At 52.3% G+C, this 101,913-nt stretch overlaps 9 protein-coding genes and 1 non-coding gene across 27 annotated transcripts; 6 read left to right on the forward strand and 4 right to left on the reverse strand.

Annotated features, from left to right (window-relative positions):
* The first annotated feature begins 1,674 nt into the window (after nucleotides 1–1,674).
* On the forward strand, nucleotides 1,675–1,747 carry TRNAS-CGA (transfer RNA serine (anticodon CGA)). Its single transcript has one exon. It is a non-coding gene; the product is annotated as a tRNA-Ser (tRNA).
* An 11,471-nt stretch (nucleotides 1,748–13,218) lies between these two features.
* Nucleotides 13,219–34,966, reverse strand: KIF1C (kinesin family member 1C). The gene is made up of 23 exons (XM_068978643.1): nucleotides 34,832–34,966; nucleotides 33,049–33,169; nucleotides 32,671–32,802; nucleotides 32,197–32,273; nucleotides 31,679–31,858; nucleotides 31,004–31,069; nucleotides 30,449–30,627; nucleotides 30,248–30,359; nucleotides 29,784–29,861; nucleotides 29,568–29,633; nucleotides 29,402–29,477; nucleotides 28,754–28,832; nucleotides 28,403–28,548; nucleotides 27,258–27,427; nucleotides 27,019–27,098; nucleotides 26,815–26,890; nucleotides 22,679–22,758; nucleotides 21,758–21,852; nucleotides 18,346–18,429; nucleotides 17,774–17,960; nucleotides 17,557–17,629; nucleotides 15,881–16,495; nucleotides 13,219–14,327 (listed from the first exon to the last, which is right to left on the reverse strand). The coding sequence occupies exons 3-23, from the start codon at nucleotides 32,774–32,776 to the stop codon at nucleotides 13,644–13,646; spliced, it is 3,309 nt and encodes a 1,102-aa protein (XP_068834744.1). The 5' UTR covers nucleotides 32,777–32,802; nucleotides 33,049–33,169; nucleotides 34,832–34,966; the 3' UTR covers nucleotides 13,219–13,643.
* Nucleotides 33,791–41,219, forward strand: INCA1 (inhibitor of CDK, cyclin A1 interacting protein 1). Of its 6 annotated transcripts, none has more exons than XM_068978649.1 (7): nucleotides 33,791–33,805; nucleotides 36,869–36,956; nucleotides 39,276–39,340; nucleotides 39,574–39,613; nucleotides 39,890–40,083; nucleotides 40,546–40,708; nucleotides 40,919–41,219. In XM_068978649.1, the coding sequence occupies exons 3-7, from the start codon at nucleotides 39,288–39,290 to the stop codon at nucleotides 41,063–41,065; spliced, it is 597 nt and encodes a 198-aa protein (XP_068834750.1). In that variant the 5' UTR covers nucleotides 33,791–33,805; nucleotides 36,869–36,956; nucleotides 39,276–39,287; the 3' UTR covers nucleotides 41,066–41,219. The 6 variants fall into 6 exon arrangements, with proteins under 6 accessions (XP_068834750.1, XP_068834747.1, XP_068834745.1 ...); XM_068978646.1 differs by lacking the exon at nucleotides 33,791–33,805 and adding an exon at nucleotides 33,860–33,948 and having other exon boundaries at nucleotides 39,227–39,340; XM_068978644.1 differs by lacking the exon at nucleotides 33,791–33,805 and adding an exon at nucleotides 34,374–34,454 and having other exon boundaries at nucleotides 39,227–39,340.
* A 543-nt stretch (nucleotides 41,220–41,762) lies between these two features.
* CAMTA2 (calmodulin binding transcription activator 2) lies at nucleotides 41,763–57,165 on the forward strand. 6 transcript variants are annotated; one of them, XM_068977116.1, is made up of 23 exons: nucleotides 41,763–41,811; nucleotides 43,099–43,193; nucleotides 43,408–43,511; nucleotides 43,859–43,926; nucleotides 44,009–44,144; nucleotides 44,741–44,812; nucleotides 45,073–45,226; nucleotides 45,575–45,709; nucleotides 46,260–47,200; nucleotides 47,885–48,011; nucleotides 49,503–49,637; nucleotides 51,460–51,575; nucleotides 52,167–52,351; nucleotides 52,650–52,728; nucleotides 52,863–53,085; nucleotides 53,255–53,556; nucleotides 54,586–54,782; nucleotides 55,016–55,199; nucleotides 55,414–55,485; nucleotides 55,601–55,621; nucleotides 55,806–55,975; nucleotides 56,156–56,230; nucleotides 56,337–56,526. In XM_068977116.1, exons 2-23 carry the CDS (start codon nucleotides 43,163–43,165, stop codon nucleotides 56,398–56,400), a joined length of 3,591 nt encoding a protein of 1,196 aa, XP_068833217.1. In that variant the 5' UTR covers nucleotides 41,763–41,811; nucleotides 43,099–43,162; the 3' UTR covers nucleotides 56,401–56,526. The 6 variants fall into 6 exon arrangements, with proteins under 6 accessions (XP_068833217.1, XP_068833214.1, XP_068833215.1 ...); XM_068977113.1 differs by lacking the exon at nucleotides 55,601–55,621 and having other exon boundaries at nucleotides 56,153–56,230; XM_068977114.1 differs by lacking the exon at nucleotides 55,601–55,621.
* A 131-nt stretch (nucleotides 57,166–57,296) lies between these two features.
* Nucleotides 57,297–61,516, forward strand: SPAG7 (sperm associated antigen 7). The gene is made up of 7 exons (XM_068977119.1): nucleotides 57,297–57,498; nucleotides 59,939–60,006; nucleotides 60,242–60,330; nucleotides 60,478–60,562; nucleotides 60,684–60,773; nucleotides 60,871–61,027; nucleotides 61,145–61,516. Exons 1-7 carry the CDS (start codon nucleotides 57,414–57,416, stop codon nucleotides 61,252–61,254), a joined length of 684 nt encoding a protein of 227 aa, XP_068833220.1. The 5' UTR covers nucleotides 57,297–57,413; the 3' UTR covers nucleotides 61,255–61,516.
* Nucleotides 61,517–62,387: 871 nt separating this feature from the next.
* ENO3 (enolase 3) lies at nucleotides 62,388–68,035 on the reverse strand. Of its 2 annotated transcripts, XM_068976925.1 has the most exons (12): nucleotides 68,020–68,035; nucleotides 66,750–66,836; nucleotides 66,371–66,466; nucleotides 65,932–65,990; nucleotides 65,696–65,765; nucleotides 65,143–65,276; nucleotides 63,988–64,210; nucleotides 63,698–63,895; nucleotides 63,310–63,511; nucleotides 62,780–62,888; nucleotides 62,565–62,623; nucleotides 62,388–62,478 (listed from the first exon to the last, which is right to left on the reverse strand). In XM_068976925.1, exons 1-12 carry the CDS (start codon nucleotides 68,033–68,035, stop codon nucleotides 62,409–62,411), a joined length of 1,323 nt encoding a protein of 440 aa, XP_068833026.1. In that variant the 3' UTR covers nucleotides 62,388–62,408. The 2 variants fall into 2 exon arrangements, with proteins under 2 accessions (XP_068833026.1, XP_068833027.1); XM_068976926.1 differs by lacking the exons at nucleotides 65,696–65,765; nucleotides 65,932–65,990; nucleotides 68,020–68,035 and having other exon boundaries at nucleotides 66,750–66,834.
* Nucleotides 68,036–70,143: 2,108 nt separating this feature from the next.
* Nucleotides 70,144–73,006, forward strand: PFN1 (profilin 1). The gene is made up of 3 exons (XM_068977306.1): nucleotides 70,144–70,429; nucleotides 71,869–72,061; nucleotides 72,673–73,006. The coding sequence occupies exons 1-3, from the start codon at nucleotides 70,298–70,300 to the stop codon at nucleotides 72,768–72,770; spliced, it is 423 nt and encodes a 140-aa protein (XP_068833407.1). The 5' UTR covers nucleotides 70,144–70,297; the 3' UTR covers nucleotides 72,771–73,006.
* A 509-nt stretch (nucleotides 73,007–73,515) lies between these two features.
* On the reverse strand, nucleotides 73,516–77,934 carry RNF167 (ring finger protein 167). 4 transcript variants are annotated; one of them, XM_068976961.1, is made up of 10 exons: nucleotides 77,861–77,930; nucleotides 77,235–77,724; nucleotides 77,072–77,152; nucleotides 75,766–75,891; nucleotides 75,584–75,671; nucleotides 75,333–75,423; nucleotides 75,007–75,112; nucleotides 74,771–74,864; nucleotides 74,073–74,153; nucleotides 73,516–73,994 (listed from the first exon to the last, which is right to left on the reverse strand). In XM_068976961.1, the coding sequence occupies exons 2-10, from the start codon at nucleotides 77,316–77,318 to the stop codon at nucleotides 73,696–73,698; spliced, it is 1,050 nt and encodes a 349-aa protein (XP_068833062.1). In that variant the 5' UTR covers nucleotides 77,319–77,724; nucleotides 77,861–77,930; the 3' UTR covers nucleotides 73,516–73,695. The 4 variants fall into 4 exon arrangements, with proteins under 4 accessions (XP_068833062.1, XP_068833063.1, XP_068833061.1 ...); XM_068976962.1 differs by having other exon boundaries at nucleotides 74,073–74,150; nucleotides 77,235–77,934; XM_068976960.1 differs by having other exon boundaries at nucleotides 77,235–77,934.
* Nucleotides 77,935–78,217: 283 nt separating this feature from the next.
* SLC25A11 (solute carrier family 25 member 11) lies at nucleotides 78,218–81,086 on the forward strand. Of its 3 annotated transcripts, none has more exons than XM_068977096.1 (8): nucleotides 78,218–78,407; nucleotides 79,002–79,154; nucleotides 79,241–79,447; nucleotides 79,634–79,724; nucleotides 79,806–79,896; nucleotides 79,982–80,081; nucleotides 80,174–80,225; nucleotides 80,364–81,086. In XM_068977096.1, exons 1-8 carry the CDS (start codon nucleotides 78,313–78,315, stop codon nucleotides 80,517–80,519), a joined length of 945 nt encoding a protein of 314 aa, XP_068833197.1. In that variant the 5' UTR covers nucleotides 78,218–78,312; the 3' UTR covers nucleotides 80,520–81,086. The 3 variants fall into 3 exon arrangements, with proteins under 3 accessions (XP_068833197.1, XP_068833198.1, XP_068833199.1); XM_068977097.1 differs by having other exon boundaries at nucleotides 78,218–78,374; XM_068977098.1 differs by lacking the exon at nucleotides 79,002–79,154.
* A 1,557-nt stretch (nucleotides 81,087–82,643) lies between these two features.
* Nucleotides 82,644–85,548, reverse strand: GP1BA (glycoprotein Ib platelet subunit alpha). Of its 2 annotated transcripts, none has more exons than XM_068977095.1 (2): nucleotides 85,378–85,470; nucleotides 82,644–85,146 (listed from the first exon to the last, which is right to left on the reverse strand). In XM_068977095.1, the coding sequence occupies exon 2, from the start codon at nucleotides 85,138–85,140 to the stop codon at nucleotides 83,242–83,244; it is 1,899 nt and encodes a 632-aa protein (XP_068833196.1). In that variant the 5' UTR covers nucleotides 85,141–85,146; nucleotides 85,378–85,470; the 3' UTR covers nucleotides 82,644–83,241. The 2 variants fall into 2 exon arrangements, with proteins under 2 accessions (XP_068833196.1, XP_068833195.1); XM_068977094.1 differs by having other exon boundaries at nucleotides 82,646–85,146; nucleotides 85,382–85,548.
* Nucleotides 85,549–101,913: the final 16,365 nt, after the last annotated feature.

Below are 101,913 nucleotides of genomic sequence, written 5' to 3' on the forward strand. Positions count from 1 at the left end.
CCATATGCTTATTGGCCACTTGTGTTTCCCATTTATTTATTGAATAATCCTTCCATCTGCCCCTTCCCATCATTTTGTCATATAACTTTTGTCATTCTCACACTACTAGGGGTGTCTCTGAGGTATATCTCTTTTCTTATTAACCTCGGTGTGCTTGCAGGCGTGGCATCCTGAGCTGAGCCTGGGTGAAGACAAGTGTTTCCACAAATAGGACTGGGGCGAGGATGGCCACCCAGTCTGCAGGAACGGGGTGGACGGACTGTGTTGACAAAGGGGCACACTGTATGACCACACAGTGCTTCTCAAACCTTTTAATTCTTAATTTTACTACTCAGGAAATCCAAATTGTGGGGCCCAACATATATTTTAAAACATTTTTCCAGTACAAATACTTGCTTTTTAATTTTGTCCATAAAGACATTTGGCAAGGGGAACACTATCAGTATCATTGTGTTTTTAAAAAGGAGAAGGAGGAGGGAAGAAGCCTTTTCCCCACGGGTTCCAAACGTGCCTGAGCAGGGAGAACAACAAGGCTAACCTCCAAATTTCCTCAGGCCTGTTTGTCTTCTTCAATCAACACTCAGCTTTCCAACCCCCGAATGCTGCTTTCCGTGGCATACTGTCTCCATGGTTACTGTCCTGCACTCCCTCTCAGCCGCACTGGAGCATTCAGTGTGTGATGGTGGTAAACTGCAGTGTTCTTTTGTTGTTGTTCTTGTTAAAGAATTTTTATTTATGTTTTAATTTATCTAGGCCTAACTGTGTGGAATGCGGGATCTTAGTTCCCCAATCAGGGATTGAACCTGTGCTCCCTGGGAAAACATGGAGTCTTAACCACTGCATCACCAGGGAAGTCTGTGCAGTATACTTTTAATAGAAATATAAAACCTTCTCAGGAAGCAGTTAAGTTTTCCGAGCATCTCTTCCCTATTCTCTTTCCCTTCCCCCTTGGCAACGCTGTAGAGAAGCAGGAACAAGCCCCCAGCCTTGAAGTTCCTCTGATTGTCCAGTTCTCCATGGAAAATCTTCTTATTTGTTTGTCAGAACAAAGACAAAATCAATGTCCTTAAAAGGAGAAAGGCAACTGCAGAGGACGACGATGCTCACCCAGGCAGCCTCCTCCTTTCCCCACTCCAGCCAGTATGGAGCAGAGGACAGGCAGACATGCTCAGGCTTTGCCTGGAAAGACCTCAAAGAAAGGAGTCTGTAGTCTCATCCCCTCCTTGGAAGAAAGCGGGACTTGGAAAGACCCCCTTTCCCTCAGGCCTTACTGCCAGGTGCCAGACGCAGGGACTGTGAAAAGAAGCACCACCTTACGACCAACCCAGGCCTTACAAAAGGAAAAGATTCTGAAACAAGTCATTTGTGGCTGAGGGCAGCAAAACAGGCCAAGCGCCAGCAGTATACAGCTTCACTGTGCTTGACAGCAAGCAGAGAAACACGATCAGAGCAACATGTCGTTTCTCCCTTTCACTCCACTAGTTACCTCATCTGACCCCTTCTCTCTGCAGCATCTCAACTTCTTTCATCTGATAATCCAACCTCACCGGTGGAATTAAAAAAACCTATATACCAGATACCTCTGGCTTAGATAGAAGTGCTTGAGAAAGGCAAGTCCTGGGTAGTCATTAACCTTGGTTTTTGGAAAGATAAGAAAATAGGTGAGGAGGGACTTCCCTGGTGGTTCAGTGGCTAGGACTCTGTACTCGAAATACAGAGGGCCCAGGTTCAACCCCTGGTCAGGGAACTATTATAGATCCCACATGCCATAACTACGAGTTTGCATGAAGCTACTAAAGTTTCCAGATGCCACAAAGATCAAAGGTCCTCCATGCTGCAACTAAGACCTGGTGCAGCCAAGTAAGGACATAAAATAAATATTTTTGAAATAGAAATAAGTGAGGAAATGTCTACATATTAGAGGCCACAAAATATAAGTTAAATCTTTATTTATTCTGTATCCTGTCCTGCTAAAACTGGGATTCAAAATCTTTTCTTTTTCTTTTTTTACCTTCTCATTTTATTCATTTTTTTTCAATTGAAGTATAGCTGATGTTGTGTTAATTATATTAATTTCAGGTGTACAGCAAAGTGATTCAGTTACACACATATTTCTATATGAAAGCTAAATATACACATTCTTTTTCAGATTCTTTTCCTTTGTAGGTTACTACAAAAGACTAAGGATAGTTCCCTGTGCTATACAGTAGGTCCTTGTTTTAGTTTTCCTAAAGGGTCAAAGGGCTTTTTCCATCAATATTAGAAGGAAATATTTTCATAAATGTTTTCATAATTCTAAGTATCGTTTGCTATAACCTGGAGCCTGTGACTGTTACAGGAATCTACATTTGTTTGACTGTTTGGTATAGAAAACTGTCTTCATTTCACATAAGTTGAAAAGTGTGTTAATTATCACAGGATGTTGACTTTACTCAGGGACCTGGTCATTATAAACCTTCTGTAACATGACTGCTCTATTTCTACTTAACTTCACTAATAGAATAACTTCTGTGGGTCCTCAGGAACCCAGCTAAAGGCATTCCTTCTTGTAAAAACAAAACAAGTGCAAATTAACAAATAAATCTCTGAGATTAACTGGAAAACACAATGTAGAATCTTACTTTTCCAAGATAAACCTAAACCAAGGAATCTGTGCAAGTATCTAGGACAATGTAAAGCTCTCTGGACTTCCCTGGTGGCACAGTGGTTAAGGATCCACCTGCCAACGCAAGAAACATGGGTTCGACTCCTGGTCTGGGAAGATTCCACATGCTTCAGGGCAACTAAGCCCTCGTGCCACAACTACTGAGCCCACATGCTCTAGAGCCCATGCCCTGCAAAAAGAGAAGCCACCACCTGGGGTAGCCCTCGCTTGCCACAACTGGAGACAGCCCTCACGCAGCAACAAAGACCCAGCACAGCCAAAAATTAATTAATTAATTTTAAAAATAAATAAAGCTCTCCAGGAGGGTTTTACATCTCACTAGTGGTTTGGCCATGTCAGATTCGGGTATGAGGGAAGAAGCCACTGAATTAGGGAGGAGAAAATTCCAATTACCCATTGGTGTTTCAATACTAATGACAGTATGTCCTGCTCTGATATTTTGAAGGAAGACTGAACTAGCACCGGGCTTCCCTGGTGGCTCAGATGGTAAAGAATCTGCCTGCAATGCAGGAGACCCAAGTTTGATCACAAGGTTGGGAAGATTCCCCGGAGAAGGAAATGGCAACCCACTCCAGTATTCTTGCCTGAAGAATTCCATGGACAGAGGAGTCTGGCAGGCTATAGTCCATCAGGTCGCAAAGAGCTGAACATGACTGAGAGAGTAACACATTCTGGACTAGCACTAACCAGGCTAAGTGCTCACTGACTCCTCAATACACCCTTGTGCAATAGGTACTATTATTCCCATTTACTGCTGGGGAAGCTGGTACACAAACAGATTAAGTAACTTGCCCAGAGTCACACAGCTAATGAGTGAGTCCATACCATGGGCCATGACTCTTTACTGAATAAAAGGGACTCTTTCAGTCAACAAATATTTGAGTATCTACCATAAATTAGGTAATAAAGGATCTCCACAAATATGATCTTTGCTCTCAAGGAGGGAAAAATTAATGGAGGTAATTTAGAGAAACAGAAACTCATAAGAAAATGGTGAAGCAGAACAAAGTGAAGTTTCCTAAGAGCAGGCACGCATGCTAAGTCGCTTCAGTAATGTCCCACTCTTTGTGATCCTATGGTCTGTGGCCTGCCACACTCTTCTGTCCATGGGATTTCCCAAGCAAGAATACTGGAGTGAGCTGCCATGCCCTTCTTCAGGGGATCTTCCCAATCCAGGGAATGAACTCAGGTCTGCCATATGAGATTCTTTACCATCTGAGCAACTGGGGAAGCCCATTCCTAAGAGAGGTATATACATTTCTCCATAGGGGTTCAGAGCAAAGAGTTGACACTCTCCCTTCACATCTGGATTGGAAGATGAAGGCTTCACTCAGGAGATGGGATCTGAGCTGGATCTAAAAGGATAACAATATTCTTTTACATATTTATGATTTTATTTACTTTTGGCTGTGCTGGCTCACTGTTACTATGTGGGCTCTTCTCTAGTTGCAGTGAGCGGGGGCTATATTCTAGTTGCAGTGCACGGGCTTCTCACTGCAGCGGCTTCTCTTGGTGCAGAGCAGAGACTCTAAGGTGCACAGGCTTCAGCAGTTGTGGCTCCCAGGCCCTGGAGCGCAGGCTCAACAGCTGCAGTGCAGGGGGCTCAGTTGCTCTGAGGCACGGGGGATCTTCGCTCACCAGGGATCGAACCCATGTTTCCTGCACTGACAGGTACATGCTTTATCACTGAGGCACCAGGGAAGCCTAAGGACAGCAGTATTCGGACCAGAAGATATCTGGGCAAGGACAGAAGTGGTTCTAGGCCAAAAAAAAGGAATGACAATGTTAGGGAGTCCCATGTGGCCAGTGGGTATCCTGGTGGACCAAATGGAACAAAGCATGAACCAGGACCAGATCCCCTGACCACCCACCTTGGGATCTTTCCACTACTCTTCACTGTCAGAACACTCACCTGGTGATGATTCATGCTTCTGTGCTTGAAAAAACCTCCCTGGGACTCAAGGGGTTTAGTTTGGAAGGAAGTGACTCCTTCCTACTTCCTTATCTGGAGGTGAATTTCTAGCTCTGGCCTGCTGCCAAGAAGCTGAGAGTGATTTCATGCTAGTCGTTTACTGCTCTTGTGATCTCTGCCACACCCACCTTGATATACCCCTTTTAAAGCCTCATGATGGCTTCTCCCTCCTGCTAGTCTTTATTAGAGGAGAATCTGGGTCTGACTCAAAGATAGGTTTAGTCCATAATCACAGAGAGGCCAGAATCAAGGGGAGATGACAAACACAAATTCATAATTGCATCATCACATGGTACCACGAGTAGTGATGGAGATGTGCCCAGGGTAAGCTGAAAAAGAAAAGGGTCCCCAACCCAGACTGAGAGAATTGAGGTTTCCTGAGATGAGAGCAGTTAAGCTGAGATGCACAGTGACAGGAGGCATCTAATCAAAGGGGGCCTGTGAGGTGTGGAGCACCTTCCAGGAAAAACACAGGCAGAAACAGTGTGGTATCTATAAAGAACCAATAACAATTTGATGGGAGGCAGAGAATGCCAGTAAAAAAGGAGGAGAGGAAGAAAGAGATATTTAATATGCCTTTGTGCCATCCAAAATACGTAGGAAAATGTATCCAAGCAGTAGATCCTCTGTAAATTAAAAAAAATAATAAACAAACACAATAAGATAATAGATTAGGATCTCCCTGGTAGCACAGTGGATAGGAACTGCCCACCAATGCAGGGGACACAGGTTCCCTGGTCCAGGAAGATCCCTCATACCGCAGGGCAACTAAGGCTGTGTGGCAGGACTACTGAGCCCACCAGGTGCAACTGCTGGAGCCCTTGTGCCTGGGGTCTGGGCACCACAACAAGAGAAGGCTGAGCACTGCATCAAAGAGCAGCCCCTGCTCGTCGCCTCTAGAGAAAGCCCATGCACAGCAACGCAGACCCAGCATAACCAAAAATAAATAAAGAAAATTATTTCTATAAAAGAGAGAATTAGGATTTAAGGGGAAAAAAGAGAGAAATTTAAAAAAAAAAAAAGATGATGGATTAAATGTTCTCCAAAGTTCATTACAGTTCCCAAGTCAGTGCTGCTATAAGTGGCAGTGCAAGGCCTCTCTGAGATTTGAGTTCCAAAGGTTATGAGTTTCTGATGGAAGATATTGTCATTTATTCACTGCCTCGTTCGACTCTTTTACGACCCTATGGACTATAGCCCACCAGGCTCCTCTGTCCATGGGATTTCCCAGGCAAGAATACTGGAGTGGGTTGCCGTTTCCTAATCCAAGAGATCTTCCCTACTCAAGTATCGAACCTGTGTTTCCTGCATTGCAGGCAGATTGTTCACCATCTAAACCACCAGGGCTGCCACAGCAGAAGGCAAAGAGCAGGAAGGTGGCAGCACCCCCCTGTGATCACCATCTTAGGTGACACAGAGGAGGGATAAGTCATAATCATTACAAAGGGCTTACCCCATGGAAAATGGTTCACAAATTAAGGGCCTTCACGGTGCCTACCCCAAGGCCAGTCCTCACAAGGCTATGAGGCTTTTGGGTCCACATTCTCTGTGTGTGTTCAGTTGCTCAGAGGATCTTCCCAACCAAAGGATCACACCCACGTCTCCTGCATTGGCAGGCAAATTCTTTATCAACTGTGCCACTGGGCAACTGCTGCCTACAGACCCCAATATCAGAATGTTATATGCTGCTGTGAAATCTTCAACACAAGAACCCTAGGAAGTGTCTAGGATTCCAGGTATCAGATACTTCGTGGCTACTAAGGAAATTAGGGGAAAGGGAAAACCAGGGGACAGGAGAATCTTTACCACTTGCCCCTCCCACCTACTTGGATTGGATATTATGGAACCATCATCTTTGGTGGCTGCAGAATGAGAACAGTGTTAGGCCCCTTGAACTCACTCACTCTCTATCCAGGAAGTGCAGTTCCAAAATAAAAATAAAAATCTTTCAAATTAGAGAAAAAAAAAAAAAGAAGTGCTACTCCCCAGGATGCCCTGTTTCCTGGCGAACTCAGTGGGTGCTACAGAGTTAGCAGGGCTATTTATGCACCGTAAAGCCATCTACCAAGAACCACAGGGAGGACTCCCCTGGCAGCTCAGTGGATAAAAATCCACCTGCCAGTCCATGAGACACCGGGTTCGATCCCTGGTCCGAGAAGACCCCACATACTGCGAGACAACTAAGGCCGGGCTCCAAAACTACTGAAATCGGAGCTCTAGAGCCCCTGTTCTGCAACTAATGTAGCCTTCACTGGAGACAACTAGAGAAAGCCATATACAGCAACAAAGACCCAGTGCAGTCAGAAAAAAATTTTAAATAAAAAAAAGCAGCACATGGATTCTTCAGGTGAGATGGGTATGTTAGATCCCAATGCCCCCCTCCTTGCTTATTCCCCCACCATTATCCCCTCCCCAGGGGTACCACATGCCTTGTCTCCCAATTTTGCTCTTTTGTGAAAATTCATGGTGAATCCCTAGGTTTGGGGCACTCCTCACTGAGACTTCCGCTGACCTTGTTTCCATTTATGTCCAGCCTCTCTAGATGTGAACAAGTGACGCCGGGGATGCTCGTCAGTCAAATCTGTCAAACTCTAACTTGCTTAATATTAATAAATAAAATACTGTAAACTACCTTCACTGATCAGGCTTGCCTGAAATTGTTTTTACAGTAATGTGCACATCCTCTAAGGTTCACGTAGCCTAAACAAAAATAACTTTGAGTGAGATGTCCTTCAGTCAGCAGCGTCCAGTTTAAGCTCCACCCAGTTAAAACTGGTTGAGACTGCCAGCCTTCCAACTGGGCATGCGCAAGTGCCTCTTGGTGCCGTTTTGACATCAGAGAGCCTCAGACGTCAAACTCCGCCCTCAGAACGTGCTAATGGCGCCATTTCTCAACATGAGGTCCCTGAAAGAAGCCTTTGGCTTAGTTGCACCTACTCAGAAAGCAGATAACCATATATATATATATATATGGTTATATATATATAAATTTACTTCTTTGGCTGTGTCTGGGTCTTAGTGGCAGCATGAAGGATTATCTGTTTTCCCACTGGGGCTTAGTTGCCTGGCCGCAGGTGGGATCCCATTTTCCCGACCAAGGATGGAAACCACATCCCCTCCATGGGAAGGTGGATTCTTATCTGCTGTACCACCAGGGAAGTCTGATTTTTCTCATTTTTTCCAACCGTTTAAAAATGCAAAAACCTTTCTTAGCTCTCAGGCTATACAGAAACAGGAGGCAGGCCAGAGCAACTCCATGCGTGCATGCGTACAAAGTTGCTTCAGTCGTGTCTGACTCTGCAACCCATGGACTGTAACCCACCAGGCTCCTCTGTCCACTGGATTCTCCAGGAAGGAATACTGCAGTGGGTTGCTGTGCCCTCCTCCAGGAGACCTTCTCAATCAAGGAATCTAACCCATGTCTCTTACGTCTCCTGCATTGACAGGCGGGTTCTTTACCATTAGTGTCACCTGGGAAGCCCCAGAAAGACCCCTGAGAGGAACAAAAACAAGTGAAGTACGATAAGTAGCCGTTCAAAGAGAGAGGAGGACTACGTGGAAAATAAAAGTGAAATACACCAGAAAGTGTGAATGTCTCTGGGTAAAGTGATGGTAAAGTCAAAGAAGGTCCTCTGAAGAGACAATGTTTCAATTGAGGCATAAGTGATACACAAAGATAGGAAAGGAAAGTGCTTAGACACTCAGAGGTAAAGTGAACAATGTGGGTGAGCCATGGTAAGGAGACTGGCTCTCAACCTAGGTGTCCTGGGAACCACAGATTTGCACAGTGAGAAAGGCTGTAAGGTTGGGCCCCAGAAGCTCTATTTCTAAGAAACTTCACATGTGACTCTGATATACAACCAAATTAAGAACTCCACAGCACCCTAATCATTCCCCCTTGAAGGTCTGACTCTGGATATTCTTCTAGAATCTTCTTGAAAGGGTATTTCCAAAGACCTTTCCCCAACCATGTAGTCTGCAGTAAGGACTTTTAGCTGGGTCCCGGTCTCACCATCCCACATTCTTCCTGTTTCATGACTGAAGCATGATGATGTCCTGAACCATACAGAAAGCAAACTGGGTGGTTCCTTCATCATAGGCGTGACAGGAGTCTGCCTGGTTCTGGGCAAACTTTCTCTGGAGTTAATTCAAGTGTGGATGCCCTGGAATTTAACAAAGATAAGAATCCATCTGACATTTTATCATATTTATTAAACATATTTAGTTACTTTGCAATATAAATCCTGTTATCTACTAAAAGTTATGATATAGGACTTTCTTGGTGGTCCAGGGATTAAGAAGTCACCTTCCAGTGCAGGGGACGGTGGTCTGGTCCCTGGTCAGGAAACTAAGATCCCACATGCCTCAGGGGCAACTAAGCCCACGTACCACACTAGAGAGTCTACTGGTGTTGCAACGAAGATCCCTCCAGCTACAACCAAAACCCAATGCAGCCAAATAAGTAAATATTTTTCAAAATTATGATATAGCCAAAGGCTATTCATCATGTTTACAAGTGATCTCCATAGTAAGAATTGGTTAACATCAATTATGATCTGAGAACTCAAACTTTGATTAAATTTGTAGACTTTTCCCTCCAGGATGAATTCTCTGAAACTCAACAATGTGAGCATTTAATTTAAAGCCTGAACCACATTTGGCTATTATGAACAACAGAAACAGTACCAGCCTGGAGTCTGAGATCTGAGGTCTGGTTCCAGTCCTCTTTTGCAGTTTTCCTTTCCCTCTGCAGTCCCACATAACCTAACCTGCTGAGCAGATAGGTGGGTGTTCAATAAATACTTGTTGAACAAACATTCTACGGTACATTTATAGGAGACAGCGAGGGATCTTTTGTGGTGAGGAAATGTGGATGATTTCTGTTTTCTTCCTTCTATTTTTCTGTATTTGCTAAATTTCGAACAAAGCAAATCCCAATCCAAAAGTTCCTCTAGTATGTGGGCATCGCTGCCCCTATGGCAGAAGGTGCTCATTGAATGTCCCTCCTCTACCCTTTCTTTGGAATTCCTGATCATCCATGATGGGGAAGAAAATATTAACTCTGAAGGAAGTCGGGTCACCTCTTCTGGAAAACGAAGATTAAAGCTAGTCTCGGAGTAAGAAATGCCCGCAAGGCCCCCAGCCCTACACACCAGCCCCAAACCGCCCTCCTGGTGCCCCCGAACCGGGTAAAATCAACCCGGTGCAACTCCGGGGACGCGGGAAAGGGAAGCCATGCCCAGAGACGCGTCACGCCCAGCTTCTGCGCCTGCGCGCCCTGACCCTGGAGACTCAAGAACGCGCAAGGCCGCGCTCTTTCAAGACTCTGTGAACGCGCAAAGGCGGCCAGCGAGGGAATGTGCACCCTGTGTCCCCCTGGCGGACAACAGTGGAACAACGGGGCTTGGGAGAGAGGTTTTGGTGGATAGAGGGTGCCAGGAGTCGCGAAGGTACGTTCTGGGGAATCCGCCTTCGTTTTGCGGCACCTCCCTACCTTCCTTCCCCAGTCCTCATTGCCAGTTCAGAACAAGGGAAAAGAGAAGGCACCAACCCTGAGCCCTTAATATGTGCCAGGCCCTTTGCATCTATTATCTTATTAAATCTTTCCACTGCAGTATTAGTCCGATTTACAAGAACGAAAGTGAGACCCAGAGCGGGTGACTTACTTAGAGACACACAGCTAACTAGTGATGAGTTTGGGACCCAGGTCTGTGTGTTCCAAAGGTTGTCTGGAGCCCTGACCTTTGGTGGCGTGGGGCCCTGGGCTTGGAGAAACCAGAGCCTGCTTCTCCTCTCTGGCTGAGAAGTCTCTGCAAGAACACCCAGAACCATTTCCACTGTCATTTGAAAAAAGCTTAGCTCGTTAGGCAGGAGAACTTTTCAGGCTGGTCCATGTGCCTAGGGCATCAGGCAGGACTCCAGCTACATCCTAAGAACTAAGGGGGTCAGGGCAAGACTTTCCCAGGTATCCCCACACAGTCCTTTTCCAGGTCCAATGACAGAGGGAACACAGGAAAGGACCTGGAAGAGTCAAGGTGGAAATCCTCATTGATGAGGCTATCAGGGCATGGCAGGTTAATGTCGGTGCCTACAACTGTGGGATTGTCTAGGGATGATGAGAGAGACAGTTTCTATAACACCCATCTGGTGACCAGACCTTTAGGAGAGATGTACTATCCAGATGATGCCACCATCTCCTCTTGCCTTTCAAGAGAGACAGAAGTTGGTGGGAGGAGGGAGAATTTGTATAATGAGGCAGAGGCTGCTGGCCTGAATTTCCAAGGCAACCAAGGATAAAATTGTAGAAATGTCCAAACTGAGGGAGCTACAGATACTTTGGGGCTTCCCAAGTGGCTCAGATGGTAAAGAATCTGCCTGCAGTGCAGATCTGGGTTTGATCCCTGGGTTGGGAACCTTCCGTGGAGACGGGAATGGTTAACCCACTCCAGTTTTCTTGCCTGGAGAATTCCATGGACAGAGAAGCCTGGCAGGCTACAATCCATGGGGCCACAGAGTCAGACATGACCGAGCAATGCACACATACACATACATACAGAAAGCTGGCTGGCAGGCAGTCTGGATGACTTTGGCTTGTGATCCTGGAGGAGGCGCACAAGTAGTGGCTCTCACTTCCTCTCAGGGCAGCTTTGGAAGAGGCCAGAAACGAGAGGCAGACTCACGAGAGAAGGCAATTTGGTTTTCTAGAAGGAAAAATGATACCTGACATCCTAAAGGCATGAAACAGTCTGGGCTTCAGTCAAGTTGACCTGAGTTGGAATCCTAACTGTGCCAAACCCCAGTCTTCCTATCTGAGAAATGGACACAAAAAGAATCCCCCTTTACAGTGCTTTAAGAATGATATGCATAAAAGATGTTAGCATGTATAGCACAGATGAGATTAGTGGATAATTCTCTGAATGAAATCTAAAATTCATCACATTTTAAAAGACTGATCTAGTAAAGACAAGTTGGTAAAAAAGTGGTATAAAACATATTTATACAAGGTAATCTTGAGGGGAAAATGATCCAACTGTATTTTAGTAAACTGTCTTTCCCATCTCAACTTCCACAAACTGCCTGTACCACTCAGTTTGCTCTGACCTGGAGAGAACTTTGTATTCTATCATTTTCTTGCTCACATTTAGTCTCCTTGACTAGATTATAAACTGCTCAAATAAACAGTTGACAAACCGTCCATTACATTCCAGATATTGGGTCACTGTCAACAGATCCCTGAAGACCTGGCAGTCGAGGTTGCCAAAATAAAGGTAGCCAGCATCATGGTGTGGAAACCAAGAGTAAACATAATCATGGTCTTGCCCAGAGCTGTGGTTTGGCTGCAATTGGGATAATGTCTATGGTTTTGGCTGCTTGCACCTCAAGACGGACATCAAGAAGCTGTGGGCAAGCAGCTCACATTTTCAAATGGGTGGAAGTGTTTTCCTGAGTACAGGTTGAAAACATGGGGATCCCACAGCCTGGCCTGGTGCAGGCAGAACACAGATATAATTTCCTGCAAAATGTGAACTTTCATGGACATGCTCCTCCGAGCCAGAACATTAAAACAAGCAGGTAGCATGCTTCTTAAAACAATCTTAAGACAAAAATATTACCTGGAATACTGACTGCGCCCTGCCAAATGGCATGAAAACAGGTAGGTGCAGTAAGCTTGACCAACACATTCATTGTTAAACATCCCGAGATAGAACAGAACCTGGGGAAACTGTGTCTACATGGCTTCCCTGAGAGCTCAGCTGGTAAAGAATCTGCCTGCAATGCAGGAGACCCCAGTTTGACTCCTGGGTCAGGGAAGATCTCCTGGAGAAAGGATAGGCTACCAACTCCAGTATTCTTGGGCTTCGCTAGTGGCTCAGACAGTAAAGAATCCACCCGCAATGTGGGAGACCTGGGTTAGGAAGATCCCCTGGAGGAGGGCATGGCAACCCACTCCACTGTCCTTGCCTGGAGAATCCCCATGGACAGAGGACCCTTGCAGACTACAGCCCAGAGTCACCAAAGAGTCAGACACAACTAAACACAGGCATAGGGAAACCTTTAGAATAGCTAAGTGACCCAAAGAACCAGAATCAGGCCTTGCTCCCAAATCCCTCCACTTCCTGAGGAATAGGCAGTTGGGTGTTCACAGGCTGGAACTTCCTCTTCCTCCCCATTCATCCCTCTCTTGCCTCCCTCGAGGACAATGATAGCTGTTTTGGAGACAGAGATGGAGATGCTGGGTAAGCAGAAATGAAAGGGATGAAAGGAATGGGTTACACACTCTCCAGAGAGAACACATGATATTGAACATTCTAGAAACTGTAATGGAAACACCCTTCTATATTATTAACCTGAATGGCGACTTCATGGGTGCACACGCATGCAAAAATTCACTTAGCCGCGCTTGAAGTTCTGTGCATTTTGCGACATCACTGAAAACCAAAACTGAACGACCATCAGCCACAGGCTTCTCTGTTTGCTAGCTTTTATTGAAGGGTCCCACATACTCATGGGACCCGAGCCAAACCAGAAACCAGACAGGTTTCCCCAAATATAGCAGGAGGCCTGAAAGGGGGAGGGGAATGACTTATGATCCCGCCACACCTCCCTGGAAACAAACCCACCACAGACAGACAGACAGACAGGGGCCAGGACGGGGAGACCTCACTTTCCTCTAGGTTCTCTCCTCTGCCCCGACTTGAAAAGAAAGTCAAACACTGACTACATAGCACCCCAGCCCCCCACCCACCCTAGCAGCGTTTGTGGGACCTCCCCTGCAAGGGGGGCCCCGAGGCAGCTTCCCATCACTCTCCATCACTTTGGTTCACTCCTGGCAGCTCCGTGCCCTTGTCCTTCCTCAGCCTCCGGCCCAGTCACCCCTACGTCTTCTATCACCTACTCGGACCTTCTCTCTCTCTCTCTCTTTTCCAGGGCCTCCCTGCCTCTGGGGAAGCAGTGTTCCTCCCACTGAGGGGCCCCACCAGGCCCTCTCTGCCCAGGATGTGGGGCTCACACGGCCGCCCCACTCTCCTTGAGGTCAGGGGCTGAGCGCTGCCGTCTCATTCTCGGGGGTGTAGTGTACGGGGGGTAGCGGGGCCCTGGGGGCCGCTGGGCTGGGTATGGCTGGGGCTGCTGGGGATAATAGTTGTGCTTTTTGGGCTGGAAGTGCTGGGGTTCGGGCTGTGTGGAACCCCCTCCCCGGGACCGGCCCCCCCCGTCCAGGGAGTTCCTGCGGGGACGGTGGGACCTGCGGGGACTTGGGGGCCTTCGCGCAGGGGTGGCCGGAGGTGGAGTGAGCTCCTCAGGGGGCTGTGGTGGTGCTGGGGACTCCCCAGCCCCCGCCCCCGGCCAGGACTCACGGTGCTGGGGGTTGCTCTTGAAGGGGAAGCGCAGTTTGCAGTCATGAGGGGGCACAAAACGGGCGGGGGGTCTGCGCAGCCCCCCTCCCCGGCCCCCGGAGCCCTGCAGTCCCTGCAGCCGCAGCTGCTCCTGCTTGAGCCAGCGGAGGCGGCCCCGACGAAAGGCAGGGTCCTCCTCCATCAGCCTTGATACCCGCTCCCAGCTTGACAGGGGTGGCGAGGAGGGCCGGGCAGGGGGCGCTCGGTCACTGGGGACTTCCTCCTCCGCTGCCTCAGACCCCTGGGGCTGGGCCCACGTGGTCTCACCAGCTTCTTCATTCTCATCCTCATGATCCTGGGAGGGGGAGGGGTGAGAGGAAAGGGGGTACGTGAGGAGAGTGGCCTTCTGAAGACATACAGGTTCAGGAGGATACGTGGGAAGGCCCTGGAGCGGATGGATGTCCAGGGTCCTGAGAGGGGCCTGGGGTTGAGGAAGCTGGAGGGATACTGGTTTAGGAGCCCAGACCCAGAGCCGGGTGGTCAGACCCAGTCCAGGTCGGCCACCTTCGAGCTGTGGGTCTGAGTCGTTGACTTGTAACCTCTATGCCTGTCTTCACGTGCAAGATGACATCAACAATGACAGTACCTATGACACAGGGCTGCTATAAAACTACATGGGAAATTCCACAAGCCTCACCTAGCGGGCACTCAGCAAATACTGCTGAATAAATGACATGCCCTGGGGATACAGCAGTCAGTAAAAACGGAAGAAAAATACCTGCCATCATTTCAGTGGACTGACACAACTGACAAATGAGACAAACATACAGCATGGTACGTATGCTATACTTCCATAAAAAGCTGAATGTATGTGTTCAAGTTATTTAATATATATTATTTATATTATATAGCATATAGAGTACCATGCTGTAGATTTTATATAAATACAAAAATATATATTCACATGGAAAAGACCAGAACAAGGAGAGAGGACAGGAGGCCAGGGTGGGAGGAGTGGCAATGAAAGAACAGAAGAGGTTCACTGAAAGGTTATCATTTTAGTGAACACCTCCTGTGAGGGGTGAGCTATATGGTCTCAGCGAGGAAGGGCGTTCTCGGCAGAGGGAACAGCAGGCTCAAAGGCTTTGAGGCCAGGAGTTCACGGAACAGCAAGGACCCAAGGGTTTGGAGAGGGGAAAGCAAGGAGACGGGGCAAGGGTTGCATGTGGAGTTGTAAGCTTTCAACAAGCATGACTGTCGTCATGACCAGCTGCCTGTCATCCCCCTTCAGCAGGCAAGTGGGAACACAGCCGAAATTCTGTCTGTTGTGAGTAACCCCTATAGCTAGCATGATGCCCGGCACACAGTAAACACTCAACTCTTGTTGACTGAACACATGCAAAACTGGGGTAGGTGGTAACACTATGGCTTACGGGGCCACTGTGAAGATTTACACAGTGACACAGGAGAAGTGCTCAGTACAGCGGCCACCAGAGTTGAGGGTCACCCAGGAGAGGGGTGGTTCTAAGAGTGAACAGTATGTGAACACCCATTGAGTGGTAACGTAAGGGATTGTACCCTTTATATCAGTGATTCTCAAAGTCTACTGCACTTCAGAACTACCCGGGCACTTGTTATAAATGCAGATTCATTTCTAATGCCCAAAGATGCTGCTTCAGTGGGTCTGAGGCAAAACCCAGGAATCTGCATTTTCAGTTAGGGCCCTGGTGGTTGTGAAGCAGATGATTCACAAACTATGCTGAGAAGAGCTATGTTAAACATCAATAAGATTCTTTTAAAGGCAGAGGAGAATGAAGGTTGGACTCTGTAGTGGGAGGTTCCGGTTCTTACAGGGGAGGATAGTAGGCAGGGAGGAAAGCGGGGAGAGGCCGGGCAGGCCTGTCCTACCTGGGTCAGGGGGATGACCCTCTCCATGCGAAGCATGCGGTCCCGCAGGGCCTGCAGCTCGCGGTCCTTGGTGCTGTTCTGCAGCTTCACCTCCTGCAGGATCCCCGTCAGCTTGTCAATGTGAGCCCGCAGGTCCTCCACCTCTGCGCCACGGGCTCCCTCCTCACTGCCGCCGCCTCCACCTCCACCACCTTCTTCCTCGCCCACCGTGTCCCAGACGTCCCGGGCCACGGCCCTCCAGGCGTCCCCAGGCCCCTCGGGTTTGCCGTACGTGCGGCAGAGCTCCCGCATCTTGAGGGCAGCCAGGGCCTCGATCTCGGCTCGCCCGTGGCGGAAGTCAGCCAGGGCCACCTCATAGCAGATCTCCTTCACAGCCTGCATCTTCAGGTCGGCCATGGTGGCCCAGCGAGGGTCTTTGCCCTGCAGCCGCCTCCGCTGGGGGATCTGGTACACCCTGCGGGGGGCCCTGCGCTTGCCGCTGCTGGGTAGGCCACACCGCTTGACGATGGTTTGGACCGTGGTTGGGGGCAGCTGCTCACGCAGAGATGAGATGAGCCGCCAGCTCTCTTCACAGGAGCGCTTGTCGGAGTCATCCCCACTGTCAGAGTCCGCGTACTGGGGCCAGAGAGAAGGGAGACAGGTGGGGAGACAGCTAAGGACACCTCAGGGCCGTGCATCCCAACAACACAGAAACACGGTGGTTAGAACCGTGCAGTGCGGGGCACAGGACTTGATCTCCGCTTGTCTGCACAGCGCAGGTGATGACAGCACCTCCCCACAGGTACTTGAAGTGTGTGGTGTGGTGGCTGGCACAGAGGAAGTGAGTATAGCTAATAAGCTGCAGCCATGGCCAGTGTGGGTTTCATGTATATATCACTCAGGATGAGATTAAAGATTTAAAAGTTCAAGGGACTTTCTTGTTGCTCCAGTGGTTAAGAATCCTCCTTGCAATGCAGGGGACACGGTTCCACCCTTGGTTGGGGAACTAAGATCCCATGTGCCATGGGCCAACTAAGCCCATTCACCACAACTAGAGAACCTGTGCACTGCAACAAAAGATCCCACGTGACACAACTAAGACCCAGTGCAGCCAAATGAATACATATTTTAAATAGTAAAAATAAAAGCAAGTCTACTCAAAGAACAATCTTAAATAAGTAACAGCTCATGGGTGCATGCTCAGTCGCTTCACTCATGTCCGACTTTTTGCAACCCCATAGACTGTAGCCCACCGGCTCCTCTGTCCACAAGATTTTCCTGGCAACAATACCGGAGTGGGTTGTCAAGATCCTCGAGGGATCATCCCTACTCAGGGACCAATCCTGAGGCTTCTGCGTTTGCTGCACTACAGACAGATTCTTTACCACTGAGCCACCAGGGAAGTGACAGCACAGGTGGTAAAAATCACACAAGAGGCCCAGGATCAGCAAGAGTCCGGGAAGCCCCAGTCGCCTGGGAGGAGCTCTCGCTCCTGGGATGTCTGGGTTCTTCCCTGGGTTACATTTCTCTTCTGTCTCCTCCTAGACACCACCTCTACCCCCCGGCCCAGAGCCACTCCCTCCTCTGACTCAGTGGGAGTCAGGCTGAAGTGCTGTCAGCCCACCTCCCCCCAGCCTGTCTGCACCCCATGCCCCCCCAACCCTTGCCTTCCCGACATGCCCCCGCCAGCCCCTCACCAGCCGCTGCTGCTCCAGAAGAAGGTCAGCCTCTTCCTTTTCCTTTCTGTACTGGTTCTCCAGATCCTGAAGCCTGGAGTTGGGTGGGAGGGGAGGCAAAGCTGTGAGGTTCCGGAGCCACCTCAGTGGGGCATCTAACAACAGGAGGATGCTGGGGGCTGAGGACCTGGGCGGGATGGCCAGGAGGGCCTGGGGCCTGATCACCCTCCCCACGCACCTCTTCTCCATCTCCAGCTTGATGTCGATGCCTTGCTGCTCCAGCAGTTCCTTCTGGGCAAAGTTCCAGTCAACGGGCTCGGAGGGCGGTCCTGGGGGTGCAGGGACCCCTCGCTCCCGCTCCAGCCGTGCCTGCTCCGGGTGATTGAAGCGGAACACGTGGTTCTTGCCCATCACGATCCTATTCCCTGGAGGAGGGAGGAGGGAGATGCGGGCTCACTCCCCAGAGCAGGACCCCTTCCTCACGCCCTAGGTGTAAGGGGCCTTGCCCACCAATCAAAGGAGCCCACACACCATCTCTCCCTTCACCCCAAGTCCAGGGCGATCAGAGCCAAGGCTCCCCCAGTTGACCCTGGGAACTGCCCTGTCCCTGAGAGTCACAGGAAGTCAGGAACTGGGCATCCTCTTCCTGTTGCCCTGAGGCAGCAAGACAAACCAAACCCTAGCTCCTCTCCCCTTCCCAGTCGATCTTCGTATCCCACACTGTCTCCTATGTATCTCTGAGTCCTGCCCAGGATTCACCCACGAAGCTCTTCCTTGCACAGCCAGGCCCCTCACTACACCCTCCTCTACCTGACTTCAGCACCATGGGCTCGGTCACAAGTTTCCCATTGACATAGGTCTCAGCTCCTTCGCAGGGCTCCAGGGTGACCACCACTGAGGCAAGGAGAGAGAAGAAGGAGGGATCAGACTCCAAGGGAAGAGGGGTAAGGTCACAGATTCCCACCCTGCATTCCCCTCCAAAACACACATGCACCCCAGTTCCACCCTCCAGTACCTGTTGGGGGTGCCATGGCCCCTCTGGTGGCAGGCAGCATGGGAAAGGAAGAGCAGAAGGAGGGTTAGAGCCCCAGCTGCAGCTCCCACGAGCCTCGGCAGTGGTGGGGGGGGGTGGGTGCTGCCTGTTCACCCTCCACCAGCCTCTCCAGCAGTGGCTTAACAAGCCTGGAACTCTCAGAGAACGTGGTCTCTCAGGTCCAACTGGTCAGTGGGCCCTGTCTATCATTCATGCCATCCAGACGACAACTCACTCCCTCCTTCCCAAACAACACTGTGCCTAGCCAGGTCTGGATTCCTCCGGCAGGCTCCTAGCCCCACTTCTGTCTGAAGCAGCTTGCAAAGTGCTACCTGACTAATCCTCTTCAAGCCACAGTCCACAGATCCCTATCTTCATGGGATGAGATTAAAGTCAACCCAAGCCACAGTCTATCAAGGTGCTCCTTGTACAAATCACAGAACCCTCCTCTTGTGGGTCACAAAGATGCCTGAGGCAGCTCCCTGTCCTCAAGGACAAGTGCCCCATGGTCAGGGGGCCCTGAATTTCAAAGACCCAGACTCTGTGACTCCTTAGTGGAGGGACACTGAGCAGTCACCTGATCTCTCAGAGCTATACAATGGGATAACAAAGTCTTTCCGTACAGAGTGGCTGAAAGGCTCAAACACAGTGATGCACGAAAATGAGTTGTTTACGTTACAAGGAATAGAGAAACCAGAACAAATGGTAACGTAAAGCAAAGATGAGCCTATGGGTACTGTTGCTGTTGCTGCTGCTAAGTCGTTTCAGTCAGGAGAACAAAAATAGCAAAGAGGAACTTGGCTTAGGGGCAGAGGACTGGAAATGATCATGGGAAAGTGCTAACTTTTGAGTTGATGCTCGAAGGGAAACTCAGATCAAGGGGCAGAAATGACGGAAAAGATGGCAGACAGATGTAATAAAACATCACTTGGTCCAAGCCCAGCAATGGAAGGTGGTGGCAGAGGACAGGATGAGATGACTGTAAGGCCATGAGCTGGCTCTTTTGCCCTTATTTCCCACCACACCCCAAATTCATCCATCCATTCCACAAATATACTGGGCCCCTATAATACACCAGGCACTATTTTAGCTCCTGGAAATACAGGAGATAAAAAACATAATTGCTTCTCATACAGACATCATTTCTACTTGGTAAGACGATAAACAAGTAATTGAGCAAATAATCTAAAGTCAGGGTTGGGTGGTGATAGTTGTAATGGAAGGAAATGGGGCCAGGAGAGAACCCAGGTGAACCCACAGAGATCTGAACTGAGGAAGCCAGGACTCACAGCTCTGGCCCTAGAGCCAGCCATGCTGCATCCCAACCCAGTTCTCCTGCTAGCTGTGTGTGACGCACTCAGTCGTGTCTGACTCTTTTGCAACTCTGTGTGCTAAAGCCCACCAGGCTCCTCTGTCTGTGGAATTCTCCAGGTAAGAATACTGGAGTGGGTTGCTATTTCCTCCTCCAGGGTATCTTCCCAACGCAGGGATAGAACCTGGGTCTCCTGCACTGCAGGCAGATTCTTTACCATCTGAGCCACCAGGGAAGCTAGCTGTGTGGTCTCAGGCAAATTCCCCAACCCCAGGAACCTCAGCTCTCTCACCTGTGAGCTGGATGAGACAATACAAGTACACGGTAAGTAACAACTATTCTTCCATGTTCACGACTGCATCCCTGTGGCCTGCTCTTCTCAGCCTCTCTTTGGTCTTAAGTCTGGTGTTAAGAGCAAAGGCCCAAACAGACTAACCCTTTACACAGCCCCCATCTTTGGCGAGGGCTTCCCAGGTGGCTCCATGGTAAAGAATCTGCCTGCCAAGCAGGAGACTCATGTTTGATTCCTGGGTTTGAGAGGTCCCCTCGAGAAGGAAATGGCCACCCACTCCAGTATTCTGGCCTGGGAAATCCCATGCATGGACAGAGGAGCCTGGTGGCCTAAAGTCCATGGTTTCGCCAAGAGTCGGAGATGACCGAGCGACTAAACAACGTCTTTAGGGCACAGAACAGCTGCTGTGTTCACTGTGATGTAACCAACGTGTGCCTGTCTTCTTCCCACACACACTCTGAGCTCCCCCTCAAGGGTGGGTTGGCTCCAAGGGCCTTCTGTGGTTTCGGTATCACCCCAGAACACAGCTTGAGGGAACCGCAGAACAGGAACTCGGCACTCACTCACTGGGTTGAACTGATTTAACAGTTCACAGCTCGCAATGCCGGAAGCGTGTGCTGCCACTGGGGACCTGAGCCAGGCGATAATCCACTGACCCTGAACTGGAATGGAAGCCCACCTGGCAGGTGTTCAACCTGAGCTGCACGCCACGAGAATACATCTCTTCTTATTTTAAAACACGTTCTGATATGCCCGTCTCCCATCCCCCCACCCTACCCACCATCCCCCACCCTGCACTGAGGCACATAGCACCAGCTTGAGGTGGCAGACAGCTCAGGTGTGACACAGCACAGACACCAAGGACTCAGCTGTGACACGGCCAGCCTCCCTGCCCAACTCGCTCCCCAGAGTTCCACTTCACTCGGGCCCAGTTGAATACAAATCAGTCCGTTTAAAAAAAAAAAAAAAAGACTGAACCAGAACAAAATATGACCTCAGAACACACCCTAAGTGGTACTTCACCACGAGCGTTGTGGTATTATCTGTCAGACACACTACTACCTGAGGGCTCGTGATTCCTAAAAGCTTTTGCTGCTGTGGCCAGAAACAGCTAAAAACCTCTGAAAGTTTTACAGCCAAAAGGATACACACGTCAACTAACTGCCTAGAACTTTTGCATTCATAGCTGGACAGGTAAGTGGGTTTTCAGAGATAAATTCAGATATCCCACTGAAAAAGTACAAGTGTTCATAAAAAATGACCAAGGTGCTATTTGAGGCTAAAAAAATCAAGCAAGAGGGCTGGATCTCCTCTTCCCCAAAATCTTACCCTCTGGAGCCACAGTCTCCTGTTTCTGCCTTGGGGACCTTCACTACCCCTGCCCCTTGTAAACACTCTGCACCCTGAGGGTGGGTGCACACAGCCGGGCCCCCATGGCTGACCAGGAGCTCAAAGCCCCTCTTAGGGTGGACACGTCCCTCTCACACGGCCACACTCCCAGAGCCCGACCCAGGCCTCTGCATTCAGCATGAGGGAGCGCTCTCTCCTTGTCTGGCCACTCCACTCTCACCCCCTCAGCCATTACCTTCTCCGTCTGACTGAGGGATGCTCCGGAACAGGCAGTGTTGCTCTCGGATGAACTGCCCTGTCAGCTTGATGTCCACATCAACCTGGCCGACCCTGGGGAAGCAATGGCCGACATTTTCTGAGCATGTGCCAGTCATACATATGCCAAGCCCCTTCGAACCAAAACGCTCATCTGACTCAATCAACCAACTATAATTATTCCCATTTCGCAGAAGAGGAAGCTGAGGCTCAGAGACATAAGTAACTTGCCCAAAGTCAGGCAGCCTGGCAGTGGTGAAACTGGGGTGTGAGCTCAGATCTGCCTGGCTCCAAGCCCGCATCTGTTATGTACTGTTATGTAGCAAAGAGGGAAGGGAACCTACAGTGGGGTGGATGCTCTCAGTCTCGGTTCCTATATCCTTACCATGATGATCACCAAGGACAGCTGAACAGCCTGGTGGAAAAGGATGGAACACTCCCACCCGCTTACCTCCAGGAGGTGAGAGAGGAGGCTCTGAGACCTGGGGTTCATTAGCATTAGCCAGTGAAGCCACCTGCCACATGGGCACTGTCCCTCAACAGTGTGGGGCCAGGGTCATGTTTCCCTTCACTCCCCCGACCCCAAGGGAAGGTTCCACTAAGTGATGCCCAGGCAATGGTGCTGCAGGGTAAGAACGTGGTGGTCAAGTTCCCACCCGCTCTCTGCCCCAGGAGATCAGGACCCAGCCATGCCAGCACTGGGCTCGTTTGGTCCCAGGAGGCGTGTCACCCCCACCAAAGGTAGGCTCAGCCGGTTCTCAGGAATCCCAGAGCTAGCAGGGCTGCAAAAGAGCTGACGTGAGACCCAGAAGGTTCCCATGAGGTCACTAGGAAAGGCAGGTCCTTCTGCAACTAACCTCCAAAAAGAGAGACCGCCCCACAGGCCCAGAGCAAAGGCTACCTGGTGACGCCATCTTTGACGTGGTAGAGCAGACACTCGGACATCAGGGGGTCTTCGTTCAGGTTCACCAGGTGCGGAGTCTGAGGGGGAGGGGGCGGCAGTCAGCAGAGGGCCGTCAGGAGGGAGGGAAGGCACTCTGGCAGACATCTCTGCAGGTGAGCTCTCCCAGCTCCTGCTGCCACTTATCTGACCCACCCTACCCTCTCCTCACACACAGGACACCCCCACCCTTCTAGCTGCTTCCCAGGCCCCACCAGTCTCCCTGCAGGAAACCTTGGCAGCAACCTGCCCTTGCCCGGCTTTCCCTCTGGCCCCAAGCTCATCATTTCTTCCTTCAAAATACACTTTGCCACTTGTGGGGTGTGAGGGGAGGTAACGAGACAGGACTGTTCAGACGTCTCCTGCCCACAGCTCAAGCCCACCTGACTCAAGTCTGCTTCTGCAGCCTGCACCTCTGGGCCTCCTCCATGGCTGGGCCCAGCTCACTTAGCCCAAGCCCCTTTCCAGGGCGCCCTCTCCCCTTCCGAGCTCCCACCCACTGGACTCTGAGCCCTCACTCCTGAAGCAGAGCTCCTACATCCCTGCCTGTCCTCCTGCCTGGAACAGCCTCCCTCCTCGCGCCACCCCCACCCATCATAATCATTCACTTCCCGTCCCTCTTGGTCTGTCTCAAATGCCACCTCTTCCACGAAGCTTTCCTAAGCCGTCCACCTGAACACAAGATCCCCTGCCTGTTCTCCAAGGAGTTACTGTGGCCCTTCTAGGTACAAGACTCTACTGAGGTGCCAGGCAGGACACAGAGATGAGCCAAACCCAAATGCTGCTGTCCCATCAGTCAGGAAATCAAAGTCAACAACTGGAGATAAGATTGGGCGTGGAAACACCATCATAGGTGAGAAATGCATGTCTCATAGTAGACTTTCTGAACTTCTCATGTCCTCACTTAGCTCATTCATTCATTTATCCCATTGTATCCTGGAAGGCGCTTATACACAAAGATGAGCGCAGTGAAAACCAATGGGAGCTCAGGCGAGTCAGGGGAACTTCATGGAAAAGGCAGTATGGGACCTGGTCTCTGACAATGAGGAGGACGTGAACACGCAGAAGAAAGGAGGGGTCTGAACAAAGGCAGGGAAGCCGGAAAGCACAGGGTACAGGGGGAAACACCCAGCAGTCGAGGCCCCATGTTTCTCTGGAAGTTCCCATGAACAGGAAGCCCAAGGCTATGTCCATGGTGGGTGCAATAAGTATTGATGTCTGATCCTCCACCAGGCCCCTCATCAATCATTCTCCAACACCTGTTCTTCTCCAGAAGGACAGTCCCGCCCCTCTCGACCCTACAGTGTCTGGCCTGCCTGGGAACGCCAAACACTGATGGGCCCTAGAAGCAGAAAGCAATCTGTCCCCTGGGAGAGGAGACACGATTTAGGACAGTGCTTTTCAACCTCTGTTCAGCCCAAGAACCCTTTGTTCACATGAAACCTTACCGAGAGGCCTAACACATCAAGCAGATAAGCAGAGAGCTGCTCAGGTCGAAGTGGGGGTGGGGGACACACAGTTCTGTCCTGCTCCCCATTCCCATCTTGGCCCCGTGAAGGAAGCTCCCAGCCAGGTTTGAAGATGACCAACTTAAGAAGATCTTAGGCCTGGGGTAAGGTCCCAGAATGAGGGGGTTTTTCCGAAAGTTCCTGGCTCTCCCCAGGACAAACTGGAGCTTTGGCCCCAAAGACCCAATTCTTCACTGGACCTTTCCTAGGCTGGAGTCACCCCCACTAAACCTGTTTCTCCTGTGAGTCTAACAGCTTTTTCTCTGAAATCCACATGACTTTTAAACCCATGAGAAAGGGTTCATCTTCACCACCAGAAGAAAATGCAAAAGTTACCTCCTCTAAGACACCTTTTTTTTTTAACTGATCAGATTGGCAAAGATGAAAAAGGTGAAGACAGTAAATGAACGTGGGCTCTCAGATATGTTGCTCAGGGAGTCTAAGTGGGCTTGGTTAATAATCTGGAGGCAAAACAGATCAAAATCTGACTGTTGCACCCCAAATCTCCACTTCTAAGAATCTGTTCTACAGACCACAAACTATTTTTAAGACTATCTTCTATAACATTGTTTATAGTATCAGAGAATGGGAAATGACCTAAATGTCCATCAGTAGGAAGCTGGTTAAAAAAAAAAAATTATTTGATGTCTATACAATAGAATATCCTGACACTGTGGGGAAGAAAAAAAACAACGGCAGACAGAACTATGATGCACTGTTATGTGAAAAAAATAACATGTCAGGTATGGAACCACTGCTACTGCAAAGAGAGAAGCGTGCCTGAGTATGTGGCTGACTTTCTCTCACACACGCCTGCATGCGTGGAGATGACCTCTAGAACACAGTGGATACTGCTAACAGGACTCGCCTCTGGGAGGGCATGCTGAGGGTGGGAAGAAGGTTTCCTTTTCACTCCACACACCTCACCACATGTGAATGCCACCTTTACAAGAATGAAACAAAAGCCCCTCCCATTGGTTCCAGGCTTGAGCAGGTGGCATCCTGTGCTGTGAGAACCCTGTCAGTCTGTCCATCCCTGTGGCAGAAGGTCCAGAGGTACCCAGCACCCCAAGGTGATGGACAGGCAAGCCACACTGACAGCCTCTTTCCAGACCCTCCTCCCAGGTGTAGGCCTCTTGGGGACCCCAAAACCCCAGGTACCTAGCCCCAGACCTGACCCCTCAGCACTGCCGGCCACCCTCCATCACCCACAGACAGCTCTCTCACTCCCCAGGCTGAGCCTCAGGCAAACCCCTCTCCTCTGTTTAGATCCCGGTTCAGTGGGCCCTGCTTGCTCAGTCTCCCAGATGCCTCGTCTACCTGAAATTCGGAGGGGTCTCCTTCCAATAACCCACCGCCTGGAGGGGGTGTGTCACTCTTAGGGCCCGGTCCCATTATGCTTGCCACCAAGGCCCAGACAAGCATGGCTCCCTTCCAGCGCTGGGACGGGAAGTTCCTGCTCTGCTCACCGGCCCCGGTACAGCTGTGCTGGCCCCAATCCTCTCTGGTTGGTGGGTCCTTGTGCTGTGCTGGTTGTTACAGGTTCTGAATATCATTCCTCCCTCCTCCAACTGAGCCTCATCACTCCTGCCCTGCTTCCTTCCTTCTTTCCTCACCACAGAGACTTTCTGAGCTCTGACTACACCACCGGCATATGCAAGGCCCCACTCTGGCGACAAGATTCCACATTTGCTCAGCCCCATGTTTTCCCTGCTCCCACCACCCCATCCATCCTTCAGGCTACACTTTCCAAACCGCCTTCTCCAGGAAACCAGTTTCCACAAGTCTCCAGGCTGCACTGATACATCCATCTTTAAACCTTCTGCTGCCTTTCCAATCAACACCTTACAATTTTGTGCTCATTCTTCCTCTATTCCTTTACAGTCTTGTTTTCCCAAGCTAACTTTACAAAACTTTCATTTTTTAGGTTTGGGGTTTTGTTTGAGTAGGTACCACACACACAGGGTTGTTGTTATTTAGTCACTAAGTCACATCTGACTCTTTTTGATCCCATGACAGTAGCCAGCCATACTCCTCTGTCCATGGGACTTCTCAAGCCAGAATCCTGGAGTGGGCTGCTATTTCCTACTCCAGGGGATCTTCCTGACTCATGGATTGAACCTGCATCTCCTGCATTGCAGGCGGATTCTTTTTCACTGAGCCACCAAAAGCAGGTCACATGCGCAGGGTATAAAATCCAAACGATACAGAAAAGCACATCGTGGAAAAGTCACTTTCCCAATCAACCTGTACTCTCCCCAGCCTCTGCCTTCCCCTGGGGTAACCACCATAACCAGTTTCTTATGAAGCCAGAAACACACGCTATGCGTGAACTCACACACGTGTGTGGGCTTCTGTCTGTCAATACCTAGGTCTTCCCTGGCATCCTTCTGCGGACCCTAGATGGATGGAGAAGACAGGGACAGCCTGATAACATAGACAGCAGGTGGCAGGAATGGGGGCAGAGATGATGGAGGGCCAATCCAGGGACCTCAGAAAGCAGAGTTAGAACTCACTACCCTGCCACCCCAACCCTCTTCTCTCAGCACCCAGAGTCTCCCAGGCCTCCTCATTCAGCCCCTCACTCACCTTCTTTGGAGAGAAGACGCCCACGGTTCCCCCGTCTTCCCGGACAGCCACCCCCATCTCAGCCAGCAGTGCTTCTCTGTAGGCAAAAGAGAGGCGGATATTGGCCTTGTCCTCAGGACCCACAAACCCGTTCTGGGCAGGGCCCGACCTCCCCTCCCCACCCCGCTCCTTCCAGGGCTCCAGCTGCGGGCCCCACCCCCACACCTCTCCATCCTCAAGGCCTCCGTCTTACGGAGTTTCTCCTCCCAGGTTTCATTCAGCTCAGCGATAATCTTCTCTGTCTCCTGTGGGCACAAACAGGCAGGGATCAGGACAGTCTGGGACAAGCCCTCCCAGGGGGCCATGCTACTCCCAAGATGCCTTCTTCCTCTTGGACCCTGGCTTTGGAGAAAAAACTCCCAGCGGTCCCCAGGCCCCAACCCTTCTCTGCTCCAGCATCCCACCTGCAGTCTCTCCATGGCCTCCTCAGGCCCAATCTGGGGCTCGGCATTAGGGGAGAATGAGGGCTCCAGTTCCCCATTGTGAGCTGCGGGGGATGAAGGCGAAGCTGGGGCAGAGGGTGACGACAGAGCCGGCAAAGCACCTTCGGGACTCCCCTCGTCCACCTTCCGGCCTAGGAGGGAGAAAGAAGTAAAAGGAGGGTAAAGAAAGATGCATCTCACAAGAGACAGAGATCTCACACCAGACCAGCCTGTAAGGACTACAGAAGACATGTAGTCCCCTCCCACCAAGTGGAAAGCCTTCCTACTACAGCCTTGACAAATGGACACTGAGTCTCTGCTTGTTCCCCTCCAGGGATGGAGAGCTCAATACTAAACAAGGCAGCCAGTTCCTTCTGCTGTTAGATGACATGCACCATCAGAAAGTACTTTGCTGTGTTGAGCTGAAATCTGAAACGTACCTGTTTCTAGTTCTGCCTTCTGGGATGAGAGGGACTACACTGTTTTTTTTCTTGCACAAAACTACCCTTCAAATGTGCAGAGGCCAACATCGCATCTACCTTCTCTTCCCAAGAACCCTTATTTTCCCCATCATGCCCCTGAGCACCCTGACTCCTCAAAGGGATGGACCCCAAGACTGAATGCAGAAGGACCCCAAGACTGGACACAGTTAACACGGATCGCAGATTCTCTAATACAAATGCCATTTCAGGGTAAAGAGGCCAAGCCTCACATTTCAGAAATTACTCCAAGTTCCCGTAATTAAGTTTACGATCAATTTAATTCCCAATGTTTCACAAGAATTTCTGTCAAAGCAGATGCCCAGCAGTCTATTCTTAATGACTTACTGTGTAAGTCACAAATGCATGACTGGCTATTTATTCCTGCTCCTATCATTTCAGTAGTTCCAGGAGCCTGTCAAGGTCCCTCTGAATCCTGTCTGCCCCTCCTCGGGAGGACCTGTTGCTCCCAGCTGTCACATCTGAAGGCATGATCTGTCACCTCTCCATATCTGCAGCTAAGTCACGGGGCACATATGGGCTTTACTGGGTAGTGGTCCCTCCCTGGCTCCAGGCCTGGACAAAGGCAAATCAGGAGGGATGAGGTGGGCCCAGGGACCTCCCGAGCCACTCCTCCCGGAGGCCCACCTCCCAGGGCCGAGGCGGAGAGCCCTTGAGCCATGAGCAGCTCCCGCAGCCGGGCCACCTCTTCCTGCAGCTCCCGGATCAGCCGGGCATTAGGGTCCTCATTGATGACAGCGTTGCAGCGGATCTGCTTGGTGCGGTCAGCATACCTGGAAGAGGAGGGAGGAGCGGGACCGGTGAGGGCCAGACACAGGCGACCTTGGTCTGCTGCCTGATGCCCTCTCTCCCTCCCACGTTTCCTCACAGTGGGGTAGAGTTGAAGGTCAGCCCTCTCTCATGCACAGGCTCCTGAGCTACCAGCCTCTGAGCTCCTGGCACTTCTCATGTCCCACCCCAGCCCTGCCAGAGCCCCACCTGAGGGTGCTAAGAGTCTCTTCATAATTGATGTCCGCGGGGCTCAGGGCTGCAATCATTGCTGTGCGGGAATTCCCACCTGTGAATGGAGAGCACGGGAAAGCTTAAGCTGGGCAGAGTTCTAGAAAAAGTCAGACTGGGTCTCAGGAGCAGGGGGCCTCACTGCCCAGGCAGGGGTCTGAGAGGATCACTGTTCAAGGTAAAGTGAAGCTAAGAGTTGGTGAAGCTGATCATGAAACTGACAGTCAGAATAAGTGGGGATATCAGACATCTGTGGGATGGTCAGAGGTCAGGGAGAGGAGGGTGAAGTCAGAGGCGGCTGTGGGGTCTGAGGGTTCACAGGGAGCCCCAGGTCAGTGAGGCCCTTGGCTTGGCAGGGAGGGTATGGCCTTGATCTCAGCATGAGGACACTGTATAAAGGATGCCCCAGGCTCAGGCAGGGAGTCAGGGGACAACTGGAGGACTTGAGGTCCCAGGGGCAGCAGTGGGTCTAGTCAGATGCATCAACAGGGGTTAGCAGGACTGGTGGCAGGGTCGGCAGAGAGAGAGAGAGAGAGACAGAGAGAGAGAGAGAGAGAGAGAGAGAGAGAGAGAGAGAGAGAGAGACAGAGAGAGAGAGAGAGAGAGAGAGAGAGAGAATTCCCTCACCCAGATTCTCTTTGAGCAGCCAGGTGAGCACAGAGTCCCTGTAAGGGATAAAATCCGACTTCCGCTTCTTTGATTGCTGAAGGACGGAAGGGGGAAAGGGGGTCAAGGTGGCCACCCGCTTTGTCCACTTTCCCAGAGCCCCTCTCCTCCCACGCCCAGCTCTCACCATGTCCGCAAGGGCTGAGATCACCTTCCCCAGAGTGGTCAGGGACTTGTTGATGTTGGCGCCTTCCTGGTGAGAGGAACGTGGGGAATGAGGCCTTCTTCTCCCACTCCGATCCCCTCCGCCCCTCCTCCCCACAGCCAGAGCCCCAGGTTGCAAGCAGAGACCACCGCCCTCAGCACCCAACACGGCCCTGTCTGTCCCTCCCAAGTGCCTCACCTTTAGGCGCATGCCCCGGGCCCCTGAGGAGTCGGCCCGCTCGCTGCCAGCAAGGTCCACCAAGCTGATCTTACTGACCTGGTCAGAGGAAGGAGGCAGGAGGTGACTGGGCAGTTAGTGGGGGATGGAGAAAGCCAAGAGTGGGGGAGGGAGGGAGAATAGACAAGAAGACAGTGAGGGCTTAGTTACTTGTCCATTTGTTCATTTATTTGTTTACGATGTTCACATGCCCGCTGTGTGCCAGGACAAGGCACAGTGGGCTCCAAGCTCTGCCCTGACAAATCTAGCAAGAAGGACAAACACTCAAACAGGAGATTGCATCCCATTGATCTGATGGAGGAAGCACAGGGCAGGGGCCGTGGGAGCCCAGAGGAGGCCCTCAACCAAGCCAGGGCAGGGAGGGAGGACACAAGGCCCACTGATCTCAACTCTGTCTCCGTGACCAGGTGGGAGGGGGGCCCTACCTTCTCTGAGTCCAGTCCAGTGAGCTGGTCGTGACAGCGCTGTGTGAAGACAATGGTGAAGACAGCGTGGGAACGGCTGCTGGTCTCATTCATGTTGGTGGCAGCCACGGTCCTGGGTGGGGAGGGAGTGGTCAGTGGGTCCCGCCCCGCACCTTCCTAACCCCGGCTCCCTTACCCCTCCACCCCATCAGCCTGCCTCACCGCGCCTTATTGCCACAGTCCATGAGGTCAGCAATGTCAGCGAAGGAGGTCACAGCCAGTTTAGACAGGTCCTGCACGTAGGGGCCCAGGATGGGGTGCTCTCGGACCCGCAGAGAGCCCCGACTCTTGGGGTTCAAGAGGTCTCGTACCCTCTCGCAGTAGATCTCCATGAAGCTCACCTGAGCAGGAGGAACAAACTAAACACCACAAAGCTGACAACCATACCCAGTGTAAAGCTTCCCGTGGACTCCCACTGAATACAACACAGACAACACTGTTTACTATGTTTACTCTGCATTGCTAAGCATTTTACAAGCACAAGCTGACCCGATCCTCCCAATAACTCTAGGAGGGGACCCCTGATCATTATCATTTTACATAAACATCCTCAGGAGCCGAAAGAGAAATCGTTTGACCAAAGCCAGCAGAGCCTAGAATAGATCCCAGGCTGCCTGACTCCAAAGACGCCCTTGGTCTTAATCACTCTGCTCACCTCCTCCCTACCCAGGGGACACTGTGTACCACCTCCAGCCCCCTCCCAAGACCTGGGCTTACCTCCACAGAATAGGATAGCTGAGCGCTCTGGTTCTTACTAACACGAGAGAAGAGGTCCTCACAGAGCTGGAGGGAGACAGAGAGAGGCACAGAGATGCTGCTGTTCACAGCATACCCGCGGAGCCCAGCATCGGGCCAGGCCAGGTCTCAGGTGACCCTGTTTAACCCTTACCACAGCCCCAAAGGAGGGATGGGATCATTTGCATTTTATAGAAGGGAGAGTCACCTCTGAGAGGTTGGCTTGCCCAGTATCTTAGGCTACTATTCAGTGAGCCAAAATGCAAACCCAGAGCCCATATGCAAGGCCACAGTGCTGCAGTCAGGAAGAATATGGGTCAATTCTCAGCTATCCACAACTGATTTTTCCTATGGTCAACACCTTGACTACACGAGTCTACAGCAGAACTACACTCGCAACTAATCCCGAGACAAGGTAAGATGGCAGAAAGTGGTAGAATCAAGCTTCAGACCCAGGGCTCTCAGCCACCAAAGCAGTGGCTCTTCTCACTGAGCCCTCTTGGCCCTAATGTCCAGGCTGTGGCCAACCTCAACCCCCATCACCTTCCCTATTTCCGAGGACCTCAGAGAGCCATCAGCCTGAGATCCGGGCCTTCCTCCCCTAGAGGCAGCTGAAGGTGCTCCCGCCTCAGCCTCCCTGCCAGGCCCCATGAATACCTGGGGCACGATGCCCTGCTGCCCCGGCTCCTGCCGCCCCATCATGGTGTAGGACTTCCCAGCCCCCGTCTGCCCATAGGCAAAGATGCACACATTGTAGCCTTCAAAGGCATGCAGCAGCATCTCCTCTCCAATGTCCCGATACACCTGCTGCTGAGATGCAAACTGGGGGTCCTCCGCCTAGGTGAAAGGGGGCAAGAGAGACAGCAGGAACCCTAAATGCCTTTGTCCTTGGTATCCAGGTGCCCAAAGGTCTTGTGTGCTCCCCACCCCCATCACTGTCCTGATTGTCCCAGAAGATACCATCTGGTCTCCTGCTGGTCCTCATTACCCTGGGGACTCTGCCTCCCCCTCCCAGTCCAAGTCACAGGCACAGGGTCCTACCTACCCCCACCCACGGGTGCTGGTCCTCCCAACCCATCCCCTGGAGATCCAATTTCCTAGCAACGCCCCCCTCCCCAGGACCTATAGCCCCTGTCCCTCATTGCTTAGCTTTTCCCCCAGCCCAGCAACCTCACCGAAGTGTGTGACCAGTAGGAGTAATCGAAAGTGAAGCTTTTGGGGGCATCCTTGCTCTGTTTGGGATTGATGATGGCTGAGAGCAAAGGAAGTAAGGCCAAAGTCAGGTACTCCCAACCTCTGCCCACTCTTCACAAGCCCCCAGAATCCAGGTATCCCACTCCCCATCTCTATCCTAATTCATCTCTCCCCTTTAACACTCCCCACCCCCTCCAGCCACCAAAGCTAATTTTGGCTTCCCAGGACCCGCCCCCCTCCCGGCTGCCTCCCTGGATTGGGCAATGGAGGGCTTCAGGCCAACATTCCCCCTCCCAGGGACTGGGAGCATGGAAAGGCCAGCCCCTGTCCTTACAACTAGCACCTGCTCTGTGCCCAGCACAGCCTTCCTCCCAGTTCGGCCCAGCAGGCCTGGCCGGTATAGTGGGCCTAGCCTGCCCTGTCTGCGCCCAGCCGGGCCCCTGGGACTCACTCACAGGTGGTGCTGCCCTGCATGCTGACCACACACTTGGCATCCTGGCTGGTCTCACGGGCGTTAAAGGGCCGAACTCTCACTGCTACTTTCACTGAGGCGCCAGCCATGGCTCCAGTACGCCCACCCTCCTCAGCTGGAGAGCAGAGACAGAAGAGGTGTCAGAGTGGCTGGGGGACCCAGATGTCACCTCCCAGCTTCTCCCAGAAACCAGCCTCTCCACCCTGCCCTGTCCCCGGCTATCCAGCCCCTCAAAGACCCAGTCTCTGTTCCCCTGGCCTTCCTCCCCAGTGTCACTCTCGGGGACTTCCGGAGGTGCGCCTGCCTCTCTCCCCAGCCATATCCCAGCTCAGAGGGACCTGGGTTGTCACCCCAGAGTTACCTGGCGTCTTGGCCCCAGACCAGGGGAGCTGTATCAGTTCTGGCTGCCACCGGCCCTCGTAGGAGGAGCCCCATCCTACACTGGGGGCCTGGCCGCGCCAGCTGGGGCTGTGGGGGAAACCCTGGTTGTGGGGGAAGAGTGGTTAGGAGACACCAATGGCTCCAGAGGTGTCTGGGCTGCCAGGGTTGGAGGGCAAGGGGTAGGGGGTAATGTCAGGAAAAGTGAGGCTGGCTGTCCCTCTGGAGTGGCCAAATGCAATGTGAATCCAAGGGCAGGGATGGTGATATTTTTATTCCTCGTCACTCACAAGTGTACTGGACGTTCAGATAGAGAAGACAGAAAGAGGCTGGACAGAGGACAATTCAGACACATGGGCAGAGACACTGAGGCCGGGGGGGAAGCGGGGCCAGAAAGTCCCCAACACCATGACACCAAGAAAACCAGAGCGACCAAGACTGAGATTATGCTACAAGGGAAATAATGGAAGAAATGAAAAGGAAGACCTAGAGGACAGCAAACACAGGAATGTTCAACAGGCAGTACTAAAGCACAAACTGGAAGCCCAAAAAAGAAATGAGATGAGAGAAAATCCCAAACATAAGACCTGCCCTAAAATTCCCTGAGAGGGTCAGTCAGGGAGAAGTAGAAACAGTTCCCACCTAAGGTCCATGACCTGCACACAGAGGGAAGGACTGCTGATGGTCAAAGTCCAATGGCTGGAGGTACAGCCCAGAACTGGGCTCCATAGGGCCTGCCTGTAAGCCCCAAACCCCTTGCCCAGCCCCCAGCACTTCCTCCTTAGGATCCAGGACAATGGGCAGGAGAGGGTGGGGTTATCCTGTAACCATCCTACCATCCCCCAGGGTCCTCTGTTAAGGATCCAGAATACCTGTGTTTAGGGTAAGTAGGGTCCCCCTGAAAAGGGAGAGAAGGGAAAGGAAGCAGGCAGGTCCCAGCTCCAGCCTGGGGCTAGTGCCATGGCGTCCACTGCCCTGAGGAAGGTGCCAGGCTAGAGCCCAGGAATGTGGGTGATCTGGTGCCCACACCCAGGGAGGAGAAGCTGAGCAGCCCACACCCACGGACAATAGGGTGGAGGATTGTGAATACAGATCAGGGATGCTGGGTCCCCCTTCTGTGGCCCTCGAGGGCCTCAAACCCCTGTCCTGCTGGTCCTCACCTCACCAGCCTTTCTGGCCAGGGCATGGGAGGGGTGAGAGGGCTGGTCTGTCCAGGACAGGAAGGGAGTAGCTGAAACCACAGAGGCTGTCTAGGGGAAGAACAGCGCTGACCCCCAGACCCTGACTAGGGGACGGAAGGGACACACTGTGGTGACGCCCTGACAGCTTCTGGGACTGGGAATGAGGTGGCACTGCTGGGGGCCTGCGGCGCAGAGGACTCAGAGAGAGGTACAGGGGTCGGCCGGTGCACTGTATAGGGGCAGCAGGGTCACAGGAGGAGCCTCAGCTGGAGTGAGGCCGACTGACCCCAAAGAGGTCCTCGGGCCACCTGCACCTTGCCCGCCCCGCAGTTTTCACAGAGGCCCCCGGCTCGGCCTTTCTGGGCGGCCATGCGGATCCTGTCCTCCAGACCAGCCAACCGACGGCCGGCCCGGGCCTGGCACCTCTCTGCGCCTCCGCGGGACAAACAGCACATGATTCCGGCTCCCGCGGCCAGCCGGCCCCACCGAGTGGTGCAAACCGGGACCCCGGCTCCCCGCCCCCCTGCCCGGCACATTCCTCCGCGGGCGTCCCCTCCCTCACCCCCCCGCTTCCCCAGCTCTCACCTCGTCGCGGCAGGGCTCCCGGAGCGGCTGGGCAGAGTGCAAAGGGACAAACTTTCCGGGAAGCGAGAGACCGGAGCGGGGGCGATCCGGGGCCGGTTCCGGGCTGCCCCCGCCCCTCGCCGGGTCCCCGGGCGGCGGGCGGCGGACTCGCGCCCCGGGGGCGGCAGCAGTAGCGGCGCCAGCGGCCGGCGCCCGCCCGGGCAGCGCGAGCTGGGGCGGGAGCGAGGGGCGGGGGACCGGCGGGCGCGCGCGCGCGGACGGGAGGGCGGGCGCGCGCCGTCGCGAGAACGGCCCGGGAACGACCCGGACAGCTGTTAAAGGGGCAATGTCCCCGGGACTGAGGGGCTGAGGGCAACTGAGTTGCGGACGCGGCAGGGAGACCCGGACACCGGGACTCCAGACGGTGGCCAGCCCCAGAGAAGCCGGGAAAGGTGGGGGCGGACCCGAGTAGGGGACCCAGGCCTCTGGCGCGCGCACGTCGCCGCCGTCGGAGGCGCGCTCAGGGGGTGGAGCCGCCCGCCGAGCCCCGCCCAGGAGGTGGTGCGATGCAGGCCCCGCCCCAAGGCTCGAAGCACTGGTCGGCTCCGCCCTCGGCTCCTGTCGCCGCCTCACTCCTCAGCGCCTGGTGTAACGTTCTAGAATTCGACGAGCAGCTGCGTCAGGTGCACTGGCCAAGTGCAGTCGGCAGCGGCACCACCACTCGGGCGCTGTGTCTCTGCCTGGTCCTTAGGTGTGACAGGGCCCGCAGTGCCGTGTCGCCCCCTCAGGCCCAGACCACCCCTGCCTGCCCAGCCTGGCCCCAGCAGGCCTCAGCCCCGCAGGGCCCACCGCCTGGAAGCCACATCAACTCCTCAGCCCCCAAATTGTGCCTTCAGGCTTAGCAGCTCCTCACTCCTGGGTCAGCTGCCAAGGGTGCCTTGAGCTCCCTAAGGGGTTTTCCTCTAAGCCTTCCCTCTGAACAGGGCTTTCCACCCCCAACGACCTCCAGGCTCTAGCTAACTCAGCCCGGCCAGATTCCTCGGGTCCTCTTCTGCCCTGTCAGGCTCAGGTTCCCCTCCCAGACTTGGCTGCCCCCCGCGCCGCCCCGCCCCCCACCCCAAGCCCATTAACCATCCAGGACTCTTTCTAGCTTCCTTAGCCCCATCTTTCTCTTAGATCTGGATCACCCAACTAGACACCCAGTTACTAAGGTCTGAATGTCCCTCAGCGGCCACCTGCTCCCTAGTTCAGCTTCCTCTGCTCTGGCCCAAGATATTCCATTAAAACCCCATCTGCCCTTTCAGCCCAGTTTTACTGACATTTGCCAGCTCAGCTCTAAATACTCTTCTCATTCTTCACTTCCTTTCTCAGCCCATCTTAGTTACCTTTGAATAAATACTTATTCACCTGCAACAGCTTCCAATTTTCTGGCATTTACGCTGCCTCTCCTAACTCATCTAACATTCTTATCTGCATTGTCTGCCCACCCCAACTGGCTCTCAGGTCACCTTTTGCTGTCTGGAATTCTGGTCCTGGTCCTGTGTAACTGACCTCTGCTCACCTTCTACATCTCTAGACTTTCCCACTGCCCCCTCCTTCTTCGTCACCAATTGACATTGACCACTCTGTCCACACTTACCTTTCATTAACACCTCATTCCTGGTTTGTTTACCAACCCTCAGTTCTCTAACTGGCCCCAGCCACCAGTTCTGTACCAATTATCCCCAAATGCCTTTTGCTCTAATTCACCTCTCATTCTTTTTCATTTCATTATCCCATATTGCCAGTTAAGTCACTCAACTGCCATCTGTCAATTTCACTTACTCTGTGTATTTGGCTTAGGAAAAAAGATTAAAAAAAAAAATCTTTCACCATTTCTACATTTTCTGTGTTTGCTGTCTTGATTGTGTATGTTCAGCTAATGAAAATATTCAGCACTTGAAATATCTTTTCAGCTTTCTTTCCTTTCTTCTGGACCTACACATCTTCTTTCCAATCTTTACATTCACTCATGGTGAATTACATGAGTGAATGATTCATTTTCCATTATCTTCCCAGCACCAATGAGGAGACTCAATCCAGCCTCCCAACCCAGTCCAGTCATGCAAGTACAGGAAGATGCAGACAACCTTATCCCTTTTGCCAAGTGAGTCCTCCCCATACAGTGGGGGAGGGGGGATGAGACGGAGGCAGGATTCCATGTCTGGGTTCTTCCCCAAGAAGAGTATAAAATAAGAAACAAGAATCTCGGTGCCTGGTCTCAGGGGATTGGTGATTTATTAATTTACTCAGCAAATTATTTTTGAACACTACAGTGTTCTAGGCACTGAATATTAGGCATTGGGGATTCAGCAATTAGAAAGATAGGGGTCCTGCTCATAGAGCCAACATTCTACAGGGAGGAAATAGAATGTGTACATGAATAAATATAATTTCAAATAGTAGTAAGCACATGAAAAAATAAATGTACAGTATAATATAAGTAGAATGTCTCTGAGACACAAGTATATAGAGTATGACTGTGGAAGGGGAAGAGGAGATGAGTTTGAATTGAGATCTGAAAAATAGGAAGGAGCCAGTCTGCTAAGAACCAAGGAGTAGAAGAAGGAATAGTAGGTTTGAAAAAGCAAAACCAAGTCCCAAGAAAAGAACTAACTCTCTGTCTTCTAGGACCAGGAAGCCCATCAGCATAACTGAAACTTAGTGATTAAGGGAAAAGTGGAGTAAAGGCAGACAGGTAGAGGCCAGATCGCATAGGACCTTATGGGGCATTGAAAAGAATGAGAACGTCATGCTAAGGACAGTAGAAATCAGTGGGAGTTCTAAGCAAGGAAATGACATGAGCAGACTTTCTTTTCCTTCAACTTTTTTATTATGGGAAATTTCAAACAACTACAGAAGTAGAGAAAATAGTAACCATGAAACCAGAGTACCATTTTTAGTCAGCTGCAATAATTATCATTAGATGGATAACCTTTGTTTTTTCTGGATACACCACTTGGCTTGTGGGATCTTAGTTCCCCAACCAAAGATTGAACCTGGGCTCTCAGCGGCAAGAGTGCTGAGTCCTAACCATTGGACCACCAGGGAAGTCCCTGGTGGATAATTCTTTTCTTGATACACCCATTCAGCCTCCTGCTACTTAGACCATTTTGAAGTAAATTTAAACAGGGTATTATTTCACATAATCATTTCTAAAAGATTACTCCGACTGCTCTGTGCAGACTAGATTACTGAAGGATTCAAATGGAAGCAGGGAATGGAGGAAGATGCAATTGCAATAGTCCAAAGAGGGGAAAACGTGCTGGAATATGGTGGTGGGAGTGGAAATGGTGAGCGGTAGTTAAATTTGAGTGTATTTCAGATGTAAAACTCACAGGATTTGCGGATAGATTGGATATGAGGGGTGAGGGAGAGTGAGGCATATCAGATTTTTGGTTCTAGCAACTGGGCGTTTGGGGTGCCTTTTGGCAAGATGGGGAAAGCTAGGGAGGAGGTGTTGAGTGGGCAGTTGAACCTGCAAATCTGAAGTCCAGGGGAGGAGCCAGAGCTGGAAATATAGATTTGGGAGTCATCAGCACATTGATGGTATTTAAAGTCATGGACCTGGGTGAGATCACCTACAGAGGAATGAAGACACAGGGCCAAAGCCCTGGGACTTTCTTCTGGAAAGCAGGAGAGCAGACATCTGGTCAGTCAGTCTGGCAGCTTTAGAAGTGATGAGAACTGTTCTCAAACAACTTTTGCACACCCTACCTAAAGGATATTAGTATTTCTGAGTTGTTGTTTACTCGCTAGGTCATGTCAAACTCTTTGTGACCCCATGGACTGTAGCCTACATGGACTGTAGCCCGCCAGGCTTCTCTGTCCATGGTATTTTTCCAGGCAAGAATACTGGAGTGGGTTGCTATTTCCTTCTCCAGGGGATCTTCCTGACCCAGGGATCGAACCCGCATCTCCTGCTTGGCAGGCAGATTCTTTACCACTGAGCAACTAGGGTAGCCCCTAGTGCTTCTGAGATGCGGAGATATAGCAGGAGTGAAGAGACTCTGCTCTCCTGGATGCTTGCATTGACTAAAAGGAACCTGTTGAATCACTTGAGTAGCTGGGGCCTTCCTCTATAACAGCGCTGCTTGCTAAGTATGATGTTCTCTGGTTGTGGGGTGTAGAAGTTTGAGATTCAGTGAGATCTGAGGCTCAAACAATTGCTAATCTCCATGCTCACTCCAGCTCCAACCTCCTTTCAAATCAAAGTCTTCACCACCTTTCTCATCTAAAATGGATAAGGGAGGACATGGCCTGAGGGAGCCTGGGCAGCTGTGTGGTCCTGTGGTAACATAAAACTCCTGAATCCCTGGAGTGAGTAGGTGCCGTAAGGGAAGAGCCAGACCTGAGCATACCTTGTCCTCACCTCAGGTGTTCTAGGGTGGTCAGCCGATCTCCACCCCCCTCCTTGCCTTCCCAGAGCCTTGGACTGATGCCCCAGCGCTATGGAGACACCTTCTGGGAGAATCTTAGTCAAAGGCCCAGGTGAGAGAAATGGAGAAACGGGACTAACTGAAGGTGGGGAGGAGAGGCTGTACAATTTTAAACTACCATAAAGCCTTACTGTAGCAATAAGTCCTAGTCTCAGGATAACTGCCCCACCAAGTGATGGACATGGTAGCTCCTAATGCCAGGTAGGTGGTTGGGAGAGGTTGTTAGAGAAACAACATGGATAGGGATATTCTCTTTGCACTTAGCCCCCTTTTTGTGCTTTACAGCCCCACCTGGATGGAGGAACAGTACACCCCACCCTTGCTGGTATGATGAACTTTCTGCCCTTTGACACTTCTTGGTTAAGATCACACCCACTGCCATCCCATCCCCAGCTCCCCTTATTCTCCCTTCCCTCTGGTCTGCCCCAGGTAATGCACTGAGCAGGCCCTCCTTCCTATGAATCAGTCATCATGTTTTCCAGATCACAGCCATGTTTTTATAATCTGGTCTTCCCAAGACCCCTGGTTCCCTATTTCAGTCCCAGCTCCCCGAGAGACTCAGTTCTGCCTTCTAGCTCCCTCTCCCCATTATCTGGTACAGAGAGCCACTGGTTGCTCCCAGCCTGGCCAGTATGGCCCTGAGGGACTCCCACCTCCTGAGGTGCTCTGCAGAAGAAAGAGGAGGAGGCCACATTCGGGAGGAATGCAGCAGGGATCTGGGGGCATCCCAGCCCGGGTAAGGGCTGTCACTCATCACTTGGAGGATCTAAGGAGGCGACAGAGAATCATCAATGAGTAAGGAGAGACATCAGGGCTCTGGGAGCCAAACAGTACGGGGACGGGTGGCTTGAACTAAGGAAAAGGTGGAGAGCTTTGAGGGAATTGGAGGTTGCTTGGGAGTGTGCCATGGTCTTGGTGAGACTGAAGCAAAGTTTCCCATAATTTGGGAAGGAGGAGGGAACGAAGGAATGGGGGATTAGTCACCTGAGCTGAAAGGAGTGGAACCCTGGTCACTGAAGACAGGAAAGCACTCCACAGAACTGGAGGATGGTGCAAAGCTAGAGGTCACCTCTGAGCCCCTGGATGGGAAACTACTTCAGTCTGAGGGGAGCAGAAGGTTGGAAGTGGAGAGTTGGAAGTCAAATGATAACACTTCCGGGTCCCAGCAGGAACTAGTTCAGGGCGGGAAGATGAAGAATGGAGAGACAGGAAGCCTGGCCTCCAGGCCCCTCTTTCCTAAGCCTTACGTCTCCACAGACTGAAGAAGGCCCAGTGGGGCAGCTCTGGGGCAGCGTCTGGGCCTCTGCTGGTTGACAGTGATGGCTGTGGCTTCCCTAGCACCACTGAACACCCTGATTGGGAAGAGGAGAGGGCAGACTATCCACAGGAGAACCACTTCCTCATTTCTGGCAGGGCCCAGGTATGGATGGCTGAAGAGGACTTTGGTGGGTGGTGATGTGGACCCCTGGTCTTGCATGGGGAGACAAGGGAAGCCAAGAGCCACATGGGATAGCTGGATGTGAGAGGAACAAAAGTAAAGTAGACCAGATCCTGAGACTTGGGGGTACCTGGGTTTGGAGCCTAGGAAATCTGAAGACCTACTGTTTGATTTTTTTTTTTTTTCTTACAGCTGCTTTGGTCTCCCTGGAGTCCCCTGGGCCAAGAGGGGTCTTGTCTTTCCAGGCAGCTGGGCTCTATGGGCTCCTTCAGCACTGTCACAGCCACTAGGAACCCCTTTTACCATCCCTGGTGGGTGGAACTGCAGTCTGAAGAGTAGGGAAAAACTGTCCAAACTCAAGACACTGGCCGTGCCTCAGGGGCCCAGGATTGGGAGCTGGAATCTCCAGTATTTCGGACATCAAGGCATTCCTCCTTTCCTTGGCCTCTCCCATCTTCCTCTCCCCGCCTCTGAACTAGGCACGAACAGCCCCGATGGCCTCCCCTCTCCACTCTCAGAGGAGCCCCCCGAGGCTCCCTGTCACTATTCTCTTCTTCGTTCTGTTATTAAAAAGCAAGCAAGTGGAGCCCAGAGTTGTCTTTCTCTCTGCAATGTAGTGATGGGGAGGCTTATGGGGAGGGAGGGCTCTTTTCAGCTTCGCGATGACCCCGCCAAAATGAAGTTGGGCTGATACCCCCAAATTCAAGGAGTTGTACCCAAAAACTTAGTCCTGCCCGCTCCAGTGTTCCCCACCCGGCTCTCCGGGCCGAGGTCACGTCAGTCGGCGGAGCTTCCGCCTCCAGGACCCCGCATCCTGCCCCTCAGCGCGGCCGCCCCCTCTGGGACTTCCCGGCAGCCCGTCCCTCCGCCTGGCTCGCGGCTTTGGAAACCGAGTCCCTCCGGCCAGCGCCCCACCCAGGGCCAGACGTGTGCTGACCCCAGGTTCCCGTCCCGACCCCCATCCCCTTAATTGGGAAGCCCCGCCCCGTGCGCAGTGACGTCGGACGCCGCTGTCAGCCGGCGCTGGGGGGGGTCGGTGTGGGGTAGAATGGCCGCTGCCGCCGTCACCCGCGGGACCCCGGGAGGTAAGAGCCGGGGCCTCTCGCCCGCCTCTCCGCCCCCGCGCCAGGGGGCGCAGCTCCACCGCCCGGACTTGGCGCGCCACACCGGGGACCACCGGCGCTCTCCCGGGTTTGCCCTCACTCCCCGCTTCCGTCCTCCTCCCCCGCGCCAGGGGGCGCCGCTCGGCGCAGGGCCCCACGGCGGACCTGCTGGGCCGGGCCGGACCGTCCCGGGGACCCCCCCGCTCCCCGGCACCTGCCCTGCCCCTTGCCCGCCACGCGCCCGCGGACTCTGTTCCGCAGCTTCTCCAGGACATCTCTCCGTGAGGGCGGGAGGCGGAACCCTCCCACCTCGGAGCGTCTCCGCTGACCACCGCCCCTCCTGGGGGGGTCCGCCCCCGGGCCCGCTCCGCGCCCCGGCGGGCTGCCCATCCCGGACTGCGCACCTGCGCCCTAGGGCGGAGTCCTTACCCCAACCCAGGTTCCAGGGCTCACAGTCGTGCTCGGATGGGCCTCTTCCCCTTCTCCATTCCCAGACACCTGGCGGAGCCCGCTCTGAGAGCATCCTCCAGCTTCCATCTGTTCCCCCAGGAGGGTGGGGGCTCAGGCTGGAGCCAGAGTGGTAGATGGGGTAGGATAGGCCTGGAGGCCGAGGGAAGCTGAGGCTTTGGGGATAGAGGTACGGTGGGGTGGACAGGGCGGTCAGTCTCAGGGTGGAGGATGGGTTGACCTGGGGCTGGGTAGCTGGGTCCTGGGTGTCTAAACCAGGTTCTACTCAGGCCCAACCAATCTGGAGGAAAGGGTGGAGGTTAAGATCAGTTGTCAGATCTGCCCTTCCCCTTGGAAAAATCAAAGAGAAGGAACTCAGGGTGTGTCTTTTAAGGCCTAGCTCTCCACCCGGACTTAGAACTCCTGCCTTCCCCCCAACATGCAGGCTCTCATTTGTCAAACCATCCTTCAAGGACCGGACGCTCTGAGTCCTAGCCCCAGGATCTGACCCCTCCGCAGCTCCAGCCTTGCGAGAGCCAGGGCTGTAAACGCCGCCCCCCGCCGGCCTTCTCCCCTCCCCCACCCCGCCTGTCTCTTCCTGATTATTCTGTTCTGTTGTGTCTCCCACTCGTGTTGGTTCCTGGCACGGTGTCTGGGCTCGCCCTCTCCTCCATCACCTGGCTGTACTCTGACACCACAGTCCAGCCCCTTCTTCTGGCTTCCTCAGATATCACGATCCGGTTGTGTACCAGCTCTCCCACCTCATTCTCATCCTTGATAGTGTGGGGGCTTCTGCCATGACCTTGTTCTCTCCCTTCCCAGCACAGACTCCCCCTCCCCCCGGCCCCTCAGGCCGGGGGTGACCTTGCCCCCTGGAGTCCTCACCATGAATACCAAGGACACCACCGAGGTTGCTGGTGAGTTCACAGTCCAGGTTTCCAGGTTGGGCACAGCCTTTTATTTCCCCCAAGCGGTGGTGACCTTATAATTCTTGGATCCCCGCTCTCCTTGGCATCATTTTATTCACCACCACCACCCCACCCCGCACCCCAGTGCTCTGGATTCGGCCCTTTTCCCCTGGGCTCTCACTGGGATGTCTCACACTAAGCCCTCCCTTCTCATCCCCTCTAGAGAACAGCCACCACCTGAAGATATTTCTCCCCAAGAAGCTGCTGGAGTGTCTTCCTCGCTGCCCGTTGCTGCCTCCAGAGCGGCTCCGGTGGAATACAAATGAGGTTTTCTAGGGAGCCGGGGGGACTGGGGCTCAGCAGGGCCTAGTAGGCTGGAGGAGTTCCCCTCTGTGGCTTTCAACACTCTCTAGGCTCTTTGGGCATCACAGGAGAGCTATAAAGACCTGCATCTCGTAGGAGCTCATTTCTCCTTGGCATATGCACCTGTGTATAAATGCTACCACTTAAAAGTATCTCCTACAAACAGAGCACTGTGCTCAGCGCTTGTCCTGCGTTATCTCACACAGTCCTCCAGGGATGCCGTTATCCCTGAGGTATAGATGAGGAGCCCCAAGAGGCCAGGCTGAGACTTTGGGAAGGGGACCCCCACCTGAGTGCCTCTTCTCCTCCAGGAGATTGCATCCTACTTGATCACCTTTGAGAAGCATGACGAGTGGCTATCCTGTGCCCCCAAGACAAGGTGAGAAGTTTTGTGAAGACGGGGAGTAGCAGGGGTCCTGGGTTCTGTGCACAGAACTCAAGGCCAGTCCTTCCCTTCTCAGGCCTCAGAATGGCTCCATTATCCTCTACAACCGCAAGAAGGTGAAATACCGGAAGGATGGTTACCTCTGGAAGAAGCGGAAGGATGGGAAGACCACCCGAGAGGACCACATGAAGCTGAAGGTCCAGGGCATGGAGGTAAGCAAGGCCTCCAGCACACCTGCCTTGGCCCCCGCTTTTCCCCGTGAGCTGGGTTCCAGCCCTGCCAGGGCTTGGGGACCTTCTCTGCCTACCACACTCCCAGTCAGTCACTCTTCGCTTCTCACTCACTTTGGATCAGCTGGGTGGTTGCTCAGCCCACTCTCTGCTTTCTCTCCATGACCCAATTCTCCAGGACTTAAGCCACGCCTCCCCCTGGAGGCCACAGATGCCCAATCCCCTCACTTCTCTTGCGTTTCCCGTAGGGGTCTGACAGTACTTAGTACCTCAAAGCACAGGTTTCTCTTCTCTCAAATCATTGCTCCTCATCTCAGATGTGTTATTGCCCTGCCCTCTGATTTCTGGATAGTCCCCTATCTCAAATCTGGTACTTCTTGTAAGGTCCTGGCCCCACTGTCCCTTCCTCTTCACCGTGGGGTAACTTGGGTGCTGGGTTTTGAAAGGGGAATAGATGGGGGTCGGTAAGGGTTAAAGAGGAACTGGTGGCAAGATTGGGATTCCTGCAAAGGGACTGAACAGAGGAAGAGTTGGGGAGCAGACTAGCCCTCCCCCCACCCCAGCCTGTCTCCTGGCAGTGTCTCTATGGCTGCTACGTTCACTCTTCCATCGTCCCCACATTCCATCGGCGCTGCTACTGGCTGCTCCAGGTGAGGACAGAAGGGCTCAGGGAGACAGAGTCTACCTGGCTCTTTGAGGGAGGTGGGGGTCTGTGGAATGAAGGGGAAGGATGATGAGGTTCTGAGTGTGGAAAGGAGACTGGGAAGAAGAGAAAGGGGTTTGGGGATGGAGAGAGCCAGAACTTGGGAGGGTGAGGCTAGGGGTGCCTGGGGAGAAAGTGAGGACTAGGAGGCCAAGCCCCTGGACATCAGGACCCCATAGCGCTCTCTGTGTACCCTTGTGCCTGCAGAACCCTGACATCGTGCTTGTGCACTACCTGAACGTCCCGGCCCTGGAGGACTGTGGAAAGGGCTGCAGCCCCATCTTTTGTTCCATCAGCAGCGACCGCCGAGAGTGGCTAAAGTGGTCCCGGGAGGAGCTCTTGGGACAGCTGAAGCCCATGTGTAAGGCAACAGGGCCAGGACAGAGCTCCAAGGGGAGAGTGGACCTAGGGGCCTCCCATGGCAGCCAAGTTTCTGTACTCAGGAGCCTGTGGGGTGACCATGTCGCCCCAAGCCAGGAGGCTTCTTTCCTGGGTGGCTGGGTGGGTACCAGGGTTCCTGGTGTGATCTAAGGTATTCGACTATGGAGGGCAGCTTTGAGCTCCAGGTAGGAGCAGTCTGGGGGCCTCTGACTGCTGTTCCTCTGGCTGGAAGTCTCAGAGTATCTCAGGTGCTTAGGGGAGCCATCAGAGTTCTCTGGGGCCTATTTTGTGGGGGGTCCCACAGCACTTCCCCCCAACTCTCCTCCAGTTCATGGCATCAAGTGGAGCTGTGGAAACGGGACAGAGGAGTTCTCCGTAGAGCAGCTGGTGCAGCAGATCCTAGACACCCACCCGACCAAGCCTGCACCCCGAACCCACGCCTGTCTCTGTAGTGGGGGCCTTGGTGAGTGACCCTGACCTTGGAACCTTCCTCCCTACTCGCTGGTCTGCCCTTACTCACACCAGGGGGGTAGCTGTCTTGTTGGAATTTGCATGCTTATTTGCATGACTTTTGCATGTTCCAGAAAGATGGGTCAGATGAGCAGAGGCCTTCCCGTCTGCATACTGCCTAGTTCCTTTTACTTATTCCTGGCAGCCTGGGCTCTCTGCTTTCTTCCTTTAGCAGTCCCTGGCTACCACAGCACTACTGCTTACATACAGGCTTAGCCTGATTCTTAGTTGGCACCTCCTTGGTTCTGTTCTTTTGTCCTTTTTCTATGCTTTCACCTATTGCTCTCAGCTATTCCCCCAAGCCCAGGATCCTCCCCTGCAGTGTTCCTCCAAGGGGAGGGTGGGGGAGGAGAAATATTTCTGCTGCCTCCCAGTGGCCACAAGCAGTAGGACACCTCTGGTATGTAGTGACTTCTCAGGAAATACATGACAGCTTCCAGCAAAGGAGGGCTGGAGAGAAATGTGTCTTACTCCTTCTCTCCCCACCACCCCTTCCACTCCAGGTTCTGGGAGCCTCACCCACAAATGCAGCAGCACGAAACACCGTATCATCTCTCCCAAAGTGGAGCCCCGAGCTTTAACCCTGACCTCTGTCCCCCACCCCCATCCCCCTGAGCCACCTCCACTGATAGCCCCGCTTCCCCCAGAGCTCCCCAAAGCACATACCTCCCCATCTTCCTCTTCCTCTTCCTCCTCTTCCTCCGGCTTTGCGGAACCCCTAGAGATCAGACCGAGCCCTCCAACCTCCCGAGGGGGTTCTTCCAGAGGAGGCACCGCCATCCTCCTCCTGACAGGACTGGAGCAGCGAGCCGGTGGCTTGACACCCACCAGGCACTTGGCTCCACAGGCCGATCCGAGGCCTCCCATGAGCGTGGCTGTGGTTGTGGGCTCTGAGCCCTCGGCCCCGCCAGCCCCTCCGAGCCCTGCCTTTGATCCTGATCGTTTTCTCAACAGCCCACAGAGGGGCCAGACATATGGAGGGGGCCAGGGGGTAACCCCAGACTTCCCCGAGGCCGAGGCCGCCCATACCCCCTGTCCAGCGCTCGAGCCTGCTGCTGCCCTGGAGCCCCAGGTGGCTGCCCGGGGTCTCCCTCCACAGTCTGGAGCAGGCGGGAGAAGGGGAAACTGCTTCTTCATTCAGGATGATGACAGTGGAGAGGAGCTCAAGGCCCAGGGGGCTGCCCCACCCGTACCTTCACCCCCTCCTTCACCCCCACCCTCACCTGCCCCTTTGGAGCCATCGGGCAGAGTAGGAAGAGGGGAGGCCTTGTTTGGAGGAGCTGGGGGGGGCAGCGAGCTGGAGCCCTTCAGTCTCTCATCATTCCCGGACCTCATGGGTGAACTCATCAGTGACGAAGCTCCGAGCGGCCCCGCCCCCGCCCCCCAGCTCTCTCCTGCTCTGAGCACCATCACAGACTTCTCCCCAGAGTGGTCCTACCCAGAGGTGAGTCTCAGACTTCTCTCCTTCCACCTGTGTCTCTTTCACCCTGTGGCCTGTGACCTAGTTTCCCTCAGCATCCATGGCTGCTTAGTTCTCTTCCCAGCCTCTATCTTTACATAGAACAGTTTTCACAGGCCTTCTTAACTACCCCTTTTTCCCTCCCTCCTCCTTCTACCTGTGACTTGTGGTTGTGTGAGTCCCTCAAGTGCCCCAGGGGACTTCATTCCTTTGGTGACTGGGTGGGGTGGGGAGGGCCTGGGACAGTTCAGCCTGAAGGGAAAACCCAACTGGGATGTGATGGCAGACTTTGAGAAGCTGAAAGACTGTATTCAGCAGTGAAGTTCTGCTTTGCGCTGCCCCAGAGATAGGAAGCAGGAACTTCTGTGGGGGTACCGGGGGCCCCAAGAAAAGACTTCCTCCCAGTGATAGCTGTCTACAAATGGGATGGTAGCCTTGGGAGAGGCAGTGAGCTCTCCGTTTCTAGCAGATTCAAGTAGAGGGTAGGAGTGTGGGGAGAAAGGACGGTGGGTGGCTCTCACTCCACTCCACGTCCAGTCTCTGTACCCCAGACCCTGGGTGTACAGAGAGCAATAGGTTCGCTCTCAGGGTCTGAATGAATGAAGGAGTGAGTAATTATACCCAGCAGAGAGAGCCTCAGTCACATGGCTCTCTGACTTCTGCCTGCAGGGTGGGGTCAAGGTGCTCATCACAGGACCTTGGACAGAGGCCGCTGAGCATTACTCCTGTGTCTTTGATCACATCGCCGTGCCAGCCTCACTCGTCCAGCCTGGTGTCTTACGCTGCTACTGTCCCGGTATGGGGACTGGGGGTGGTAGGAGAAGGGACTAAGACATGACTGTTGGGACTCCCAGGAAGCACTGGGAACAAATGTGTTGGGTTGTTCCTGAGAACATAACAAGCTCATCCAGTCCTGGGGCTGAGCCCGGTGGTTGGCCCCCCACCACCGCCCTCCAGCAGGCAGATGAGTCTGAGTTGAGGTGTCAGAAGGTCTAGATTCTAATCCTAAAAATCTACTGCTGAGCTGACGAGTGATCTTGAGTAAGCCTACTGCTTTCATAGGACCTTGGCCTCCCCTTCTGTAAGACCAGCCATCTGACCCACGGGGACTCTCATGCCTCCCCAGGCCCTCTGACTCCAGTCCAGGGAGAGTCTCTCGGGAGATGAGAAGGGAAAGATGTTGGTCTCCTCCAACCAGTTCTGAGACTGAGGGACATTGACTTCAAGACCTGTGCTATCCAGTATGGTAGCCATGAGCCACGTGTGCCTACTGAAATTAATAGTTAAGAGACCACATGTGCTCGTGCCCCGCCAGGGGACAGGGCAGATGCAGGATGTCTCCAACACTGAGGAAAGTTCTTTTGGACAGCACTGGTCTGGATGTCATTGCCAAGATTCATCTGTGCCCTTTTGCCACCCGCTTTGCCTCTCACCTGACACTCAGCAGTGTTGCTGTGGGGCCCCAAGGACCACTGGAGTGACATGTCGACAGCTCTGCTCTCTATCAGTGTGTCCTCCCTGAGTCTCACCAGCCCTGTTCAGTGGTGGATGGCAGGAGAGGGGCTGAGACCAGAGACACTGGGAATTGGGAGTCTCAGCCTCTAATCTTGGGACCAGGGCCTGGTGGCTTTATCCTCAAGGCTATAGATATTGAGATCCTGGGACACTGCTCTCACTTCACCCTGTTGTTGAGCAGTTAATTCCTTTCTCCCATCTTAGTAACAGAGTTAAGGCCTCTGGACCTTGATCTTAGGAGATAAGAGATTTTACCATCATCAGATTGTTTATATGGATAGGTATCTCTACACATCTACCTCCATCTGGCTCAACTGGTAAAAAATCTGCCTGCAATGCAGAAAACCCGGGTTCGATTCCTGGCTTGGGGAGATTCCCTGGAAAAGGAAATGGCAACCTACTCCAGTACTCTTGCCTGGAAAGTCCCACGGAAAGAGGAACCTGGAGGGCTTAGTCCATGGGGTCACAAGAGTCAGACACAACTTGGTTGACTAAACCACCCATAGGTGTCTCTTGACTCTGTTTCTATGCCTTGGTGCTGAAAAACATCCTTAACTACAGGATCTAGAACCCAAGGGGTCTCTGGCCCAGAGGAGCTCTTCAGTTCTCAAATAAAGGGGTTCCTCCCCACTTAGAGCCAAGGCCACTGGAGCTAGGGGCCTCTGGGGCCACAACAGGGCAGGTGGGGGAGGTGGATGTGGAAGGACCACCTGTGGCTCTGGTGAAGGAGCCCAGGAAAGAGAGCCATCTCGCTGATCCTTGCCCTCTCCAGCCCATGAAGTTGGGCTGGTGTCTCTGCAGGTGGCAGGGCGTGAGGGCCCCCTTTCTGCGTCTGTGCTCTTTGAGTATCGAGCCCGCCGATTCCTGTCACTGCCTAGTACTCAGCTTGACTGGCTGTCACTGGACGGTAAGTTCCTAACCTTCTGACGCCACCGCCTTTGAGCATGACATGTTCCTAGGCCCATCTGGACTCGGGTGGCCACTGCCTTGCCCCCACTGTACCCCTCTTCCCAACTCCTGCTTCCTTGCTCATTTCTGAAGGAGCAGCAGATTTCCTTCACCTCCTCTTCCCTGTAAACCTTGGAGGCGGCTTTGTCCCAGCGCTTGTCCTGTCCATAGGAAGGGATCAAGGACATGGGTGGGGCCGTAACAGTGCAAAGCAACAAACATGGGATACACATGAGTGTATATGTGCCTGCTGCTGCTGCTGCTGCTGCTAAGTTGCTTCAGTCGTGTCCGACTCTGTGCGACCCCATAGACGGCAGCCCAGCAGGCTCCCCCGTCCCTGGGATTCTCTAGGCAAGAGTACTGGAGTGGGGTCCCATTGGCTTTTCCAGTATATGTGCCTACACAATATATTTAAACTTTCCTATGGTTTTTCCCTCTAGTTATAAAGACAGGCATTAATTATAGAACATTTTGAAGTTACAGAAAAGCACAAAGTAGAAAATGAAAATTCCCTGTAACAATGCTCAATAACATACACCACTTTTAATGTATCTTCTTATACCAAGAAGTATATATGCAGAGATGCACATACATACACGTGTGTGTACGTGTGTGTGTTTGTTTAAATCCAGAGCTGTTTGTCCCCTTTACTGGTTATCCCTCCTGTGGCTTTCAGAATTGTTTCCCTCTGCATCTGCTTTCTTGAGGTTTGCATGTCTCCGTTTCCTCCTGTGTAACCTGTGCTTTACCATCTCTCCTGTGTGTCTCCTGCCTCTCTCATCTCTCCATTCCTCCTTGGGTTTTGTCTTCACTTCCCCTCTTCCTTCCCTATTCCTTGTTCGTTCTACACCCCCAGCTCTCCTTTGCCCTTTTTCTCTCCTCTCCTTCCTCCTGTTTGTCTTCCCCTCTCTGGTCTCATACCTTGAGTCTCTGCTCAGAGCTCTTTACCCTCCTCCCTACCATCCCCTCTCAACCTTCTTGCCCATCTGTCCTGGCATCTCAAAACATCCCCAGCCTCCACCTGTTTGTTTTCCCATGGCTCTGACCCCCTTCTGTCTCCCCTCCTCATCCTTGTGTGATCTCAGGAGGGGACAGATATTGCTTGGGAAGTGTGCGTGTGCATTTGTGCATGGGGTGGGGGAGGAGGAGGAGAAATGGACTTGGCCATCCATCTCTGTCACCTCCCCTTCCTGCCATCCTCTTTGTGGACAGCTGCGGGGGGCCATGAGGAGGGGGTGGTGCTTTTCAAATCAGTCTCTGAGTTCTTTGGGGCAGTGATTAACAGAGAGGAGGGACCCTGAAGTCCTTCAGCCCCAGCATGGGGGACGAAGGTAGTGTCTGCATCAAGAAGGAACAAAATAAGCCACCTGGGAGTAGGCTGGGAGTATACGCATGTGCATGCATGTATGTGTGAGAAATCTGGGGTGGGTATGTGTGTGGGTGTGTGTGTTCGTGAGAGAGAGAGATATCTGGGGCAACTGGGGCTAGACACCCAGCAGGGAGTCCTACAGTCTCTGTGTCTTTGAAGGACACAGTCTTGGTTCTGCATTCAGGTCCTAGGTGGACACGTGGTATGAAAAGCCCTAGACTGAGGACTGGTCCTGGGGGGCTCTATTCAGAAGGTGGAGGGGGGAGGGTAAAGGGCCATTGTATGGAGAAGAGGAAAGGATATGCTTGTGTCTTCATCACTCAGACCCTGGGACAGGATCTGGCTTTGTTCCCCAGGGCATCCCCTGGACCCTGCCCACTGAGCTCCCCATGCCCACTCCTCTTCCCCCCAGACAACCAGTTCCGGATGTCCATCCTGGAGCGACTGGAGCAGATGGAGAAGCGGATGGCAGAGATCGCAGCAGCTGGGCAGGCCCCCTGCCAGGCTCCTGACACCCCTCCAATTCAGGTACCTCCATGAGGGCACTCTACAGTGGCGAGCAGGGGGAGGGTCTTCCTGTAGAAATCAGCTGTAGTGTGTGACTCCCCTCGCTGTCCAGGCCCCAGCCAGTCCCCTTCCCTTCTCTGTGACATCACCCTGCTCCCACCCCCACCCTGTGGCAGGAGTGGCTATTCTGGGCACCCTCTTGGCATGACAAGCTTCGGACTATTTCTGGTCTGAAGGAGGGTGGAGGTGAAGGTGGGGGAGGGGATCCAAGAAGTCGGGGCTCAGCACTCTGAGGGTTCCAGGTCTCTGAGGAAAGAAGGCTGGAGAGGACTCTAGGTTCTGAGGGGGAGAAGCCATCTGTGGATATGGCACTGATCTGAGCCAAAGTGAAAGCACCACATGGGCATGCAGGCATGAGGTCTGGCTGCTGGAGAAAGCTGCCGGAGGGACAGGGAGAACTGACCAGCCATCAGAGGTCAGGGTGGTGGGAGCCTAGAATGGGAATTGTAGGGAGGGGGCAGAACTGGAAGCTGAGAGGACAGGGGTAGGGTGGCTAAGGCCATCCCAGGCTGGGGATGCTCAGGTCTCTGCCTGAGGGTGTGTGCACCACAGGATGAAGGCCAGGGGCCTGGGTTCGAGGCCCGGGTGGTGGTCCTGGTAGAGAACATGATCCCTCGCTCCACCTGGAGGGGTCCTGAGCGTCTGGCCCATGGAAGCCCTTTCCGGGGCATGAGCCTTCTGCACCTGGCTGCTGCCCAGGGCTATGCACGACTCATCGAGACCCTGAGCCAGTGGCGGTGAGCTGGGGCTGGTGGGAGTTGAGGTTGGGGGTTGTCAGGGACTGAGGAGGAACTGGAGGCCTGCCATGGGAGTTGGGGTCACTGTGGGAAGAGGGGCTGGAACAGGGTTTGCACTTGGGGTAGTTTTAATGTCCTCTGACTTACAATGCTGACTTCTTGACCTCCTTATAATCATTAATCTCTGATTACTCATCCTGCTGACCTTAGTGCTTGCCAGCCCCTTCGATTCGAAAGTTCCTACTGGGCCCCCTTTATCCCTAACTGGGCTCCGCTGTCCCTTTCCCAAACCCTCCAGGAGTGTGGAGACAGGAAGCTTGGACTTGGAGCAAGAGGTTGACCCACTCAATGTGGACCACTTCTCTTGCACCCCTCTGGTGAGAATGCTGGTTCCTAGCGCATGTGAACAATGGGAAACGGGAGCAGTTCTTCAAAGAGATCGTTTGGGGGATGCAGGGAAGGGGTAAGGACAGGCCCATGCCTTATCTCTACCTCCCCCTCTTCTCCTCAGATGTGGGCTTGTGCCCTGGGCCACCTGGAGGCTGCTGTGCTCCTCTTCCGTTGGAACAGACAGGCGCTGAGCATTCCTGACTCTCTAGGCCGCCTGCCCCTATCCGTGGCTCATTCCCGGGGTCATGTGCGCCTCGCCCGCTGCCTGGAAGAACTGCAAAGACAGGAAGCTTCTGCTGAGCCCCCGCCTGCCCTGTCGCCACCCTCCTCCAGCCCCGACACTGGTGAGGATTTAAGGAGAATGTGGGTGGAAGCGCAGGCCAGGGGAAAGCTAGAGGGTGGGAGACGAGCGAGGTTGTAGGGATGGGGAGGTAAGAGCAGCAAGGCCAGGGAGATGGAGAGTGAGGGGGCAAGTGGCGCCTTATGCTCACACCCCCTTCCCTCCCCTTGCAGGCCTGAGCAGTGTCTCCTCACCTTCAGAGCTCTCGGATGGCACTTTCTCCGTCACATCGGCCTATTCCAGCGCCCCAGATGGGAGTCCTCCCCCTGCTCCTCTGCCAGCCTCTGAGATGACTATGGAGATGGTCCCAGGCCAGCTCTCCTCCAGTGTCCCAGAGGCCCCTCTATTCCTCATGGACTATGAAGCCACCAACCCCAGAGGGCCCCCACCCTCGCCGCCTCCTCTCCCACCAGCCCTGGACGGTGGGGCTGCTCCCGAGGAAGCTGATAGTCCACCAGCTGTGGATGTGATCCCGGTACTGCTTAGGTGGAGGGCTCCAAGCAGAGGGGGTGCAGGGCTGGGGTGACGCCAGCCACCACATGAAACAAGCAGAGCCGGGTGGCAGTTTGGGAAGAAGGGGTCATTTACCCCCATTTGGGGACAGGCAAGGTAACCCTCTGCGTAAGCTTCTGTCAGGGCTTGGGATTCAGAAGTCATGAGGCCTCAGAGGTTAGAATTCTGGAGAATATCTTCAATTAGAGCTGGGTGGTAGGGGTTACCTGTTGTTCCATAAAGGGACAAGAGCGATGGCAGGAAGCGGGGAGGAAGGAGGAGCAGAGAGGTCAGAGAGGTCGGCAAGATGGAAGCGAAAGTGTCTGGCACTAACCAGGGGGTAGGAGGAGGCTTGCACATGCTAAGAGCTAAGACTCTTATAGAGTGAATGAACCCATGAGAGTGGAGAGTGGCTCTTCACGTGCAGCAGCCTGCTTCTCTGCTAGGGCCTGGGACATACCTGCTTTAGAGAGACTAAGGGATTAACCGGGGCGCACCAAAGTGCAACAGATTTAGAGAACGCCACACGGTAGGCGTCTTTATGTGAGACCAGCAGAAAGTGCTGCAGGCTGCAGGGCTGGAGCTATTCAATAAGGTGTCATGTGATTGGCAAGCGCTCAGCTGATTCTTGGCAAGCTCAAGGAGGGGGTGGCAGACATGGCCAAGTCTGTGGGAGCTGGCATGGGGCAGGCTGGGTGGGACAGTGGGCAGTCAGCCTGGAAGGCTAAGCCCTTCATTCACCCAGCTTCTGAATCCCCACGTGCTGTACGTCCTTCCTAGCCTGTGTTTTCCACAACGTCTCAACACGGCTGTATTGAGTGGGACCCAAGGAGTGTAAGTGAACCTGGAACACTGGCCAAGAAAGACAGGGTTAATGGGGGCAGCCATCCATGAGGCCTCATCGTCTGGTGCTGATAGGAGAAAAATAGGAAGTGAACTTATGCTATGGCCTTGGCAGAGCAAGAACAGCTGGGGGGCCCCTCAAGGTTCACCCAGCTTCTCCTTCATCCAGGTGGACATGATCTCACTGGCCAAGCAGATCATTGAAGCCACACCAGAGCGGATTAAACGAGAGGACTTCGTTGGGCTGTCTGAGGCCGGAGCCACAATACGGGAGAGGACGGGAGCGGTGGGGCTCAGTGAGACCATGTCCTGGCTGGCCAGCTACCTGGAGAACGTGGACCATTTCCCCAGCTCGGCCCCTCCGAGGTGACCAGCTTAGGACAAAGCCTCCAGATCCTTCAAAGGAACGTGGGAGGGAGAGAGAGAGGAAAGAAGCTTCACTGTGGCCAGAGCCTTTGAGGAAGGGATTGGTACTGGCTGGCGAGCTCTGAAGTCACTCTCCAGACCCTGTTACTGGGGCTCTGCCTTCAGGGCAGCGCCCAGGTGGGAGAAGAGGGACTTCAGATGTCCAGGACATCCTTTATCCCTGTGCCCTACAGTGAGCTGCCATTTGAGCGGGGTCGCCTGGCTGTCCCTCCAGCGCCTTCCTGGGCAGAGTTTCTCTCTGCATCTGCCAGTGGCAAGATGGAGAGTGACTTTGCCCTGCTGACCCTCTCGGATCATGAGCAGCGGGAACTGTACGAGGCAGCCCGAGTCATCCAGACAGCCTTCCGAAAATACAAGGTCAGGCACTTGGGGGCTTCAGGGGATGACTTAGACAATCTTGAGTGGGGAGGTGATGGGTTCCCAGGACTTTGGGGGAGACAGCAATCATCCGGACAGATCAGGGGTAGGGAGAAGGGTCAAGGGACCCCAGGCACGTTGGAGGAGCAGGTCAGATGTTAGGTGGGCAGTTCCTAACTGATCCAGGTGCTGAGACTTCCTTCTTGCCACTTAGGGCCGGCGGCTGAAGGAACAGCAGGAGGTAGCAGCCGCTGTGATCCAGCGCTGTTACCGGAAGTACAAACAGGTGAGGCTGTCCTCTCTTGAAAGCATACCCACCAACCCACACACGCACCCACTCACCCCATCCCAGACTATCCAGAATGCTGCAGGAGCCCTAACTCCCCTTTTCTCTCCACAAGCTGACCTGGATTGCACTTAAGGTATTAGGCATGAGACCTGGGTGTGAGGCTGTCTGTGATGATTCAGCCTTTCCTTCCGTGAGCGTGTGGATTAGAGAAAGAGACTTGCATCCACTGAACTTGAAACGGGGTGGGGGGTGACCCTTAGGGGTCTGGGTCTCTTTCCCTCCATGTCAGCCCCTGCCCCTCCTCCCCACCCCTGCAGTTTGCACTCTATAAGAAGATGACCCAGGCGGCCATCCTGATCCAGAGCAAGTTCCGAAGCTACTACGAACAGAAGCGATTTCAGCAGAGCCGCCGAGCGGCAGTCCTCATCCAGCAGCGCTACCGCTCCTACCGCCGCAGGCCCCCAGGGACCCTGCCTGCCCGCAACAAGTACGGCCCCAACCCTCCAGCCCTCAGTGCACACCCACTGTGTCCACGGCCACTGCCCACGGACTCCCAACTCATCATCCTGCTCCTCCCCCACCCTTGCCCTGCCAAGGTTCCTAAGGGGCGAGGGGCAGGTGATTCCCGAGTGTCCTGTGCGGTCTCATCTGTTCTTCCTTCCAGCAGAGGCTCCTTTCTCACCAAGAAGCAGGACCAGGCAGCCCGGAAGATCATGCGATTCCTGCGCCGCTGCCGACACAGGTGTTGCCCTTTCCCTCACTGGGGAGGACTGGGCCCCGCCGCCGCCTCCCCATCCCACCGCCCTGATCGGCCGGTCTCCTCTGACTCCTTTCTTGTCTCTCCGCAGGATGAGGGAACTGAAGCAGAACCAGGAGCTGGAAGGGCTTCCCCAACCCGGGCTGGCCACCTGACCTCTCCACTGCCTTTCTCATCACCCTGGGGGCCGCTTCTTGCAGTCTTAACAGGGAGAGGGCTCTCTGGGGGAGGGGGAGCCCCCTGTCGGCAGCTTTCCCGTCACTTCTGTGCTAACCCGTCCTGGGTCTCCACCCCCCCCCCCCCCACCCCTCCGAAGTGCTGAACTCCCTCTCCCACCCTTGCCTCCTTCTCTTCCCTCCGGGTCGCGCCCCCTTCTCTTAGTCCCCGGCTCCAGAAGACCCATGCCCCACATACCTGCATCTTCAGCTGTGACCTCCGGAGCCCTGCCTGCCCCTTCTCCACGGCTCCCTCCCTGCCTGTGCCCACCTCGGCCCCTTCCTGACTTGCCTTATTTATTTGTTCGACGCGTCTCTGAATGTATCCGCCTCGGTCCCACCTTTGCCTTCGCTACGCGCGCGCCCCTCGTGTTTCAGGGCTGACCGTGCCCCCACCCCGACTCCGCATGTTTGCGTCTGTTTCCTCCCTTTCTGGCCCTGTCTTTCCCCGTCAACCGACCGACTCCGGCCACCAATCTCGGGGCCAAAGAGGGGGGGTGGTGTATATAGAAACGCGCTGCGGAGTCCTGCCCCGTCCCCGAGGGGAGGGGCGTTGTACATAATGTAACATACAGAGTATAGTGAAGAATCTATTTAAGGCGCCGCAGGGAGGGCTGCACGGCCGGGATTGTGGTTCCTGGCGCGGCGGGAGCCTCCTGCCGGCTCCACGAGCACTTTCTACTTGTGCATGGGCTTGGTTTCTACGAATTGCCATTAAACATCGCTGCACCAGCCAGCCTCCGGCCTCTGTCTGCGGGCGGCGGGGAGGGGAGGGGAGGGGAAGGGAGCGGTGGGGCCGCGGCCGGCGGAAGGCTGCGGGCGCGCCAAGCCGGGATCTGAGCCGCGCCGGGGCGGGGCGGATGCGTGGTTTTCCGCCTCCGACGTGTTTCCGGCCTTAAAGGCATTTTGCCCTTCCCTTTAAGAAGCACCGCCCCCTCTCAGTCACTCCCAAGATGGCGGACCTACTGGGCTCCATCCTGAGCTCCATGGAGAAGCCACCCAGCCTCGGTGATCAGGAGACTCGGCGCAAGGCCCGAGGTGAGGATCCCAAATTCATAGCCGGCTTTCTTCGCCCGGTTCTCCGGATCGCAGTCCTCCCTCTTTGGATGACCCCGCCTTCTCAACCTTGAAAGACCCCTCACCGGCCCCTTCAGAGACCCCCCGAGTCCCTAAAAGGGCTGCTGACCCGCCCGCTGTTCTTAGCGGACGATGATTGGCTCCCTGAAGCTCAGCACCAGCCCCCTGCCTCTTCCTGCCCTGGCCTTCCGCAGTCCTTGTTTTCAATTCGCCCGTGGGCCCGCCTGTCCGCCGGTGGCGTGGTCTGATTGGTAGGCTGTCCTGAACCCCACCCAACCCCTTCCCGCCTTCGGATCGGAGGGCGGTAAGATCGACCGCTCGGCCCCGCCCGCCCTGCCGGCGCGCCGGTCCGTGCACCTCTTCCCCTTCCGATTGGATCCAGGATACGTCCGTCCACAACCCTTTCTCCCCTATTGGCCTCCTCAACTTAAAGGGCTACCGATTAAGTTTTGTTCGACCTTCCTCGAGCCCACCCCACCCTCAACACCTCTAATTGGCTGCTGGAGCCGTTCGGTGCCCTTATGCTCCGCCTACTTGATTTAACCCGATCCCTTCTGCCGCACTCCAACATTTCTCTCATCTGTACCCTGAAATTCCTGAGTTCCATGGGCGGGTCGTGAATGTTGATTGGAGGAATGAGAAGGCCCCTACCCGGTCCGACTGGCCATAGTCTCCCAGCCTGTGTTCGAGTAACTTCTCTGCTGGCGGTTCAAGTTGGACTGCCAGTGTAGGGCGCGGCCCGCTGGGCGGTGCAAGCCTCTCCTGCTCTCTCCGCAGCGTGTGAATGAATCTGACAGAATGAGTGCCTTTGGGGGAGGACACCGGCTCCCCACCCGTTCGAGAGAGGCCAGGACAGGGGTGGGTGCCTTCAAAGTGCTCAAGTGCTGCTTAATGCCAAACTAACATCCATATTTACTGAATGGTTGCTAAGGGCCAGGGGCACACTCAAAGGAGCCGACAGTCCGGAGCATTGATGAAATGATCACACAGGAGTTAAAAATCAACTTTATAAATGCTCTGAAAGAAAAATAATTGTCAGGATTGTAACTACCTAGGGCTTCTAACCTAGCCTGCAGTGAGCTGAGATCTGAAGAATAGATTATTCAGTTAGTGAGAGGGCAACACAGTGCTCCAGGCAGATATTTGAAAGCTATAAGGAAGGAGTGCGCATAATGGGACCTGGGAACTGAGTTACTTCAAGCTCACCGCGACTGACTAGGTGGTTCACCAGCGGCCGTTGACAGACTAGGAAGGTGAAGTTGAGTTTAGTCACTTGCCTGTGGTTACACAGTTACTTAGTGGCGGCCTTTCAAACGCAGGTGTGACTTTTATGCCCATGTGCTTATCCATAATCTTAAGTCACCTCCTCAGTTGCAGAGAGAAGACTCTCAAGACACTCAGAACAGTCAGTGACCAAGATGGGGTCTGAGCCCATGAGGTTGAAGAGAGGAGTGCACCTGAGCTGTCAAGGCCTGGAGCCACGGAGAGTAACTGGATAGGAAAGGAACCGGGTCCCTGGCTTCTAGGAACTCATAGTGGGGTAGGGAAGACAAAAGTTATAGTCTGTTAGTTCTCAGCATGTGCTGTAGTGGATGTCTGAACCAAGTGTGCTTGGGCCCCAGAGGAAGAAGTAATTCTTCACCATCTGACTCATGGTGGATCTCAAAGTTTGCAAGGGGAAGAAGAGCATTTCAAGCAGCAGGAACAACATGTGCAAAGACATGAAGTGATTAGGAAAATGCGAATAGGTTCAGTGCAGCTGAAGGGGTTCTGATCCTGTGGAAGAAGTAGGCCTTAAGAATGTCAGCAATTTGAAATGGCAGAAGAGAGAAGAGGGGACAGTAAGACCCAAAGGTAGCGAGTTCTCTTTACAGCTCAGACACCTGCACTCCCAGAGGAGAAGAATGTTAGACTGGCCATTTCAGCTTCATCTTGGCTGTAGAAATAAGAAGTGGGGGTATTACAAAATATAGGAAGTTAAATAATTTCCTCTATCCTGTGTAGACAATGAGATGATAAACTCTTTGAGGCCAGGACTGGGTCTGTTCCCATTACCTTCCCAAGCCTTAGAGTTCTTGGTATGTTGTAAGCAATAAATAAAAATGTTTGCTAGTTGGTTTCCCCAGTGGAAAACAGGGTTGAGCATGATTCTCATCTCTGTTTCTCCCACTAAACTGTGAGCTCCTAAAGGGCAAAGCTATGTCTTCATCCTCTTTGTACTTCAGGGCCTAGCAATGTATCAGGGATAGAGTAAATATCAATAAATGCTTGGCAAATAACAGTAATCCTCCCTTCCTACCCTGACACCTCCCAGTGGACACGAGACCCCTCCCAAAGCCTTACACCCTCTCACCACCCATACTTCCACGCCTGGCCTCATGCTGCCATTTCTTGCCCCCAGAGCAGGCAGCCCGCCTGAAGAAACTACAGGAGCAAGAGAAACAACAGAAAGTAGAATTTCGTAAAAGGGTAAGAACAACTGGAGAGATCAAAGGCAGCTTCAGAAAGGACTAACAATAAGTTAGAATCAGAAGGTTGAGGACTTAGTTTGTGTGGAAACTGTCTTAAGAGAAGTGAAGCCCAGAAGTCAGTGGCACGGAGGTGGGAAAGGTGTGGGAGGCGCAAGCCTGTTGGCCCGGCTGGGGAGAGGGGTAGTGGGGTGGAACCATCATCTCATATCTTCTTCCCTTTTCCCTCTACCAAGATGGAGAAAGAGGTGTCAGATTTCATCCAAGACAGTGGGCAGATCAAGAAAAAGTTTCAGCCGATGAATAAGATAGAGAGGAGCATACTGTGAGTGTCTCTGGGCTGGGGCGACAGGAAGTGGGTGGTCAAGGAGGCACAAAGGGTGAAAGGTTCAGAGGGGAGAACCTCCTAGAGGAGGGCACTGGCCCCCCTCATGGCTTCACAACCTCTTTCCCTTTGGCTCCCCCTCCGCAGACATGATGTGGTGGAAGTGGCTGGCCTGACATCCTTCTCTTTCGGGGAAGATGATGAGTGTCGCTACGTCATGATCTTCAAAAAGGTAAAAGGCCCGAGTTGAGTTCCCCGCTCTCTCCTTTTCAGCCTGTACCCCGCCCCAGGGGAGAGGAATGAGGTAAACTATGTATGTGGAATCTTGACCCCATCACCCACTTCTTTCCCAGGAGTTTGCACCCTCAGATGAAGAGCTGGACTCCTACCGGCGTGGCGAGGAGTGGGACCCCCAGAAGGCTGAGGAGAAACGGAGGCTGAAGGTGAGTTATGCCTGGAAGTCCCTGGGACCCTGCCACCACCATCTGGGAGGGGCTGAGGTCAGGCCTTGAGCTCCGGCGCCCCCCTCTGCACCCTCAGGAGCTGGCCCAGCAACAGGAGGAGGAAGCGGCCCAGCAGGGACCTGTGGTGGTGAGCCCAGCCAGCGATTACAAAGACAAATACAGCCACCTTATTGGCAAGGGGGCAGCCAAGGATGCAGCTCATATGCTACAGGCCAACAAGACCTACGGCTGTGGTGAGGCCACAGTGGGGGCTGGGAGGGGGCAGGGAAGAGGAGATAGGTTGGGGGGAAGGAGAGGGGAGGCCAAGGCCCAGGACTCCTAGGTCCTCCCACCCTCCTGTCTGCCCCTAGTGCCCGTGGCCAACAAGAGGGACACACGCTCCATTGAAGAGGCCATGAATGAGATCCGGGCCAAGAAGCGTCTGCGGCAGAGCGGGGAAGAGTTGCCATCTACCTCCTAGGCACCCCAGCTCCTGGGGCAGGGCAGGGGGCAGGGAGGGACGAGGCTGCTGCTATTAGAACCCATCCTGGAGCCCCACCTTCTAACAGCTGTCACTCAGGCACAGTGTTTGTCACTGTTCGAGCTCGGATATGTATGTGGGGGGTGTGTGTGTGTGTGTGTGTTAGTATGTGAAAGTATGAGTGCTCAGGTGGGTATTTAATCTGTATTATTCTGTTCGTCCTGGAAGTTTCTTCCCCATGGGGCTGGGATTACTTTACATTGAATAAATACCATTTGACCCAATGTCTTGGTTTGTTAGCAGAGAGAAAGGTAGGCTCTGGAGAGGAGGTGAAATAATTATAGGTTGAATAATATAAACTTGCCTTTGTGGGCCAAAGATGGCCAAATATTGGCACTTTTGCAGAAATTCCTAAGGGATGGTGTTTTTTAAGAGCACAGTCACTATGGCCAAGTGGTCTAGCTTTGGATCCTGGCTCTGCCACTTCCTGTCACCTTGGTAAAGTATTTTGCCTGTTTGTGACTCAGTTTTCTCACCAGTAAAATGGGGATAATGATGGTAACTACCTGACAGAACTGTTTCAAAGATTGCATATTGATAATAGTTTCCCGTCCTCGAGGCTCCATGGAAATGTAGCTGCTTTGGTTCCCATGACCATCCTCACCAAGTACCTCAATTTCATAAGGACAAGCACTCAGACCTCAGCGCTGCAGTACCCTCCGCAGACCCCATAAATTTCCATTTCCGGGCAGATCTGATCCAGCTTCCCCCTCATGGTGATGTCAGACCTTGGTCCTCCACCCCTCTGGAGCTGGTTCAATGTTCTGTCAGTTCCTCTTCAGCTTCATTTCACATAATGCATAGGCTTTCCCCTGCCTCCTTCCATAATGTGAGTGTAATGGTTCTGCATCCAGCCCAACTTCCTCTCTGACCAGTCCCTCACTTCCTCCTTGTTGCAGCGGGTTCCATGTCCACTCGCCCCTCCTGCCCCTACCTCTCCACCTCCTGTCTGATCCAGCCCAGGGACCAGCATCTCCTCTCCCCCTTCCCATAAACGAGCAGGCCACTGACTTGGTTGGCACCAGTGTTTTATTTCAGGGGGAAGGGCTTGAAGGCCCAGGTCTGTCCTGTGCACTCCTGGGGCCTCCAGCCTCTCACTTGGCCTTCGGGTTACGGAACTTGCGTCCAGCAAAGACAGCCTTGTCCCCAAGAGCCTCCTCAATCCTGGAAGGTAGACACGGTCAGGGCTGTGATATTCCAACCCAAAAGCTCTCAGCTCCTGATGCCCAGGCTCACTGTGCCCACGGTACCTCATGAGCTGATTGTATTTGGCCAGACGCTCTGAGCGGCATGGGGCACCAGTCTTGATCTGAAGAGAAAAGAATTCCAGGAGTTGCAAGAGATTAGAGAGAAGGGATTGCACCTGGCCCTGAGGGAGCAACCTGTGGTGGCATTCAGCTCTGGGGCAGGGAGCCAGGGACTCCAGGAAAACTCAGACACTGGACAAAGGAGGGCCCAGGAGTACCTGTCCTGTGCAGAGCCCCACCACGAGGTCGGCGATGAAGGTGTCCTCGGTCTCTCCAGAGCGGTGGCTCACCATCACCCCCCAGCCATTAGACTGAGCCAGTTTGCAGCTGGGTGGAGAGGACACTTGATAAGGCCTGGTGGGACTTCCTCAGGGTGAAAGGCAGGGGGCTGAGTAAGGCCTTTCCCTTTTATTTTGGTGAACGAGAGATGTGTGGGGAGGGTAAAGTTCTTGAGGAAAGAGAGAAGGGGAGATTCCTGATCTTAAATTTGGATTCCTGAGATGCTGGTGGGAAGAAGCAGAATCTGGGAGATGGGGATGGCAGGGGTGGGGATGGGTTGAGGCAGGGTGACAATGACCAAAGTTCCAGGGTCAGGTCAGGAGTTAGTCAAAGGTTCGAGGTGGAGAGAGCAGGGTGGGTCAGGAGCCAAGCGAGAGTCAGACCTGGAGTTAGTGGACAAGAAGGTAAGCTGGAGAGGGTAGAGCTAGGTGGAGGGAGGCCATGATGCCCTGGGCCAGGAGGCACTCACGCCTGGATGGATTCAGTCACCGAGCCAATCTGGTTGACTTTCAACAGCAGGCAATTGCAAGCCTTCTTCTCCACCGCCTGGGCAATCCTTTTGGGGTTGGTGACTGTGAGGTCATCCCCCACAATCTGGATGTTGACCCCCGAGAGGAACGAGGTCCAGGTGGCCCAGTCATCCTGGTCAAAAGGATCCTCAATGGACACCACTGGTGGAGGAGGGAAGCAGAGTCGGGTTAAAGGTCAGAAGGGCCTCACAAAGGGGTAATGGGTCAGAAAATTGCAATGGGGCTAAGGATGGGAGGGATTGAGGTGGTGGCAGCAGAGCGGCTGAGGCCGGTGTGCTGAGCAGCTGCTGCAGACTTGGGCAGGAGCAGTGGAAGCCGGGGTCTCACCAGGGTAGTTCTTGATGAAGTTCTTGTACAGTTCGCCCAGCTTCTCTCCACTGATGTGCCGAGCGGGGTCATCAGGTGACTTGAAGTCGAGATCGTACTTCCCATTGCGATAGAACTCAGATGCTGCTACATCCATGCCAATCACCACCTTGTCGGGGTAACCAGCCGCCTGGATGGCCGTCTTCAGCAGCTCTAGGGCTGGGAGAGGGCAAGGGAGGACTTGAGGCTCCAGTGCACCCCATCTCCGTGGGGACCCCCAGCGTCCTGTCCCTCCAAGTGCTCACACTGACCTTCATTGTTCTCCAGGATGTTGGGTGCAAAGCCACCCTCATCACCCACATTGGTGGCATCCTTCCCATACTTGGCTTTGATGACCCCCTTGAGGTGGTGGTAGACCTCGGCCCCAATGCGCATGGCTTCCCTGAAGGAGCTGGCTCCCACAGGCAGGATCATGAACTCCTGCATGGCCAGCTTGTTTCCAGCATGGGAGCCCCCGTTGATCACGTTGAAGGCCTGAGACGGGGAGAGGGTGCTCAGAACCTGGGCCAGTTTTTCCAGGAATCAAGAAGGGATTGGGGTGGCGGGGGTGGGGGGGTGAAGTCAACATGGAATCCTGGATCCCCTACTTACTGAGTGGTCTAGATGAAAAATTTTACTCCTCAGAGCCTCTGCCCTCATTTTCATAAAATAGGGATATCATCTGCTTACCTGAAGGATCTTAGGTGAAAAATTAAGAGAAGTTGGATGCACAGTTCTTAGCATGCGCACCTAACATTGTCATGGTACTCACTACAGGCCAGGCACTGCTCTAAGTTCTTTACATATATTTTATTGGCTCATTTCGTTCTCTAAACCACCCTGTAACTAGGTACAGCTTATTATCCTTCACTTTACAGATGAGGAAACTGAGGCTCAGAGAAGTTCAATAAACTTGCCAGAAGTCACACAGTAACTAGGTAAGAGACAAAACCAGGATTCGACCCAGCAGCTTGTCTCCAGAGCTCAGGCTCTTATACAATCTGCCTAGTAAGTAACAATAAATGGTAACATTATTGTTGCAATTAAATTCAAAGGGTTTCCATAAAGAGCAAATTTGGTTTCATAAGGATTAAAGAAGACACAAAAATAAAACGCCCAGATCTTTGCCATGAAGAAGCTCTCCATCCAATCTGGCGTTGGGGCACAGCAGAATGAAAAAGTGGAGTAACTAAGCCTGGGATTGGAACGTGAAGGAGCCAGTTACATCTAGGGAAAGAAGCAGAGAGAGGTTGAAGGGAAGGTTTGGATTGTGGGCAAGGGGAAGGTTGGACAGCAGTAGGAGAGGTTCCATTTCAAGAAACTGTTTCTTGGAAGCTGGGTCTGGAAGGTGGATTTTCTGGGGGCTGCCCCTGCCCTCCCCCGATGGGTGGAGTGCCTGTGGGGTGTGACCTGGTGGCTGCACTCACAGGGACTGGGAGGATCAGCTCTGGGTTCCCCGCGAGATCTGCAATGTGTCGGTAAAGCGGCACCCCCTTCTCAGCTGCTCCAGCCTTACACACGGCCAGGGACACGCCCAGGATGGCATTGGCCCCAAACTTGGCTGGAGGAAGCAAGTATAAACTGTGAGTGCTCCACCCACAGGGTTTAGGGCTGTCTCCCAGAATGTCCCCTCTGGTCACCCCAGAAAGAATCCAGAGCTCCAAACCACGGGGCACTGAGTAAGTTAACATATCTCTTCCCCGCCCTACCCGGCCCTGGGATCCCCCACCCTAGGGAAACTTGTCAACTTCATGTCTGTATCCACAGCCGGGCCCAAGCCTGGCATGGGGCAGGCATCAGGAAATGCCTGGGGGATGAGTACAAATCCCGCCCGTTACACTGTGCCCCAAAATGCAGGATGCAGAAATAATCCTAACCAGACCTCAGGCCACAGTCCTCCCCAACCCCGCCCCTGCATTCCAGCCCCTACCTCTGCCCTGGCCCCCACAGCCCATCCCCTGTCCCTAGCCCTTCACTCACATTTATTCTCTGTCCCATCCAGCTCAATCATAAATTTGTCAACTTTTTCTTGATCCACTACACTTAGTTTCTGAAAAGGCAAGTTTAAGGAGGGGAGAGCAGAAGTTAGATTTCTCAGGAGTCAGGATGTGAGCTACAGGAAAAAGACATGCAGGTATCGGGTCAGAAGGCTTGGTTGGCCAAGCCTGAGCTTGTGGGGATGAGGCAGCAAGTGAAGGAGTGCGTCTTCTACTTGCCTTTTCCAGCAGCGCGGGGCCAAGGGTCTTGTTGATGTGTTCCACAGCTTTCAGGACGCCTGGAGAGGCCGCAAAGCAGGGGGTTCAAATCTCCTATGCAATCAGGTCTCTTCCCGCGGCCCCCAGCTCCTGGAGAACTTTCAGTTTCCCTTCCTCTTCCGATGCCCAACCTTTTTGGCACCAGGGACCAATTTCATGGAAGACAGTTTTTGCATGGACCAGGCATGGGGTAGGGGTATGGGATGGTTTCCATATGATCCAAGTGCATTCTATTTATTGTGCACTTTATTTCTAATCTAATGTTGCCAGTGATCTGACAAGAGGTACCAGTCCGTGCCCTGGAGTTTGGGGACCCCTTCTCTACCTTATGCAGACATTTCATGCCACATGCTGAAAGCCCCCCTCGCATATGGCTCCTCCAGCCTTGGTCTTTCCTCACCTTTCCCCAGGTAGCGAGATTTGTCTCCATCTCTTAGTTCCAGAGCTTCATAGATACCTGTGGAAGCGCCACTGGGCACAGCTGCTCGGAATCGGCCTGGGATGGGAGGAATTGGAAGATCACAGAGAATCCCATTCACCTCCAAAGGGCCGAGGTCTCCTCTTGGAACCCGGAGACAGGGGGCAGTGTAGAGAGACCATGGCTCCTCACTGTGGGGTGGGGGGGGAGCGGCGGAGTCAAGCTGGAAGAGCAAGGCCTGGGGAGAAGTCTGGAGAAGGGGATTCCAGAGAAAAGAGTGGATGTGGCATGCAGCTGGGGGGCAAAGGCAGATGGAGTTGGGGGTCTTCCTAGGTAAACCAATTCAATAGCCCTGGGTTACCCTTGGCCGTGTGCAGGTCCACCTCCACAGTGGGGTTGCCCCTGGAGTCCAGGATTTCCCGGGCAAAGATTTTCTGCATGGCCATGGCTGCAGGGTGAGAGGTGTGAATAAGTATGGACAGCTGATCCCTTAAGGAACCCCAAATCCCTTGCCCTTTAAGAGTCTTCCCCACCCCAAGGAGGCAGGTGCTGGAGCTAAAAATACCTCACAAAAAGGTCACAGACCAAAGTGGCAGGCGCAGCCCCCTCCCCCACTCAGAACAGCTCCTATTCCACCCTCCCATCCTCAGAATAAGGGGCCTTTTAAAACTCCACCACTTGCTGAACCCCATCTCCCACAAAGCTGCACTATGCCTTCTCCCTCCACCCCCTGCCCAAATACTCTATTTTCCATGGCTTCCTAGCCTTTAAAGCCTCTCCTGTTACTCTACCTCACTTTTCCTGCTCCTCAGCCTTCTCCAAATCCTTGGGGGCCCCAAATTCCACCACCTGGCTCCAACTCTAACTCCCCTTCTCCGTCATCTCTGTATGCCTCTCTTCACAGTCTCGTTTTCCTATCCTTGGGTACCCCCATCCTGTATGCTCCAATCCCTCCAGGATTCTTAAGCACAAGCTGACATTTCCCCCAGGCCAGCACAGCCCTCATCCTTTACCACCCCCATCCCCTGGGGCTGGAAGATTCACCAGACCTGGGATGTCTTCGCTGGGCTCTGAGTCTAGGTGGCAGCTGGGACAGTGTCAGCTCACCCGCTCTCAGGCCGGGAATTTATCCTGGAGCCACCCTGTACCCCAGCCAGCCCCGCCTCTCCCCATCTCCATCCTCCCCCTGAAGCCAGGCTGGCAGCCAAGTGCCCACTACAGCCTAAAGCAGCAGCTTTTGGCCCTAGGCACCTGCCCCCTTCCCAAAAGGTCAATGACTATCCCCTCCTTTCTCTGTTCTCCAATAAAAGTCCTTATTTGTAATTCCGTTCCTGGGGAGAAAGAGGAGAGGGGCTTCAGAATTGGGGGGAGGGGTCTCTCCCCGTGTCAGGATTGCATTCCTCTTTTGCAAAGGTTAAAGAGGAACTAGTGCCCTTTAGGAAAGGCCAAGGGTAACCTGAGCCCTACAGGGCTGGGGAGGGGGCCTGGAAAAGGGGCTGCAGGAGTGACATCCATAGCTCACTTGGCGGGCGGGGGACTGCCTCCGTCCTCAATGGGAGCTGGGGAGGGGGTTCCGGCCGAGAGCAGAGCTCTAAATTGAACTGCCCACTCAGAAGGCGAGAGGGTCTCACCTCTCAGGGTCCTCATGGCGGTCTCTCTCCGCGCCACCCCATCCTACCCTCTCCTGGCCGGCGAGGGGAGTGGGGGAGGGGGGGAGACAGACGAATTTAGACAGGCCCTAGGAGTTGGCGCGGCGCCCTGCTGATAGCGCTGGGACAGCACTTATCGCCTGCGTGGAAGCTGTCAGTCAGAAGCCCTTTCTCCACCGATCGCGACTGCTGGCGCTTTAGGGCGTGATCCCAGCCCATCAATGAATGGTGCTGAATCAAAAGTGACCCCCCAAAAAATGAATGGACAGAAGGTGAAGTGCCCCTTTCTGAGCGTCTGACCGCCGGGGGCCAGTCGGGTGGGCCTCTAGCACGGCGGGGAAGTGGGTGTCTGCAGTCTGTGACTCTCTCCATCTCAGTGGGTGCGGCGCAAGTAAAGTCAGCCCTGACTTTGGCTGCAGCTCCGGCCAGGAGCGGAGGGCATGCGGGTTTCAAGCCGGCTGGCCGGCCGGCGGGCGAGGGTCACCGGCTTCTCGGCTCTTCGCCCCGGACTCGGGAGACCTAGCCTGCCGGCGCCTGAGCCGCCGGCGCCCGGTGACTCACCCCCAAGCTCTCTCCCGAGCTCCCCTCCCCGCCCTGCCCCGCGGTGTGTCTCCCAGCCTTCTCGCCAACCCCCCCACCCCCTTATCTCTGGCCGCTCCCTCTCGGGAGATTTCCACCCTGGGGTAGGGGGTGCGGTAGGCCAGAGGTCAGGATGGCGGGCGGGGAGCGCCGCCACGTGCCCGCCTGCGGCCCCGCCCGAGCTGGCCAGTGACTCAGCCGCGGCGGCTGTCGAGGAACACTGGTTCGGGGGGCGTCGGGTGCTCCGTGGGTTCCGAGTGGCCGCGCCCGCTGCTGAGGACGGGAGGGAAACGAAGCCCCTTCGCGCCCGGGAGCCGCCCCTCCCCCGAGGGACCGGAAGCGGCCTAGCCCCTCAGCGGCCCCGGAGGCCAGCGCGAGCTAGAGTCACCTAAGCCGGACTCCAGGTCCTGCCCCACCCGCTTCCCGGTGGATAGCCAGCGAACTCATCGCACACAAGTTCTTAGCCCAAGTTTTACTGAAAAAGAAAAAAAAAAGAAAAAGAAAAACCCAAAAGGGCAAAGTTGAAGGGACTTTCCTCCTCTTGAAAAAGTTGCAATCTTGAGAAACCGCTTAGTATTCTTCCGCCTTGGAAAATAGGCCCGCCCGTCTGGCCCCACGGTGCTCAATGACCTCTGCAGACACGGGCCAAGGGGCACAGCCGGTGACCCAAACTGCTGACCGGGGTTCGGGCAGGGCTGGGACGTGGAGTGAGGAATGAGGCTGGAGCTGATCCAATGAGTCACAACCCCCTGGAGTCGAGGTGGGCTCCAGTGAGTACCGCTTGTGCCGCCCGGGCAGATGCTGGGGACAGAAGTGTCCCTGGTGGGTGCCTTCAATTCTGAAGACGGCCGGGGGTATTTGGTCTAATTTCCTTTTACTACCTTATTTCTTGAATAAATAAAATCAAGAGGGCAGAAGCGGCCAGGCACACGCCACGCCTCGCCTCCGCCCCTTCCGCCCGGCGGGAGACACGTCCCCGGCCTGCCTGCCTTCGCCGAGGGTCCAAATCAGTCACGCTTGGCGCGCCCGGGCGCGCGCCCGCGAAGCCCGCCGTCTGCCCTAACCGCCCCACGCGCTTTCCCTCCCGGCCCCGGCGCAGGCGCGGGCGCACGCGCCCCGCCGCCGCCCGCCGTTCCTGCCCCCGGCAGAGGTGGGGGAAGGGGGAGTCGTTCTGTTTAACCCTGAGTTACCCGAATCCTCTTTAATTTGCTAAATTTGCAGTTTGCTAATTCTTACTTCTTTCACTTTCCTTCTTCCCTCTGGCTCACTACCTTTCCTTCCATTAAAGTCTGATAGTTTAGGCGGAGTGGAGCGGGCCCTAACCTTAACCCATCCCCACCCACCCCGATTCTTTTTGCCTCGCTTTCCATCGAACTCTGCAAATTTTGCAATAGGGGGAGGGATTTTTTAAAATGCATTTGCAAAGTTCGGTATCTGGGCAGGAGAGGGGAGGGAAAGAGGGAGTGGGGAGCAAGCCCCGCCCCCACCGCCCTTTGCAAATAAAAATCTAGGGGGGTGGGGAGGAGCAGGAAGTGGCGGTGCGAGGGCTGCTGCACAGCTAGCAGAGCCGCGGTCCGGACGGCAGCGCGTGCCCCAAGCTCTCCGTCTTCCCCCGCCCGCCAGCCCGAGCCCAGCCCGCGGCCCCAGCAGCAGCCCCGAGAGCAGCCCCAATAGCAGCGCCATGGCCGGGTGGAACGCCTACATCGACAACCTCATGGCGGACGGGACCTGTCAGGACGCAGCCATCGTGGGCTATAAGGACTCGCCCTCCGTCTGGGCCGCCGTCCCCGGCAAGACCTTCGTCAACATCACGGTACTGAGAGGCCTGCACAGTCCTGGGGACTGGCCCGGCTTGGACCCTGAGGGAGGGACTCGGGTGGGGGCGGGCGCGGTCTGCGGAGGGCGGCGAAAGGCCGTGACCCGGTCCTTGCCCTGGAAGTGGCGCGAATGGCGGCTGCACGTGAGCGGGCCCCTCCATGGCCCCCTGAGTCCTCCGCCCCGGGCGGCGGCGCCCAGCCCGCCCGCCGCCCCGCTTTCCGCGACGGGGCGTTACATCCGGGGCACGGGGCGGGGAGGGTGCGCCGCCCGGTGCGGCGGCCCACTTCCGCCTCCTCCAGGGCGGGTCGGGCACGCGCCGTAGTTTCTACCCGGGATTTTGACTGAGCAGGGACTTGGGGACCCCGGGACCCCTAGCTCCACTTCCGGCCGCCAGCTCGCGCCCCTTCCACTATTGTTCCTCTGAAACGGGAGGGAGCCCCAGTCGCATGGCCTGGGTCCCTAGCCCGATCTCCGTGGGTTCCCTGCCCCTCCCAACTCCATTAGAGAGGGCTAGGGCGCCACACGACGACCCCCTCCCCGCCAGTCGGCCGGTCGGACTCAGCATTCTTGAGAGACCAGTCCCGGGAGTCCCCTCGCCTTCCCTTCCCGCCATCCGGCAGGGCCCGGAGCAGGGGAACTTTGTGAGAAGTTCTAGGATAGTATAAGTGAAGGAAGAAGGGATGACTACTGCTGTCCCCATCACCACCTCCCCCGTCCACACTGCCCGGAAGTGGGGAGGGGGAGCGGAAGTTCGAAAGGGGGGGAAGGGGATTTCCGGGCGGGAGGGGACCGGATGTGGGGATTTGGGGTGTAAGGGGGAGGGGAAGATACGTTCCCCGGGGTATCTAGACCCGAGCTGGCTGTCGGGTCTAGCCCCAGGCCGCCTCCAAAAGTTCTTCCACTTTCCCTGAATGCCCCCAGGCATCTGCTTCCTCATCTTAGAGCATAGATACCTGAACCTAAACTCTTAAGTTACTTAGAGACCCAGGCGTCCGGGCCCCTAACAACTCCTGCAGAACCTTTGACCAAATAAGGGCAAAGTTGCTTCTCCTGCTTTGCCCGCCCCCTCCCTTCCCCTCTTCGCTTCTGCTTTTCCTGAAGGAGAGTTCTGAGCATCCAAGGCTCTCCACTCCATTCTCTTAACTGGTTTTTGGCCCCATTTATTTACTGGGTTTGCTTTCCCTATTAAACGACATCTAAATCGACATCTGAGTCAGAGGACCATGTTGTCCCTTCCTATTACCATTCTCTAGGTTTCAAGATCCTATTTTTGTGCACTTCCAACAATCCTTAGTTTCTCAAATTTCACGAATGTGTACAAAGCACATAACATATACCTTTCACCCCAGGGGGCTTAGCTTCCTTGAGAAATGGAAGACAGGTGAGAACTTTGGTGTATTGACTAACTTGCTGGGTGCTTGGTTCCCTTTTCAGCCTGCTGAGGTCGGTATCCTGGTTGGCAAAGACCGGTCAAGTTTTTTCGTGAATGGGCTAACGCTTGGGGGCCAGAAATGTTCTGTGATCCGGGACTCACTGCTGCAGGATGGAGAATTTACCATGGATCTTCGTACCAAGAGCACCGGTGGAGCCCCAACTTTCAATATCACTGTCACCATGACTGCCAAGAGTGAGTTCTTACCGATTCTCTAGCTCCAAAATCCCTAACGTACCTCCTTTTGTTAATCTTTTGGGTTCTTCTGTGTGGTCACTTAGTATGAAAGGATCAAACCAGGTTTCTACTCCCAGCCTGCCGGATGCTGGGGCATCGAATTGTTCCTCTAGTTCTCTCAGTGCCTCACCATACGGTGTAAAGAAGTTGAACTGTATTACCTCTTAAGTTCCTTCTTACCTTGAGCATTTTCAGAGGAGAAACTCCCTGTTTTCTTGGAGGAGGTAAAAGGTTCATCGTAAGTCAGCATTCTGCTCTTGTCTTTTGAGCTCTTTTGTGAAAACTTGGAGGTGGCTGGCTCATCCACAGCCATTTCTAGCCTGAACACGAGTCAACAGTCCGGGAGCCTTTGACCCCTAAATTTTACTGTGCTCCTTTCCAGCCTTTAAGCTTGATTTTCCCCTTTTGAAAAGACCTATTGTTTCAGGGTGACTGACAGCCTGCCTGTGTGTGGGGGGTTGGGAGAGATGAGGTTGGGTTACAGCCCCCAGGGTTGGACAGCTGCTGAACAGCTGGCAGGGGGTGGGGTGGTGACACCTGGGTCCTAGCCTCCTTTCTCTTTCCTCCAGCGCTAGTCCTGCTGATGGGCAAAGAAGGTGTCCACGGCGGTATGATCAACAAGAAATGTTATGAAATGGCTTCTCACCTGCGGCGTTCCCAGTACTGACCTCGTCTGGCCCTCCCCTCACCACTCCCCACTGCTTTTGCACCCTTCTCCTTCCCACACACATACATACACCATTTTTATTTTTTGGGCCATTACCCCACACCCCTTATTGCTGCCAAAACCACATGGGCTGGGGGCCCGGGCTGGATGGACAGACACCCCCTGCCCCCAACCCATACCCCTCCTGTGTGTGGTTGGAAAACTTTTTTGTTTTTTGGGTTTTTTTTCTGAATAAAAAAGATTCTACTAACAAGGTGCTGTGTGGTTTTAGCCTGGGTGTCAGGATGGAGGACAGCTCTTGTGACCTGTCTCCTTTATCCTGGCTTGGGGTTAGAAGCGGCAGGAGAGTTTAGGGACTACAAAGTCTAAGATTTTGAGCTTCTTGCTTTCATGTCCAGGATTAAACACCTGGCCAGATTGGCCAGGCCTTCTCCAATAACATATCCAGCGCTAGGTCCCCAGTGTGCTAGCTAGCTGAATTGGTGGATAATGGAAAAGAGCCATCCAGACCAGAGAATGGGTCCAGGCCTGCGGGCAAGGCAGAGCCAGTTGAGTCATCCTCATGTGTGGGTGGGGCTCTCCCTCTCTGAGTCACAACAGATGCCTACTGGGGCTGTCCCCAAGACGGCAGGTTAGCCTCCCCTCCCCACACACACCTGTATAGTAGAAAGGGGCAGTTCCCCAAAAGATAATACATTTCCCTGTGTGAGAATGATCTCACCCTTCCTTAGTCCACAAAAACAGTTTTATTAACCCAGTAAGTGAAGACCCTGTCCCTTTGTACCCCGAACCCCTTCAAAAGGACGGAGCTGGGTAAGGGGAGAAATCTGGGGTGGAAGTGTTTCCTATCCCTCAAAACTAGAAGACTGGAGAGAGCAAGAGGGGCTGTGCAAACAGGTCATCAGAGGTGGTGCGGAAGGGAGTATTAAACCAGGATGGCAGCTGAAGAGGTAGAGGGTGAAGGGTCTGTTGAAGACCCAGGAAAGACAAGGGGTGCTGGAGCTAGAGAGCCAAAGGAGGAGGGAGGTGTGGGGCTGGAGCCCAGAAGAGGGGTCCGTTCTGAGGCAGGCTGGTCCCTTGGCTCCCCTTCCTCATCACCCTCTTGTCCCTGGGTTTCTTCCTCCTGCTCATCATCCCCAGGACCCCGATGCACAGGCTGCTTGCAGATGGGGCAGGTCTTCCGGGTTTGAGTGAGCCAGGGGTCCACACAGCGGCTGTGATAAGCTGCCAAGAGGAATGAGGTAAAGCACCTGATGCCTGCTGGGGGCCTGGGGACATGGGCACAGGAAGTGAGGGCCTCACCGTGAGCACAGGGGAGTATCCTCAGCTTGTCCCCATCCTCATATTCGTCCAGGCAGATGGCACACACATCATACTGGTCTCCTAGTGGAAGAAGAAAGTCTTTTTGCAGAACCATTCTGAACCAGGGCCCACAGGAAGTCACTCTGGGAGGCCTGTGCTAAACCTGCAAGATATTTTTCTGTCTCTAAAGAGCCAGAGGAAGAACTAAGATGAGCAGGGTGGAACATGAGGAATCTGGGGTTAGAAGGCACAAGCAAAGAGAAGCAGAGGTAAGAAGGGAAGTGGGTTTTCTGGGGGTTAGTGTGAGTGGAGAGATAATGAGTGGGAGGAGAGGAAGTGGGGCGGGGCTTCTGCCATAGCCTTATAAGGGCATTGGAGGCTCCAGGCCTGAAGACCCAGCCCCTTCTTACCTGTGCCTTCCTTCTCTGGCAGCATCTTCCCCACTCCTTCCATTTTTCCGCTTCATCCACCTTCTCTCTTACGAGAAAGGTCCTCCATCTTTCCCCCTCCCCCCAACTATTCCATTTAATCATCTTTGTTTTCCATCTCCTGCTCTAAACCTGTTCTGTCCTTTTATGTACGGGTTTAAAAAGGAAAGATGGCATCTCAGTCTACCATCTCTGCCCCTTATCTCCTGGGCTTCAACTCCTTCAGAACCAGGTAAGCGGTGGGAAAGGCTTGCTCTTAACCCTCCTCACCCTTCAGATAGTCATGTGTAGGGATCTGTTTCAGCTGCTCTTTGGTCAGTCGATTCCGCTGGAGCCGTTTCCTATGCTGGATGCAACGAACTATCTGGTGAAAGGGAGTGGATGCATCAGTCTTAGAAGAAATCTGGACAATCCAGTATAAACCATCCCTGTCTTGCAACCCCAGAGCCAATCTGGCTTTAAAATCTGGCCTTGACTCTTCCCATCTTGGTCCCTGAGCTACTCACCATCACTGCTCCCATGGCCAAAACCAGCAGTCCTACAATCCCTGTGAAAGGGATGAGGTAATAGCCCAAGGGGAAGCTATTGTCTGGGACCAGAAGCACCCGAGCCCTGGGAAAAGGAAGACCAATATCAGAGGGGCGGAAAAGGCAAAAGGGCAAAGAAAGAGGGACAACGTAACTGGCTCTGGACAGGGTGGGTGGGGATGGGGGAGAAAGTACCAAGAGGAAGAGTATGATGGGCCTGAGGCTGAATGGTTGGGGCACAGGCTTGGGCTCCAGGATGGCATGGAAGTGCTGAAGGAAGAGTAGGAAGGAGGGACAGGTCCTACCCCTTCTCGTAGACGAAGAGGGCACGCAGGTACTCGGAGCTCCTCTCCCCAATAAACACAGACGGGATCCAGATCTGCTGCTGGATTTCCTCTGCAGAGATGAGGGCATTACACTGGGGACCCAAGCTGCCACACGAATCCTTTGACTCTCTTGTCCCATCCCACCCAAAGCACTGATTTCCCTAAGGCTCCACCCCTCCTGCCATCCTCTCAGTCTAAGCTCTACTGAAAATGTAGATGTCCAGCCTTACCACTATTCCACACCATGTTCAGAAGTTCATTGGAATTCACATTGTGTACCACAGCTGCACCATACCCAGCCTTCTGGGCATTTAGGACCTAGGGAGAAAAGGCAGATAAGAAACCGTCATGGGCGTTGCCACCTTTCGTTCCTGGCGCTCACCCTCCCAGCTCCCACACCACATTCAGCAACCTTGAGGTCAAAGTTGCAGTCGAATCTTCGAAGCAGTGCAATAAAGACTGACCCATTGACCGGGGCTGGGGGTGGTGGGGCAATGGGGCTGCAGGCATTGTCTGGGTGAGCCTCCACAAGGAAGCCCTGGGGAAGAGAAGCAAACAACAGTTGGATTTCATCTCCCTGGGTTCTGCTCCCCACAGGTTCCACCATGCACACTGGCTCCCACATCCCGCACATCCTCGTTCCTGGGGTTGGTCTGAGCAACCACACCAAAGTCGGAAATCTACCTCTTAACCTTCTGAAGATGCAATTCTGGGCAAACAACAGCCCTTTACTAGATTCTGCATCATCCCTCTCTTTCCCACATGAGCTAATCTGTACCCCCACTCCTGGCTAATTCTTCGGCCTTCCAGTTCCCCACTCACTGTAATTCGATTCTCCATTCATCCACATCACTTTCTCAAGTTATTTCACATTCTCTGCTCTAGTACATACTTTTTTTTTTTTTTAAAAAAAAAGGAGGTATTTGTGCTGAGCCCCCTGTTACCAAACTCAATACTTCCCCCAAGAATGGAATCTTAAACCAGTCTATCTGGAGTTACATGGTCAGCATTAGTGAAGTAATCTGCCTGATAGACCCCTTCTGTCCCCTAAAGCAAGGTGATTTTGCCACAAACAAATCTTTGCTGGTATAACTCTTGTCCCACCCCTTTCTGCCCGTAAATCTTTCATTTTGTATAGTTCTTCAGAGATCTATCTGCTGGGTTCATGGGTCATTAAATAAAAGCCAGTAAGAGCTTTAAAATTCAGTCCTGTTGAATTTTATTTCTTAACACCTCCCTTTAATTTTCCAATTACCCATTTTACAAACAACAATACTGGTATTTATGGCCCAACTGAGTTCCTGCTATATGGTAGTCTGAAAAAGTACTACAAAACTGCTTGTCTAATTTAATCCTCCCAATAATCCTGTGATAAGTTCTATTATTTTCCCATTTTACAGTAAAACAAACTAAGGCTCAGAGAGATACTTAACTTGTCAAGATCATAAGGGCAGTAAGGCTCTAGAGACCCTACTGATGAGCACCACTAGCCCTACCTGTTATCTTAGTCCACTTTCAGTTTCCCTTCGAGGCCCAGAGTTCTAGGAGTAGACTTTGTCTTTTACCTCCAGATTCTGGATTGCCACCACACTAGACGTGCTCTTGCACTTAGTCCTAACTTGACACTTTTCCCACTAACAGCTTCATCCAAGAAAGCCTCCTGAACCTCCACCCAGGAGAGATAATTTAAGGAAACAGGAAAAAGGGAAGAAAATCACCTGAAGTCCCTCCTGGCTCAAAGCAGCCCCGAAGAGAGCTGGGAGGTCTGCAAAGTCCATGCTGGCATTGTGGTCCGAGATCTGCGGACAAGAGTCCGTGTTGGCCCTTTAGTCTGGAAACTCTCCCTTCAGCGCCCTTCCCCCATTGGCCCCTCCGACTCACCGCTCGAATGAGCCCCCGGCTGGGGGCCGCTCCCCACAGCACAGTGACCACAACCACAGGAAGCGGGAAGGCCGCAGGGTGCATGGCAGCGGGAGGGGGCCGCGTCCGGATAACAGGAACAGAAACGGAGTTCTGCGCCCTCTCTGGCCCTCCTTCAGGATCCCAGGGGTCCAACCACCCCCAGGTCCCACTTCCCAGCTACATGGGGGCTCGGGAAAGGACCTCCGACTCGGGGAGTGAGGTACCCAACTAGTCTATTGGAGCTGGGAGGGAGAGACTAAAAATAACCCTTTTCTGATATAGGAATAAAACCGGGAAAGGGGACGGGAGACCAGCACAGGTGACAGAAAAACTTCTGGAAGGGAGGGGGAGCTCAAAGGGGTGGGACTTCCGGCCAGGTGGGCCGTCTTCCCATCCCCTGGAAAAGTTTCCGGCAAGGAAAGTCAGGCCGCTTCCAGCATTGGACGCTCACGACTAAGGACTTCCGGTTCTAAAAGACCGATTAAAAGAAAGGTCAGAGGTGGAGGCAGTGCCTGTGGCGATGAAAGGAGCACCGATGCATCATATGACTACTTAGTCGTTTCCCCGCTAGTGCCTAGGACCCTGCAACACCCCGGTTTACAAACCTGCCCTCCTTCTGGCCGCCGCGGTACCTTCAAGTCTCGCGAGAGGCTTCACCACATTTCCCTCCCACCAGCTGACAGCTTCCTCTATGTATCGCGAGAGACCGCCTAATTCTGACTAGCCTAGCTCAGTCCATCTCGCGAGATCTTTAGATACCCTCCTCTCCGTTTTCCCGCGATTCCAATTCGATAAAAATTGCGCCTCAGCTTCGGCTTCCAAAATCAGCCACACCCCTTCCCGCATCCATTCTTGAAGCTCCTCCTTCAGCTCCGCCTTACTCCCGGCCGCCTTTGCGCTCGCGCCTGCGCCTGCGCCAACTTCCAGCTAGCGCTGGACCTGAGAGCCGGAGGGGTGTGCGCGCGCGCCCTCGCCCCTGTTGCGCGCGCGGTGTCACCTTGGGCGCGAGCGGGGCCGCGCGCGCACGGTACCGCGAGCCGAGGGCCATTGAGTGGCGATGGCGGCGACGGCGAGTCCCGGGGCTTCTGGGATGGACGGGAAGCCCCGTACCTCCCCTAAGTCCGTCAAGTTCCTGTTTGGGGGCCTGGCCGGGTAAGCTAAGGCCCCAGGGATGGGACAGGAGGAGGAAGGGACGGGTGCAAGGAACCGGGCCCGGTTCTTCTTTGGGTGTGTTGCAGTGAACCGAGCTGACACGGGGTCAGTGCGGTCCCCATCGTATTACAAGATACTTGATGGGCTGCCAGGATCTTTTCACCCATCGCAGGGCCTCTGGGCTGCATGCACGACCCCCACCAGACCACCTGAGTTTCCCAACCTATTGCTTGACTGCGGGACTGTATGGGGTTTCAGGTCATTGCATGGCTCCTGCTGGACTGTATGGGGTCCCAGATCATGAACGCCCACCTCTCCTTGGATTGGACTGCACGCAGTCCCGGGGTCCCTGCTTGACACCCTTGTTGCTGCGTGAAACGCTTTCATTGCATGGTCCCTTCTGGACTGCTGGACTTTTAAGACCCATTGCTCTTGATACAGGTAGAGACTCTTGTACACGTGCCCACCAGCTCCTGAACACTTAGTCAGTGGCATGGCAGGCCCTGCCCTTTGTGACCTCTTGTTGCTGAGCTCCAAGGGACTTTGGTAGATCTGAGACACCTAGCCGTTGATGCCACCCCTGTGTTCCCCCAGGATGGGAGCTACAGTTTTTGTGCAGCCCTTGGACCTCGTGAAGAACCGGATGCAGCTGAGTGGGGAAGGAGCGAAGACACGAGAGTACAAAACCAGCTTCCATGCCCTCACCAGCATCCTGAGAGCAGAAGGGCTGAGGGGCATTTACACCGGGTACTGGGGCCAAAGGATGGGGGTAGGTTGTGGGTTGACAGCTCTAGACCTGGGCTTGACTCAGACCCCTTCACTCCTCTCCCCAGGCTATCAGCTGGCCTGTTGCGCCAGGCCACCTACACTACTACTCGCCTTGGTATCTATACCGTGCTGTTTGAGCGCCTGACTGGGACTGATGGTACACCCCCTGGCTTTCTGCTGAAGGCCGTGATTGGCATGACTGCAGGTGCAACTGGTGCCTTTGTGGGGACACCAGCTGAGGTGGCTCTTATCCGCATGACCGCTGATGGCCGGTGAGTTCTAGGTCTGAGCCTGCCCCCAGCACCATTCCCTGGAATCTAGTATGAAAGAAGTGATTTCTTATCCTAGATCTAGGGCACAGCATTCACCTGTTCACAGCATTCTGGCCTTCCTTTCTTTGCGCCTGTGGGGGCAGAGTGGTCTAGCCCGAACTTGGCCTCTCCCTGCCTTCCCACCAGGCTTCCAGTTGACCAGCGTCGTGGCTACAAAAACGTGTTTAATGCCCTGTTTCGAATTGTCCAGGAAGAGGGGGTCCTCACACTATGGAGGGTGAGTAGAGGGGCTGGAGACTTAGGGGACCTGGGGTCCAGTCTTGGGCATTTCTGACTCCCCCTCCACCCCTCACCCCAGGGCTGCATCCCTACCATGGCTCGGGCTGTCGTCGTTAACGCCGCCCAGCTTGCCTCTTACTCCCAGTCCAAGCAGTTTTTACTGGACTCAGGTGAGACCCAGAGCTGAGCCCTCAGCTCCCAGCTAGCCTGGACCAGCTTCGAGCTGACTGCCACCCCCTGCTCCACCTCCCCCAGGCTACTTCTCTGACAACATCCTGTGCCACTTCTGTGCTAGCATGATCAGTGGCCTGGTCACCACTGCCGCCTCCATGCCCGTGGACATTGTCAAGACCCGGTGAGTATCTGGACAGTCTGCACAGACCTGGGCCTGGAGAGGGATGAGAAAGGCCCTCTTATGTCCTCATGTCCCTGCCTCCTGTCCTTCAGGATTCAGAACATGCGGATGATTGATGGGAAGCCAGAATACAAGAATGGGCTGGTGAGGAACCAGAGCCTGGGGCTTGGGCTGCAGGATCGGATGCTGGGAGGCAGGGGGAGAAGGCGGTAGCTGGGTAAGAGGAAGGGGACCCCAGAGGCTAGGTCCTAGCCTCAGTGCCCTGCCTGCCTTCCTGTCTAGGATGTGCTGGTGAAGGTCGTCCGCTACGAGGGCTTCTTCAGCCTGTGGAAGGGCTTTACACCATACTATGCCCGCCTGGGCCCCCACACTGTCCTCACTTTCATCTTCTTGGAGCAGATGAACAAGGCCTACAAGCGTCTCTTCCTCAGTGGCTGAGGCAGGTGAGGGGCCTGGAGTCACTGCACCGGGCCTCCGTTTTACCCCCTGCTCCTACAGTCAGTGTGCCCCCCAACCCTGGGGGCCTGGACTCTGCTACCCTGGGCCCCCTCTATTTATTTTCCCAACACAGTGTGGTTCCCTGCTCTATGGTTAAAGACTTTGGTCTGTCCTGCCCAGCTCCAGCTTGCCCTCCTTGCCCTGATCAGCATCATCTCTGTCCCTGGCTATACCTTGGGGGGACCTTGGAAGCTCACTGGGGATTTCTGGGGCCTCCTTGGATATTAGTTTCAGGACACATAGGACAGCAGAAGCCCCTCTGTTCTCAGTGGGGAAACCAAGGCAGGGCTGAAGGGACAGGAGAGAGCAGAAGCCGTCAAGATATCAAAGGTCTGCAGTAGGAGGACGTGGCCCTTCCTCCCTCCACCTCACTGAGGACATAATCAATAAATTGGATTGCTGACACCACCCCCAAATCTGGAGAGTTGTGGGCACAGGATGGGGAGGAGACCGGACAAATGAGCAGATGCTCCTGGAGAATAGGAACTGGAGTTTGTAAGAAAATTATTAAAGAAAGAGCACTCACAGTTTTTATACAAGTGTTATATATAAATCAGTCATATTGCAGCAGCTGACATGAGAAAAACCCAAACTCCAGTCTTCCCAGCCGCTCCCCCAAGAACTCGGCAGACGCCCAGGTTGTCTCATGTAATCCCCAGGAAGAGCCTTGGGAGTCTGGTGACTGCTTCTGCAGCCTGAAGAGGGAGGGATTACAGCCTGAGAGGAGAAGGCTGACCTTTGAGGTGGGGGTGAGGGGGGGGAGCAGGTCATGGAGTGGACACACAGTCAGGCCCCCAGAGCCTGGAGGCTTAGGAAGAGGAAGATGTTTGCCGGAGACTTGATCTGGGCCACAGGCTGGGGAGGGTGATTGCCTTCTTTGTTTCTTTAGATGTGAGATACCAGGCCCTGCCCTCAAGAAGTTTAGAAACCTCTTAGGACATAAAAGGACATAGGAAGGTCAGTTGGAAGAAGAGCCTGGTGCTTGAGGCCTGAAGGCTTCTCCGGAGCCAGGCCAGGGGACAGGCAGGCAGCAGCTGAGAGCTGTCCCCTTGGCAGAACCCGTCAGTAGAAGCAGAAGTTGAGCTCAACAGCCTGGCTGTGCAGCCCGGTCCTCCCACCTCTGCCTCTTGTCTTACCCGCTCTGCACACATGCTGGCCTGGGCCGCAGGAGCTGCTTAGGGACACTTGAAGCCTGGATCTTGTCCTTAATGAGTTCCAAGTCCAGAGAGAGGAGAGTGACACAGAAACAGAGTCACCAGCAGACCATTGCAGGGTGACATGAAGCACCCAGGCCGGTCTGGGCCAGGAGAGACTGCACAGTAACCAACTGGTCAGGGAAGCAGGGCGGGGAAGCATTCCTGGCCCTCTGAGAGCAAAGGCTTAGAGAAACTCTGAGGAGCCGGTAATCTCTGCAGAGCCTAATAGCTGGAGCACAGGCAGTGAAGTGTTTGCTGGGAGAGGGGAAGCCGGACCATTAGGTGGATTGGTGCACAGAAGTCGTCGGTGGCCAAGCTCAAGAGCTGTCTTCTATTATGGGAAGAGTTCAAAGCAAGAAAAGAAATGTCAGGGTTTCACATTAGGAAGATTCTCCCTGCACCACCCAAAGGAGGAAGGGGTCTCCCTGGAGCCAGAAATGCTTAGCCCTCACTGGCATTCTCTGGACCCCAAGTCTGGGCTTGGGCTAGAGGCAAGAGAGAAAGTCTGCCCAGCATGCTAAGGGGAATGGCAGAGCCCATGGCACCTGGGGAAGAGAAGTGGGCTCCATTTGCCTGCCTCCTGGCTTGATAGCAGGAAACCTGAGATTAACTCAGTAAAACCCACCAAGATGGTGCACACTGCCAGGCTCTCCCCTGCCCTGCCCTGCCCCCCTGGGCAGAGCAGGAGAGCTGTGTTTCTGGTGCCCCCCGGTGCCAGGAAGCACCCACCTGGCCTAGTACTGCGGGCTGCAGGCAGATACCCTCAGTAGCATCCCTGAGCTCCCAGGAAACTTCTGATTCTTGACTTGGAACTTGCTCGCGGTGGCCTGGTTGTTGGTGACCCCTGGAGGAGAGAAGGAAGGCACCCCAGGCAGGGGAGGTGCAGGTCAGGACTAGAGCTTCTGAGCAGTGCAACTAGGGTGGGGCAGATGGGGCCTTGGGGATGCTGGTGAAGGCGCCCCAGCCTTGTTTCCCTCTCCCTGCACCACCCAAAGAAACAAAATTCCATTTTAAAATTATGTTTATTGTACAAATAACATTACGATGGTGGAAAACTAGAAAATGGTAAACAGAGGAAAAGAACAGAAAACCACCCCTATTTATACCATCCAGAGACACTCAGGGCCCACACATTGACACATCTTTGTCCAAGTTTTCCTCAACAGGTACACTTGGGAACCACCTTTACAATGTTATTTGCCCTTTCCTAAAACTTCCCCAAAGTGATAGTAATAACCTAGTGGTCTGGGAACCCCACCATCTATCCAGCATACGGAGCTCTGTTCGGTGACCTCCCCTCCAACTCCTCCATGATTTGTTGGGTCTGGGACTGTGTGCAGGGGAGACTCCTGATAAAGGCACAGTAATGAAGACCTCCTTGACCCTGTGCTCCATACCCACCCGCCCCCTATTAGACCCCAAAAGGAGAGTCAGACTCTGTCTCGGGGTCCCCAAACCACCCACCCTCAGAGGCTGTGGCCAGAGTACCTAACACCCACAGTCCCTAGCAGATCCCCACCACGACCCAGGCTCAGGGCCGAAGGCCGCCGACCCCCCTGCAGAGGCCCCATGCGGCCATTAGGCCGCACCCACAGGAAAAGACTAGAGCGGAAAGTGGGAAGTAAGCCTTGGAAGAAAAGCAGCCAGGCCCGGTGTACCGTCACCTGCCTTCCCCTTTGCAGCTCCAGGTGCGCCGTGTGGGTGGCCGTGGCCAGGGCCCATGGCTTCACCTGCTGGACCCAGCACAGCAGCAGGATGAGGATCACAGAGGCAACCAGGAGCCAGAGGAGACCCAAGATATAGAAGCCCAGGAACAGACAGCAAGAGTCAGAGCTGAGAAGAGGGTTGTTACTGGAACTAGCCAATCCCTGGGCCTTCCAGAGGTTGTCAGATTCAGAGATGATGGTTATGGTGGATTCTAAGATAGTGGGGAGTGAAATGGATTCTGTGGAGGTTAAGAATATGGTTGATTGTAAAGTCTCACTTATGGATTCTGGGGTGGTCGGGGTAGTGGGCTCTGGGGTGGACCAGGTAGTGGGCTCTGGGGTGGTCGGGGTAGTAGGCTCTGGGGTGGTCGGGGTAGTGAGCTCTGGGGTGGTCGAGGTAGTGGGCTCTGGGGTGGACCAGGTAGTGGGCTCTGGGGTGGTCGGGGTAGTGAGCTCTGGGGTGGTCGGGGTAGTAGGCTCTGGGGTGGACCAGGTAGTGGGCTCTGGGGTGGTCGGGATTGTGGGTTCTGGGGTGGTCGGGGTTGTGGATTCTGGGGTGATTGGGGTTGTGGGGGGTTCAGTAGTGGGTTTTAGAGTTTTGGAGGAGGTGATGGAGTCTATAGTAATTGGGATCGTGGTCAGTTTCTTAACTGGAGGCAAGGAGGACACCTGACTGCCTGGCGAGGTAGTCAGTGCTAAATGGAGCAGGTCCCAGTGCATGGTGTGGCTAGAGAGGGTGCTTACAGTGTTCACGACAGATACCTCCTGTTCCTCATCATATTCATCGTAGTCCAGGTTGTCCCTGTCACCAGGGATGTTGCAGCCATCCCCCGAGAATTTGTAGACGTACGTGCCATTCATATCGACACATTGAACGCTCTTCACATCGGGGGTCATGGCCTTAATGTCCACATCCTCCTCCCATACGTACACGTTGCTGGGGTTGTCCTGCAGCCAGCGGCTGAAATAGAGGATCCCGCAGTCGCAGGACCAGGAGTTGTTATGGAAAAAAGCGTAAGGCAGGAGGAGCATCCCAAAGAAGCCCGTTGGTATCGTGCGCAGCCTGTTCTTTTGGAGGTAAAGGGTGTCAAGTTCCTCCAACCCTTTTAGAAGCTCAGTGGGCAGCTCTTGCAAGTCGTTTTCAGCCAGGTTGAGCTTCCTCAGGCGGGGTGTGGGCACCAGGAGCTCAGGGGGCAGAGTCCTCAGCTGGTTTCCGCGCAGATAGAGCTCGTGGAGGTGGCTCAGGCCACGCAGAGCGTTAGGAGGCAACGAGGTCAGCTTGTTGAAGGACACATCCAGGATAGAGAGAGCTGGCAGTGCCCGTCCCAGCTCGGGCAGGCTTCTCAGCTTATTGTGGGCTAGATTCAGGACCTCCAGCCGCGGCAGTTTCGCGTCTGCCTGCAGGCTGGTCAGCTGGCTCTTACCCAGGAACAGCTCAGTGAGGTGGGGCAGATTCACCACGGACGCCATGGAGAAAGTGCCCAGGGGGTTCTCACCCAGGTGGAGGATGGCGGTGTCGGCCTGCAGGTTTGGAGGCGGTGCCTTCAGTCCCTTATTTTCACAGTTCACTTCTACCTGGCTGTCCTTGTTGCCGACTTCACAGATGGGGACAGGGTGTGAAGGGCTTGGCAGCAGAAACAGCAAGAGGAGGAGGGGCATGGTGACCTGCGGGCAAGGGGTTTTGAGTGGGCACCCCTCGGGCCCCCAGCAGTATGCCTCCAGGCCCTGGCCCCCACTACAGCCTCTAGGATTGTTTCAGAAACTCACCTCCCACACCTCTCTCCCTTCATTCCCCTCTCCTCCCCTTGCCCCGCAAAGCCTAAACCACTAGCTCCAGCCGTTGGCTGTTATCCCTCCCTCAGGCCCTGGCCTCCCCGAGCCCTAGCCCCAGCTCACAGACCAGCAGAAGAACCACCGGAGACACAGAGCTTCTTCCAGGGTGCGACTTGGTCCTTCTGTCTTCCAGCTCCAGGGAGGGCCTGAATAAAGGCAGGAAGAGGGTAGGGATGGGGAGGAAATGGCAGCCTGATATGGGCTCCCGGAACCCGGGAACAGCCTCCATCCTGGACACAAGCCCTTATCACATCCTTCCACAACTTGCCCTGAGCCCTCCTTTTGGCTCTGTTCTCTCCTGCTCTCCTCCTACCTTGGGGAGATAGGGGGTGGACTCCAACCACCACTTGCTTCCAGGCCTAAAAACCTCTCCAGCTGCCCTCCTCATTTCCCCTTCACAGCTGCATTCTTAGAATTGCCTACTTTTAACCCTGGCCTCCCTCTCACTCCTCACTCTCCTCTAGGCTGCTTCCCACCTGCCCCCTACTCCATGGACTCAGTTCTTGCCATGTACCCCTGACCCTCTCCACCCACCTGACACTCTTTCCTCCACACCATCTTGTTTTCCACAGCCCACACACCTGTGGCCACTCCCACCTTGGGACTCATGACAGTAATTTTTTTTCTTTTTTTAATTTATTTTTGGTTGAATTGGAGTTGATTGGCAAGGTTGTGTTGTTCTGCTGTTACTGCCAGTGACTCAGTTATACACATACATACATTCTTATTTATATTCTTTTCTATTATGGTTTATCCCAGGATATTGAATATAGTTCCCTGTGCTATACAGTAGGACCTTGTTGTTTATCCAAGAGTAATTTTTTCTTGGTTTTCTTCCTGCTTCTCCAGCTGACCTTTTTCAAATCTTCTTTGTGGATTCCTCTTCTTCTATCCTTCATGAGAGATTAACCTGCCCCAGAGTTCAGTCACTGGCCTTCTTCTGTGATGCCACACAAACCCCTGAGCTTCTCCTCATCCACTCCCTTGCCTTCGACCACCGCTTGTCCCCTCAGTGACTCTCAAGTCTTCATCTCTAGCCCAGACCCCTCTCCTGAGACCCAAACACATATGTCCCACCGCCTTTTGAATTTCTTGGCTGTCCCACAGGCCCTGAAGCAATATGTTCAAAAACTAAGTTCATTGCCTCTCTCTGAATAGCCTGTCTTCCTGTGTTGTCCAACCTGGTGAACGGTTTTGTCATCCGCTCATTTATCTAGTACAAGCAAAATCCCTGAGAGTCATCCTTAGCTCCACCCCCTATTTAACCTGCCACCAAGTCCCACTGGTTTTCCCTCCCAATGCCCCTCAGCCCCCTTTTTTCCACCCTCACTGCCACCATCTTCATGCAGGGTGCCATGTTCTGTCCACGGTGTCTCTGTGACAGCCTCTCCACTGCTCTCCCCATTTACTGACCCCCCTCCTTCTCCCCACCTGAGTGGTCCTTCAGAAATGCTCGTATCCTTCCACTGCTTGAAATTCACCAATGGCTCCTTGCAACCCTCAGGAGGGAGTCTGAGAACCCTAACAGGCCTACAGAGTCTTGTAAGATCTGACCCTTGTCCACCTGTCCAGCCCCTATCCCTTCCTTCCTTCCTTTCTTTCACTGAGCTGGATCTTAGATATGGCATGAGAACTCTTGGTTGCGGCATGCGGGATCTAGTTCCCTGACCAGGGATCGAAACCTGGGCTCCCAGCATTGGGAACTCTGAGTCCTAGCCTCTGAACCCCCAGGGAAGTCCCTAATCCCATCTCTTAATGCTCCACCCTTGACTCTAGGTTACTCTCTTTCTTGTGCCTTCTCACCCTTCATCCCTTTCTGCCTAACTTACTTATCTGGAGAGTTCCAACCCAGAATTTCTTCTTCTGAAAAACCTTTTAGGATTTCCCAAGACCCAGCTGGATGCCTGTTTCAGATAGATGTCGTATCTGTTGGTCCACGGCCCCTTCCATGATGAAAATATCCTATTAACTGTCCCCTAGAAGGGGTACCCTGCAATTGCACAGGCCTGCCCCTATCTGCTGGCTGGTGACTGGACAAGGAACAGATACTTGAGCCAGGTGCAGTTAATCCAGAGACCTGTTAGTTATATAATTTGTTGGCTGCAAAGAGTACTCAAAGACATGGAGAAAACGAGGCACTATGTAAGTAGCAAGAAGCGAGGTGAAGTTACATAGAGCCCACGACATGGAGTAAGGCCTCTGAGGCTGTTGGGGTTTTTTGCCATTTTGGCATCAGTTAGGGTTTTTAGTTGGAAGCAACAGAAATTTTTTCTACTTAATTTAGGCTGAAGAGGAACTTATTGAAACTACATTGGCTACTTCTCAGGCTTCTAAACGAGGGCTAGAGAACCATACGTGGGCTGGTGTAGCTAGGAACAGAGCTGAGAACCAGGCTGCAGAACCAGTCTGGCGAGGAAATCTGCTCTCCCTGCAAGACCAGGTCTCTGAAGCTTGTTCCACTGCAACTGCTGGGCCAGAAGCTCAGAGTTAGCACAGCCTCCTGACTGCAGAGAGAGAATCCCGCGTTATCCCTCCTGTGTTGTGATACTAACTCCAGATTCAAACTCTGGGTTTGAGGGACTTCCCTGGTGGTCCAGTGGCTAAGACTCTGCACCCCCAATGCAGGGGGCCCGCCTTTGATCCCTGGTCAGGAAACTTAGATTCCACATGCCACAACTAAGAGTTCACATGCTGCAACTAAGCCCTGGCACAGTCAAAACAAATAAATATTGAAAAGTCTGGGTGTGAGTCCTATTGATCTGTACCTATGACCCAGTTACAAAGGAGTCTTGGAAAGCAAGGTATCTGGCATTTTCACCTTCTATAATACAAGGCAGTTTCTGCTTCTCCAAAGATTTCCATGTTGAAGGATTTTGCAGACACAGAAAAGGGATTCATGTGCTTTGACACCTACTGAAACAGTCCTAATATTTTGCTTTCTTCACATGCCGATGGGCTGAATTGTTTCTAATTTTGCACCGTTGAATGTTTGGGATTAATCCTACTTGGCCATTATGAATTATTCTTTAAACATAGTTATAGGTTAGTTTGCTCAGATTTTATTCAGAATTTGTACATGTACAAAGTTAGAAAATAGGTGTGGCCCATAGATTTCTTTGGGGGGTGCATTTATCTCTCTGTGTTTGTTGTGTTCACAGTTCTACTGGCCTTGTAAAATAAGCTGGAAATTTTTATGTTATCTGGAAAAGTTAGAGATCATAGGGATTTTCCATGCAGTTTTGGTGGAATTCACCTATGAAACTGTCTGGGCCTGAAGACACTTGTGGGAAAACTCCTCAAATACCTTTCAATTCCTTCTCTAATTGTTTCTTGAAGCTTCTACATCTTGAGTCAATTTTTGTAACTTATTTTTCTAATACAATATCTCTTTCATGTAGCCTTCAATTTATTGTCATAAATTTGCACATTTTATACTTTTATAATCTGTTAAAATCTCCATACCTGTAGCTATAACCCCTAATATTGTTTATTTATATTTTTGCTCTTCCTCTTCTCTCTCTTCCTCCCTGCCTCCCTTTCTTTATTGACCAAACTTGCCAAAGATGGGTCTGTTTTAGTGGGCTAGTCCAAGAACCAGGTTTATTATATTCACGAGTCAATAGCTGGGGTTTTTGATTTGAAGACAAATATCTACTTTTATCTTGAATAATTTCTCACACTTTGAGCCCATTTTCTTATTTTGTAATTTATTCTTTGAAGTATAATTGATTTACGATGTTTTGTTAGTTTCTAGTGCACTTATTTTCATGTTCTGTTTCTGCCTTCTTGAGTTGAAATCTTAGTTGACTTATTTTCAATCTTGATTTTCAGGTAAACTCATTCAGTTTATACTTTTCTTTTGAGTGCTGCTTCATGTCATCTCACATGTTTTATCGTGTAATACCTAAGGTGAATATTTCTGATTAAAATTTTTATTTATTTGGCTGTGCTGGGTCTTATTTGTGGCACGCAGGAGATTTAGTTGAAGCATGTGAACCCTTAGCTGCCACATGTGGGATCTAGTTCCCTGACCAAGGCTCAAACCCAGGCCCCCAGCATTGGGAGCAAAGAGTCTTAGCCATGGGCCATCAGGGAAGTCCTGAATATTTGTAATTTTTAAATCCAGCATCTATTCCTTTCAAATAAGAGGACCCCGTTTCTTTTGAGAGATTACACCTCCCCTGATGAGTGCAGACTTGATGGGAGTAAGAATCCTGGCCTGTTGCTTTGGAAACCAAAATGTCTTTGGAAATTCTTTCCACTAGATCCTTCCTGTTAGGAAGGATCAGTCCAGGGATGTGATCTAATCATGGACAGTCATACTCCTTCTCCTAGGATTTCAAACAGTGAATGAGGCCACAGAAGTAGAGAAAATAGGACTGGACTTGATTCATTTCGACAAAGGGCTCAGGAAAAGCTGTAGAATACTTCCTGCTACTAATTCCTCAGAGTCACCTGATTCCTGAGCAGTTCTGGATTTCCAGTGTTCACTTGTGGCCAGTGAGCTTCTGCATCTTTTCAAGAACTCTGTGCTGGATTAAGTTAGAGTTGATTTCTGTTGCATGCATCCAAGGAAGTCTAATTTAGAACTCTGGTTGTGGTTTATTTATTTTTAAAAATCATTTATTTGTTCGTTTTGGCTGTGCTGAGTCTTTATCGCTGCTTGGGCTCTTCTCTAGCCCCCAACTACTCTTTATATATAAAGAGTTACTACTACTCTTTGTTGCAGTGCATGGGTTCTAGGGCATGCCAGCTTCAGTCTTTGTGGCACGTGGGCTCTATAGTTGCAGTTCCCGGGCTCTAGTGCACAGGCTCAATAGTTTATGGTAAACTGGCTTAGTTGCTCTGCAACAATGTGGAACCTTCCCAGATCAGGGATTGAACCTGGGTCTCCTACATTGGCAGGTGAATTCTTTACCACTGAGCCACCAGGGAAGCTCTATGGTTCATTTTTAGAGTTTGTGCTGAAGACATTAGTTGGAGGTCTGCTCAAGACCCATTTAGCTTTTCTTCTTTTGAGAAATTACTCATACTCCATCCTTAGAATTTTTGGTGCAAATGACTCTATCTTACCTGCATATGTTGACCTAAGTTAGTCACTAGACTTCCTCCCTTTGGACAAGGGGACCTCCTCCCTTTCCTCCCCTGATACAAGTTGGTAAGGGTGTCCCATGGTGAGAGTGACTGGTCCAAGGATGGAGACAGAAAGTAAGTTGGTCCTTTCACAACGAAGCCCAAGACTTCTGTTGGTTGGTTGAGGTATGTGTACTTTCTCTGGATGCGGACAAGGAAATAAGTAACCCCAGGTGAGTTGTTGGCATCTATTTTGTGATCACAAGGGGATCTGACCTTAGGATGAAGTTAATACCGGGAAGTTATAATGAAAAAAGAAACCAGGTCCTTGGCATCACTGAAATGCTTTATCAAACAGATTTTGAAGTTCAGTGAGCCAAAAATCCTCTTAATTTTTTTAAAACTGGTTGTTATTGGACTATCACTTGGAACATAATGAACTTAAAGATTGTATTTTCTATTTTTTAAAAAGTGGAATTATTTACAAAGATACTTTTAAAAATTTCAGGTAGACTTTTAAAAATTAAACTTCTTATTTTGAAACAACTATCAATTCACATGAGTTGTAGGAAATAAGATGGAGATCCTGAGGACTCTTTACCCAATTTTCCCCAGTAGTAACATCTTGCAAAACTGTAGTACATCCAGTATCACAAACATGATATTGACATTGTTCTGTCAAGATACAGAATATTTCCATCACCATAAGGATTCCTCATGTTGCCCTTTGATACCCTTAGCTTCTTCCTTCCTACCTCCCCACCCCTCCTTACCCCCTGACCACTACTAATCTGTTCTTCATTGCTATAATCATGTCATTTCAAGTTATATTGGGACTTCCCTGGTGGTCCAGGGTTAAGATCCCAAGCTTCCAACTAAAGGCTGTAAGGGAGCAAGGGTTCAATCCCTGGTCAGGGAATTAAGACCCCACATGCTGCACGGCATGCCCCCCACCCCCCCAAAAAAAACCAAAATGGGATCATACAGTATATAACCTTTTGGAACTGGTTCCCCACCCCACCCCCCCCACCCCCCCCGCCCACTCAGCGTAATTCTCTGGAGATTTGTACAGGTTGTTCTGTGCATCAGAAGTTCATTTCTTACTATTGCTGAGTAGTCTTCCTTAGTACGTATGTTCTACAGCTTATCTGTTTACCAGTGGAAGGACACGAAGGTGGATCCCAGTTGTTGACTTATTACAGATAGATGTGCTGTCCATGTTAGAGATTTCTGTGTGAACGTAAGTCTTCATTTCCCTGGGGAAAATTGCTTTGGAATGCAATCTCTAGGTCATATGGTAGTTGCCTGTTTATTTTGGGAGGCTTTATCTTTGGGTTATTCTTTGAGTTTATCCTGTTTGGGGTTTGCTCAGCATGTTACGTGTGTAAGTTTATGTCTCCTGCAAATTTGGATAGTTTTTAGCACTTATTTAAGAACTGTTTCAGCCTCATCTTCTTTCTCCTCTGCTTCTGGGGTTCTGATGACATATTGGCAGATCTTTTGTTGTAGTTCCACAGGTCCCATGGGAGACTGTGGCTTGTTGGTTTTTTTTAAAATTTTATTCTTGCTCTCTGTTGTTCAGAATGGGTGATTTCCATTATTGAATCTTCCAGCTCACTGATTCTTTTCTCCGTCCCCTCCATTCTGTTGCTGAACCAATTCCCTGAGCTCTTGTTTCAGTTCTTATATTTTTTCAGCTCTAAAATTTCCATTTGGTTCTTCTTTAGATCTCTTTCTTTGCTGAAGCTTTCTATTTTTCCATTTGTTTCAAGCATATGCATAATTTTTTGTGAAAGCATTTTATCATGGCTGCTTTGAATGATTTTTCAGATAGCTCTAACATCTCTGTCCCTTTGGGTGGTGGCAGCTACGGACTGGCTTTTTTCATTCAGTTTGAGACCTTCCCTGGTTTTGGTACATTGACTAATTTTTAATGAAACAGGAGTATCTTAACGTTATTTTATGAGACTCTGGATCTGATTTAAACCTTCTGTTTCAGCTGGCTTTCTCTGCTACTGCTCTGGCAGGGAAGGGAGGGGCACTGCCTCCTTACTGCCAGGCAGAGGCTGAAGTTCACATTTCACATCCAAACTGTGGACGTCTCACGAGTGAGGGTGGGAGTTCCAGGTCCCCACTGGGTCACCACTGCCACTTGGGGCGGATGCCCTCATTTCTGCAGAAATGAGGGGAACTTCTGATTCTCTAGAAGGCTTCCTCTGATACCACGCCAGCAGGGAGGGCAAAAGATGACTGGTCACTGCGCCAGTCTGGATGGGCGTCCAGGCTCCCCTGCAATTTCTGTGGACCCTGAGTGTGGGAGGCCTCATTACCAGCTGATAGGGGTGAAAGTTCCCACTTCCTCCTTGGCCTTCTTAGAAACCACCCCAGCAGGGATGTTGGGGCACCTTATGGCAAGCCTGAAAATCTATGCTCACCACTTGGCCTTTGTTGGTATGGGTGTGGGTGGGGTCAACGTTTTTCTGTAATATTTGGCTGGACTCAAGTGGTTATTTTCGGAGTTTTCTGCCGTTAGGCTCTCCTTTTCCTGGCGGAGAGAGCAGGCTGTGTCTGTGGTGTTTCCAGGTTGCTAATTTCTTTTCCTCCAAGAGAGGGACATTCGAGGCAAAAAGAAAACCCAGGGATCTCACTGCCATCAGGCTGTTCCTGAGATCCTGAGGCACCTAACCTTTTGGGTTTCTACATCTTTTTGTGTTTGTTTTAAATATAATGTCCAGTCGTACTTAGCAGGTAGAATAGGAGAAGGTAAATCAATCTCATTGTCCCTTGGGTGGATTTGGCTAGCTTTTGATTGCCAGCTTCTAAATTTATTGCACTTGACAGTAAACATCCCATGTATAGTGTGATGGTTAATTTTATTAATATGTATCACTTTGGCTAGGACTCGCCATTCATTACCATTTTGTCTCCTTTGCTTTCTCACTTTGTCTTTTTCCTGAACCATTTGAGAGTAAGTTACAGACATCACATCTTTTCCCTCCAATATTTCAACATATTTCCTAAAAAACAAGGACATTTTCTTACCTAACTATAGTATAGTTATTAATTTCAAGAATGTAATATTGATACAATACCATTATCCAACTCATGGTTCATATTCCCATTTTGCCATCTATCTGAACAATGTCCTTTATAACTTTTTTTCCCCCAGTTGAGGATCCAATGCAGGACCGTATCTCTTTAGTTTCCTTTAGTTCTTTAACCTGTCTTTATTTTTCATGACTTCGACATTTTTGAAAACCATCATCCGGTAATTACACAGGATATCCCTCAATTATGTAAGTATTTCTTTGGGTTAGCTGATGTTTCTCATGATTGGATTTGGGTTGTTTTCCTGGCAGGAATATTAGATGAGTAATGTGTCTTTCTCAGTACCTCATATTGGGAGATATATACTATGTCAATTTGATCCATTACTGGTGATTTTAAAACCTCGAGCATTTGGTTAAGGGGAATCTACCCATTCTCTCCATTATCATGATACTACTTTTCAGGACTTCCCTGGAGGTCCAATGGTTAACACTCCGAGCTTCCGCTGCAGGAGCTGGTTCAATCCCTGGCCAGGGAACTAAGATTCTACATGCCATGCAGCCAAAAAAAAAAAAAAAAAAAAGATACTATTATTCCTTTTGTAACTAAGAAGCAGTTTTGGAGGGAGATACTTTGATAGCATGTAAATATCCTGTTCCCAGTCAAACTTTAGCCACAATCATCCATTGATGATTTTTGCACAAACCAACTGTGGCCAGGAAGGTTGAGAAACTTTTTCTTTTTTTAATTTTGTAGGTGATTTAACTGTATTCCTTTTTGCTTGTAGTCAAAAGAACCCGACTACAACAAAAATTAGAATCAGAGTGGGGTTCTTATGGACCTGAACCTAAGTATCAGCAGGTGGAATGGGATGTTTCTACCTAGTATTTGCATGGTAAAGCCACTAACTGGGCCAGTCCCTGGAGCCTCTTGGACTCTTAAGCATGAGCACTCTGTCGGGAAGGTTGTCATGGTTTGGTGGCTCTAGCTCTGAACCACTTCTGGGAAGGGTATTTGTTCTTTGAGCTCCCTAGACTGGACTCGTTACTGTATATAAATTCCAGACAATCCTGCCAAAGCTATGGTGATACTTTGTTTCAGTGTTTGTCTACCCCTCTAGATGGCGAGCTTTGGGATAGAAGGCACTCAGAAACATAGCTCATGCTCTAAGAGGTAGAAACTGTGGCATAGATTGACTACATCAAATAAGACACTGCCTTGGCTTGTCTGTGTCTCATACCTAGCTTTTATATGCTTCCTCTAGTGTCTTTTTATTATAGTCTTAAGGATTCTGCCAAAATTATTATGATATGTTTTACTACCTGGCAGGGTGATTCTCTCTTTTCTTTTCTTTTTCAAAGCTGATGTGACTGTCCATGTACCTCTGTACTGCCATACACGTCCTGGAATAGGTTTGTCAAGTTCCGGAAAATTTAACTTATATATTATATTAGGGAGAATTAACATCTTTATGGGCTTCCCTGGTGTCTTAGATGGTAAAGAATTTGCCTGCAGTGTGGGAGACCTAGATTCAACACCTGGGTTGGGAAGATCCCCTGAAGGACAGCATGGCAACTCACTCCAGTATTCTTGCCTGGAGACTCCACATGGACCGAAGAACCTGGCAGGCTACAGTCCATGGGGTTGCAAAGAGTTGGACACAACTGAGCGACTAAGCACAACATCTTTATAATATTGATTTGACCCATCCAAACAAATTGTTGATCTTTCCATTTATACCAAAATTTCATATATTTTTAACAGTTTTATTTTTTTTCCATAAAGGCTTTATATAAATGGAAAGAACATTCTTAAGCAAGTTCTGAATACTTTGCATATTGTATTACTATTGTGAATGATGTTTTGCTTTCTATAATTCCTAACGGAGAGCTATTAGCATTCAATTTCTCCTGTAGTGATCAGAGTCCCTGACTCTCCTTTTGGTTCTAGTAGTTTGCTTGTTGTTTCTGGTAGATTCTCTACACAGGTGATCATATCATCGCAGGTTACAATGGGTGTATCTTTTCCTTTCATGTCTGTGTACTGCTTATTGCCTTTTCTTATCTTAGCACATTGCTCAGGACCCCCAGTATTGTGGCAGTGGCAATTGTGTCTTGTATCCATGTTAACCAGGAGGGCACCGTTAAATACATTAGTTATAGGATTGTTTTGTTTGCTTTGTTCTCTTTGTTGTTGTTGTTTGTGGTGCTGGGCCTTCGTTGCTGCTGGAGGGCTTTCTCTAGTTGCCCAGCGGTGGCTTCTCTTGTAGAGCACAGGTTCTACGGCACTCGGGCTCAGTAGCTGTGGCGCGTGGGCTTAGTTGCTTCGGGGCAGGTGGGATTTTCCCAGACCAGGGATTGAACCCGTGTCCCCTGCATTGGCCGGTGGGTTCTTAACCACTGGACCACCAGGGAATTCCCTCTGAAGTTTTATAGATTAAAATTAGGCATTGCGCCCTGAGCCTCTCCTATTACGAACCACAATCATGTGCTCTTCCTCCTTTAGCCCACTAATGCAGTGAATATTGGTGGTAGATTTTCTGATGATAAACCATTTGAACTGGTAGATATGGTCTCCGCTGCATGTAACAGAATACCAGCAGTTGTACGTTAAAAATCTAAGGGCAGTAACTTATTTTAAGTTTATTAATTAACTTATTTATTTATTTTGGCCATACATTGCAGCTTGAGGGATCATCTTAGTTTCCAACTAGGAATCAAACCCGTGCCTCCTGCAGTGAAAGCATGGAGTCCTAACCACTGGACCACCAGGGAATTCTCAAAGGACAGTAACTACTTAAGGAGCAGGCTGGAGAGGGTCCATCTCAGGTTAATCCAGCACTTGATGGCGTCCTCTTTCTGTCTTGCCATCAGCACACTGGCTTTTTGTCCTCGCGGCACCCTCAGGGGTGCAAGCTGACTACTGCATCCAAAGACACAAATCTGGTGATGAACGGGAGGGCGGGACAACAGAAGTGCTGAACTGCTTTACCATCAGTGACTCTCCTTTCAGCAGCCAAGAGCAGACTTCCACCGACACCTCCTCCCCCAGTCAACTTGTCCTGGTATCATAAGTCAGAAACGGATCTTGGTGCTTCTGGTTGCAAGGGAGGTTTGCATTCTGAGTGTCTGGTGGGGAGCAGGGCATGGCTGTGACTAATCATGACTCATCCCTCAGGACTGGGGCACACGCACTGCCTCCAACAAGCTGCGGTTCTGTCAGGAAGGAAGAATGTGGGGTGGCACACCGTCCTCGCACCCCCAGGGCAAACTTGACCTCGTTAGATTGGAAGATTTCTTTTCAGGTAAACTTCTGGATTTGGTTGGCCCACATTTCCTTTGGGGTTTTCACATTTATGTTCATAAGTGAGTGAAGCCTATATTTTTATTTTCTTGTCCATCCTTAGCTGGAGTAAAATCTTCATAAACCCAGTTGGCTTGATTTCTTTTGTTTTCAGGAACAGATTATACAAAATACAGGTGATCCATTCCTTGAAATTTTGGTAGAACTCATTCATAAAGCTACCTGGTGTGGGTTCACCGGGAGGGGAGATCTTTCATTACCATTTCATCACTAGCTATTCTTTATCACTACTCCTTTCTGCTTCAGTTTACTGATATTTCCCCCTTATTTGGGTAAATACAGTCAGCCCTCTGTTTCCATGGCTTCTGGGTCCACAAGTACAGAATGCCAACTGTATTTAAAATCAACTTTAAACATTATAAAACTGAGTTGTATGCTATATTAATAGTCCTCTATTGTGCATTTAAACAATGTCTTACTTTAAAAAATTATTTTATTTCATTAATTTGGCTGCGCTGAGTCTTACTTACAGCATGTAGGATCTTTGGTTGCAGCATGCGGGATCTAGTTCCCTGACCTGGGATCAAACCCCCTGCCGTGGGAGCATAGAATCTTAGCCACAGGACCACCAGGGAAGTCCCAACAATGTCTTACTTTAATTTTTTCAACTAATAAGCTTTTTTGTTTGTTTTAAATCTGTGCCAGGTGGCTTACGGAATCTTAGTTCCCCAGGCCCTTGGCAGTAAAAACACCAAGTCCTCCCCACTGGACTGCAAGGGAATTCCCTAAAAACCTTTTACATTGAGCAATAACTTATACACAGAGATATGCACAGATCTGAGGTGTACAGTTCTATGAGTTTTGAGAAATATGTCCATCCATGTAATCACCACCCCTATCAGTACAGACATTTTCATTCATTCCCTTGTGCCCTTTCTGGTCAGTCCTCTCAGCCAAGCAACTGTTGCTCTGGTTTGTGTGCAGACCTCTTACAAACATAAGTTTTTCTCTTTCTTGGATAAATTTCTAGGACTGGAATTCCTGGGTCAGATAGGAAATACATGCTTTTAATTTTGTAAGAAACTGCCAAGTTCCCAAAGTGGTAGTCTATTTTACACCTGACTTTAAAAAAATTGAGCTCCACTTATTTTTAATATTAAGAGTGTTAGGAGTCAAAAAAAGAGTTTAGGAGTATGAATCACTGGATATAACCCACTTCATTTTTTAAAATGTTTATTTTTATTTATTTCTCTGGCTGTGCTGGGTCTTGGTTGCAGCCGGTAGTATCTTTCATTGTGGGCATGTGGGATCTAGTTCCTCAAACAGGGATCGAACTCTGGTTGCCTTCATTGGGAGCAGAGTCTTAGCTGCTTGACCACCAGAGAAGTCTCTAACCCACTTCGTTTTATAATTGCCTTTTACCTCCTACTTGCTTGAGGAATTCCACTTCATTGGGCTATTAGGAACTGGGAGTTCTTAGCAGTTTTCTCGGACTCAGTCATTTTTTTCCTGGACCTTCAACATCTGTGGAATCCCAGGGATGCATCTACCATCAGATCACCTTCTCTGAGGCCAAGCCCATGAGGTCGTAGAAACTTGCTGGGAAGGTGCTCCTAGTTCTTGACAGATACTGAGACTTCTCTTCATGATTCGTTTTCTAGTCTCCTGTCCTGAAGTGAAAAGTTGATTGGAGATCCCCTTTAACAAGATGACTAGTATGGACTTTCTTTCCTGTGCTGGTAAGTCCCAAGGACTTGTTTATCCAAGATAGGACAGAGAGCAATGCCTGGGGAGAGTGAGTCCTTCACCCTGGGCTTCTGGGAGCCCCTGGATCCCCAAGGGTGCCCCATGGGGACAGCTTCACTCCCTCCTTCCTCTTCCTGGGTCTCTCCCTTTCTTTCCCCTCCCCCCTCTTTTTTAGCCACATTGCTCGGCTAAAACTAAGATGTGGGATCTTAGACAAAACACGCACCCTCTTCATTGCAAGCGTGGAGTCTTAACCACTGGAACGCCAGGGAAATCCCCTAGTTTTCAACATCAAGATAATATTTTATCTTCACTGTATTGCAGATTCTCATATATTGGAACAGATATTATTTTGTTCCACTGAAATGAATAGGCAGTTTTCAAAAAAAGAAAAAGAAAGAAGATGGCCAAACTATCTGCTGAAAAAAAAAATCTCAATTTTCTTCATCAAGACATGTAAATCAGACTTCCCTGGTGTCCAGTGGTTAAGAATCTGCCTGCCAATGCCAGGGCCATGCGTTCGATCCCTGGTCAGGGAACTAGATCCCACATGCTGTGGAGCAACCAAGCCTGTGTGCTGTAACTGCTGAGCCTTTGAGATTAGAGCCCGAGCTTGCTGCAACTAGAGAAAGCCTATGTGCAACAATGAAGATCCAGTGCAGCCAAAAGTAAGTAAAAACATTTGTAAAAAGACATGTTAATCAAAATAATGAGACAGCAGTGTTCACCTCTTGGTTTGGCAAAAAGTCTTAAATTTGATAATAGGCTGCCTGGGGAGGGTATGAGGAAACAGGTATTCTTGTGATGTGTTGGAGTGAATGTAAGTGTGTGCGTGCTTTTTGGAGAACAACATGGCAAAAGGCATCAATAGTTGTTGTTGTTTTTTCTAACACATAAACTCTTTGCCCTGGCAATTTCACTGCTAGAAATTTACCCTATGGATCATTTGCAAAGGTCCAGCAAAGTTAAATGCATACATATAGTTGCATGGTATGTGATCACAAAACCCAAAATTCTTAGCTGCTTAAACGTCTGTCCACTGGGCAATGCGTTATCTATGATTTGCATGCATGCAGTGAGCACTGCAGTGATTAGGAGACTGGGGAAGACCCGTGTGTGATGATACGAACCAATCTCTACAATATGCTGAGGGATAAAAAGCTACCAAATAGTAAGCACATTCTGATGCTTCTTTGCATGCCTGCATGCTCAGTCCCTTCAGTTGTATCCGACTCTTTGCGACCCCATGGACTATAGCCCACCAGGCTCTTCTATCCATGGGATTCTCCAGGCAAGAATACTGGGTTGCCATTTCCTTCTCCAGAGGATCTTCCTGACCAGGAATCGAACCTGGGTCTCCTGCATTGCAGGCAGATTCTTTACCCTCTGAGCCACCAGGGAAGGTTATATGTGTATATACGTACAGATACTCACACACACATATGCCAGACTTTGGTCTAAGAGAATTTGATTTACAGGGAGCTGTTAACCTTTAGGAAGAGGAAAGTTTTTGATTTTCACTGTGTCTTTCTGGACTCTTCAATTTTTCTGGTGATGGCATGTATTGCTTTTTTATTGTCAGAGGCGTTTTCCTGGGCGTTGTGTTATGGGACATTTTTGTTTTCTTTGTATCACTTTATTTTTCTTACATCTTAAAATTTTTAAGCCAAGGAAAGGGAGCTGTGCTGGTAAGGTAATGTAGTATCTCATTCAATCAAAGGAATCACTGGGCAACCAGGCTGCAGGAGGAGACAAGCACAGCTGGGCCTCAGGAATTTCTGGAGCCAGGGGCTGGGCGGCTGGAGGCCTTGTAACTACTCGTCTTTGTGTATCAGCTGCATTCTCTCTCACTCCATGGAAAATGCGAGGAATGAAAGTGGCTGTCTTGCGCGTCTACATTTCACATCTTCTACAGCAGAGAGACTGACCCTGAGTTCCTGTTTAACAAAATTCTCAGGAAAAACTTTCTTTGGCCTGGCTTGGGTCAGATGTCCTCCCCTTGGCCCATCAACTCTGGCCAGGGTTGTGGGGGTCGAGAGGGACATCTTTAAGGAGCTGGAAGCTCCTCTGTAGTCAGGTGATTGGACAGTAGAAGGGAGGGTGCTGGGAAGATGCACATTCATTTCTTCTTACTTATTCATCCAGTAAACACTTATGGAGCCTGTTATGTCCTGGGCTCTGGGCCACGTGCCGTGAACAAGGAACCCAGGAAGGTCTCAGCCATCTGAGGGTTTAGGTCCCAGAGCCGGAGACAGGCTAGAAATCAGTGTCTGCCACACCCCTGCCCCATCCTGGCTCATCCAGACCTACTCTCCAGGTCCATCAAAAAAGAGGAGCCCCTCAGTTGCCAGTGGCGGGGCCTCAGCCTGGGGATGTTGCCCCTGTGGGGTGCTGATGGCTGCGGAGCAGAGCTGGCCGCCCGGACAGTGCAGCTGTTTCGAGTTGCCAGCCAAGAACCAAGAGCCAGGAGGTGAAGGGAGTGGCTTCCTGTTGAGCTGAGATCTTTGGCTCCAGCTTGGAAGTCAAGGCGTCTCCAGAAACATAACTGCCAGGCAGCCCACTGAGCTTCCATGGAATTTTCAGCTGTCCTTTTTATGGACAAAATCAGCAACTTCCCTGGAGGTCCAGTGGTTAAGACTGCATTTCCACTGCAGGGTCCGGGGTTCAATCTCTAGTCCGGGAACCAAGATTCCATGTGCCTCTTGGCGAAGCCAAAAAAAGTACAAAATCCAGACCTGGATCAGGTGTCTGACTCCAAATCGGCCTCTCCATCCCTCAGGCAATGTTCTTCCAGAGCAAACACTGGAAAGATGCTGGCTCAGCTCTTGGCCGGCACTGGCGGATGGGGGAGGGGTAGGGGGAGGGAGGGTCAGAGCCCCTCCTGGGGACTCCCTCAGGGGAGGATTTTCTGATGTGCTGACTCTGCAGGAGATGCCCCTGGGATTCACTGGTGTGAGCAAGATCTCCACCCGTTAAGTTACCACCCCACTGAGACTGCAGTAAAGCCCTCTCCTGGAGAACAGGAGAGATGTCTGGGGCCAGCAACCCAGGCTTCAGTTCCAGGTTTGGGATTACAATTCCTACTCACTGTCCCTCCACCCCAGGCTACTCTCCTACATGCAGGTTGTTTGTCCAAGTGTGGGTTTGCCCCTTTATGTGTCTTACATGACGTCTATGTGTGTGTGTGAGAGAGAGAGCTGTATTGTTTATACACGATGTAGTGATGGTGCTTAAACTGAGGAGTTAGTCCATGGTTTGGAAAAAGGACAGAAACCACACCCAGAGGAGGTTGAATGTAAGCCTGAGGACACTGGACTCCGAGGTAGAGAGCTTTTTCAAAGGGCCCTTGTCACCATCAGTCTTGGAAGTGAGACGTTTCAATCCTGGCTGGAAGGGTGTGATGCATCTTCAACTGTGGCTGTGAGAATG

This window comes from Capricornis sumatraensis, chromosome 8 (genome assembly GCF_032405125.1).
Source record: "Capricornis sumatraensis isolate serow.1 chromosome 8, serow.2, whole genome shotgun sequence".
NCBI classification, from domain to species: Eukaryota; Metazoa; Chordata; class Mammalia; order Artiodactyla; family Bovidae; genus Capricornis; species Capricornis sumatraensis.

Bases quoted from the DNA above. Each gene is read 5' to 3' on its own strand.
- KIF1C (XM_068978643.1), bottom strand. From the start codon at position 32,776: ATGGCTGGCGCCTCAGTGAAAGTAGCAGTGAGAGTTCGGCCCTTTAAC. The intron at 28,549-28,753 runs GTGGGGCTCTGG...CTCCTCTTCCAG, and splicing joins GAGACTCTTAGCACCCTCAG to GTATGCTGACCGCACCAAGC. The intron at 16,496-17,556 runs GTGAGGGGCTGG...CTCTGGCCCCAG, and splicing joins TTCTGGAGCAGCAGCGGCTG to TACGCGGACTCTGACAGTGG.
- INCA1 (XM_068978646.1), top strand. From the start codon at position 36,874: ATGAGGAGACTCAATCCAGCCTCCCAACCCAGTCCAGTCATGCAAGTA. The intron at 39,614-39,889 runs GTATGATGAACT...TATCTGGTACAG, and splicing joins AGTACACCCCACCCTTGCTG to AGAGCCACTGGTTGCTCCCA. The intron at 40,709-40,918 runs GTATGGATGGCT...TTTTTCTTACAG, and splicing joins TCATTTCTGGCAGGGCCCAG to CTGCTTTGGTCTCCCTGGAG.
- CAMTA2 (XM_068977117.1), top strand. From the start codon at position 43,163: ATGAATACCAAGGACACCACCGAGGTTGCTG. The intron at 55,976-56,157 runs GTACGGCCCCAA...CTTCCAGCAGAG, and splicing joins ACCCTGCCTGCCCGCAACAA to GCTCCTTTCTCACCAAGAAG. The intron at 56,231-56,336 runs GTGTTGCCCTTT...GTCTCTCCGCAG, and splicing joins CTGCGCCGCTGCCGACACAG to GATGAGGGAACTGAAGCAGA.
- SPAG7 (XM_068977119.1), top strand. From the start codon at position 57,414: ATGGCGGACCTACTGGGCTCCATCCTGAGCTCCATGGAGAAGCCACCC. The intron at 57,499-59,938 runs GTGAGGATCCCA...TCTTGCCCCCAG, and splicing joins GACTCGGCGCAAGGCCCGAG to AGCAGGCAGCCCGCCTGAAG. The intron at 60,563-60,683 runs GTAAAAGGCCCG...CTTCTTTCCCAG, and splicing joins ACGTCATGATCTTCAAAAAG to GAGTTTGCACCCTCAGATGA.
- ENO3 (XM_068976925.1), bottom strand. The intron at 62,889-63,309 runs GTGAGTGCCTCC...CTCTCCACCCAG, and splicing joins GTGACTGAATCCATCCAGGC to CTGCAAACTGGCTCAGTCTA. The intron at 62,479-62,564 runs GTACCGTGGGCA...TCTACCTTCCAG, and splicing joins AAATACAATCAGCTCATGAG to GATTGAGGAGGCTCTTGGGG.
- PFN1 (XM_068977306.1), top strand. From the start codon at position 70,298: ATGGCCGGGTGGAACGCCTACATCGACAACCTCATGGCGGACGGGACC. The intron at 70,430-71,868 runs GTACTGAGAGGC...TTCCCTTTTCAG, and splicing joins AGACCTTCGTCAACATCACG to CCTGCTGAGGTCGGTATCCT. The intron at 72,062-72,672 runs GTGAGTTCTTAC...TCTTTCCTCCAG, and splicing joins TGTCACCATGACTGCCAAGA to CGCTAGTCCTGCTGATGGGC.
- RNF167 (XM_068976960.1), bottom strand. From the start codon at position 77,318: ATGCACCCTGCGGCCTTCCCGCTTCCTGTGGTTGTGGTCACTGTGCTG. The intron at 75,424-75,583 runs GTAAGGCTGGAC...TCATCTCTGCAG, and splicing joins GAACATGGTGTGGAATAGTG to AGGAAATCCAGCAGCAGATC. The intron at 73,995-74,072 runs GTGAGGCCCTCA...TCCTCTTGGCAG, and splicing joins GATACTCCCCTGTGCTCACG to CTTATCACAGCCGCTGTGTG.
- SLC25A11 (XM_068977096.1), top strand. From the start codon at position 78,313: ATGGCGGCGACGGCGAGTCCCGGGGCTTCTGGGATGGACGGGAAGCCC. The intron at 79,725-79,805 runs GTGAGTAGAGGG...CCCTCACCCCAG, and splicing joins GGGTCCTCACACTATGGAGG to GGCTGCATCCCTACCATGGC. The intron at 79,897-79,981 runs GTGAGACCCAGA...CACCTCCCCCAG, and splicing joins GCAGTTTTTACTGGACTCAG to GCTACTTCTCTGACAACATC.
- GP1BA (XM_068977094.1), bottom strand. From the start codon at position 85,543: ATGGAGGCTGTTCCCGGGTTCCGGGAGCCCATATCAGGCTGCCATTTC. The intron at 85,147-85,381 runs GTCTGTGAGCTG...CCTTGCCCGCAG, and splicing joins CTCCGGTGGTTCTTCTGCTG to GTCACCATGCCCCTCCTCCT.